General features: G+C 44.4%; 2 protein-coding genes and 2 pseudogenes across 4 annotated transcripts; all 4 read left to right on the plus strand.

Annotated features, from left to right (window-relative positions):
- The first annotated feature begins 15,437 nt into the window (after positions 1–15,437).
- On the plus strand, positions 15,438–78,948 carry LOC147892459 (uncharacterized). Of its 3 annotated transcripts, XM_087387255.1 has the most exons (6): positions 15,438–15,852; positions 15,940–16,259; positions 16,795–17,358; positions 38,894–39,054; positions 67,520–67,656; positions 78,566–78,948. In XM_087387255.1, exons 3-6 carry the CDS (start codon positions 16,877–16,879, stop codon positions 78,731–78,733), a joined length of 948 nt encoding a protein of 315 aa, XP_087243381.1. In that variant the 5' UTR covers positions 15,438–15,852; positions 15,940–16,259; positions 16,795–16,876; the 3' UTR covers positions 78,734–78,948. The 3 variants fall into 3 exon arrangements, with proteins under 3 accessions (XP_087243381.1, XP_087243380.1, XP_087243382.1); XM_087387254.1 differs by lacking the exon at positions 15,940–16,259; XM_087387256.1 differs by lacking the exon at positions 15,940–16,259 and having other exon boundaries at positions 67,547–67,656.
- LOC147892460 (uncharacterized) lies at positions 70,543–72,194 on the plus strand (annotated as a pseudogene).
- LOC147892461 (uncharacterized) lies at positions 73,334–74,073 on the plus strand (annotated as a pseudogene).
- Positions 78,949–100,319: 21,371 nt separating the features above from the next.
- On the plus strand, positions 100,320–105,084 carry LOC147892462 (Actin-like ATPase superfamily protein). Its single transcript, XM_087387667.1, has 3 exons — positions 100,320–100,988; positions 101,096–101,251; positions 104,505–105,084. Exons 1-3 carry the CDS (start codon positions 100,443–100,445, stop codon positions 104,856–104,858), a joined length of 1,056 nt encoding a protein of 351 aa, XP_087243793.1. The 5' UTR covers positions 100,320–100,442; the 3' UTR covers positions 104,859–105,084.
- The last annotated feature ends 21,949 nt before the right edge of the window (positions 105,085–127,033 follow it).

Below are 127,033 nucleotides of genomic sequence, written 5' to 3' on the forward strand. Positions count from 1 at the left end.
ACTTTGCTATAGTCACATGTGACTAAAATTAAATGAACATCTTTGCTAATGTGATAGCGACAATCAATTGGGTACAAGCTCCCTCCTCTTAGATGAGGGGCTCACGCTTCATCGTGTAGAGTATTTATAATAATTCATTGCAGTTAAAGGAGCCAAAATTGTCCCTCCTTACCCAAAAGTAAGGGATTATGTTGATTCCTTTTACAAGCCACTTTGTGCTCACTTTATCCCAAAATGTATCACCTCCCATTCTTGTTACAAAGCCACTTTGGGCTTGCTTTATTAAAAAATAGTTCATGCCTTCTTTCTCAAATATTTCCCAAGATTTACAATATCAATAAAATACAAAATTGGCCCGCACTGTGTGACACCTCAATCAACACCTTTGCACTAATTCCATTCCTCGACGCTAGTTCCATCAAACATAATACCAATAACACTAGCGACATTAGTATTAACATGGAATTACCCACAATACCGACCATCTAGATGGCAAATCATAGGCTAGTTAGGCATCCCCAACTAAACCACACAAAGCATCCACTATGACCCCCACCGTGTCTATATGCTTCTATGGGGGCATACTTTGCCATACTACACTTGAGTAAAGTTGAAATAATGTCCATAGCAAGAAATATCAAAAATATGATTCTGTACATCCCTCTTGCTGAAACAGACCTTAGTTGCGTGTTTGATTACAAGAACTGATGAAGTATGGAAAAGCTTAAAAGAACCACTCAGGCATACACTAAGCATAATCTCTCGAATGGTTCTTAAACTTGAGAAAATATTTAACATCAACAACTACATTTCCTTTGCCAGGCTAATATTGAACCATGGGTTGTAAACTTTGTATAAATGATGCCCATTTAATATGTCTATTGGCTACTATCAATGGCTGGGTCAACAAGTGCTTGATACTTTGTTGATCTATCTTGAAGAGAAATTTAGCCTCCATCAAATAATATTTCCACATCTTCAATGCATGAACCACAATGGCTAATTATTTATCGTATGTACTATAATTGCATTTTGTTGGCTCTAACTTTTGGCTCTCATATGCTATAGGATGTCCATCTTGCATAAGGACTACTACAATTCCACATCCACTAGCATCTGTTACAACTACACAGAATGGTCTAGAAAAAATTGGTAGTTGCAACACATGAGCATTTGTAAGAGCTTCTTTCAAACCTGCAAAGGATTTATTTTGACACTCATCCCAAAGAAAATTCTTAGCTTTTCTAAAAAGTTTTGTCAATGGATGTGCAATGAATGCAAAATTATTGAAATTTTGCCTATAAAATCGGCACAATCCCAAGAATGATCGTAATTCAAGTATATCTCGGGGTTTATGCCATGTAGACTATACATTCAATTTTCATTAGGTCTACTCGCATCCCATCGACTGCTGATACTTTGTGACCCGAATACTATATCTAATCTTGAAAGAAACTCCTCCTCCCAAAATTTATATACAATTTATTTTCTTACACTCCCTCTAATCTATGCTCATTGCCCTTTCCCTCATTCTTGCTATTAAAGACCTTGCAACAATGAAGTAGAGTAAAAATTGGGTCTTCCCCTCCTTTATTCGAGCTCTACCATGTTTGACACAATGTTCATTTTGCCATAGTGCATGTTAGTCAATCCTTACATGTATAGTAGATATTAAGAAGACCATAGGATGTCCAAACTATAAAAAGAACAAGGTTTGCAAGCATTAACATGAATCAAATGCTTCACATTTTTGCTCCTTTCCAAGAAACTAACTAACTTGGGATGTATGACCTTTTATAGAGACCCTCAAGAATATCACTACCTAGCCAATGTTAATATCATCTTTCTTGAATTGTCTAAATAATGTCTCAGAGAAATACCAACAAAATAGAGGCAATGCTCATGGATTCTTGTATCCTTCATCTCTCATTCATCCACAATCACTTTTGTGTAACCACAATATATGCACAATTCTAAATCCATCACCATAACTCTCATAGATACTTAGAGTAGCTCGAAGAGGGGGAATGGAAATTTTTTAATTCGTTGGATTTCCCTTCATTAGCATGGACTTGGGATTTGCCTATAAATGGTTGTCTTCATGTTTTAGCTTTGCTATATTTGTACCTAAAAGTTTATTGGTTTCTCTTCTGTTGTGATACCCAACTCTTCTCTCTTGGATCTTTCAAATTTGACATTCAAATGTACGTGGCTTCCCCAAGGAGGGTCAATAGTGGGGGATTTGAAAGCGCTCGGTAGTATGTGTAGATTACTAAAATCATGGGTCTATCTTTAGAAATGTTTTTTAGAGCTATTGCACCGAATTAAACATTCATGCATAGCAAAGCAATTGAAAATAGAGATGAGAGAAATGAATTTTTAGTCTTATTTACTTCTCTTATCAACTTCTTTACTACTTTCTCATGTGCCATTGTCACAAATGTTTAAAGCACCTTGTAAAGGGGGATGGCAAAAATTTAAATTCAATGGATTTCCCTTCATTAGAATGGATTTGTTATTCACTTATAAGTTATAAATGTTTGTTTTTGATGTTCTAGCTTTATTTATTAGTATCTAAAAGTTTGTTGTTTTGTGTTTTGTTATGATAGCAAGCTATTGTTACTTATGTTATGTTCTATAGAAAACTCTTCTCTCTTGGAGCCTTCAAGTTTTGCATTGAGATTTATGTGGCTTCCTCTTGTAGTGTAGATTATTGAACTCATAGGCCTATTCTTAAAGATGGATTTTAGGGCTACATGGCCAAATCAAAAATAAGATCCTCTAGGAGAGATCACTCTAGCTTTGTCACTTTGTTGCAATGCTAGACTTTAAGGAGCACCAAGCTCCGCAACAAACCTCAAGTTAATATGCAACCCTAGCTCTAGCCATAATAATAGAACTTCAAATGCTTGCATAGAGCTCTAAGCTCCCTTGTCATTTGAAGTAATCCTTCCCTCGATTGTCAATGCTATATAGAGTTATAAGCTCTCTTAGTATGTACAAGGAAGTCCCCTTGATTGTTTTTTTTTTTTGGGGAAAAGAAAGGAACCTTCTATTAATGCTTGAAAATTTTCATACAAAATAGTAGCCTCGAAGGTCCTGAGTATGGAAAAAAATTAAATAAAGGTTGAAAGAAGAAAACCAGCCTATTCCAACAAAGAAACCCAGCTCACTGCCTAGGGAATCCAAGTAGGGGGACTATACAACCAACAAATCCCTTGTGGAGTTCAAATATAGAAAACTCCTATAGGCCAAGCCTTGTAGAAACGTGTAGCATGCCTCGCGACAGTCACCCTAGAGCCCAGGTTCCCACGCTCCTAGGTGGAGCGCAAGGTGTAGATCATATCTTGCTAGATGGCGACCAAGGTAGCCGATGGTGGAACTGGATGCTCACCCATCACTAGACTGCAGTGAGCAACGCAAATGTTCCACTACATGATACTGGCTACTACCTCCCACACACTATCCTCCGGAGGGGGATAAGGATCCGAGCTATCAAGAGGGACCACCTCAAGGAGCTCTATCTTATGATAGAGCTCATCAATCTAGAATGCATGACCTCCCTCAGTCAACCATGCCACCATCCCCCAGGTGTAGTCTCTTTGAAGGCTCTACATGTGGGTCATCAATCTAGAACGCGTGATCTCCCTCAGTCAACCAGGCCACCATCCCCCAGGTGTAGTCCCTCTGAAGGCTCTAGATGCGGGTCCTAATCATGAGGGCTCCCATCCAAATCCTCACTGTGCTACGATAGCTCCAGAGGCAGAGAGGGATAGTCTCTAAAAATCTAGCAGAGCAATAGTGACATTGCCCCTCCACCCGCATCTGCTCCACCAACCACGGGCCTATGGGCAAGTCTCCATGGACGGCTAGCCAAAAGAAGTAGGAGATCTTCCTCGGCCGCAAACTGGACCATAGACACATCCAAAACCTAGAACGGACCTCCTGGGGCATCCTATGGGCCACCCAACGCCTATCCCTCAAAGGGGCCCAAATCAAAGAGTCCATTTGAAGCCTCCTGTCAATCCAAGTGGTATAGGAAAACAAGGGCACCTTGTCCACATGCTCGGTGAGGTCGATCCTCGAAGTCCAAAGCCACTCTTTCGGATCCCACTAGACCTTCCTTAGGGGCCTACCTTCCCAAAGCAAGAGGCATCAGCTGGGGGCATCCTGCTCTGGGATGCTGTGAGGATCAATGTGCCATTCCTTCCCTAATCGGCCCACCACTCTGATCATCTACCAATGAATCCAATCCAGACTGCCGTCCATCTTTGGGTCTTTCTCAGTGAGTGCCTAAAGTAGGCCTTTAGGTTCTACATGGAAGAAACTAGGCTGTATGCTGCATTGCTGAATCATCATCCTCAAGGGGACCCGAGTCCAAGAAAACTGACCCAACCACTAGCTGTCCATCCACACGTGGAGTCCCTCCCACCAAGACTCGTGGATGGCTAGGTCAATCTCCCTCATTCGTTGCCCTGCCCCTCACATATGTGCTAAGGCTCCAAGCCTTGCCTCTGCCTCCATGGGTAATCTGCTCCATCTGCCAAAGGAGCAGGCTAGGCACTGTCCCACTGTGCCCATCCAATGTGAGTCAGCTTCCCTTGCTAGGGAGAGTTTGGTTGAGTTCCAACAAGGAACCACCCTGCTTGTCCTCCCCAAACTCTAGGTTGTTGAAGTCTCCTCCAATGATTGAGGAGTCAACATCTAGAAGACATTCTATCAGCCTCCTCCTAAAGGATAAACGGAGTTGTTTGCGAGCTGGGGCATACACATTCAAAATTCCAATCCCGGACTCTCCCATCCCGACTCCCATCCAAATTGACCATCCTAGGATAAGCTTACCTTGATCATAGACCTCTAGGGACACCACCTGTGAGACTGAGCTACAGACCCCTCCACTCCTTCCTACAACAGGGGACCACACCTCCAGGCCTCTCCTCGAAAGGAGGTGGTGTCCCCGTCTGATGTCTGATGCTAAGAATATATGCTCTCATATCAAAAGGAAGTCCACTGCTCACCCTACCATTACCCTCAGCAACTCCTACCAAAAGATTAGGTATTACGGCGGTTGACTATACGAGCACAATCATGGAGCCCGTGCATGTTCCAACTCAGCTCATGAGGATGGGGAAGCAGAAAACAATGCTCTCCTGTGAGTGGGTGCCTGTTCTTCCAGTTCGAACAAATCAGCACACTTCTCGAGTGGCTAGTAGTATGCCTGATCAATCTTTGCCTCAAGCAGCAATCTAATAACCCCTACTGCCAAGCCATACATTAGCTTCTCACACGTGAAGCTCAACTAAAAATTCACTTCAGCACCATGGGTGTGCCAAAGGTCCAATCCATGTGGCCCCGTTCATTCGTCCATCATACGTGAAATTTGATCAGCCAACATAGCATCAAATACCACTTCTCCAACCCTATGGAGGTGAACTGGAATCTCCAAATTCAGTGCATCTAGGAGCCCAATACGTTGATTGAATCCCCTTATTGGGGCTGCAATATCATAAGAATTACCTCTAACGGCAAAGGGTACGAGTCCAGAATCTATAGGTGGTTCCAGGGCCCCAATCTCCAAAAGTCCAATGGTAGAGGGCACACAGGCTGGAGTTTGGGAGCTGCTAACCCGGGAGGACGAGCCCCTTTCCTCTGGATCCTCCCCTGAATGGAGGGAGGGGATAGGATGCTCAAACAAGGAAATAAAAGGGGGTGATGTATTGCCCTTGCCTAGCAGCAGGGGAGTTGAGGTAGGTCCAAGGGGTGGGTGGGAAGGGGGGGAGACAGAAGAAGCTACTGTGGAGGGGGAGGGGGGAAGCGGGTGGTGAGGATGACGATAGCAAGAGGGCCGAGGGGGTGGAGGGATCTCGGGAGGGGGTGGGGGGTGCTTGGGAGGGGGCGAGGGGCGAGGGAGTAGGGAGTAGGGGGAGCTCGAGAGGAAGGGGAGGGAGTGGAGAGGGATCTGGGGGGAAGGGGTGTGAGGAGGACTAGGTGCGATCACATGCCCACCTTGCTAATCAGGCTTGCCAGGGATTTGGATCCCCTCCTCCTCAACCACAGCTGGGCTAACCTCCGCAACTTCTACCATCGCAATGTTAGGAACTACCAAGGCTTGCTACTAACGCATGGGTGACTACCGATGGTGGACCTCCATCACGGGAGGATCGATTGGCTCGACAGTGGCCCGTGCCACTAGGGGGTCTCCAACTAAGGGCTCCTGCAGGCTGCTCCTCCGTGGATTTCTCTCGAACTACTTTCTCTCTCCCTGTGTCTAGCCCATTGCTTGCGATGCTTTCAAGCTAGTTTGCTTGGTTTCTTTTTCTTTTTTACCTAGGTCCAATCCCCCTGTGAAGATGTCGCCCAAGGGGTCTGAGACTCTTGCTGCTCCTGTTTGAGGGGGTGTTGGGCCTTGGCTTACTGATTCAACCTACCTCATTGTCAGTCCGTAGGCATTTAAGCGTTCTACCTAACTGATTCTCAACCAAGGCCAGCCATTTCTGAAATACCTGGAACACATCACTCTTCCGAGCTATAGCATAAGCCCACACTTTCCTAGTTGCATCATCAATGAATGTCACATAGTATTCAGCCCCGCCTAATGACCGTGTAGGCATGGGACCACATACGTCTAAATGCACCAAATCAAGCATTTCAAACTCTTTCTTTCCCCTTCTTTTATGGGCTGATTTAGTCTGCTTCCCATAGAGACAATGCTCACAAAATTCAAAATCAGAGAAACTCAAATGCGGTACATAACCCAAACGGCATAAGAGTTTCATTCCATTCTGGCTCATGTGCCCCAACCTGCAATGCCACAAAGAAGTGCTTGGCCAGTAGGAGGAAATGTACCAGGAAATTGCAAGGACCTGGTTTGCCACTAGGGGAAAGCATTAGAGAACAAGTTCAATGCAAAGAATGTCTACATAATCATAATGGTTAAAAATAAACTGAACAATGCCAAGAAATTACAAACTACTTGAAGACATTGAAGACCAATTGGCTTTAATTAATTGGTTGGGAAACAAGGAATGAAACACTAGTTTTGATTGCACTGAATGGGCTCAGTAAAGATTACGAGCTGGGCATGACCACACTAGAGATGCACTGAAAAAATTTAAATCATCTCTAATATTCTTTATGCAAGAATAGGTTTGGAGAAATTCCACTATAGATTCAAAGAAGCATGAGCAAGCATTCTTTGCTAGAGGCAACTATGTCCAACAAGGAAGAGGTAGAAGTCCAAATCATTTTGAAAAACGTGTGCTAGAAAGAAAATATGTACATAGTTATGGAAGACACTCTAGCAATTATGAGGTATCATTATCTTCATTATATTAGCATCATGGTCCTTCCAACACTGGAGGGCATGAAATCCTATAGTTATTGTGGCATGCGAGGCCACAATTGCTATGGCATTCTAGGCCATTGGAAACACAAATGTAGGAATAAACAACGGGATACTATTATTGGACAATACTATACAATGGAAATCAAAAATAGCATCAACATCAAAATCAAAGGCAAAATTTGTCAATGAGTAAAATAAAGATCAACCCAATGACAACAAGATTGAAAATTAGGTTCTGATTTCTCAATGCTCAAATTCAAAAAGCCTAAAGCATTTTGCATAATTCTGAAAGTATTTTTTATGCTTTGATTAGATGCAAGGAATGATTGTTTTTGCTCTAAACTAGAAAAGTGGAAGGATTCTGGACTAATTTAGCTGGCAGAAGGATGGTTCTTAATCATTGTTTATACCCTATCACCATCTTTTATCTGTCTTGCTAGCACCCCAGCAACAAGGGCTTGTCTTAGCTGATCTCTATGTGTAGATTCTTCCTTTGAGGAGGTAGCTCTAGGATACCTAAAGTAAAGTGTGACTGTTGCACCAGGACTAAGGCTAAGAGGTTGTTGACATACAGATCTCTTCTGTTAGGCTTCCTGCCTCATGGATTATCAAAGCATTAATTAAGCCAGATCATGATTGGGCTCAGTTTCTCTCTAGGAAATTCTATTGGGTCCGACCCTTGAAGGAGAAAAAGTGGAAGCACTTCCCCACACTGCCTGCTACTGTCTTTAACCCAAAACCTTATTTCACTAAATGTAGTTAGCTCTAGAAGTTGTTGTGGGCTACCTTTGAGACAATAAAATCCCAGATTAGATTCTCTTACAAGGGGTCTTTCATGGCTCTGGACTCCATACGGGTATCAGATGTGCATAGATTTCTCCCCTTAAAGGAAGTTGATTTCATCACAGCATATGGCCTCTTCAAGAAAGGGTGTTGTGGCCAACTGTGGCATAAGGATCAAAAGAGATGGAAAACGTGACTTGAAATCAGAAGAGAATTTCGTCTCTCCAACCAATGGTCTACTTTAATAAGAGAGCGGCTTGCAGTGTGGGATGCTAATATTCACTAGAAAGGAGGAACAATGCTTGTATATGACCGTGAGTTTAGTTGGGTGTAGTCCTCTTGCTTGCTTCCTATCCTGACCCTCTTTGAAGACATTGAAGAGGTGTATAGGACGCTAAATGACATGGAATCTCCATGATAGTCAAGCATGATGGAGGGGAAGATTCCTCAAAATTTGGCACAAGGAAATCCCTAAGAAAATGTCTACCCTCCTTTGGCTCATTCTTCATAAGGTTGTGTGGACCAATGCTAGAAGTATGAGGATAGGGAAAGGGTCCCAAGAAGATGTTTTTCATCTATTTGTTGCATGCCCTCAGGCCAATAAGGTCTGGAAAACCATATAGATTTTAATAGGGGAGCCTATAAACTAGAAATCTATTTTGTTAGGTGATGTTGTAAAAGTCAAACAAGGTATTTTGACAGCTTCTAGAGCGCATGCGTTACGGTTCATTTGGCTTTCCAGAAATGCTTTTGAATTTAATCAAGAAATGCTTAATGCTGAGCTACTGATGTTGGATCGGCTTATAGGAAAGGACAGGGTCCATAGGTTATTCAAGTTTGCAACCAAGACCAGGATATGCTATGCACTGAGATCCAAGAGCATGAAGAAGAGTACCAGAGAACCCATCCCATAGATTTCCCCTTCAAGGGAATACTTGAATCTACCTCAGAATTAGAGTGATACTGCACACCAATAGTTTGCCTACTAGTGTTCTATTGCCTTCTCATGTTCTGCTATACAACAATGCTCATCTGCCTACCACTATTACGTTGCATGGCTTATGCTTGCCTATATTTTTTATTTTTGGATGATGAATCTTTATAAGAGATTGCTATGTAATAGGAGCAACTTGTATATTTCTTTCTAACAATAAGGTGTCACCTTTCTAACAAAAAAAAGAAGCATTTCAAGGAACAATGAGGAGCTTCTCAATCCCAGGCTCTTCATTGTCGGCATCGCCTTTAGGAGCAGAGAGAGAATAGAAATAGGACCTAGATTCCATTGAGCACCTTGAGGAGCTGGAATCAAAACTCTTAATGGCTTATGGAGTGGTACAAGTGTTCACGGCTCATTTTATAGGTACATATATATATATATATATATATATATATATATGAATACTATGCTCTTTGGATATCTATTATATATATATATATATACACTCATTAGAGCTCGATGGGCACAACAGCATGACGGGTTGACCAAGCAGGTTTTCCAAACCCGCTCTGTGAAGACTTGTCTATAGAGATTAAGAGATACAAGTGGAAAGCCAGACTTGAACCCTCAAGAGATTCTAAATATGATCACATAATTATTTGGAGCTTGTTTTAGTCCAAGGAGGAGTATCCCTAGGTACATGTATCCTAGGAGGCAGTTTGGACCCAAATTTAGGCAATGATATCTCCAAGCATGAGCAAGTAGATAGAGCAACCTTTCATCAATGAGGAGCTTTGGGAGGCTCTCAAGGCCCTCCCTTTGCAGAAGTGCCCTAGAGAGAATGGATTGGCAATGTCCTTCTTTAGGTGCTTCTAGAAGCATATCCACACCCATGTTTGAGCCTTTCAAGAGATTTTCAACTCAAGTTCTCTTCTAGAGTCTCTAAGTCCCGGTTGTATTGTTTGATCTCTAAGGGGGCAGGGGGTAGGGTTGATCTTTATTCAATAGAGGAGGCCGATTACTCTATTGGACACCCGTATAAGATCTTAGCCAAGGTCTTGAATCTGTGGTTGTGGCCCCACCTAGTGGATATTATTCATGACACGCATACAAGTTTTGTTGAGTAGTGCAATATCTTGGACTAAATTTCCACATTTTGGGAGGCACTTGATAGGGTTAAGGAGGAGTCTCAATTTTTAGCTATCATTCTCTTGGATTTGAGAAGGGTTTTGAGATAGGGTGGAGTGGTCCTTTCTAGAGGGCACTATGTAGTGACAAGGCTTTTCATAAGATTGAATTAGAGAAGCTTCGGCCCAATATATGTAGGGAGTTCTAGTCAAATGCTTATTGGTGGCCACTTAGGCAAGTCTCTCTCTCTCTCTCTCTCTCTCTCTCTCTCTCTCTCTCTCTTCTCTCTCTCTCTCTCTCTCTCTCTCTCTTCATCCATGCTACCCTCTTGCCCCCTTTTTTTTTCTATTTGTAGCAAAGGTGTTGGGTTACTTTTTGCACCTTGAGACTGTGGCCCTCATTGGAATAAGGCTCCCGATTTGAGTCGATAGGAGGAGGAGCTGTTGGATTCAGAGTTTGTAGATGACATGGCCCTTTATGTGGAGGCTTTAGCAGCATGACTTGAGGTGGTCAAGTGGTCCATGAAATCTAGGACTGGGGGGCTAACTTTGGGTTTTTCTCAATCTCGCAACGGCAAATAGTGAGATACCTAGGTTGCCAGGTGGGTATGGGCATCTCAGCAGTAGAGTAGTAGATTACCCTGGTTTTAGAGAATGTATGGCACAAGCTTCGCTATTGGAGATCGACCAAACTATTCCTGGCAAGCAAGGCCTTGGTGACTTCCTCCTTGCCACGGCCTGGTACATAGCCTCTTACTACTGCTTCTTTCATGGGGGATGCATGGGCAACTCTGGTCCATAGCCTCCTTGCCATGGCTTGGTACAGAGCCTCTTGCTACTACTGCCTCTTTCATGGGGGATGCTCTAGTGCTTGATATGCAACTTCTTATGGACAGGATCGAATGGACCGAGGAATATCAAAGCTAGAGTTGCTTGGCGGGTAGCAGTGATCATGCCCTAGGGGATTAGGAGATTTGGGCATTGGTGACCTACTCCAAGTCTTAAAAGAGCCAGCTGGTCCACTCTCCCATTGCACCCAACCTATGCAAGTCTATTGAAGCCATCCTAATCTTGCATCTCCAAATGCCAAAAAAGAGGCTAACACTTAAACTCCTCCCTGCACACTGACAAGGTTTTTCACACAATTGAATTAGAGAAGCTTCGGCCCAATATCTGTAGGGAGTTCCATTCAAATGCTTTTTAGTGGCCACTTAGGCAAGTCCCTCTCTCTCTCTCTGTCTCTCTCTCCCTCTCTCTCCCTCTCCCTCTCTCTCTCTCTCTCTCTCTCTCTCTCCCCCCCCCCCCCTCTCTCTCTCTCTCTCTCTCTCTCTCTCTCTCTCTCTCTCTCTTCATCAATGCTACCCTAGTCCCCCTTGCCCCATTTCTTTTTCTATTTGTAGCCAAGGTGTTGGGTTACTTTTTGCACCTCGAGACTGTGGCCCTCATTGGAATAAGGCTCCTGATTCGAGTTGATAGGAGGAGGAGCTCTTGGATTTAGAGTTTGCAAATGACATGGCCCTTTATGTGGAGGCTTTAGCAGCAGCGAGACTTGAGGTGATTAAGTGGTCCATGAAATCTAGGATTGGGGAGCTAACTTTGGATTTTGCTCGATCTTGCAAGGGCAAATAGTGAGATACCTAGGTTGCCATGTGGGTATGGACATCTCAGCAGCAGAGTAGCAGATTACCCTGGTTTTAGAGAATGTATAGCACAAGCTTCACTATTGGAGATCGACCAAACTATTCCTAGCAAGCAAGGCCTTCCTGCTTGCCACGGCTTGGTACATAGCCTCTTACTACTGCTTCTTTCATGGGGGATACATGGGCAACTCTAGTACATAGCCTCCTTGCCACAGCCTGGTACATAGCCTCTTGCTACTACCTCTTTCATGGGGATGCATGGGAAACTTTGGTGCTTGATATGCAACTGCTTATGGACTGGATCGAATGGACTGAGGAATATCGAAGCCAGAGTTGTTTGGAGGGCAGTGGTGATCATGCCCTAGGGGATTAGGACGTTTGGGCATTAGTGACCTACTCCAAGTCTCAAAAGAACCAGTTGGTCCACTCTCCCATTGCACCCAACCTATGTGAGTCCATTGCCCAAGCATAAAGCCATCCTAATCTTGCATCTTCAAATGCTAAACAAGAGGCTAACGCTCAAACTTCTCCCTGCACCGGGGGTGAGCCCAAATAGGTCCTCTTTTAGCCACTACCAAACCTTGGAAACACAATGCATCAATGAGATCCCTTCCTCATAAGGGCCTTAGAAAAGATCCATCGATGATACTGCTACCACCAATCACTACTGCGTGGGGTAGTCTTGAGGAGCCCTCGCTAAAGTAGAACTTCTAGGGCTCTACACTAGGGGTGAGACCTCTTACAACTATCTTACCCAAACCTCCTAGGCATGGTTATGTTACAATCAACAACCATGGAAGATTTCTTATTTCTTCTGGTTGGTTACCCATGGGGGTATTTCCTTTGGCCCATGGTTGCAGTAGATACGTGTGGATGGACAACATCACCACTGCATTGACATAGTTCTTGAGATAATTCCTCATTGTTTATGGAGTTTTCCTAGTGCACAGAGATTTCGTTGGGATCCCGATAGTCTTGTTTGGGTGCAAATGATACAAAGGGATTTCACGTGGGACATAGCAGCTTGGTTGACACAGGGAGGTCATGCCTTCCCCATCAACAAGGTCTCCCTAGCTTATAAGATACATGGTCAAAGTATCCATAGGACCAAGCTACACAAGGTGACCCCATTGGCTCAACATATCCTCTCCCCTCTCGAGAGGATAGTGGGCAGGAGATAATGGCCAACATTAAGGCGTGGAACATCTGGGTTGTGCGTCGCAGCCTGGTGATGGGCGAGCACTTTGTTCCACCTATGGCCACTCTAGAAATGGCTGATTCCCTTTCAGCGAGTCTTTTGTATTATGTTTCCCATGATTAATTTCTCAAGGATTGCTGACTTGTATGGGTTTTTTGCAAGCATTAACAGAAAGTTAATTTCTCTATTTAAAAAAACCCTAGTTCAAAGCATTGTCAAAGGAGAAATCCTCAAAGCTTAACCAATGTGATAACTGAGTAGGACAAGCATTTTGCTTGCAATAATGAGAGGCCTCTAGCTTAATTAGCACCTCATTCATATAGCAAAACACTCTCATGATAACATCTTGGCACATTTAATAGGCTTCAGTCAAAGATCTTCTAGAGAGAGTGTCAAGCTCATGTATAAATGCTCCTTAATGGAATGAATACACACGTGTTGGGGCATTGTGTTTGATTCACTCTTACTATTCTTGTGCATTCTTCCCAACTGTCCATGCTTCATTGACAATACAAGTCTACAGGAGCATACATGTGCTTCGTTCTAAACTAATAATTAAGGCACCACTAACCTGGATGATGAAGCATCCCTTGTTATAAGGTAGAGGATTGTTTAGGGATAACGAAAGGTCGATGAGGTGGAGTATTTTTTCCAAGGAACAACTAGAAGTGAAGTCCCATCACCACCTTTTTCTCCTCCTTCCTTTGTCTACGCTCATTCCACTTTGACTCTCATTCAATAGTCAAAAGCATTCCGAGACAGCAAAAAACACTCACATAAGAGATCATTATATAGAGTTGAGTTGAAGCTCTTTCTTCCTTCCACTATGCCCTATCTCTTGCAGTGTATTCATGAGAGAGAGAGAGAGAGAGAGAGAGAGAGAGAGAGAGAGAGAGAGAGAGAGAGAGAACCTATGGTAGAGAGCATGATTTTTTCAACTCCATAGTGGATGTTTGTGTGTAGAAAGATGAAAGAGAGGTAGCTTGAAAGCCATAGTACTTGCGTGCGGTTGCAACACATAGATTGACCCCCAAGTGTGCCAGTTCTCTCAATCCATGATAGATCTTTGCAAACCTCTCAATTTAATCTTCAAGCGGTGATATCTTATTATGGTATCTGTAGCACAAAACAATTTGGTAGACTAGCTATTTGGTGATTTGGGTGAGTTATGCACGTTTTTGTGTTTCAAGCCTATCATAGTGAACAATTCATAAAACAAGCTAGCTTGTATATTTTAGCACATGCTTTGATGGAGGAGTAGGTCTCATATGAAAGTATATGATGGCTCCCATAAAGGTGATTTGGACTTGGAGAGTGTAAGTTATTATTGGACCAATGCGGTCACTTGGCAAACCATTGAGGTGGTTGACCAAACCAACGAGCTAGCTGACTCACAACTACGATCATATACCATGGGAGTCCTACAAGACTAATGACCATTGTGCTTGCTATGTCATACATTTTATGCTCTTGTGCAACCTACGGTTTGCTTGTTGGCATGGTCATTGTACACCATTTATGGGTTCATTGTTGCTACATCAATTGGTATTAGAGTAGCAAGCGAGTTGGTGTTTGGAAGCGTCTATGGACTCTTGTCTACATCATTGTGAAGGATACAAATTCATAGACAAGCTAAGCAACAAGAGGCACACATGCCTAGAGTATTGCCCCCATAACTGCTGTTGTTCCGCTTTCAAAGGGCGTGAAAAATAATAAGTTTGTAGTAGCTAGAGCTGTGCCCCTAATGGGATAGTGCTAATAAACTGTAACTATGGTAACATAAATATAAGCTATAGGATAGAGAATGCTTATTTAGCACCTCAAAATTTATGCAATCAAGTGTATAACTATGTGAATATGGGACATGCACATGTACATATACATATACAGGTGGAAAGTGAAATTGGACTTGATTAGTGCAATTAGATTATATAAGGACGTACACAAGAACACATTTAATCCTAGATTTACATCAACCTAGTGCCCCCTTGAAATTCGTGGTATATTATAACTATATTTGATGAGCGTTTGGGCTAGATCCTAATATCTTCCAAAAGGCAATAAAAACGAACAATACTATGGGCTAAGGTGACTATGAAATGAGTACACTTGTTTTAAATAATTTTAACCATTTGATTCCTAAATATTCATTTTTTCACATTAAATGTATGGGCAAAACTTATTAAATATTGTGAGCAAGCCTATCCACGTGGCATCATCAACATCCACAATTGCTAGCTATTCGTGAGCTCAGGTCACTCATGATGGGCAGCACAAGCTCACATATGCTCGGAGGGACAAAGTGTGACACACAAGTTGGGATGGCTGACCATGAATGAATGCTGGTGTGGACATTGTCTTGGAGCTCAATACATACTTGCTGGTGTGGACATTGTCTTGGAGCAACCACCCTGAGGTTAAGCTAAACCATGGTGGTGTATGCATGCTACGTGGAAACGTGAAAGAACAAGTGACGCTTACTGCCCAGCGGCATCGAAGGCAATGATTATCGGTGCCTCTCCGACGCAAAGCTCCAAATTGGCCACTCGCGCGAACCATCTTATCTCCTTCGCATTATGATGACAGTTCGCTCTTCCCCATCAACACTGTAGCGAGAATTTGGCAGAGTTATTGTTGTAAAAATTGCACTGTCCAGTTTAGCCACCCACTTGCTGCGAATCAAAAGGCCAGGCTCGGAGCCATTGGCGCTTGCTTTTTAAATCATTGATAATTGTGTAGAGTTCTCGATGACAGGTTGGATTTAGGCCGACAATTTCAACTGTCGTCGCTTAATTTATCAGCTAAGCCAGTCCGTGATGAAGGTACCAAGGCGAATTTTGGGCATTATACACCTTGATTGTCTATTTTGCCTGGGTGATAATGATTCTATTTGAAATTGTTTGTTTTAGGGAGGTGGATGGGTTTCATTGTAAAGTGAGGTGGTTCGCCGGCCACAAGGGCATATTTGTACTTATTAAAGTAGTTTCAAGAAGGCATAATACAATTGATCCTTGTAAATTAAAGTTTGCATCGATGCCCTCGTGTTGTGATTGTCGGAATCTTTGTTTTATCATTGAACACAACGGTAGTGCTGGATTTGGAAACAATCAAGTGCCAAACGGTGTCCAAAGAAAAAGCAGGGCTCGAGTGCATTAATCGGAAGAGAGCGATAGCTGTACTGTCGAAGGAAACATTGGAGCTAGTAGGCAGTAATTTGAGCTGCATGCAGGTAGGAATGTAACTCCATTCTTGCTGAAAGGCAAAATTTCGAACATTCTTCTTTCACATTCCCTTAAAGAAGGCTAATTGGACTGAGATTTTCCAGTTGAAACTCTACACATTATTTAATTCCTTCAAAAGAACAGAGGATTTTACTTCTGAAAATGGTAGCCAGATCCACACATTACTGCATTATGTAAGTTGGCTACAACTTTGCTAAGAAAGGACTCTGTTTTTGTAGTATGTAGATATCTTGCTTGACAGCCAGTAGTGTGAGTGTGAGTCTGAGTAGAACTCTGAACGTTAAAAGACTTAGTGCTTTTGCTTATACATTATCAAGATTCTCGTGATTTGACAATTATGATTGCTGTGCTGGTTTCGTATGAACTGGCAGCACGCTTGTGCATTTATTATTTGGAACTCCTTTGATGCATTTTCTTGGCTCACGTATAGCATAAGTTGTGGACAGCATAAAGGAAGCTGGCCAGGGAATGCATGTGTGTCAGGTGCAGGCCTTGATGGTTGCCCTGCTGTTTTTGATTCAGGGACTTTGCTGGAAAATCATGTCCAAGGCACAATGAAGTTCTAAGTGCATTGAGGTTAAGCAGTGCAGTGACGAGCTTTTGTATGGGGGAAACAGAAAGTTCAGGACATCAATTCCAGCAGATGATTGATATCAGTCATGCCTATACGTCCACTGGTACAAGGCTTATAGATGGGGTGGAAACCATCTTGGATGAGAATGCTTCCAGTCAAAGCAAAGCTAACACTGTCTTTCTAATTGCTAACATACCAAGTGAAAACTGTGCTCAAGGTTACGACAATAAAGTTCAATCTGAATTAAGCACAGAAAGGGTGCACAAAACTTTGCAAGTTACAGACGAATTGGAGTTTGGAGACCCTTTTGAGAATCTTCCTGATCATCTTGTAATTGAGGTACTTGTAAGGCTGCCTACTTCATGTTGGACATCTGCAGCATGCGCTAGGAAGAGATGGGCAGCTCTTTTTAGGGGTGATCTGCTTTGGCAAACTGCATTGATGAAGCGTTGGCCAGGGGCAGGAGGAGATAGAAGATGGCCCGGTCCTATAGGCCGAGGTTCAAACAAAAGGTGGACACCGGCTTTACTTAGTTTAAAAAAGTTGTATGAACAAGGCTGCTGATTGTAGGATATCTGGTCATCTTCAGTGTTTTTCCTTTTTTCTTTCTTTGGTTCTCTCTACACCATGATGAGTTGTTCTCTGGCAGGAGTAATTATTTGCCCTCAAGATGCAAAGGAATTGCTTTAGATGATAAAAAATGGCTAAGCTGTTGAAGGCAGCATATAAGGTTTGAAAGATTTATAAATAACGATGCAGAAATGATCCTGTCAAAAGTTTTCAAGCAGGAATTTTGGCAAAAAATAATTTCAAAACAAAGTTTGAAATGAATATATGAAAACTAAAACTCAAGAAAGAGAATAATTTAGACTCAATCATGTGATACCTCATTGTATATGTTGCTCTTTACTTTCTGTCATGTGCAAGGCTTTTGAGTATGCCATGGCATTGTAGCTTGCTGTAAGATGAGACTCAGGTCCAGGGACCAGGCCCGCTGTGAGGAAATGGCATTATTGACTTTTAATTTAAATTTTGATGAGCAGGATTGCATGAGGGTGGATCAAGCCTGCAAGGTTTTGGCTAGCTCATGGGCTGGTTGGCTGGCCAAGCAAACCCACTGGCCCACAGATCAGATGGTGGCCTAGGGTCCACAGGGAACTTGAAGGCAGGCCAGCTCTAAAGATGCCTATATGCCAGGTGCCCTAGTTCTGCAACCCTAGGGATCTCCAGCTGGCCAAGCAAACCCACTGGCCCACAGATCAGATGGTGGCCTAGGGTCCACAGGGAACTTGAAGGCAGGCCAGCTCTAAAGATGCCTATATGCCAGGTGCCCTAGTTCTGCAACCCTAGGGATCTCTTGTGGGTATAGTAATTAGACATTAGGAGTTGGATGATGGTTTGTGGGTTATATCTTTTGGCTTCGTGTTCTGTTTTCTTTTGCCTTGACTTGTTGGTTTGCTTGGCATCCAATTGGGTATCGGTTGCTTTTAATCTCTTTTTGAATTGCTTAGGTTCATTCCATTTCGCAATGATCTAGCACAACATTGTCTTTTTTTATGTGCTGCTCTCCTGAGCTCGCTGCTGCCCCCCTCTTCGCCCCCCCTCCCCCCCCGTCGATCTCTTGCCCCTCCGTCTCCTCTCAGGCCCCCCTCTTCGGCCGTGAATGTTCTCCTTCTCCCCCTGCCCTCTACTGTGCAACAGGGGGCTTTCCCCCGTCTCAGGTGCCTGAGTGCAGCCCGCCTCCCTGCTCGGGCCTGGCGGCTTTCCCGCTTGTTGGCCTCGGGCTACCCGTGTGCAGCCCGTAGTGCAGCCGGCCGTTGGTGGACAAGGAGGCCTCAGCCCCCCTCCGTTCACTTAGGGAGGTGGTACGCAGCCCCCCCTGCCAGTTTGTGCTGCCTCTAGGCACTTGCGTAGTGGACTGGGCCTTTCAAGAAGGTGGAGTGCTCTTCCAGCGCTCCAAGCTGCCCCCCTCAGGTGTTTTGCGGAAGACTTCTTCAGCTCTTCAGTGTTGACACCCCTCCTGGCAGTTTTTCTTTGGGAGGTGGCTGTCTTCTCAGCTCTCTAAAGACCCCTTTTGAAGGCGCTTCAAGGTCCCTTCATTTTTTGTTGCTGTCCCTTTTGGAGCAGCCTGCATCTGGCCCTTGGCTGGTTGTTTCTTTGTTTTTTTCAGAGTTTCTTGGCAGTGATTGGTGCCCTCGTACCCCTTGCTCGGAGCTCTCTTGGCTCAGCCTCTTTCAGCCCCCTTTTTGAAGTCCTTTGAGAGGGCTTGTCCTCTCCTAGCCTCCCCTTTTCCCTTCCCTTCTTGCAGCGCAGCATTGCGTTTTCTCCTGGAGAACAAATCTTGGTGGCGACCATTGGTCTGGCTAGAGGGGTTCACATGGCAGCGCCCTCGATTCCCCAAGCCGTTAAGGTTCTTCTCTCTCCAGAGGATAAACACCAGGTGAAGAAAGCCGTACAGTCACTAGGATAGTATCATAGTGGTAGGCCGGATAGTTGGCCTCACGCCAACCAAGAGCCAGGTGCGTGACTGGATCCAGGCGAGCTTAGCATTGGATGGGGACCGTATTTAGGAGGTTACCATCTATGGCAGAGGGGTTTTCCTTCTTCATCTGGCAAGCATGAGTAGGCAGCTCGAGATACCGTTTACTGATCAGGAGCTTTCAGAGGCTTTGCAGGTGCTCCCCCCTTGCAGAAGTGGTGTGTACAATATCCTGCTAGATCATTGAGTTTGACTGAGAGGCGTAAGTCTGAGTCCCATCTAAAGCCTCTATGCATCTAGATCTCTCCAAATTTTCCATGCCGTAAGACTGGCAGCGATCTCTCAGCTTTGGGACAGCATTATTATTTTCTAAACGAGAAAAATAACTTCCATTAAGTATGGTCAAAGACATAAAGAGTCTAGACTAAGATCCTATGAGAGCCTCATACAAATATATATAGGAGAATGAATCGCTTGCTGGTGTTCAAGAATTGAAAGTCTTGGATATAGAGATCAAAATGTGAACCCAATGGCGCTGTGGAGCCTCTGCTGGTTTCTGAAGCCACTACTACTGATTGAGGCTGCCGTGTGGCTGCCACTATAGTCACACAATCAACCAAACATGTAAGAATCTGAAAGTGTTAGTAAGCAATCTGCCATGTAACGAACAGGGCTTTTGGATGAGCAGGAAGGAGAAAGACAAGTGCAGGACTCCATGTCATGACGACACGGGGCTGCATAGAAGGGACATGGGGCAAGCAGGCACTTGAACAAGCATGCCATTTTCCTGGCTGGGTGCAACCAAGTGGTGAACTACTTCGAGATAAACATTGATGTCTTCAGCAAACGTTTCGCCTGAGTATCTCATGCAACCAAGTGGAGAACTACTTCGAGATAAACATTGATTTCTTTAGCAAACGTTTCGCCTGAGTCTCTCTCTCTCTCTCTCTAGTCAATCTCTCTCGGCAGGATGCATGATCTTATTATTTAAAATGGTCTTGTTAGATGGCCCCCCGCCTCAGGTGGTCTCACATGCTTTCCACCTGGGGGAGGCTCTAGCGTTGTTGATTACATCATGGGATCCCTTGCCTTCACATCTCGCATCACTGATTTTATTGTGGCACCTCTTCCCCCAAGAGCTGATCATACCTACTTATTCTTTAGAATTTCCACTTCCCGTTGCACATCACCTTCCACCACCGATTTCTTACTCCACCTATCAAGACATATGCTTCGACCGCGATCACTCACCTGTTTACTCGGGCCGTTTGTACATACTTCTCGCTTATATTGACTTCGTACCCCTATTAGAGGACCGTGCTGCCCTGATCACCCGCTCACTACACGAGGCTGCCCTTTACACTTTCCCTCACACCACTCGCTCCACCCGCCCACCACCACACGGGACCGTACCTTGTAATAGCTAGTACGATGATGAGTGCAAGGCTTTACGTCGTCAGCTCATATTCGAAACTAAAAACAATCTTTCGAGCGAATTAGAGACACTACGCGAGTATCATTGACTTGTACGTAGAAAGAAACTAGATTTTGTTTGCCAGAACAAGGAGGAACTACTAAACATTTTGTTTAGTAACAACTCTAAGGACTTTTGGCGAAGATTTCTAGAGGGACGGTCCCCCTCACCACTCATTGACACTCACGTCTAGCATAACTATGTGCACACACTATATGGCATCCCAAATCAACCAGTCCCTGACCTCTCATATATGCCACGTCCCACATCCCTTTCACTAAGGGAGGGGTGAAGGATGCCATAATGAAACTTCATAATCGTCGAGCGAAGGATCATGAGGGGCTATGCACTAAGTTTATTGCATATGGGATTAACCTCCTAGCCCCAATCTTAGCAAAGCTCTTTAATGAAGCTGTTTGTTTGGGGTTTCCACGCACCTGGACCATTAACACTATTTCACCCATCCACAAGGCAGGGGATTCCATGAGCACGAAGAATTATAGGCCATCATGATTGGACATATCATGTCCAAGATTTATGCATCAGTGCTTGATTCTGAGGTTAGTCGATTTGCAGAGTGTCGAGGACTTAGAGCAGCAGGTTAGGCTGGATTTCGGCGGGATCATGGAACCATGGATCACATTCTCACGCTCAGGTGTATCATTAAGGAGGCGAGGGCACAGAAGCAAAGGGTTTACTGTTGCTTTGTGGATTTCCACAAAGCATTTGATACAGTCCCGAGAGCCCGCCTCCTCCGGCACCTACAGGATTTGGGTTATGACCAGGAGATCATCTGGGCTGTCATGGCACTTTACGAGAGAGTCTCAAGTAGAGTCCAGGCAGGGTTTGGGTGCACAGACGAGATCATGAGCACTATTGGTGTCAAACAAGGGTGTCCTTTCACCTACCCCTATTGGCCTCTACATTGATGAGCTCGAGACTGATGCAGACACAGGGGGGGATGGATGCTCGCTTGCTGGCACTCTGATCCAGATATTGCTGTATGCAGATGGTGTGGCACTTCTGTCTTCCTCAGCAAAGGGGCTCCAAAGACACCTTGACGCACTACAGTTTTTTTGTGAGTCTTATGATTTGAAGGTCAACCTTGGTAAAACCAAGGTTGTGATCTTTAATACATCTCAAGCCGTCATGCACCAGGAGCAGTTCATGTTTGATGAGTCACCTATTGAGATAGTTTCATCATACACTTATCTTGGGGTTGTCTTCTCCGGACCCATCTTCACTATGAGACCCATGCTCCAGGCCTGCTTGGGCAGGGGATACGTTTCATTGGCCAGACTAGAGAGGCAATGTTTCCGCTCACACTTTCAGGGGACCAAGGGGATGCTTTTTTGACTCCTTGGTCCGCCCAATGGGGATGTATGGCATTCCTTGTTGGGGGCCATACTTATCGGATATAGAGTGGGCTCGTGTGGAGCGACTATAGGTTCTCATGCTATTGCGGATGATTCGCGGTACTCACCAGATCATTCAGGCTGAGTTTGGGTCTTCCCCATTACAACTAGATGTTGCATTTCGGGTCATCACGTATCTGTACCGAGTCAGGGCTTACCCCACTCACTGAGAATCTCTATTTGGCAGTTATGGGTCTCTTCACATAGACTTCGTATCGAGAGTGGTAGAGCAGAGGGCCTACCCAGGGAGAGGCACATATGGACATTATGTGACATGCAGGAGGTTGAGACGGAGGAGCACTTCATCTTCAAGTGCCTTGTTTACTATGAGATCCGAGGGCTTTTCTATTGCCTCTTTAGCGATAGCTCTAGGGTTTTGTCCCGATTCCTCTCCTACCCAAACCAAAGATGTTTGGCGGGCTTCATCCATGAGGTAGTCAGGCATCGCGAGAGGATACTTCGATTACTGAGACAGGAGCAGACTTCTTTCTTGGTACATCCCTCTCAGAGCTCTATTACGAAGTTCTTCCTACTAGATCACATGGACCCCCACCACGAGACGAGGCCTTGACATGATCATGACCCAGAGCCAGTGACCCGACAGCTCAGACAGAGGACTGATGCGCAAATTACACTTGGGGATATCCCCTCTCTGTTCAGAGTCGGAGCTCGGCCGACAGGGGTTACTGTGGCCCTTGTTAGGCGCAGAGCTATGACCAGGAGACATCACAAGGCCTCACCCATGAGCAGCCGACAACACTCTATCATCGATTTCATGCCTCCATTGCCTCTTCCACCCTGATGTCCTAATGATGATGATGATGATGATGATAGTGATATGTAGTCTACCATTGACATGACTATGTTGTACTTAGTACTATCATTTTGCATTTTTGCATTCTACATTGGTGTGGATGCTCGTTTAGTGGCTCCACCCTCACAGGTCATTTTGTACCAGGTTTTTCACAGTATCATAGACCCATCGGTCTTCCGAAGACTTTAATAAACTTTCTTTCTCATCTCAATCTCGCTCTCTCTCTCTCTCACACAGCACTAGTGCCTAGGACAACTTGTCGGGCTTGACCCCCTTGAAGGTCTTTATTCATTCAGAAAATTTTGAGTACAGATTACAATTCAGCTCACGGGTTGCTTTCTTTAAAAAACATACGTGGAATCATATTTACAAAAGAGCTCTCAGCTCATTTCTTTTGGCAACATGCCAAGTGTCAAAATAACTAACTAAGATTTAGTTACATGCCACAAAGGACAAAACTCTAGGGTCTTCAGAGCCCTCGGTCACATGGACATCCCCTGGCTACCTACTGAGCTCCATAGCGCTTGGGCAATCAATCCCTCTTAGAACCTGTAACCATTAATTAAAGCGCACATAGCCATGGTGAAGCGCACATAGCATGGCACCCATTAATCGTTAGCGCTTTTGCATGCAAATAAATTCTAGACTAATCCTAGTCTGTGTGCTCTGACTCCGATCAAAAAGTGTTGGCTTTGGTCAAAGCAAGTTGACTCCGGTCAACCTAGATTATTACCGACTCCGATCAGAGAGTTCTACCGTTAATTAAGGCGCCTTGACCCCTGTTAACCCTCTTTGCATATGCCAAGTCGTCCTAACCGAGGTCAGGCTTACTTAATCAGAGTTAAGTATCTTTGACCGAAGTCAATACTTTGACCAATTTAAGATAACTTTTTGAACGTAATTAAATAAATAAAAGACGCATCAATTATGATTAAATAAATGGTCAACTGGAACTTTGCCTTTGGAGCATTTATAACTTGGTGGCATCCCCTGGGCTTCTATTCAGTTGACCTCAATTGAAAAGCTTCCTTGTAAACAAAGCTAGTCTGCGTGTCATGGATGATGTCGGTGAGATGAGGCCGCAACTGCAAACTCAAGACTTCAGCGAGGATCTTGTATGTGGTGTCAAGCAGGGTGATCAGTCTCCACTGCCGAGAATTCTTCATCTGTGAAAGGCTCCTTCAGACTCTTGCACGACTCCAGCAAGACTACCGTCGGAACATGGTCCCAAACTAGCTCACGGGCCACAAGCCAAGCCGGAGTCACCCTCTCCGCCTGAAAGAGCTGGCTGTGTAAGACCGTGGTCAGCTCTAGAATCTTCTGTGGATCGGTGTGCATAATGCCCTGTGGATCCTGTAATCGTTGTAACTATGTGCCTGCCGATCGAGGTCCAGTGGTGTAAAAGAACTGCTTTGTCATCCTATCCCCCTGCTGTATCCAACGGGCCCAGGTGGAGTGGTAGGAGAACTTAGCCCGCCAAACCTCCATGTCCTAGAGCTCAAGGCGCGCACTCTCATATCTATCACTAAGCCACTAGGATGCTAGGTCCCGCTCCCTAAGCCTCTCTATGGAGGCGAGGTCTCGTTGCAGTGCATGCTCCTTCTCCGTCTAAGTGCGTGAGATTGCAACTCCTCACTACTACTCTAAATCGCATCTGCCACCCCCGAAGCCCAGCGCTCACAAGGTGCTGACTCTGGCTGTTGCCAAATCTCTGCCATAAGCTGTCGAATCTCCTCATCCTACAGGAGGTCCTCTGGAATGCGGACCCCCTTTTGGGGAAGACCCTGATGGGGCGACTCTAGGTAGAATACTGCTGGCGAGTGGTCTGACATCGTGGAGCTTGCTAGAATCCCTATAGAGCCGCCTTTGTGGAGTGCCCAGTCCCCAACGTAGAAGCAATCTAGCCTCTCAAGCAATCCATCGTGTCTCCTCTGGACGAATGAGAAGAGGACGTTGCCAGGTATCCTGCTCAACTCTGGCTCTCGCCACTGGTCTCTACCAATGATTGAGAAGATGAACTGTTCCCATGTGCTCCGCTCTGCTGCTGGCATTTCAGAGGAGGCACCACCCTACTTGTCCTCCCCAAACTCTAGGTTGTTGAAGTCTTCTCCAGTGATCTAGGAGTCAACATTTGGAAGACAGTCTGTTAGCCTCCTCCCAAAGGCCGGACGGTGGTGTCTGCATGCTGCGGCATACACATTCAGGATCCCAATCCTGGACTCTCCCATCCAAACTGCTCGCCCTAGGATAAAAGCTTACCCTAATCATAGATCTTTGGGGCCACCGCCTGTGAGACCGAGATGCAGACCTCTCTGTTTCGTCCTACGGCAGGGGACCACACCTCCAGGCCTCTCCTCGGAAGAAGATGGTGTCGCTGTCTAATGTCTGATGCTGAGAATATGTGCTCCTATATTAAAAGGAAGTCCACTGCTCGCCCTACCACTGTTGCAACTCCTGCCCAAGGATGAGGTTCTGCGGTTGACTATGAGCACGATCGTGGAGCTCGTGCCCGTTCCAACTCACTATTCTCCTGCTCATGAGGACGGGGAAGCAGAAAACAAGGCTATCCTGTGAGTGGGTGGCTGTTTCAAAAAAATTGCCTGTTGTGACTTTGAAGGGGGCTTGGAGGGCGAGTAGTCCGTGTCCATACATTGGCGTAGTAGGGTGGACACCGGCTCTATGCCAATCTTCCGTGCCCACTTCATCATGAAGCAGACTTCTACTCTGAACAAATCGGCACACTTCTGGAGTGGCTAGTAGTATGCCTGATCAATCTATCTTAGGTAGCAATCTAATAACCCCTACTGCCAAACCATACATCGGCTTCTCCCGCGTAAAGCTCAACTAAAAATTCACTTCAGCACCATGGGCGTGCCAAAGGTCCAATCCCTGTGGCCCCATCCATTCGTCCATCATGTGTGCAATCTGATCCCCCAACATAGCATCAAATACCAATGGGGACCACTTCTCCAGCCCTGTGGAGGCTGATTGGAATCTCCAAACTGGGTACGTCTAGGAGCCCACTATGCTCATCGAACCCCCTTTCCAGGGCTGCAAGATCATAAGCGTCACTTCCAGAGGCGCAAAGGTTAAGAGTCTGTAATCTCTAGGTAGTTCCAGGTCCCCAATCTCCAAAAGTCTCGGGGTAGAGGGCGCCCAGGATGGAGTTTGGGAGTTGCTAATCGGGAGGATGAGCCCCTTCCCTCTGGATCCCACCCTGAATGGAGAGAGGGGACATGATGTTGAGACAAGGAAATGGAGAGAGGGGACAGGATGTTGAGACGAGGTTAGCCCTCAACCGCTGCTGGGCTAACCTCCGGAGCTTCCGCCATCGCAACGTAAGGAATTACTGAGATTGTTGCTGACGCATGGGTGATTGCGGTCGCTGGATCTCCACTACGGGAGGATCGCTTGGCTGGACAGTGGCCCCTACTACTTTGGGGGGGGGGGGGTCTCCATCCAAGCGCTCCTGCAGCTGCTCCTCCATGGGTGCCTCTCGAACTGCTTTCTCTCTCCATGCATCTAACCCATTGCTTGCGGCGCCTTCAAGCCAGTTTGCTTGGTTTCTTTTTCTTTTTTACGTGGATCCATTCTTCCTCTAAAGGTATCACCTAGGGGGTTTGAGACTCCTACTGCTCCTGTCCGAGGGGGCGTTGGGCCTTGGTCTGCTGACTCTGCATGCCCTGCGAGGGTTGGGGGGGAGGAGCTTGGCCCTGCTGGCCACGAGGGTAGTCTGTGGCTAAATGACCCATCTGCCTGCAACGAAGACACTGTCCTGGTAACCCAAAAATCTCCACTCTTTGACAAAGTGTAACCCCCTCAAGGGTCTCGGGGAGGATCAACTCTGGGAGGAACTCTAGCTCTCAACCACCAGTCTGATCCTAGGGACCCCGTTGTCTACTACCACTGATGCTGCCGAATCTGGCAGGGACTCTAGCACTATGCGAAACGCTCTACCAATGGATGGGAGGATGGCTCTTTATAGCCTCGAGAAGCGGAGCGTCATCGGGAATCGGGAAACATGGTGTGTTGTGTCCATGTCCTCCACTATAAAGCAAATGCGGGCCAAGGAGGATGGAGCTCTGCTCCACAAGTGTCAAGGCGGTAGCGGGGGAGCTCAGCTGGATGAGGAAGACGCCTCTTCCGTAGATGGTGACCCCTTGAATGTGGTCGCCCTCTAGTGCCAAGCTCGCCTGGATCCACTCTCTCACTTGTCTCCTTGTGGGTGTGAGGCCCACAATTCTGCCCATGATTGCCTTGTCCTGGAGGGACTGAACTGGATGCTGCACGTGTTGCTTGTCGGCTGGAGAAAGAATGACCTTAACGGTTGTGGGATTCGAGGGTGCTGCCATAGAGCCCCTCTAGCCAGACCAAGGGTCACCAAGGTTTCTTTTTCTCCGAAACAAAGCACAAAACTCACCACTGTTGCAGGGAAGGAAGGAAAAAGAAAACGCAAAACCAGCCCTAAGGGCTCCAAGAAACTCAGAACAAGAAAAAAAGGGGGCTGGATTGCAACTGCTCCAAGGGCTCATGAGGTCCGGTACCGGCCCAATGTCAAGTAGGAGCAGCTCAGGCTGATTCCCAAGAAACACTGCCTGGAAGAGGCGAGTTTACACCGCACCCGGGCTCCACGAGCAGCACCAAAAGGCTTTCCATGGAGCTAGGGGAGCGACTGATCTGGTTGAGCTAAACTAACTGGATCTCTAATCAGGTCACTAACCAAGGTTAGGTTATATTAACCCCTAGTCTGCCATCAGCAAACTGCTCTTGCTATGCCATGCAGCCACATCACCTTCCCTGCTAGCTACTCGTCAGCTTTTGGCCTATGCTGCCACGTCATCTCTGCTACCTGGCTGCATGCCACGCCATTAGCTGAGCTAGCAGAGCCACCTCATCACCTGCATAGACACCTCTGATCTTTACGAAATTCATCAAAGGCTTTGGTGCCTTCATCATACGCGATTGCTATGCACACAAAACCTTCAAAAATTATGCGTAATGACCTTAAAAACAGTGATGTTTGCCGTATACGTCCGTCTATGTAATTTTCACGGGACCCTGATGGCGAGATTCGTCATGCAAGCAGAGTTTGAAATGCTGGCAATCAATCACTTGGCATCGTTGAGACTGAGGGCGTCCGAGATGTTAGAGATGGCCAGGCTCTCGTAGTCTAGACCCACATAATTTCAGCTGGGATTTTGGACCTCCCGGGTGGAAACTCAGAGGACGAAGTCTCAGCAGGGGAGAGACCCAACCAGGGCCCCTTCTTGTGACTTGCTCACAAGGAGAAATACTGACACTTACTTCATCAAGGAATCCGCTATCAAGCTCTCACCAAGACCTTCCGTTGGTGTACAACTCGGGCAGCCTATGCTCATGAAAAGGCTCAAGGTTAAACCCCAGTTTTCCCCTGAGAAGATACCCATTTTTTGCAAAGAGTGGAAATGTTTCAGGTGTGGGAAGGAAGGGCATGTGGCTGCCTAGTGCCCCGAGAAACCTTCGGGTTCAAGGGAGCAGAAAAAGCCACCAGGACAGCAAAAACCTATGGCAGGAGGAATTCTTGACATTTTGGGCAGAGTGTCAAATCCAGAGGAAAGAGAGTTGTTGCTTCCTTGGGGCAAGATCAGATACCAGCAGGCGCTTATATTGTTTGATCCCGGGGCTACAGATAACTTCATCTCAGAGGATTTAGCCCTGAGGCTAGGGATAAAGACAGAGGAGTTGGGCAGGGCTTTAGATGCTGACCAAATGTTCTGTGGGAACCCTGTGCCAGTTACTCCCTTGATAGGAAAGCGCCATCTTCATGTACAGAACTATGTCGATCCAGAAGATTTCATCTACCCACTAAAACATCATGATGTTGTTTTGGGTATGCCTTGGTTCCATCGCAAGGCCGTGAAGTTAACCTTCCTGAGAGAGTGCTTGAGTTTGCACATAGGGGTAAAACGCAGCATGTGGTTGCCAGGAATAGAGGGGAGACCATCCCCATTGTATCAACTATTTCAGTTGGAAAAGCAATAAAGTCTGCAGTTTCAGTGTATATGGTTTTTATAAAAGAAAGGGATGTTGAATTGCATGCTGGAATAAATGAAGCAGATAAGGATAAATTTCAGTTTCTTGTAAACTTTAAAGATTGTTTTTCTGACGCTTTGCCATGGGAGTTACCCCCTAAGAGACCTGAAGATCATGGCATAGAACTCATCCCTATCAAATAGGCCCCCATATAGAGTTAGTGCAACTCAACGAGAAGAAATCATGGCCCAAGTGTAGGACTTGTTTTCCAAGGGGCTGATTCAGCCTACTTCCTCCCCATTTTGTTCCCCTTTACTGCTTGTACAAAAGAAAGAGTTCATTTCGTATGTGCGTTGAATATCGCGCACTGAACAAAATGACCAGCAAGAACATATTCCCGATTCCACACATTGATGATGTGCTGGACCAGTTAAATGGAGCGTCAGTTTTCAGCAGGATAGACGTAAAGAAGAGTGGTTATCACCAAGTGAGGATACAGCCATAGGATGTACACAAGACAGCGTTCCGCAGTACTTTTGGGCTGTATGAGTATCTGGTGATGCCTTTTGGGTTAACAAATGCCCCGGCTACCTTCAAAAGAATGCTGGATAATATCTTCTGACCTTATAGACAGTTCACAAGAACCTTGCTCAATGACATCATTGTCTTCTCTAAGTCCGAAGAAGAGCACAAGGAACATCTTGCTACAGTTTTCCAAGAGCTACGAAATCACCAGCTCTATGCAAACAGCAAGAAGAGTGAATTCTTTTTGGAAGAGATCCACTATTTGGGGCATATAATATCCAAAGATGGGATACGGATGGATCCGGCAAAGATCCAAGCTATTCAGGAATGGCCAGAGCTAAAGATTGTGCATGAAGTCCATAGTTTCCTAGGCATGTGTTCTTACTATAGAAGATTTATCAGGCATTTTGCAGATATAGCCGCTCCACTTCACGACCTTACAAAGAAAAATGCAGCTTTTAGATGGGGTATTCACAAAAAAAAGCATTCACCACACTCAAAGAGAAGCTGACCACAGAACCAATTCTAATAGTTCTTGATCATTTGATGTGGATTGTGATGCCTTTGGGGAGTGTGTTGGGCTGCATTGCATCACAATGGTCCTGTAGTGGCCTACGAGAGCAAGAGACAGAGAGATATTTGGGAATCTATAAGAAAGAGTTGTTGGCTCTGATTCATGCCCTCCATACATGGAAGCATTATCTTTTGGGTGCAGCCTTTACAGTTAAGACAGATCACCAAAGTCTGAGATGTTTCTTGACTCAAACTAAGCTCTCCGAGAAGCACAGAAATGGGCAAACATGCTGTCAATGTATCATTTTCAGATTGTCCATACTCTGGGAGCTCAGAATAGAGTGGCAGATGCCCTGTCTCGAAGACCCCGTGTGAACAATGTAGCTATGACTTATCATAGGGATCTGGAAGACACGAGGGATGCAATATGCTATGCAGATTTTTGTGAGATTTTACAGCAAATGTAAGAGGGGCAGTCCACCAATCATTATTCCTTGAAAGATGGATATCTAATGAAAGATGATTGCCTATGCATCACCCAAGATATGAGGAAAAAGATTTTGGAGGAATGCCATGCACCTCCCTATGCTAGACATAGAGGAATTACAGTATTTCTTTTGGCCAGTGATGCGGAAAGATATACAAGAATGCCTTACCTGTCATCAGAAGGTCAAATATGACAGACGGAAGGCACCTGTCCCCGTGCCCCAGGCACCGGGGGAAAGAAACGCAATGGACTTCATTTTTGACCTGCCAATATCAAAGTTAGGGAATGATGGGATTTGGACTATCATTGATAGTTTCAGCAAGCAAGCTCATTTCATTCCAGTACACAAAACTATAAAGGCAGATCATATGGCTAATCTTTTCATGGCACAGATCTTGAAGCACCATGGTATGCCCAAGTCCATTGTCACTGACGGCCATCTAAGTGGCTGCACCTGCTCCCAAGCTGCCTCCACCCCCTCCCTCGCTTCAGCCATCTCCTCCTCCCTCCTTCCTCAGCCTGCAGCCCCCCCACCTTCCGCCATCTCCTCCGCCTCCAGCCCCAACTCCGCCTTTGCTTCTCCGCCCCCCCACTTTCTCTTCCTCCACCGCCCCCCGCCTCCTTCTCTTCTTCACCTCCCACCCTCTCTGCCTCCCACCTCCTCTTCCTCCTCCTCCCGCCATCTCCTCTTCCGCCCCCCCCGCCTCCTTCCTTTACCTCCTCCCACCCGCTTCAGCTCCTGCCTCCAGCCCGCCACCCCTCCGCCTCATCCCACCTCCCCCTCCTAGGCCTCCACCCCGCCTCCATTCCACCTCCCCCCCGCCTCTCTTGCGCCTCCTCCCACCGCCTTCTCACCTCCTTCCCGTCTCCCACCTCTCTTGCCTCCCCTCCACCCTTCTTCTGACCCTTCTCTGCATCCCCTTCTCGCCTAACTCTTCCCCTCCTGCTCTTCTTCACCCGTCCACCCCTCCTCCCTTTGCTGGTGGTGCTGCGCATAGGCCACGAGCTCACCTCTTGTTGAGGTATTTCCATTATGAAAGAGGCAAGCTGAGTGCATTGGTTGCAGATACTCTGTGTGTGAGTTCAGGGAAAGTTGCAGAGAATGTCTTCACAGCAGAATGCCTTGCCCTCCCATGAGGAGAGTGCCAGGAATGATCAAGCTATGCAAGAGTAGAGTGTGCAGTGAAAGACTAAGGCAACTTACAGATGCTTACTGGCACAGCTCATGGAAGCCAAAAGGGATCCATTGTTTCGCAGGCTTCAGGCTCTTAAATCCTCATGCAGAGGAAGTGTAGCAGAGAGTTTGTTTTGGGGCAACCCAAAAGGTGACAGCCAGAAAGAGATCCTTGGACACAATTCCTGATCTTCTTGTAGATGATGTTTCCAGGAAGAGCAAGAAACCTTGAAAGGAGGACAGGTAAAAGAGGAAAGCAGGTAGTCAGGAAGGGAGTATGCCTTCCAAGAAGAAAAAGGCTACGCATCATCATAGCTCTTCAAGTCTTTCTTCTTCTTCCAGTTCTACCTCTTCATCCTCATCATCGTCTTCTTCTTCTAGATCATCGAAGCCAAAGCATAAGAAGAAGAAGAAGTCAGGCAAGAAAGCAAAGACCAAGGAGTTCAAAGAAGGTGGGAAGTCTGTCAGGTTTGCTACATTCAATGGCTAGTATGGCTAGACAGAAAAAGCCATGCAGTTTGTTAGGCAATTTGATGCAGCCTTTGGCACAGAGAAATTCTCTGAGTCCTCCAAGCTGCAAATGGTTAGTTTGCACTTGACAGCAACGGCTAGTGCATGGTGGAGCTTACAGACTACAGCTGACACTGCTCCAAGGAAGTGGAAGGGCTTTAAGAAAACCTTCTACATACAGTTTATGCCCAAGCAGTTCAGAGACCATGTCTTTGTTACCTGGGACAGTTTGCATATGGATGCAGGAGATACAGTAGAGGCCTACAATCAGAAATGTTGGGATGCATACTTGCAGATCACTCCCTTCAAGAAGGTCTCAAAGAAGACCCAGGTAAGAAAGTATAGGTCTGGTCTCACTCCAAAGATACAGGCTGTGGTTAATACACAGCAACATAAGGGCATACAAGGTATCATGCACGTAGCCACTGTGGCAAGCTTAATGTACCTGCAAGATCCCACCACAGTGCCTTCTCTTTTTGCCGGCACAGCAGATAAGAAAAAGCCAGCCACACCTTAGTCTGAGAAAAAGGAGTCAGCCCCTATAAAAGAATTTATATCAGATTCTCTAGAGGAAGATAAGAGGAGGAACAACAAAGCTTTGAATCTACTTGTCTGAGGGCTAGCAGTCAGTGACACCTTGATGGGTGAGATGAAACCTTCAGAAAGTCTACCCATGCTTTGTAGACTTTCAAAAGGCTTTTGACACAGTGCCATGGTCGTTTGATTAGGAGGCTTCAAGAGACATTTGTCCTAGGTTTCATGATCTGTGGGGTGATGAGTCTATATGAGTCTGCCAGAGGAAGAGTACGAACCCCAGATAATCTATCTTGATCAAAGTGAAGCAGGGATGCCCTCTCTCACCGACACTTTTCGGGCTCTACATTGCTAAGATCACGGCCTTCATTGACCATGTTGGAAGTGAGGGATCACTACTTGTCAACTTGATGATATGGATATGTATATGCAGACGATATCATCCTTGACAATAGGCTTATAGAGGCATCTAGAGGCCCTAGAAGTGTTTTGTGGGGACAGAGACTTGGCGGTCAACTCGGTAAGACCAAGGTTTAGTATTGCATGGACATAGTTTCACTTACAGGGGAGCTAGTAGAGATCGTGCAGTCCTACACTTACCTAGGGATAGTTTTCACAGGATCAGTGTTAACGATGATTTATGCAGCTAGGGCATGGCTTACAAGAGGTCAAGGAGCTTTGGCTCGAGTAGAGCATGCTTTCAAGCACATTTCCAAGATCCATTGACGAAGAGATGGTTGTTTGATATCCTGGTGTAGGTGATGGCCATGTATGCAGCACCCTTTTGGGAGAATGATCTCTGGACAACCTAGTAGAGAGGCTACAAGTGATTATGGAGTCCTAGATGATTTGGAGCAAGCCCTCGTTCCGTCATTAGATATTAAAGGTAGAGTTTGCCGTGACGCCACTCCAGATTGATGCCATTTTTCAGATAGTGACATATCTTCATCGGATTTGGGCCTTGCCCAGCTGAAGATTACCGAGGTTTGCATTAGAGTCATCTAGCTGACTAGTGGATGAAGGGTTTAACACAGCTTGGTATGCACGTATATCCAGATAGTTTGCCAGCCAAGGTATTCAGATGGATTGACTCCCATCTTTTCACTACAGTTTGGATGTCTACCTTTTCATATTCCTTGGGATTAGTTCAATCGAATCATACAATTTGACCCAATTAAGCTCCATATGTCATGGACTTTTGGGGGACGGGGAATGAAGTTCGCCACCAAGCTCCAGTTCTATCACGATCTGTCAGGATAGACTGGACCTCCATCGTGCATGCTCTAGTCTATCTTTGGACTGCGTGTGGTCTTTGTGGCTCTGGCTCCACTACTCCTCGTGTCCATATACTTTGTCCTCATCTTAGAAAGCTCCTCCTCCTCTGCTCCACTATGATCTTGTGTCTGTGACATGCCGTTGTGGCTGTTCTAGCTATGCCCCATGTTATCGTCACCTCTTGTTGTTTGATTTATCTTGATAGAGACTGTCTATGTCGTCAGATCTTGATCTCACCTTTCAATGGTTTCCCTGGATCATGATGTCTCATGCTCCCAAATGGCGTGTAGGGGGTAGATGGATATATCGCTAGATGGTGATGAGAGTGGCCATGGAGGGACTTGGTGACCTCCCATCACTAAGCTACAATGAGCGAGCCAGATGCTCCAAGCAATGATGCTAGACAACATCTTCCAAACAAGGGCCTCTAGGGAAGAAACGAGATGTTGCCAAGAAGGGGGGAGTTGCATCCTATACCTCACACACTTTGAATGGATCCAATAAGCTATAATGACCATGTTGATGGAGAAGGCATGGACTCCCTCAGTCAACCAAGCTGTCATATGCCCCAAGTAAAATCCCTCTACAACCTCTACAATCGATCCACTACCTTGGCTAGCACTGTCCTCTTCCATGGCACTTGCAGTGGGAGGAGACTAGAGGTGCTGGTATGCACGCATAGAGAGATGGTTCGAGGGACTGGGGCTCCACATGGACAGACTACCCCCATTCCAGTACAGCATGGATGCTCCGTTTTCTCCCCTCCTATCACACGAGTTCAACCAGGTTATCCGTGAGGATCTATTACAGCTACACACATTCCGGACTTGGCTGGGCCCGAGTGATCTTTCAGTGAAGCTGGGCTTCTACAGGGATCACTTCTTACATATCATAGCGGATGGTTTCATTGACCCACCAGGGTACACTCATATTTATTTAGCCCATTCACTGAGGATCTCTTTTGGGCAGTTCCGGGTCTCTTCACATAGACTTTGTATCGAGGGCGGCAGAGTAGAGCGACTACCCAGGGAGAGGCGCATATGCACTTTGTGTGACATGCAGGAGGTTGAGACAGCGGAGCACTTCATCTTCAGTTTACTATGGGATCCGCATGCGTTTCTACTACCTCTTCAGAGACAGCTATGGGGTTTTGGCTCAATTCATCTCCTACCCAAACCAGTGATGTTTGGCATGTTTCATTCATGAGGCACTTAGACTCTGTGAGAGGGTACTTCGAGCACGGAGACAGGAGCAGACTTCATCCTTGGCTGATCTCTCTCAGAGATCTATCACGGAGTTTTTCCAGCCAGATCACATGGACACCCATGGGACGAGAGGCCTTGACATGACCATGACCCGGAGACCTGACAGCTCATACAGAGGGTTGACACACGGATCACATTTGGGAACATCCCCTCCATGTTTAGAGTCATGTCTCGCTCGACAGGGGCCACAATAGCCCTAGTTAGACACAGAGCTATGACCAGGAGACATGCCAGGGCTGCTCCTTTGAGGGGCCGACAACACTCATTTGCCGACTTCATGCCCCCATGGCCACACCCACCCTGATGTCTTGATGGTGATGATGATGATGATAATGATGATGATGATGATGATGATGATGAGATAGTCGACTACGGACATGACATGACTGTGTTGTATTTAGGATTTAGTACTAACATTATGCATATTTTGCATTTGCATTGGTGTGGATGCTCATTTAGTAGCTCCACCACCACAGCTTGTTTGTACCAGGTTTTTCACAGTTTCATAGACCCATCAGTCTTCCGAAGACTTTAATAAACTTTCTTTCTTTCTTTCTTTCTTTCTAATCGAATGTCACATGAGGAAAGGAGAGCTTTGATGGATGCCAATAAATGCTTTCACTGCAAGAAAGAGGGGCACATGGCATGGGAATGCCCAAAACATAAGCTTAAAGGAAAAATGGATGATAGGGATGAACAAAAAGGTAAGAAGCCCAAGTCCTCTGCATGATTGATGCCTGATGTTACTAGCAAGTAGCCCGATGGCTGTTACTAGCGAGTAGCCCAATGGGGATGCTATGGAGTTATGCAAGGCATGGGGCAAAGTGAGAGATCAGATGTCATTGATCTTCTTTGACCCATGGGCTCGTGCAAACTTTATCTCTCTAGAGTAGCAGGAAAACTTGGAATCCTTGCAGAAGAGATGGGGCCTGTTAGTGAGGTAGGTTTGGCTTGTCCCGGATTTAGCACTTCGCTCACCCCTATCATTGGAAAGCTCTGTTTGCACATTTAGATCTTTGTGGACAGTGAGAAGTTTTATATTAAGCCTCTTGAGGGCTGTGATGTTTTGCTGGGAATGCCTTGGTGTCATAGATTTCATGCTTTGGTGGATACTTATAATCGGAAAATTACTTTGGAGCATAGAGGGAAGACATATGTATTGGATATCAAACTTAAAGGACAGTCAGTCCCTGTTGTATTTGCCTCAGCTATTTGCTCAGTAATGAAACACTATATTTCTGCGTATTTAGTTTTTGCAAAGGATTTAAAGTGTGACAATCCACAGTTTTGTTTCTCTAAGCTGGAAAAAGAGCGGACAGATTTTCTTAGTCAGTTTGGAGAGTATTTTCTGACTCTTTGCCAGGTGAACTCCGCCTGAGAGGCTTGAGGATCATGGGATTGATATTGTGCCAGGTAGTAGTTCACCCAACAGGCCACCATATAGGGTGAGTGCAACCCAACAGCAAGAGGAGATCATGGGCTAGGTGAGGGATCTTTTAGAGAAGGGGCTGATTCAGCCCAGTTCATCTCCTTACTGTTTACGAGTGTTGTTAGTTCCAAAACGGGATGGTTCATGGAGAATGTGCATCGACTATCGTGCATTGAATAAGAGAACCATCAAGAACAGATTTCCATTTTCGATAACTTGGATAGATTCGAGGGATCAACTATCTTTAGCTTTATAGATCTTAAGATTGAGTATCATCAGATACACATTCGTCCTGAGGATGTGTCCAAGACAGCTTTCAGGACCAACTTTGGGCTGTAGAGTTTTTGGTTATGCCATTTGGGCTTACAAATGCTCTTGCCACCTTTAACCGGATGATGGATAGAATCTCCCGAGAGTAGAGATCTTTTGTGGGCACTTTCTTTGATGATGTGATAGTGTACTCAAAAGATGAGGCAGAGCATAAGAAGCATTTGGCGATAGTATTTCAGAACTCAGCAAACATAGGTTGGTCATATATACAAAGAAGAGCGAATTTTTAATGTGTGAGATTCACTTTTTGGGACACATTGCCTCTAAGGATGGAGTGCGAATGGATCTTGCTAAGATTGAAGCATTCCGCAATTGGCCACAGTTGAAAAACTTGCATGAAGTACGAAGCTTTTTATGCTCATACTACAGGCGGTTCATACCCCACTTTGCGGAAATTTCTTTACCCCTCTATGCAATGGATAAGAAGGGAGCATCTTTTATATGCAGTTTTTGAGATGCTGAAAGAAAAGCTTACTTCGGATCTAGTGTTGATCTTGCCAGAGTTTTGAAAAGCTTTTGCTGTCCAAGTAGATGCATGTAGAAAGAATGGCCTCGGAGCGGTCATCATGTAGGATGGATGGGTTGTTGCGTATGAGAGTAGGATTTTGCAGGATGATGAAAGACATCTAGGGATTTATGAGAAAGAAGTGCTGGCTATGATTCATGCCCTTTCTACATGGAAGCAATTTACTTGGGACTGATTTCACAGTGCAGATAGATCATTAATCTTTGAGATATTTCCTCACTCATACTAAGTTATTTGAGAAGCATATGTGTTGGGCCAATTTCGGATAGTGCATGTCAAGGGTAAAAAGAATTTAGTGGCTGATGCATTGTCAAGGAAACCTTAGGTTTCAGCAGTAACCATTGCTTACCACAGTGGGTTTGATGCAATGAAGGACCAGTATGCTTAGGACGAGGATTTCTGGCTTTCTTATGATGCATGGTCGCCTTTGTGTCACAAAGCAGTTGAGGTCTAAGATTATGATAGAGAGTCATGCTCCACCATGTGCAGGGCATGTCTACCAAGCATTCTACTCCATGGCAAAGGTATCCAAGATGAGCTGTTTTGGGAGTCATTTCAAGCAAGGCTTGGGCAGCCACGTACAATTGTGAGCATGTGGGAGGAGAAGCATGATTTGGAAAGTTCGAAGGTGTCACCTACTGTCCCTGGATTGTGTACAATGATGGCTGCGTAGTTTTGTTGACACCTGAAGTTGGGAGGGCATACTAGTGGTTGAGGCAATGGTCCCTATTCCTTTTATATGCATATTATTGGGTACTCATCTCCCCGACTATAGAGGTTTCATGACAATATATACTTTTTGTGAGAGCAAGTATTTGAAGGTCAACCTCTTACGATAACGATAACGATCTTTAATGTGGATGGCCCCACGTGTTCTAGAGAGTCGTTTACCTTCAGAGGAGAGCTAGCGGGATATAGTTGGACTTTAAAGTTTATTATGCAAACTGATAGGCGTTGGTCCCACTTGAGAGGCAACACTACCAGTCACAGTTTTGATAAGTGTATGCCAATTTTTTCCAAGTGCAATAGACATGAACGGCTTAGAATATGACGCTCCTTCACATCAAATGCAGTAAGCCCTCTATTCCCCACCAAGTCATGATAGCAATTATTTGCATGTTAGCGGGGCTTGTAAATCCCTACATAAGTATGAAACTGTGATGTTGTTTAGTCAAATCTATTTTTTTCATTGTCGTCGTTGTGCTCTGCAACATGTTACAGGGTGTTTAGAAACTTACATCAGATTTATTTGTAGCTCATGTATTGATGCTAATACACTGGACAGGCGGTACATAGCTTTACATGTAAGCAACAGCCTTTTCAGTTTTGAGGATCAAGAAGGAGATGTTCATGAATTAGCTGGGCACGTTTATCTTTTCTTGAAGGAGCAACTTGAAGTATCTTCTACACCACTTTCATATGGTTTGCTTCATGGAACCATTGTAGGTATGCTTAAAAACCTTTGGTCAATATTTGTTTCTCTCTTGATTGAGCTTTGTTTTGCTTTGGTTTTTCTTGGATGGAATGCAAACATCAAGACTGACAAAGAGGCTTCTTTTTGTAATTAAACATGCTTTTTCTTTGTACAAATGAAAGGAATGGTAACCAAAAGAAAATGCAGCAGAAGTAAATGAATACAACAAAAGTTAGCAATTTTTTGGAAGGAGGCCATAGGGATCATTATGTGTCCATAGGGATCATTATGTGTAAGTGTTTTGTTGTTCTCATTATAAGTCAAACTCCAATTGATTTGTGAGGTATTTCTTTAGCTCTCTCTCTCTCTCTCTCTCTCTCGTGTCAGGGGTACGAAGACTTCACTTTAGGATGTTGCAGACTACCTCCTCTATGGCCCTAGCAGCTGAGGGTGACTAGAGATGCTGGTATGCACACATAGATAGATGGTTCAAGAGATTGAGGCTCCACATGGATAGACTTCCCTCCTTCTAGTACAACATTGACGCGCCATTTCTCCCATTCAGGTATCACGAGGTCAACCAGGTCATATGCGAGGACATCTTGTAGCTACACACATTTCAGACCTGGTTGGAACCGAGCGAGCTCCCGGTGAAGCTTAGCTTTTATAGAGATCACTGAGGGTTTTATTGATCCCACTTGGATTCACCTCCCCCATTCATTGAGGATCTCTATTGGGCAGTTTCACACCGACTTCACATTGAGAGTGTGCGAGCTGAGGGAGCACCTAGGGAGAGGCTTATATGGACTTTGTGTGATCTACAAGAGGTCGAGTGAGAGGAGCATTTCATCTTCAGGTGCCCAGTGTACTACGAGATCTGAGGCTGCTTTTACTTTCTCTTCAGAGATGGCTTTAGGTTGCTCTCCCGCTTCCTTGCTTTCCCAAACCAGAGATGTCTAGGAGCCTTCATCCATGAGGCAATCAAACACTGAGAGCACTTACTCCAATTACAGAGGCAGGGGTGGGGCACACTGGTAGACTCTTCTCAGAGTATGATCACAGTGTTTTCGAACCTGACCACACAGGTTATCACCCCGCGGGCCTTCGACACGGGTGTGTGTTGGGATATATCAAGGTGTATGCCTCTGGCACACCTTGGTTTCTATGTGTGAGTGCTAGAGGCACAGTTAGGTGGTGGTAAGCCACATAGGATGATTGAGAGAATCTAGGAGCAGATTGAGGAGATGATTGTGGAGCTCTGAAGTCATCAGTGATGTCAGTGTGAATGTAAGAGGTGCCTACATAAGGACCTCACTCTTCTTCATTCTATATGCAAGTATTCTGAATTTGTGTTCACTCTACTCTTTCCTTTCAGTTTACCAACATGGTATCAGAGCCCTTTGATCCCCCTTGATCCCATTTCTGCCACATCATCATCTTCTTCACCATCTCTTCCCCTTCTTCCCAAATCTTGCTTAAGCCTGTTCTCCTCCGTTTCTCTGCCATTCTCCATGCCCTTCCTGCTGGAGATACACCTCGAAGGGGCGAACCCTTGGCTGCAACGAATTGAAGTTTCATTGTCTCTGCTCGTCGTCATTTCACGCAGATCGTCGACCCTGTCTTCCACGTTTTCTCTGAGACTGCTCCATGCTTCTCTAATTCCTTTCAGAGGGTGCTTCTCCATACCTTGAGCTATCCTGTGCTGAAATAGGAGCGGCAATGGCTGCATATTAAAGCTGAAAACAGAGAAAAACCAGTCGAAAATGAAGAGGCAAGCTATGGCGCTCTGACGCGGATTTGTGCCCCTTCTCCTGAGTGGAACTTCTGTGGTATATGAGCTTTCTTTTGCCTCAGAAACCCCCTCTTTTTCCTTGCTCTGGAGAGCGAGATATAAGCCCTCCAAGTTCAGTCCTTTGTTTTTGACAGTTTTGACAAAGTTTTGAAAGTGATGCTACATAAAATGCTACTTTAGCATTTCTGAGTTTTTGAAGTTTTCAATAGCATCAGTACAACTGTGGCTTCAGCTTTGCTTTGAGTTGCTATACCTGGTTTTGATTGGAAAGCTTTCATTTAGCCACCTTTGTGAAGCATATAAGTGAAAGTATCATTGATTGAAATTTGGACACAAGACTTCGCTACATTAAATGCTTATATTCTGAAGCTTTTCAGTTGTTATTCTAGCCTTGTAAGAGAGAAGACACTGCCCAATACCTGGGTTAGACCCTCTCATGGCTTGCTTATGTAAAATATGTGAAAAGCCAAAACATAAAGCAATGTCTTGTTATGCTACAAAGGAAGAAAATGCCAACATGGCTTCCTTGTTGAAGATTGCCAAGATAATGGTTGTCAAAAAGGAAGCAACTTCAAAGACAGAAAATGCCAATCTACTTTCAGTTGATGTGCCTCCACAAGATGAGGCATCCTTTGAAAATTATGCTTTTTAAATCATCTCTATGTATGCTCCAGATCTCTCTTTTTATGTTGAGTCAAGGTACTCAGCCTGGATAGTCCTCCAAAATGAATGAAATAAACTATTGTGTTTTGTGTGTTTTGTAAACACCTCTGGTCACCTTATGATGTAGGCCATGTGTATGTGTTTATGCTCCATGGTACCTCCTGCAGACATTGTGTGCATGTACATGCAGGGGAGATAACCATTGGAAGGTCTTTTGTATCCCTTTTGTTTACCTTACACCCATGGGAACCCTTGCTAGCTTGAGATCCTAGCCATTGATAGATCCATGACCACCATGAGATGGCATGAGACACCTTGTGCTAGCTGTATCCTTGACATAGCCTGAGGCATTCCCTTGAGGGGGGGGTTGTTGGAATATATCAAGGTGTATGCCTCTGGCACACCTTGGTTTCTATGTGTGAGTGCTAGAGGCACAGTTAGGTGCCCATAAGCACAGTTAGGTGGTGGTAAGCCACATATGATGATTGAGAGAATCTAGGAGCAGATTGAGGAGATGATTGTGGAGCTCTGAAGTCATCAGTGATGTCAGTGTGCATGTAAGAGTGCATGTAAGAGGTGCCTACATAAGGACCTCACTCTTCTTCATTCTATATGCAAGTATTCTGAATTTGTGTTCACTCTACTCTTTCCTTTCAGTTTACCAACATGGTATCAGAGCCCTTTGATCCCCCTTGATCCCATTTCTGCCACATCATCATCTTCTTCTCCATCTTCTTCTTCACCATCTCTTCCCCTTCTTCCCAAATCTTGCTTAAGCATGTTCTCCTCCGTTTCTCTGCCATTCTCCACGCCCTTCCTGCTGGAGATACACCTCGAAGGGGCGAACCCTTGGCTGGAACGAATTGAAGTTTCATTGCCTCTGCTCGTCGTCATTTCACGCAGATCGTCGACCCTGTCTTCCACGTTTTCTCTGAGACTGCTCCATGCTTCTCTAATTCCTTTCAGAGGGAGCTTCTCCATACCTTGAGCTATCCTGTGCTGAAATCTGAGCAGCAATGGCTGCATATTAAAGCTGAAAACAGAGAAAAACCAGTCGAAAATGAAGAGGCAAGCTATGGCGCTCTAACGCGGATTTGCGCCCCTTCTCCTCAGTGGACCTTCTGTGGTATATGAGCTTTCTTTTGCCTCAGAAACCCCCTTTTTCTTTGCTCTGGAGAGTGAGATATAAGCCCTCCAAGTTCAGTCCTTTGTTTTTGACAGTTTTGACAAAGTTTTGAAAGTGATGCTACATAAAATGCTACTTTAGCATTTGTGAGTTTTTGAAGTTTTCAATGGCATCAGTACAACTGTGGCTTCAGCTTTGCTTTGAGTTGCTATACCTAGTTTTGATTGGAAAGCTTTCATTTAGCCACCTCTGTGAAGCATATAAGTGAAAGCATCATTGATTGAAATTTGGACACAAGACTTCGCTACATTAAATGCTTATATTCTGAAGCTTTTCAATTGTTATTCTAGCCTTGTAAGAGAGAAGACACTGCCCAATACCTGGGTTTTTTTTTTTTTTTGGCGCAAAAAGTAGTGCTAGTTTTATTACTTGAAAGCGAGAGTACAAGAAGGCTTAAAGGCCAGCGGGCTGTAATCACAAAACGGATTCAGCCCGAGAAGTCAAAATGCTAAATACAAGCCTCTTAGGGCATAATCATCGGAGAGTGGACAAAGAGCCACGGTGGAGGGGCGTAATGCCACTGAAGACTCTGAGTGGAGTGCTGGAAGAATAACTCCCGGTGGTCCCAGTCGCGAAGGAAACGTCGTCTCTTTTCTTTCCCTGCCCGGGACTCTCCCTGAATCTGATCCCACTGACCCTTGAGCGTGTGAATGATCGTGCTCCAGATATGTGCTAGGGTCTGGGTAGTAGAAGTAGTCTGAGATCCTACAGTCTGCGCGCATCTGGAAGTCCAGATATGCCAGCCTGCGATGCTCCCTATGATCTCCCAAACTGGGTGCCGAGGCATCGCTCATCGCTCCTGCATCTGTCTCTGTCAGATGCCAAGGGAAGCTGTCCATGTATGCCGAAGTGGCCTGCGTGATGAAAAAGACGGGATCCTGTCTAGAGAACTCATAGGCCAAGTGATGTCCCGGCTCAGTGCTGCACCAACAAACGGCTCCCCAAGTGATCGGTCCTAGCTCGGGTGTAGCCCTAGCTAAGATCCCCATGATTCCCTTCCAAACTGTCTGCGCATGCGAGCAGCTCCAAAGGCAATGCTTCAGGGACGACTCCTCCTGAAAACACATCTGGCAATGCCCCTCCTGTCCCATCTGTCTCAGCCAGCTGCCAACTGGAAGCCCCTTGTGTGCCACCATCCAAAGGAAGTAGGAGATCTTCCTCGGATGCCAGCTAGCCCAAAGAGTCTTCCAGAAAGTGCGAAGAAAGACCAAGGATATCCCCTGGGCATACCACCTATGTGCTTGTGTGGGTAGCCCACGCTGGAGAGCCCCAAGAGCACGCCGACCCGTGCGTGCACTACTGTAAGAAAAGAAGGGGGTAGGGTTCTCTGAGGTCTCCGATGGTGGCCAACGCCACTCCCCTGGGTCCCACTCCACCTCTGACAAGGAACGGCCCTCCCATATCCAGAGTCTCCAATCCTGGTCCTGCATAATCAGGGGGTCTATATGCCACGTCTTCCCTTGCAGCCCTACAATGCGAAGGCGCTGCCAGGGAAGCTGGGGTCGATCACGGCCTCTCTGCTCTGTAGGCGACTGTCATTAGTGATGGAGAAGAAGTGTACCGAGGAGTCCGAGAAGAGGCCTGCCACCACCAAAGGAATGCCTCGTGGAGTGAACTGTCCTAGCTACCTCTCATCTCCCAGGAAGAGCTGTCCGGTGCCTACGGGAATCCTCCAACCTGCAGGGATGGCAGCATCAATCTCCGCTCGCCGAGCCTGGATCCCACGTGCCGTACCTATTGCTGCTGCCAGGTCGCCTGGGCTCAGCTGACTGTAGACGTCCCTCCAAACCCGGAACGAGTGCGCGGGCCCACGCGCCCAGAGCGCCCAAGGGATATGGGATCTCTCTCCAAGCTGACGACCTGTATCATCTGTCACCTGGCTGCTCCAGATCAGGGGCTGTCTGTCTGTCTCCTCTCGGCAGCTAGGGGGAACCTGGGAAAGGCTGTGTCGCAACTTCCTCTAGACCGAAATGAGGCTATGGAGGAAGGGGAAACGGGGCTGAGTCAAAGGAGCTGAAGTGAAAATCCATCGGATAGAAGGCTGCCAAACACCCCCTCTCTAGGGAGTACACGCACTGAGACCATGCTGTAGCAAGAGCTTCCACGTCTGTCCTCCTGGGGTCAGGACCGCGGATGACTAGCTTGCCAAGAAGTGCCTGACTCTGCAGCTCTGGATCTATGATGCCGAGGCCGCCCTCTGCCTGGGGGAGAATGACCGTCTGCCAGGCGACCCTAGCTCTGGTGGTGCCGGAACCGTCTGAACCAGACCATAGGAAATTCCGCACCAGTCTCCTCAGCTGGGCTACACAAGACCTCGAGAAACACCAGCAAGAGGCCACATACCAAGCAGTGGCAAGAAGGACATGGTTGACCACAAGGGCCCTGCCTGCCAAGGAAAGCCGAGCCGTGCTCAAGAAAGCAAGCTTCCGTCGTATGGAGGCTAGGACCGGCACGAACTGTTGAGCCGGTGTGATGTCCAGGCCTACCTGGAATCCCAGGTAACGTGTCGTCTGTCCTCTAGGGATCCAGCGAAACCCCAGGAAAATACCCCACTGTGAGCTGGCTCCCGGATCCGTAAGAAAATCAGCTGACTTATGCCAGTTGATTTTCACTCCAACCGCAAGGCAAAAAATCTCTAGGGACAGTCTCACTCGCTCCAGTGACTCGACATCATCCTGCACATATAGGGCTGTGTCGTCTGCATACTCGGAGTCCAGCAGCTCGGCATCCTCTCGAATAGGGAGACGCATCCCGCAAAGACGAGTGGTACGAGCTCGAAGGAAGTGTGTCATGGCCTCCGCAAAAAATAGGAAGAGGTAAGGCGCTAATGGACAGCCCTGATGCACCGAGCGCTCGAGTGTGAATCTCTCCCCCATCCTGCCGCTAATGATAACCTGACTGGAGGCCGATCTGTAAAGGCTAGCAATACCTCTGATCCACTCGTCCAGGAAACCGAACCGAGCGAGTGTACCTTCCAAGAAGGACCAGTCTACCCTGTCGTACGCCTTCTCAAAGTCGAGAAGGAGTATGGTAAGGTGCTGGCCACTGTGCTGGGCCCATTCCGTTGCCTCTGAGAAAGTGAAGATGTTGTCCAAGATGCTGCGATCTTGGACAAAACAAGTCTGGGTGTCATGAATCAAGTCGTGTAGCAGGGGGCGGATGCGACTGCTGATCATCTTGGTGAGGATTTTGTAGGCGGTCGGGAGCAGGGTGATTGGGCGCCACTGTCTGATCTCCTGGCGGTCCCCCCCTTTGGGGATGAGGCAAATCAGGCCTGTCGCAAGGCTCTTTGGATCTGCCCGCTGGAGAAGATGTGCTGGAAGGCTGCGAGAAAGGGCCGGTGGATCTGCTCCCAAAAGGTGGTGAAGAAAGCTCTAGAGAGGCCATCCTCACCTGGGCATTTCTGCCCATCAATCACCGCATCCTGCATCTCCGCAACAGTGAAAGGGGCGAGAAGGGTGTCGCTCATGCTGGGCTGCATGAGTCGCGGTGTAGATCTCCACACCTGCTCCCTGCAAATGCGGCCACGAGGGTCTGGGGGCTCCTGCTGGAATAATGATCTGTAGAAGTCTGTCGCCAAGTCCCGGACCTCATCTAGATCTGTCCTGACACTACCATCCTGCGCCCTAAGAGAACGGAGCTGTTCCCCTGCTGACCTCTGTCCATGAGTCCTGAAGAACACTCTGCACATCCTGTCGCCTTTCCTAGCCCAGAAGGACTTGGAAGCATGAAATGAAAACTCTGAGCGACGCTGGGTGATCTCCTCTAGCATGGCTCGGGCCCGAATCTCCTGCTGTCTGAGCTCCTCAGAGCCTGGAGAAGACTGCTGCATCCTCTGAATCGAGGCGAGATCATGTCTGAGACCCCGCTCCCGCGCCCAACACCAATGTCTGACCTGAATCGCCTCCTGCTAGCAAATGCGGCTAGACTCAGCAAGCGCCTGAGCTACCTGTGTTGCCATATCCTTGGTAGGGTCCCACTCCTGCTCCCATAGGTCCACTATCCTGCTGTGAACCGCTGCTCTGGTGTAGATGGAGTCTGGGATCCGGCATGAACGTGGAGGTGAGGACTGAGAGGCTGAGTCCAGGACTAGGATGACTGGGGCATGGTCTGAAAGTGTCATCCTTGGAACCACTCCTGACTCTCGTCCTTTGCCAAGCGCCCAATCACTGACATAGAAACGGTCCAGCTGCTCCAGAAGTCTGCCTCCCTCCCTCCTGTAACCCCAAGAGAAGTCCAGACTCCCAGGCCATCTGCGAAAGGAAGGCTTCCTCCAACTGTCCTGACCTCCCACTGCAAAGAGGAAGGAGTCCCAATCTGCCTGCTCTGCCTGAGCTATACCGAGGAACTCTGGGCCCCTTCCCTGCTGATCCTCTAAGGTCTCAAGGTTGTTGAAGTCCCCTCCTACAATCCAAGAGTCCATCTCTGGCAATAGGTCTGTTAAGGATCTCCAAAAAACGGATCTACGTCTGAGATCAGTCGGGGCGTAGATATTGAGGATGCCGATGCAGGATCCCTCAATATGCAAGCCCACCCAAAGTGCACGTCCTGGGATCAAAGTGCCAAAACCACACACATGCTGAACTAGAGAAGCGTCGATGGAGGTACAGACACCCCCGCTTCTCCCCTGCTCGCCAATCGAAGGTTCCCAGTAGGTGTGGGAGCGTCCTGTGAGGACCTTCCCACAAATACTGGTCTGTGAAGCCGAAAGCTTGTGTTCCTATAGTAGGAGCACATCTACCTTTCCCACCAAGGCTGGCTGGAGCTCTTGTCTGAGCACCATCTTCGTGGGGCCACGGGTGCCTGATGAGTGGAACTCGTTAACGTTCCAAGAGATAATGCGTAAACTCATGAGGAGGGAAGGTGGGCCACAAACAGCTGTCTGCTTACGGTCGAAGTCGAAGTGGTCGGAGGATGTCCTGTGTGGAGACGAAGGCGCTTCTGTGAAGGTTTCGAAGGAGAGGCGGATCATCAGACCCATCCTCTAAAACCTTCAGCAGAGGGGAAAGGCCCTTCGTCCCATGGTGGTAAGCTCTCTCTAACCAGCTCGACGCCTCTGCCAAGGAAATGCTGTAGAAGCCCGCAACCTTTGAAGTCCTCCAGGGGCGAAGCCCTTCCGCGTAGGCCCACTCCAGCGGTGGTCTAATAATGACTAGGAGTCGGAAACGTTTGGCGCTGTGGCGCCAACGCAGACGAACCTCACCCTCCTGCCACTGCTGCTGAAGAAGCTCCGCTGCTCTGCTACCAATCCAGTCCTGCACCTGCTCCTGGGTCTGGTCTCGTATCGTCTCCCAAACATTTTCATTCGTCCATTGCTCATTCCCTTCACTGGAGATAGTGAAGGAATAGCTAGGACCATCGTGCACAGCAAGAATGGACACCTTACCCTCCGCCCCCTTGCGGAGGAAGAAGATGCTGATGTCTAGGCATGCGGGAAAGGAGCCAATACCCGCTGCATCCAAGTAGTCCCAAGGACCTGCTCGGTAAAACTCCAATGGAAGAGCTCTAGGAGCAGCCCTTGGGCTTGGGGACGAAGATGAGGAGTCTGAACCGGAGGGAGGGGTGCTGGCCACCTGTGGGGAAGGGCCTATCCCCGCCGTCTGGCCCGGAGGGATAGACGAGGGTGAGGTCTGTGCTGGCTTTGGGGCTGCAGGTGGCGCAGGTGGAGGGGGGATTCCTTCTGGATCATGCTCGAGGAAGAGAGTGGAGCAGAAACCACTGGTGCGGGGGGGGATCCTGGAGGGGGTGGGGGTCGGAGAATCGAGGAGGAGGGGGGAGGGGGGGGAGGGCGGGGTGAGGGATGAGGGGGAGGCTGGCTGACCTTCTCCTTTCCCTTCTCCTTCCCCTTACTGTGCTGCTGATGAGTAGGGACCATCGGAGGGGGCTCTTGCTGTAGATGGGTAGGTTTTTTGGGGCCTGCTTTGTTGCCCTTCCGTTTTCGTTTGACTTCCGTCCAGCCTTCCCCTTCGGGAGGGGATGTCGCTGATTGGTGTGGAGTATCCTGAGTTGCCTGAACAGGGGTCTTCTGAGGTTCTGTACTCGTGAAGCGAGGACATGAGCGAGCCTGGTGCCCGAAGCCATGGCATCTCAGACACTGGTTTGGGCGACCAGTGACCAGAATGCGCTGCGTCACCACACCTGTGTCTGTCTCTATCTCGAACTCCGAGGGGATGCTATGTGGATCAAGGACTGCCACTTTGACACGTGGCACCCCTTGGGCTGCCGCCGCATCAACGTAGGTGTCCTGCATAGGCCAACCCACGTGCGCCCCCAGGTCCTTGATGATCGGGCGAAGCTCGGTTGCGAGACCTGGGAAGATAAGGGTAACTGGGTGGCGAGGAATGCGAAAGCGGGCATCGAAGTCTGCTACACTGAATCCCCTGTACCAAGGGACCATGAGGATGATCTTCCCACCCACAGAAGTAGGGGATCGCCTGACCATGTCGCTCGCAGCCTGTGCTGAGGAGAGCTTAAGCCAGAAAATGCCACGTCCCATGAGTGCAACCTCCTCAATGTGACTGTCCTCGAGGTAGAGGGTGGACTACAACCAGTCCCTGATGTCTGCTCGTGAAGGGGAGTAGCCAATGACCCTCCCATAAACTGATGTCTGGGAGAAGTCCGTGGCGGCGTGCTTCACCAAGGAGACCTGGTGCTCTGTCAATGTATCGGATAGGCTGATGGAGGGGGGGGGTCCGTCTGGGCCACCGGTTCCGGGCATGTAGCCGCCATATCGCTTGACTAACTGCGAACTCCCGAGGTGGGGGAAGGGAAAGGAAAAGGAAGGGGAGAGGTATGGGGAAGCGGGGGGGTAAGAAGGTGGGGACTAAAGGGGTGGCGGGGGAATAGGAGGAGAAAGAGAGGGGGAGGTGAGGTGAGCGGAGCGGAGCGAGGCGGGGGGGTGAGGTGAGGTGAGCAGAGGGGAGCGGTGCGAGGCGGGGTGAGGTGAGGTGAGCGGAGCGGAGCGAGGCGGGGTGAGGTGAGTGGAGTGGAGTTTGGCGGGGTGAGGTGAGTGGAGAGGGGGTGAGGTGAGCGGAGCGGGCAGACGGAGTGGAGCGGAGCGGGTCGAGGCGGGGTGGGGTGAGGTGAGCGGAGCGGAATGGAGAGGAGCGAGGCGGGGCGGGGTGAATGGAGCGTGGCGAGGAGAGGGGAGGAGCGACGGGCGGAGAAGCGGAGGATGAGGAGAGGGGGAGCGTGGCGGACAGGAGGAGCATGGCGGAGAGGGGGGCGGCTGGCTGCGCGGCAGCAGCTGACGGAGGGAGAGGGAGGGCCGCGCAGCATGCGAGGGGGGGGGTAGACGGGGAACGAAGGGGGAGGGAGCTCGCAGGAGCAGACGGTTCAGCTACTGTCGCCCAATACCTGGGTTAGACCCTCTCATGGCTTGCTTATGTAAAATATGTGAAAAGCCAAAACATAAAGCAATGTCTTGTTTACCAACATGGCTTCCTTGTTGAAGATTGCCAAGATAATGGTTGCCAAAAAGGAAGCAACTTCAAAGACAGAAAATGCCAATCTACTTTCAGTTGATGTGCCTCCACAAGATGAGGCATCCTTTGAAGATTATGCTTTTTAAATCATCTCTATGTATGCTCCAGATCTCTCTTTTTATGTTGAGTCAAGATACTCAGCCTGGATAGTCCTTCAAAATGAATGAAATAAACTATTGTGTTTTGTGTGTTTTGTAAACACCTCTGGTCACCTTATGATGTAGGCCATGTGTATGTGTTTATGCTCCATGGTACCTCCTGCAGACATTGTGTGCATGTACATGCAGGGGAGATAACCATTGGAAGGTCTTTTGTATCCCTTTTGTTTACCTTACACCCATGGGAACCCTTGCTAGCTTGAGATCCTAGCCATTGATAGAACCATGACCACCATGAGATGGCATGAGACACCTTGTGCTAGCTGTATCCTTGACATAGCCTGAGGCATTCCCTTGAGGGGGGGTTTGTTGGGATATATCAAGGTGTATGCCTCTGGCACACCTTGGTTTCTATGTGTGAGTGCTAGAGGCACAGTTAGGTGCCCATAAGCACAGTTAGGTGGTGATAAGCCACATAGGATGATTGAGAGAATCTAGGAGCAGATTGAGGAGATGATTGTGGAGCTCTGAAGTCATCAGTGATGTCAGTGTGCATGTAAGAGGTGCCTACATAAGGACCTCACTCTTCTTCATTCTATATGCAAGTATTCTGAATTTGTGTTCACTCTACTCTTTCCTTTCAGTTTACCAACATGGTATCAGAGCCCTTTGATCCCCCTTGATCCCATTTCTGCCACATCATCATCTTCTTCTCCATCTTCTTCTTCACCATCTCTTCCCCTTCTTCCCAAATCTTGCTTAAGCATGTTCTCCTCCGTTTCTCTGCCATTCTCCACGCCCTTCCTGCTGGAGATACACCTCGAAGGGGCGAACCCTTGGCTGCAACGAATTGAAGTTTCATTGCCTCTGCTCGTCGTCATTTCGCCTGCTCGTCGTCATTTCACGCAGATCGTCGACCCTGTCTTCCACGTTTTCTCAGAGACTGCTCCATGCTTCTCTAATTCCTTTCAGAGGGAGCTTCTCCATACCTTGAGCTATCCTGTGCTGAAATCTGAGCAGCAATGGCTGCATATTAAAGCTGAAAACAGAGAAAAACCAGTCGAAAATGAAGAGGCAAGCTATGGCGCTCTGACGCGGATTTGTGCCCCTTCTCCTCAGTGGACCTTCTGTGGTATATGAGCTTTCTTTTGCCTCAGAAACCCCCTTTTTCTTTGCTCTGGAGAGTGAGATATAAGCCCTCCAAGCTCAGTCCTTTGTTTTTGACAGTTTTGACAAAGTTTTGAAAGTGATGCTACATAAAATGCTACTTTAGCATTTGTGAGTTTTTGAAGTTTTCAATAGCATCAGTACAACTGTGGCTTCAGCTTTGCTTTGAGTTGCTATACCTGGTTTTGATTGGAAAGCTTTCATTTAGCCACCTCTGTGAAGCATATAAGTGAAAGCATCATTGATTGAAATTTGGACACAAGACTTCGCTACATTAAATGCTTATATTCTGAAGCTTTTCAATTGTTATTCTAGCCTTGTAAGAGAGAAGACACTGCCCAATACCTGGGTTAGACCCTCTCATGGCTTGCTTATGTAAAATATTTGAAAAGCCAAAACATAAAGCAATGTCTTGTTATGCTACAGAGGAAGAAAATGCCAACATGGCTTCCTTGTTGAAGATTGCCAAGATAATGGTTGCCAAAAAGGAAGCAACTTCAAAGACAGAAAATGCCAATCTACTTTCAGTTGATGTGCCTCCACAAGATGAGGCATCCTTTGAAGATTATGCTTTTTAAATCATCTCTATGTATGCTCCAAATCTCTCTTTTTATGTTGAGTCAAGGTACTCAGCCTGGATAGTCCTTCAAAATGAATGAAATAAACTATTGTGTTTTGTGTGTTTTGTAAACACCTCTGGTCACCTTATGATGTAGGCCATGTGTATGTGTTTATGCTCCATGGTACCTCCTGCAGACATTGTGTGCATGTACATGCAGGGGAGATAACCATTGGAAGGTCTTTTGTATCCCTTTTGTTTACCTTACACCCATGGGAACCCTTGCTAGCTTGAGATCCTAGCCATTGATAGATCCATGACCACCATGAGATGGCATGAGACACCTTGTGCTAGCTGTATCCTTGACATAGCCTGAGGCATTCCCTTGAGGGGGGGTTTGTTGGGATATATCAAGGTGTATGCCTCTGGCACACCTTGGTTTCTATGTGTGAGTGCTAGAGGCACAGTTAGGTGCCCATAAGCACAGTTAGGTGGTGGTAAGCCACATATGATGATTGAGAGAATCTAGGAGCAGATTGAGGAGATGATTGTGGAGCTCTGAAGTCATCAGTGATGTCAGTGTGCATGTAAGAGGTGCCTACATAAGGACCTCACTCTTCTTCATTCTATATGCAAGTATTCTGAATTTGTGTTCACTCTACTCTTTCCTTTCAGTTTACCAACAGTGTGACCCGGAGCCAATGACACGACATATCCAACAAAGGATGGACACGCAGATTACACTTGGAGACATCTCTTCCATGTGCAGGGTTGGAGCGGACCGACGGGTCACCATAGCCCTAGTCCGACACACAGCCACTTCTAGGAGACCACACCGGGTAGCGCCCACAGATAGTCGACAGCACTGTATCACTGACTTTATACTACCACTGTCCCACCGGTCACTAGGTCCGCCATGATCTTCTTCCTTTAGGGGGGAGGGAAGCTCCCGTATCTATGATATTGGACCGGATTCTGTTTTGTACTTTGATGACACATGATGATAGTGATGATGGGGAGGGTCACATTGATATTATGTTATGACTGTGTATTGATGTTCTTATGGCTATGTAGCATGTAACAGGTAGCATGAGGTTTCTCACAGTCTCATAGACCCATCGTTCTTCCGAAGACGTAATAAATTTTCTTTCTTTCTTTCTTTCTCTCTCTAATAATTGTGAGTTACTTTATGCACTCTCTATGAGATGCCTTGTGCACTCCCTCTCTTCTAGGAGATTTAGTTTTTTTCTCTTTTGATGTGTACCTTGTCTCATAGGCCTGTGAGGCCTCCTGCAGATGTCAATAAATCTCTCTCTCTTTCTCTCTCTCTCTCTCTCTCTCTCTCTCTCTCCATTTATGGCATTATACTCTGACATAGAGCAGTTTTTGAGGCAAGGGGAGGTTTTTCTTGTGGGAGAATTCATAGTCATAGGCAAAGGTGCTGGTTTCTTATGAGGATGCAATTGTATTGCCACATGCAGATCCTAGTAACGTAAGACATTGTCATACATGGGTTACACACATGAGGGGGCATGGGTTACATACTATGGTAGGCACTCATTAGATAGGGTATCGTCTACAGGTTGATGGATTGCAGATGTAGCTAAGTGAGTGGAGTACATCCATATGGTGGGTGGCATTGTGTGGTTTACAAGACCCTAGAGTCTCTTGCTTTTGTTTCATAGATTATTGATTTCAGAATACTCCTCCCATATGAGGAGTGGATTAGTTTGATCTCTCGTTTTAACTAGACCTAGCACAACCAAAGACATTTTGACAAGCCACCTATCTATACAAGGTGGAGGCAAAGACTCAAGTACAAGTTCATGATATAACTTGAGGCGTAGGCTACCTATCTATACTTGAGCTTGGGCCTTTATGGTTCCATATCTAGAAGTTTCTCACTAGAATGTTTTACCTAGATGTTTCTAGACTAAGTACAAATGTGGGACAAGTGTCCCGTTAAAGTCTCTATAAGGATCTAGATGTTTCTTACAACAAACTTCTAAAAGGATTGATAATGTGGCATCACTTGGTGACATGGATTAACAATGCTACTGTGGCATTCATGAAATGTTACACACAATTTTTGAACGCCCTTGACGCAAGGTCTTTTGACTTTTAGTCTACCAAGTACAATATGCTTCTCAAGCTACCAAATGAACATTATTTCTCTCAACCTCCTTCATAGCTATTTTGTGCTCCTTAAAGCCAATTGCATTTTTTCTCATCTCAGATTCTTCCCTAGAGTGCCTTGGTAGATGTATGATATTTGGCCTTGGGTGTTGCACCGTGTGAGATCCAATCCTCCACTTTGGCCCTTTTCTTGGATGAAGCGACGCAGAATTTCAATGTGTTTTGTATGGGCATGAAAAAATAGGTTTCTTGCTACTAGTGCATACCTTCAAGTAGTCTCCTCAACCATATGCATTCACTATTACAAGCCGTGCCAAAATGCTTATGAAAATTGATAGGATGCTCATTGCCAAGCCACCATGACAGATCAAGTATTAATCCCCCATGAATGTGCACCACTGACCACCCCAAAGCCTAGCAGCCACCTTCTAATTAGGCACTAATCTACCTAGGATACATGGTGGACCTAGGACTAGTACTAACTGCCTTAGCTGTCCTAACTAGGCACTACTATCCTTAGGGTCAATTAAACCCCACAAACCAATGACCATCGTCTTACTCCTACCTTCCTAACCTAAGGCATCCTACCCCCTAGGGATTATATTACACCATATTACATTTTCTTCCCTTTACTTAATATTCTTGAATAATCATATGGCGTGTACGCTTTTCTTTAATATCAAGATTTCTTTTTGGCTCATGTGGAGGCATGTGGGGTTCAATTAAATCTATGAGAAGCTCTTCTCCTACGAGACTATCAACTTCAAGCAGTTGCTTCTTCAAATTATTACATGCACTCGACATCCTTTTGGTAAAGCTAACTTGTTAGCAAGCTCACTAATTCTCTAAGCATTGTGAATGGATCATGACAACTTAAGACATTCTCTAGTTTTTAAGGTTTTAAAGGGCTTGGGTACTCTCAAATAAACTCTCTCCCCTTGTTCAAATTCCACCTTGTGCCTATGCATATTGAGCTTTCTTAATATATTATAGGCATGTCTCAACATCTGATGCATGTCCTGGATAAAGTCTTTGGCCGCTTGTACCCTTTCTTTCCCAGCCCTATAGATGGTGGAGCTCTAGGCTAAAATCCATACATTAAGACAAATGGACTATAGCCAGTAGTTGAAGGCTTTGCACTATTATAAGAAAATTGTAGAATTGAAAGACTCTTCCCAATTTGTTTACTATTTACTAGCATAAGCATGCAACATATGTTCTAAGGTTGATTGACTTGTTTTGTCTGACTATATGAGCACGCCATTAGATGTGATTATTTAACTTAGTTTCAACTTTCGAAAGACAACCCTCAATGAATGGCTATCAAACTTATTATCTTGGTCACTAACAATACCGGTGAGTAAATTATATGACTTGAAAACTCCTTTGACAAACAATCTTGCCAACTCACGGGTTTTCATATTTTTTCTAGTTGAAAGGAATTGTTCATCTTGGTCAACCGATCAACTATTACTCACACAGAGCCATGACTTCTATGTGTTCTTGGTAAATCAATGCCCCAAGTGGAGGGAGGACTTGGCATCATTGACCCAGAGATGCAAAGCAGAGCCTTGCTGGGCAAGCTTAGTGCACGGTCTCATCCCAAGATTGGAGCCCTAGAATCTCTTGATTTAGCGAGGGCTTCTCAAGAACACCTGGAGTGTGGCAGCAATCTCATCGGTGTACCTTCTCAAAGGGGACACCGGATGAGGAGTGTACATTGGATTTGGCAATTCTTGGCCGGGGGACTCATTTGAGCTAGCCCTTACTATCGAGAGGAGTTTAAATGCTAGTCCTTTATCTGGCATTCAGATTTTCGTGATTAGGAGAGATTCTTGTTGGGGCAATGGCATGCATTTGTTGGGGCAGTGGAACAATGGCCCGGCTAGATTCTTTGGAGCATGGGGCCGACTCCCTCAAGAGACGGAGGAATGTGCAGGAGCCCTAGGTAGAAGCCAGCAGATCCCCCTAGCAACCACCCTCATTGCCATTTGGCAGGATATCATCTATACCTTGGGACACCATATGGGAGCAAGGGACGATGGGATTTGGACGACAATTGAAAACCTGGTCAACAGCAGCCAACACTCTCTCATTGTGATTTCTTCCATGATCAGCGCCACATAGATAGTTGATTTGTATGGTTGGTTTTTTCTCAAGCATCAATAGAACTTCTTTTTCTTCTGGGAAAAAAAAAGCTCATTTCTTGTCTGAAATGATAAGATATTATGCATGTCATCGTGCTTCAACAACATGTATCCACTTGCTTAGTAATATTTCTTTTTGTTTTTCAATAGTATGCTTATTAAGAAATGAAATGTTTTCCTACTGTTCAGTTACGGTCAATGGGGACTAGGTCTAGCATTTGAGGGTGGACCCCCTTGCTTGGGGTTATGGGCATTAGTGACCCACAAGAGTGATGGCCTCTCTTTGAGAGGGACATCTGGAAACCACACCCCACCTGAGTACCCAAACATGGGACCAATCAAATGCACAGATTGCATACTGACCTAGGAACCATTCAAGAGAATGTTCCCTGAGCTTTGGGTGTGGGCCTGGCAGCATGCCAAGAGTAATGGAGATACAAGATAAGACGACAAACAAATGAGCTCAGTATGGCTCAATTATGACCTTAGAGTACGTCAGTAGATAGTCCAAGCTATTAGGAACCCGTGGGTGCAATCAGAATTGAATTCTGACAACTTTGAAATTTTAGGGTTTTTGGGAGTGACATGTGGCAGACTGCCACATGGAATCTGAGCTGGCAGGTCAGTCCACCTGTCCCACACATGTGGCAGCATGCATGGCAGGTGGCAAGGCATGCAGGGCAAGTGTCTGGCCCCAAATCTGGTAGATTTGGGGCAGGTTGTGGGCTGTCCTCTTTGGGACTGCAGCCCACCAAAAATTTGGGACAAGTGTCCACCTTCCACTTTGGGCCTGGGGGGGGGGCTGAGCCTATAAAAGAAGGCCTCTCCCCTTCATTCCCTACATGAAAATTCGTCACTTTTCTTCTCCCTCCTTTTGGTTGATGCAGCATAACCTCTCCAGCTCCTTGGGTGCAGCCAGCTTCTCCCCAGGCCATTCTCTCACCTCAGCAGCACTTTCTCTCTCTACAGCAGCACACTCTCTCTCTAAAGCTGGAGCAGCCACAGCCCCTTTCTCTCTCCTGTTGCAGTATTTCTCTCTCTACTGCAGAATTTCTCTCTCTACTGCAGAATTTCTCTATCTCCTGTTCCAGCCCCTTCCCGTTGCAGAAATCTGCCTTTCTCTGCACCTCTGGAACTGCAGCAGCTCCTCTCTTACATCCCCTCCCTTGGGATCAGCATTGACACATTCTCTCTACAGCTATCACTCCATAAAGGCTTTCTCTCTCTAGCCTACAGGGTGTTTTTCTAAGCTGTTCTCATTCCAGCCCCATTTCCACACTCTCCTCACCCAAGGGAGCTTCAGAGGCATCAAGGACTTCATCTGCAAAAGAGTCAAGTCACGAAGGGAGTCTGTATTGTCAGGTTTATCTCATTTACGGCACTATTTCATGTTGTTTCTACTATCTTTCTAGAAACTAGTGCTTGCCTCTAATGTTGGATGCAAGTGGTGATTGCTGCAGGCTTCTTCCTCATGGATTGGGCAAGCCAAGAGTTGAAACCTAAGCTTGGAGTCCTCTTTTCTGTTGTCTACCTTGTACATATGCTCTTGAGTCTTGTATCTAGGTCCTAGGCTTTCACTGAGTTCATCAGTTTGGAAGGTGCATTGCACCTTGGTCTTGTATCTCCATTTTCAAGAATAAAGTGAGCCTGGATAAGGGGGGGGGGGTTGTCTTGGCCCCTCAATCATATTGCAATTTCCAATGATTTCACTTTGTGTTTAAGCTGTATAAGTCTTAATTCCAGCTTAATTGCAATCTCTTAAGTTCAAGTATATGTGTTTGGCAACTCACAATTATTTCATTCAAACGCCTCTGCAAAATCCATTGTCTGAATTGATAGAAAGCACTGACTAGTTTACATTGGTATCAGAGCTTAGTTAGTGGTCCTGTACTCTGTGCTTTCTCTTGTTGAGTCTCTTCTTCATTGAGTCATCTTGTCATGATGGCAGCCAATGGACCTGACCCTCCTTCTAACTTGCATGAGTTGAGTGCTCTCTTGTCAAACATTGCTCAACAGGTTTAAGTGCTGGAAAGCAACCAAGCAGAAACTCATGACAGAGGACCCCAATCCCAAGGAAGAGGCCATGCGGACAACACCAACTCCAACAAGGAGGGAAGATCATCCTCTTCTTCCTCTCCTCGAGGTAGACGGCGTCATCGGAGTCCATCTCCTTCAAGACGTCCACGGAGACGAAGGTATGCAAAGCATAAGGTACCTCTTGGAGACAAGCTCTTCAAGTTTACCAAGTACAAGGGAGAGGACAAGCCCGAGGTCTTGCTGGCTTGGATCCGAGACCTCGAGTATTTCTTTGAGGGGGACGAGTACGAAGACAAGGCAAAGATCCGGTTTGCCGTCCTGCACATGCAAGACGTGCTTCACTCTAGTAGGCAGCTATGGTCAACACTGGACAGCAAGCCCACACCTGGAAGCGCTTCAAGAAGAACTTGATGAGGCACTTCCTGCCTAAGGAGTTTAAGAGAGACACAATGGTGCAGTGGGACATCCTCCGCCAACGCCAAGAAGAGAAAGTCAGTGAGTATGTTGATCATTTTTGGGATACTTTGTTAAAAGTTCAAGCATTCAGTAGGAAGGATAAAAAAGAGCAGCAAAGGAAGTTCTTTGCTGGCCTACGGTATGTCGTTCAACATGAGGTGGACATTGCCACTCCTACTTCTCTTGAAGACACCATCAACATCGCCTTGAAGGTGGAGAAGAAACAGTCTTTCTCCAACAAGCGGAAGTCCCAGGGAACCTCTTCCAAGGAACAAAAAGGTAAGGAGACAGCAAAGGATGCACCAAAAGAGCAAAAGTCAGCCAGCCAGCCTCCTCCGAAGAAAGCAGCCCGCACTTTCAGCTCATTGTCTCCACAACGGAAGCAAAAGTATTACTCCGAAGGGCAGTGTTTCAAGTGTGGCGAGTGAGGCCACAACTTCTACGAATGCCCTCAAGCTGCCAAAAACAGCAGCAACAGAGCCAACTTTGGTGGTTAACAAGGTGGAAGCACCTCCAGAAAAGGGAGCTGCAAATGACACCCATAGTTTGTTGAAAACATGGGGTCAAGTAAAGGATCAATTCGCTTTGTTTTTGTTAGATAGCGGAGCTACTCACAACTTTATTTCTCATGAGATGGCACAGAACTTGGGGATATCCCCAGAGGATAAAGGAGAAGCCTTGGAGGCAACTGCAGCCTTCAAGAACCAAGAAGAGAAGTTGTACCCCATCATCAGCAAGCTTCGGGTACACATTCAGGGGTACTTGGATCATCTACCCTTCATGGTGGCACCACTTCAAGGATCGGATGTAATTTTCGGCATGCCCTGGCATAAGCAAGTCAACCCCCAAATCGATTATGTGAAGAATATTCTAACCCTCCAACATAAGGGTAGAGATGTGAGCATTATAGCGGGAGTTTCAGGAAACACCATTCCTATGGTAAGTCATGCACGATCTCCCAATTTGCTTAAGAAAGGAGTATGTTCTTTTCTAGTGTTTGTACGCGATAAGCAACCAAGTGAAGAAAAGTTAGATCCTCTCACAAAAGAAAGATTAGATTTCCTTCAAGAATTCTCTAGTTGCTTCTCTCAAGAACTTCTTAGTCACCTCCCTACTAAAAGACCAGAAGATCACAAAATTGACATAGTTCCAGGGTCTTCACCTCCAAATAGACCCCCATATAGAGTTAGTCAATCCCAGCAGGATGAAATATTCAAGCAAGTCCAAGAACTCTTGGACAAGGGATTGATCCAACCCAGTAGTTCTTCCTTCTGCCCTCCTGTCTTACTAGTCCAAAAGAAGGATGTGCATAGACTATAGAGCCTTAAACAAACAGACGGTTAAGAACCGTTTCCCGATTCCTCATAGAGACGATATCTTTGATCGTTTAGGAGGATTTGAAAATTTCAGCTGCATAGATCTTAAGAGTGGCTACCATCAAGTACGAGTTGTACCTGAGGACATTCATAAAACAACCTTCCAAACCACATTTGGGCTGTATGAATATATGGTAATGCCATTTGGCCTTACCAATGCCCCAGCCACGTTCAATCGGCTGATGGAATGGTTGTTCAGGAACTATAGATAGTTCACTGCCGTCTTCTTTGATGACATCCTCATTTTCAGCAAGAATGAGGAAGAGCATAAGGACAATCTAAAGATTGTATTTCAAATCTTAGCTGAAAATGCTCTTCACATCAATGAGAAGAAAAGTGAGTTCTTTCTTCCTAAGATTCATTATCTTGGTCACATTATCTCACGAGAAGGTGTCCGTATGGACCCAACCAAGATACAAACAATTGTAGAGTGGCCTGACCTGAAGAATGCCCATGAGGTAAGGTCTTTTCTAGGCCTATGCTCATATTACCAAAGGTTTATTTGGCATTTTGCTGAACTTGCAGCCCCTCTACATGATCTCACTAAGAAAAATCTGAAGTTCAGATGGACCCAAAAAGAAAAGGACTCTTCTAATGCTCTAAAGCATGCTGTGACTACAGCTCCTGTACTTATGATTCCTGACTTAAGGAAACCATTCCTAGTAGTAGTTGATGCCAATGGCGATTGCCTTTGGGCTTCTCTTACCCAGGATGGTCATGCTGTGGCCTTTGAAAGTGGACGGCGAAGAGATGCTGAACTTCAATATGATATCTATGAAAAAGAACTCTTAGCTGTAATTCATGCTCTCAAACTTTGGAAACATTATTTTTTTCTTGTAAAAACTGATCATGAAAGTCTTAAATATTTTCTAACTCAACCTCTGATCAGAGAGAGACATATGAAATGGTCTACCTTTCTGCAATCATTTCATTTTCAGATACAATATACTCCTGGAAAAGAGAATGTAGTGGTTGATGCCCTTTCTCGTAGACCACGGCTTCACCATATTTTAGTTCCCTATCATGATGAGCTAACAGCCCTCAAAGAATTCTATGAGGGAGATGCTGATTTTGCTCAGCCATGGGCACATTTGAAAGATGGAGGCACCCATCATGCCTACCACCTCAGGGATGGCTATTATTCATGGAGAACAAACTATGTATCACAAAGCAGCTTAGATCTAAAGTGATGGAGGAAAGCCATAACCCACCCTATGCTGGTCAAAGGGGTATTGTGGCCACTTTTCCAGCCATGGATAAATTTTTCTACTGGCCTGACATGAAAAAGGACACTGCTGCCTACATTTCAGCTTGTCTCGCTTGTCAAAAAGCTAAGTATGAGAGGAAAACCCAAGAGTTTACCTCGGCCCCTACCCATTCCTGAGAGACCATGGGAACGCATCACCATGGACTTCATTACAGGAATTCCCAGGACCAATCAAAATCATGACATGATTTGGGTGATAGTAGATTGATTCAGCAAGCAAGCCCACTTTATTCCTTGCAGAAAGAATCTCAAGGCACCTGAAGCTGCCCATTTATTTATTAGACACAACCGCAGCATGCCCAAGTCTATAGTATCAGATAGAGACTCAAAGTTCACTAGTAACTTTTGGCAGGCTTTGTTTGAGAACATTGGAACTCTTCTAAGTTTCTCCTCAGCTTTTCATCCTCAAACGGATGGCCAAACTGAAGTTACGAATAGTACACTCTTGGATTGGATTTGCTGAAATTTTATGTGCATGACCAGCAAACCTTTTGGGAGAAATTCCTTCCTCTTGTGGAGTGTGCTTATAATAACACAATTCATTCCTCCACTGGAAAGGCTCCTTTTGAAATTGTATATGGTAGATCTTTATTAACTCCACTCATGCAAACAAAAAAGAAAATCTTTGCCGCTGATCAATTCGTGGAAAATTATGACTCTGCTTATGATATGGTTCGAGCAGCCATTCAAAAGGCACAGGAGAAACAAAGAGCAGCTGCAAATAAAAGATGGAGGGCGTTTGCAGTGAAAGAAGGCCAATGGGTCTTATTGAAATTTGAGAAAGCCCGGTTAAAAATCAAAGTGGGCAAAAAGCGCATCTACTTCAAGCTATCCTTTCGATATTATGGTCCTTTTGAGGTGTTGCAGGTAATAAATGATGTCTCAGTCCGATTGAGACTTCCTACGCATTGGAAGATCCACGATGTCTTCCACGTAAGCTTGGTGAAACCCTTCATTGGGGAACCACCTCAAGAGCCCACACTGGACGATGCACATGAAGTAGAGGACATTGAGATCTTGTTCATCCTAGAGCAAATTATTCTGCATAACTTCACTACGGGATGTCGAGGCACGACTCGCAAGATGTACCTTTTGAAGTTCAGAGGGCTCCCATCCACCGATGCCCAATGGGTGGACAGAGCTACATTTCAGGACTATCCTGAAATCCTGGATGCTTATGAGGAAGCATTTCAGTTCAGGACAACCGAATGAAAGACGGAGGGAATGTCATCCTGCTTCAACAACATGTATCCACTTGCTTGGTAATATTTCTTTTTGTTTTTCAATAGTATGCTTATTAAGAAATGAAATGTTTTCCTACTGTTCAGTTACAGTCAATGGGGACTAGGTCTAGCATTTGAGGGTGGACCCCCTTGCTTGGGGTTATGGGCATTAGTGACCCACAAGAGTGATGGCTTCTCTTTGAGAGGGACATCTGGAAACCACACCCCACTTGAGTACCCAAACATGGGACCAATCAAATGCACAGATTGCATACTGACCTAGGAACCATTCAAGAGAATGTTCCCTGAGATTTGGGGGTGGGCCTGGTAGCATGCCAAGAGTAATGGAGATACAAGATAAGACGACAAACAAATGAGCTCAATATGGCTCAATTATGACCTTAGAGTACGTCAGTAGATAGTTTAAGCTATTAGGAACCTGTGGGTGCGATCAGAATTGTATTCTGACAACTTTGAAATTTTAGAGTTTTTGGGAGTGTCACGTGGCAGACTGCCACATGGAATCTGAGCTGGCAGGTTAGTCCACTTGTCCCACACATGTGGCAGCATGCATGGCAGGCGGCAGGGCATGCATGCCAAGTGTCTGGCCCCAAATCTGGTAGATTTGGGGCAGGTTGTGGGCTGTCCTCTTTGGGACTGCAGCCCACCAAAAATCTGGGACAAGTGTCCACCTTCCACTTTGGGCCTAAGGGGGGGGCTGAGCCTATAAAAGAAGACCTCTCCCCTTCATTCCCTACATGAAAATTCGTCACTTTTCTTCTCCCTCCTTTTGGTTGATGCAGCAGAACCTCTCCAGCTCCTTGGGTGCAGCCAGCTTCTCCCCAAGCCATTCTCTCACCTCAGCAGCACTTTCTCTCTCTACAGCAGCACACTCTCTCTCTATAGCTCCAGCCCCTCCTCTCCAAAAATCTGCCCCTTCTCAGCCCTTCTGGAACAGCAACAGCATCCTCTCTCCTTCTCCTAGCCTGGAGCAGCCACAGCCCCTTTCTCTCTCCTGTTGCAGTCTTTCTCTCTCTACTGCGGAATTTCTCTATCTACTGTTCCAGCCCCTTCTCCTTGCAGAAATATGCCTTTCTCTGCACCTCTGGAACAGCAGCAGCTCCTCTCTTACATCCCCTCTCTTGGGATCAGCATCGGCACTCTCTCTCTACAGCTATCACTCCATAAAGGCTTTCTCTCTCTAGCCTACAGGCTGTTTTTTGAAGCTGTTCTCATTCCAGCCCCATTTCCACACTCTCCTCACCCAAGGGAGCTTCAGAGGCATCAAGGACTTCATCTACAAGAGGATCAAGTCATGAAGGGAGTCTGTATTGTTAAGTTTATCTCATTTACGGCACTATTTCATGTTGTTTCTACTATCTTTCTAGAAACTAGTGCTTGCCTCTAATGTTGGACGTAAGTGGTGATTGTTGCAGGCTTCTTCCTTGTGGATTGGGCAAGCCAAGAATTGAAACCTGAGCTTGGAGTCCTCTTTTCTATTGTCTACCTTGTACATATGCTCTTGAGTCTTGTATCTAGGTCCTAGGCTTTCACTGAGTTCATTAGTTTGGAAGGTGCATTGCATGTTGGTCTTGTATCTCCATTTTCAAGAATAAAGTGAGCCTTGATAAGGGGGGGGGGGGGGCATCTTGGCCCTTCAATCATATTGCAATTTCCAATGATGTCACTTTGTGTTTAAGCTGTATAAGTCTTAATTCCAGCTTAATTGCAATCTCTTAAGTTCAAGTATATGTGTTTGGCAACTTGCAATCATTTCACTCAAACGCCTCTGCAAAATCCGTTGTCTAAATTGATAGAAAGCACCAAGTAGTTTACAATGCATAGGTTACGTATCAACAAGAACAAGGCTGGCTCGTCTCCAATTCTACCCTAAAGCTTTGTTCCACGTGTGTACTGACTCCCCTTGTCTTGCCTTACTTTCCACATTATCTCTGCCACCTTCGTTTTACATGTCTTGAAGTTGGAGCTCTTTTTGGCCTTTGTAAGAGGAGGCAACACTTTGGAATTGGTGGGTCTATTAAAATCTCCTTCTTTTCTACTTTATTTTTTCATGGGTTGCATTGGTAGAATCTACCTTAAAGTCCACACGCTTGGTTTGTTCAAGATTTTTTCCTATGTCTCATCTGTCATCATGACTTCCAAAACATATGTACTTTTAAAATCCATGCTTTGTCTGAAAGATTTCATTGCATGAGCATATGTTGCTGGACTTGGTGTGTAGTGGAACCCAAGGCTGTTGCAGATATCATAGCCAAAGAGTGTGGTGATGTGCTGTGTTGGTGTGTAGTACTAGGAGATCTAGTGCTAGTTCATGTGTGAGTGCCACGTGTCACTATGGGACTTATCCCATATGCACTTGGTGCTAGTGTGTGAGTGTGTAGCCTATATAAGGCTTGTACTTCTCATGATTATGAATAATATAGCCTTTCATTATGTCTTCATTGTTGTATCATTTTCTCACACCCTAACCTTCTCTCTCTCTCTCTCTCTCTCTCTCTCTCTCTCCACCATGTTTCTAACATGGTATCGCCATAGCTGCCACGTCATCCCTTACCTAACCCTAACCCAAAACCCTAATTTTGCTTAAGCACTTCGTCTTGCAGCCGCCTCAGCTCTGCTCATTTCCGCATCATATTCCGCCTTATTTTCATCTCCTTTCAGCTGCTTTCTACCCTTTTAGGGTTTTTACACAGCGGCCATCCTTCCTGCCCTCATTTCGCATCTGTTTTGCATCTTTTTGTGACCAGTTCTGCCCATTTAGCCTCTCCACAGCCTGCTGGTTGACACGCCTTCCAAGAGATGCCTGCACGTGAGCTGTTCCATCCCGTTTTTAGGGTTTGCAGGCTGTTACAATAGAATTCGACCATTAATGAGCATTCATTGCAGTTTTTCCGTCACTTCTAGAGGCATTTTCGACCAGTATTGGAGCTGCTCTTGCATTTTCGAAGTGTTTTGGAGTTGCTGCTGCAGAACCACCTTCAACAGAGACTTTTTTGGGGCTGCTCCTAGCTTCTAACTCCTCTACAATAGCCAACTTTTGGTCTGGTGACCTGTTGGTGCCCTTTGGTACACCTATACTTCTACTACAGCATCTCGGTATAGCTTAGAGCTGGTCTACTCAAGCGCTTCACACATTTCAAGATATATTATTGCATTTGGCGCCTTTTCCAACTATCTTCTTGAGGATTTCGGACCTGCTACAGCACCTAGAGCAGTCATCACGCCCACAAGTTCTCTTTCCTTGGCTCATTTCTGTGTTTGGGGGCATCTCCTTGCTGCTCTTTGCTTCAGGTTCACTCAGTTCTCTATTTCGAGGAGTATTCTTGCTGCTTTTCCATTAGGGTTTGCATTTTGGAACCCCCGAGGGCATCCACCAGCTGTTGGACACATTTATTCAAGCATTTCTCAAGCTACTTAGTCATTTCAGAGACCTAGACAAGCTCCTTGATTGGCTGGTTATCTATTTCAGCTTGTTGTCTTTGCTACCTCCATTTGACACTATGGAGTCTCGTCCTTGTGGTGAAGACTCATCAACTCTACCTTCAGCTAGGGATGAACAACATGACAAAGCACTAGCGCTTATTGATGTGAGGTTGGTCAACAAATTGCTTCATCACCTTGACTTCACTACTTCAGCCAAGTAGAACTTGGACAAGCTCAAGAATATTTATGCTACATCTACTGGACTTGAACAGGAAGTTTCATCTTTTATGTTGCATGATCTATTCCTCTCTAAGATGGTAGATGATGCTTAGTTCTATATGTGTTTGTGTTGAGTCGATAAAGGTTCTCAACCTTGAGAGTTGTCGCTCTAAATTGAATGTATTTAGAGTCAATAAGAGGTTCTCTGCCCTGGGTTGTCCCCCAAAAATGAATGTATTGTCTTTTACTTTGGTTTGATGGTATTGACCACCCACTTCAGAGTAAGGGAGGTGACGAGTGATGGTTTTCCCTTGCCGGTCGCAAGTTGACTGAGAAGTCACTATCACACAGGAGGTGTTGGATAGTTGGACTTTCTCTTTGTAGTATTGCGGTGGAGGGGGGATCGGTCTACTCTTTGCGTGTTGGGTCTCACACTCTTTTCTTTGAAGGGGGGTGTTGGAGATATCATAGCCAAAGAGTGTGGTGATGTGATGTGTTGGTGTGTAGTACTAGGAGATCTAGTACTAGTTCATGTGTGAGTCGTGTGTGAGTGCCACGTGTCACTATGGGACTTATCCCATATGCACTTGGTGCTAGTGTGTGAGTGTGTAGCCTATACAAGGCTTGTACTTCTCATGATTATGAATAATATAGCCTTTCATTATGTTTTCATTGTTGTATCATTTCCTCACACCCTAACCTTCTCTCTCTCTCTCCACCATGTTTTTAACAAGGGGCACATTAATTAGGATAGTCCCAGCTACTTTTTCAAACCAATTAGTCTTGACCTTGTGAGGGGCGTCGTATCTACATTACTTCAACAATACAAAATTACTACTATTGAAGCTAGAACTGATAACAATCCATTCAAAGGAGAATTTTAATGAGCTTTACGCAACATTCAGTACTGTTAATTAGTAGTCCTCAATATGCAAAACAGGTATTTAGTCACTCTTTAGTGTTTTCATTGTTCTTGGCTCATCAAAGAAATTAGGATACAGGAGAAATTTGTTGAAGACAAGATTTCTAGCATTTGACTTGTTTATTGGAAGTAACCATTATCTAGACGAGGATTTTAAACTTTGGTAAAGATTTGACAAATTTCCTTATGTTGTATTCTATTTCCTAATAGTGTGACACAAAAATAACTGATAGGTCTCCCCCTCTAGTGAGGATAGAGAGACAATGCTTAATAATACCAATTATAATGCATCTAACATTAACAAAGATTGATTTTGGGCAGATCAATTTTTGGCTTGTGGGAAAGCAGGGGGCATGGCTCATGATTTGGCTTCTCGAATTTGGTTGGCTGTAATTGATAATCTGGATGAAAGCGAACACACTTTTCATTTGCTTATGCAAATTGTTGAGGAATGGGAGGTAACTCTTTAGGTTCATATTTGATTCTGTATAGTAGGATGTTTCAAAGGCTAAATGTTGTTTACATTTCTTAAGCTTTTAAATTTTCTATGCTTGGAAATGGGTAAGGTTTATGTGAAGATACGTAAAACTTCCTTCAAAGCCTACTAAAGTATTTTGTAATTATTTATATAAGCAAGTGTAAAAAATCATCAACATCATGTTTGATATATGAAACCGCTTTTGTAACAAATTTTTGGACAGTAGAGACGTAGTTGAGAGTAGAATACAAACAAGACAGAGCAATTCATGAGAGAGAGAAGGACAAGATGAGAAATGATATTCGTATCTATTTGTTATTCTTTAGAGGATCAGTATGAAGAACTTAAGGCCAAACCAAGGATTCTGATGGATACCGAATTGAAATTGATTTAAGGCATAAGGTTTTGCTCACCAAAAGGAGTAATTAGAAAATTTGAAACAACCTATGAAAAGACTGTCCTTTAATATCATCATCTATTGGATGCTCTCTCACTTGCTATTAATCCAGGTTTTAAAAAAAACTATTGCTTCGTTGTCGTTTCTTTTTTTCCCTAAAGAGAACAACTTTCTATTTACACTTGAAAAAATAACCATACAAATCAGCAGTCAAGTGCTGATCGTGGAAGAAACGAAAGGAGAAAGAATTGGTTGTCAATCAGCCTATTTTCAAAGAACCGGGCGGGAATCTCTGGAAAAGGTGCCAATAACCAACTAAACCTCGAGCAAATACCTCGCTTTGTGTAGATAATGTCCTACCGAATGGCAACAAGGGTGGCTGCCAGGGGACTTGGTGCCTCCCGTCACCAAGGTACAACAGGCGACCTAGATGTTCCAAGCTCGACACCGTCTCCCAATTATTGTCCTGTGGGAAAGAAATAGGACGGTGCCGGGAAGTGGGAGTCACATCCTGTACCTTGATTTGGAAGACCCTTTGTCCCTATATCCTATAAGTTGGGGTGACTGTCACGAGGGCATGAGTTTTAATGCTCGCTTGTGGCCTTGACCTCGGGAATCAAGTGGCGAGGTCATAGGATGGGGGTGTGCAAGTTTTCCTAGGAAATTGTGCTTTGGGGGAAAATGCAAGTTCTAGGGCCAAGAGGGTCCAAAGAACCTTAGAACTAAGGTTGGTTATTGGTGTGCTTTTAAAAAGGCCCCACTAGAGGGGGGCCTAGGGGCAACCCAAGGCATCACGTGGCAAGCCCATGCAGCCCCTTTTGGAAAGGAAGCCCAAAGAAGGCCTTGAGCAAGAGAGTTGATGGGAGAAAAATGGCGCAGGATAATCGCGCACGTGCAACAGGATGAGACAGGCTTTTTCGCGTGGCAAAACGAAGGTTGAAGCCATATGATGGTACGAAAGGGATCTACACGCTATGTGCGGCCGTACAGGTCCATCGGTTGTTGCTGGTATGGAATCATACGATAGTTGGTACGGTCTGCCGTACGATCCAGCCTTTCGTTGTTGAAGTAGAAAGCATGCTTGGTTTACAGTTCGAATTCTCGAGGCTTGGATACAAAGCTCTTGGCTGTTACACCCTGGATTACACCCTGGCTTTTCTTGACAAAGTTGGACTCTTATGCACAAATCAGCCGTACAGTTTGTACGTGCTAGTGAAGGGGCTGGTGTTGGGCTACTTTACAGCTCATGTGAGCTATTTGCGGTGGCTTCGGGCTGCGTGTACAAGCATTAGGGATCTAAGGAGCTAGGTGTAGCCTGCTACGTGGTCACATGAGTAGAAAGCTAGCTGAGAGTTGTGCATTGGCTCGTGCAAGAGCTTGAGATGAACTTTGGGCTGGAAAAGGGTTCACAGATGTTCTCTAGTGATTACTCGAGAGCAAAGGATCCTGTTTTTGAAGAGACATGCTTGGCAGAGTGATCACAGTGAATGCTTGCAGATATGGTTTGTGCTTCTGAGCCAGCTCAGTTATGCTTTCACCCATTGTTTGGGTATCCTAGTGGATCAATGAACACTTGTCTTTGATTGGGGAGCGTGTGGCCTTGATGGGGCAATGAATAATGGCTCCCATGCTACATGCAGGTGTTTGCACTGAGTATGGATACCTATGGTCACATGGGTGTGATAGCAGAGCCCTGCAGGGCTAATGTGTAGTGATATTAATGCCTTTGAGTCAGGGAAGAGCATTGAATGCGTGTGAGTTGGTACTCACTGTGTAATCTCTTTGTGGCGCTCTTCAATTAATAAAGAAATACCGAAAGGGGCGCCAAGGCTTTGGGGCCAGTCTGTGTCTTTGTATTTGAGCAGGAGCGCTCTAGCTCCCCCTATCTGTATGTGGAGTGTTTGCTGAGTATTCTTTTGTGAAGGCTTTTGTTTGGTTAGTGTTTTACCACCCTCTTGTAAGCCTTGAGGCTGGTTTCATGGTTCCATTGCCGGGACATCACCATGTTTCTTAAGGTGGTGAGCCGGTGATTGTCTCTGGTGAAGTGTTGTTTGCTGTAATTCGATTACAGCGAGAAGAAAATCATCAAATATGTCTTTGACATATAATGATTGGGATATGGAGGGGTAGTCCTCCCAGGATGAGCAAGAAGAACAATCTATGCATGAGGGAGACTTCCACGATGACCAAAATGTTGAGGCAAAGTGGTAAATTCTTTTTGTGTGAGTGCCTCCCAGTCAAAAGGGTCAAAAGAGGCTGAGAATGCAGAGGAAGCCGATGCTATTTTTAAGACACAGTTAGTGAGTGTTGTGGGAGCACTCACGCAGCTCATGTAGGACCCGAGGTTCCTTGAGTTTATGCATACTCCTTTGAGGTCCAAGGAGAGAAAGAAGCACTCTCATCAGGGGAGCCTAGTGGAGTTCAAAACAGCCATTTGGAGTGAATCCATTGGATGGACAACCTCCAGTAATGCCAAATGTACAGGGAGTTATAGGGCTGCATGCCTTTCAAGGTCTTGGTATGGTTATGCATGGCCAAGGGGCTGATTTTCAGAATTCAAATCAAGGGCAGCAAGCTCTTCCCCAACCCTTTATGCATCTAGGGCATTTTGGTGGGGGTTCAGTATTTCAAGCAATGGCTGGTCAAGGAATGCTTGGAAATTACCCTGTTGGTTTACAGCCTGCGATGCAAGGGATGCAAGGCAATGTATTTGAGGAAATGCAGCCCGCAATGCCTAACATGATGTATGGCAATATTGGCATGCAGCCAGGAATGCAAAGTGGAAGGACATGAACCTTTGGATCTCCTACAGGTATGTTGGTATGCCTGGGGCTGGTTTGACGAACCCTCTAATGGGTAGTGGTAACGCTGGACAGGCTGGAGAGAATGCAATTCAACCTCCATTCTTGTAGCCACCTGTGTATGATAATTTGACACCCAAAGAGAAGGTAAAAGATTACAAAGAGGGTGGTGCAGTAGTGAAGTTAGAGACCTTTAATGGGGCTCAGGACAGGCTGAAGGCTTTAACTTTTGTGCAATGGTTTGATGCAGCCTTCTCACGAGGGAACTTCAATGAGTCATCTAAAATGGGAAAGGCAGACATCTTCTTGAAGGGGACAAATTTGCTGCTCCAAAATAGAGCACTCACGAGTTGGGTTCAATTTAAGCAGGTTTTTTCAGCTGCCTGGTTGACCACTACCTTTGAGGTAGATGTTATGATAGCATGGCACAAGTTGGATGCAGCTCATTGTCATAACTTGGAAGAGTACAACAAAAAGTTTTGGGAAGCTCTCTTGTCAGTCAACTCTTATAGGCATGTGCCCTTGTCAAAAGTTTGAAAAATACTGTTGTGGGCTGCCAAAGGAAATCAGGGACTACTGTACTAAAACAAGGGTTACCAACATGTCTCAACTCATTGAGAATGCTACCATAGCTGATGCATTATTGTTGGGAAAAACCAGTAGGTATAAAAATAGTAAGTCTGAGAGTTTCAAGAAAGCAGGGAAGCTAGGGAATGCTTCCAAACCTCCCTTTAACAAAGGGAAGAAGCGTGATAGGCCAGGTTTTAATTCTCTGTCACATGAGGAAAGGAAAGCCTTGATGGAGGCTAACAAATGCTTTCACTGTAAAGAAGAGGGCCATATGGCACGGGATTGCCAAAAATGTAAGCAAAAAGGAAAAGTGGATGATAGGGAAGAGCAAAAAGGCAAGAAGCCTAAACCATCTGCAGGGTTAATGCCTGATGTTATCAGTGAGCAGCCTCATGATGATGCTACAAAGCTTTGCAGGGCATGGGGCAAAGTTAGGGATCAGATGACATAGATTTTATTTGAACCAGGTGCTCATGCAAATTTTCTCTCGCCCGAATTGGCAAGCAAACTTGGAATCCGTGCAGAGGAGATGGCTATACAAGATTGGCTTGTCTTGGCTTTAGCACTCCGGTTACCTCTATCATTGGAAAGCTCCAATTGCATATACAGAGCTTTGTGGACAGCGAGGAATTTTATATAATGCCTCTTGAGGGCTGTCAGGAAGGACGCATAGTAGCCTATGAGAGTAGAATTTTGCAGAATGATGAGAGACATCTGGGGGCATTTATGAGAAGGAATTGCTGGGTGTAATTCATGACCTTGCTACATGGAAGCACTATTTGCTTGGGGCTGATTTCATAGTGCAGACATATCATCAATCTTTGAGATATTTCCTCACTCAAACGAAGTTATCTGAGAAGAATATGCGATGGGCCGATTTCTTATCCATATTTCACTTTGAGATAGTGCATGTGGAAGATAAAAAGAATTTGGTGGCCGATGCATTGTCAAGGAAGCCTCAGGTTTCCGCAGTAACCATTGCTTACCACAGTGAGTTGGATGCAATGAAAGACCAATATGCTCAGGATGAGGATTTCTCAAGGATTTATGACCAGCTATCTAATGATCAGCGGCATGACCATTATACTCTCAGAGATGGCTTCATTATGATGCATGGACGCATTTGTGTCACAAAGCAGCTAAGGTCAAAGGTTATAATAGAAAGTCATGCTCCACCGTATGCAGGACATAGAGGCATTGATGCTACGGTTTACGCAGTGGAACACTTTTTCTATTGGCCAGCTTTGAAACGGGATGTGGATGCCTTTGTAAGAACATGCATCATCTGCAAGAAGGTCAAGTTTGACAGGCAGAAGAAACCTGGATTATTGCAGCCATTGCCAAAAATCCCAGATAGACCGTGGGAGAGCATTGCCATGGATTTTATATTTGATCTTCCTAGGACGCTTACAAGGAATGATGGTCTCTAGACTATTATATGCCAGCTCAGTAAGCAAGCACACTTCATTTCAGTAAGGAAGAAAATTACAGTGGATCATATGGCAAAGTTGTTTATGCAGAACATTTTCAAATACCATGGATGCCTCAGTCTATCGTAAGTGACAGAGATCCGCGCATGACGAGTCTCTTTTGGAGAGGGCTCTTTGAAAATATGGGCACTACGCTGAGATTTTCATCTTCTTTCATCCTCACTCTGATGGGCAGTCTGAAGAGGCTAATTTGACTGCTCTTGATTTGATGAAATGCTATGGGTCTGACATAAGACACAATGGGAGCAGTTTCTACCCTTAGTAGAATTTGCTTACAACAATACCATGCATACTATCACTAGGAAAGCTCCTTCTGAAATAGTGGAAGGAGGCAAGAAAGTCCCACCTATCTTGCATACAAAGGATAAGATTCTTGAAGCTGATAGGTATGTTGAAAGCATGGGTGTGGCATATAAGAGGGTGAAGCAGGCTCTCCAGAAGACTCAGGCAAAGCAAAAGAAGGCAGCTGATTGTCACCGTCATGAATTGATATTCAATGAAGGTGATTGGGTTCTTTTGCACTTTGAAAAGGCAAGGCTGAAAAAGAAAAGGGGCAAAGACCGGTTGTTTCTCAAACTCAGCATGAGATATTATGGGCCTTTTCAAGTTTCAGAGAAGCTAAGTGATGTCTCTTACAGGTTGAAGCTACCGGATCACTGGAGGATTCACAATGCTTTCCATGTGAGTCTCTTTAAGCCTTTCAAATGTGATGTGCCAGAGGATATGCCTGATGAGATGCAACCAGAGGTTGAGGAATTGGATGAGATCCTAGTTCTAGAGCATATTTTGGCACATAAGGAAAGGAAGATCAGAGGTAGAGTTTCCCGCCCTACTTGGTAAAATTCAGAAATTATTATCCATTACATGCAAAGTGGTTGGAAGAGGGTGATCTGACAGATACACCTCAATTATTACAGCTCTATCTAGATGCTTCTTAGCTTGAGCCGCGACCTTGGTTGCGGCTCCGTCAGGCTCAACAGAGCATAGGTCTGGAGCATTGCTTAATGCTCAAGAGAGGGGTAGTACCTCTGTCTCTATGTTACAGACAGGCTCATGTATCTAGAAGTCGCTTGGTGACATTGTTTGTTTCACCTGAGGGACTGCTTGTTGACAGTATATCTTCCTTGGGACTTCTATGACTAGTGTACTAGTCACTATGAGTGGATTTTTGTAGTTTATATGGATTGCTATCCTAGGTTATGAACAACCATATATGCTGTTTTTCCATGGTAATACCTGCTTTCATGATGGCATATTCACATGTATTTCAGTTATTGCATATCCTTATAACATCTAGATGCAATTGAGGTCGCTCGCCATGTTTCAAGAGAGGGGTATGTCACGAGGGCGTGAGTTTTAATGCTCGCTTGTGGCCTCAACCCCGAGAATCAAGTGGCGAGGTCATAGGATGGGGGTGTGCAAGTTCCCCCTTGGGGGCAAATGCAAGTTCTAGGACCAAGAGGGGCCTAAAGAACCTTAGAACTAAGGTTGGTTATTGGTGTGCTTTTAAAAAGGCCCCACTAGTAGAGGGGGGCCTAGGGGCAAATGAGGCCCTTGGGGGCAACCCAAGGCATGGGCTACCACGTGGCAAGCTCATGCAGGCCCTTTTGGAAAGGAAGCCCAAAGAAGGCCTTGGGCAAGAGAGTTGACATGAGAAAAATGGCAGAGGATAATCACGCACGGCCGACGGGATGAGACGGGTTTTGTGCACAGCAAAATGAAGGCTGTAGCTGTACGATGGTACAGAAGGGATCTACACGCTATGTGCAGCTGTACAGGTCCATTGGTTGTTGCTGGTACGGAATCGTACGGTAGTTGGTACGATCTGCCGTATGATCCAATCTTTCATTGTTGCAGTAGAAAGCATGCTTAGTTTACAGTTCGAATTCTCAAGGCTTGAATACAAAGCATTACACCCTAGGTTTGGACTCTTATGCACAAATCAGCTGTACAGTTTGTATGGGCTGGTGAAGGGGCTACTTTACAGCTCATGTGAGCTATTTGCAGTGGCTTCGGGCTGCGTGTACAAGCATTTGGGATCCAAGGAGCTGGGTGTAGCTTGCTACGTGGTCACATGAGTAGAAAGCTAGCAGAGAGTTGTGCATTGGCTCGTGCAAGAGCTTGAGATGAACTTTGGGCTGCAAAAGGGTTCACACATGCTCTCTAGTGCTCGAGAGCAAAGGGCCGTGTTTTTGAAGAGACTTGCTTGGCAGAGTGATCACAATGAATGCTTGCAGATATGCTTTGTGCTTCTGAGCCAGCTCAATTATGCTTTTACCCATTGTTTGGGTATCCTAGTGGATCAATGAACATTTGTGTTTGATTGGGGAGCGTGTGGCCTTGATGGGGCACTGAATAATGGCTCCCATGTTTAATGCGGGTATTTGCACTGAGTCTGGATGCCTATGGTCACATGGGTGTGATAGCAGAGCCCCGTAGGGCTAACGTGTAGTGATACTGATGCCTCTTGAGTTAGGGAAGAGCATTGAATGCGTGTGAGTTGGTACTCACTGTGTAATCTCTTTGTGGCACTCTTCAATTAATAAAGAAATACCGAAAGGGGTGCCAAGGCTTTGGGGCCAGTTTGTGTCTTTGTATTTGAGCAGGAGCGCTCTAGCTCCCCCTATCTGTCTGTGGAGTGTTTGCTAAGTATTCTTTTGTGAAGGCTTTTGTTTGGTTAGCATTTTACCACCTCTTGTTAGCCTTGAGGCTGGTTTTGAGTGACCGTGCCAATGGAGAAGGCGTGACCTCCTACGTCAACCAAGCTGCCATACCAAGGTAAAGTCTCATTGCATCCTCTACATCCTAGCCATTATCCGTAGATCCCCTTTCCAGATCCTTTGTATTGCAGATCCACCCTATTATAAGCTTTCTCAAAATCCAAGAGTAGAATGGCTAGCCTCTCGCCCTCTCTGCATAGCCCACTCACAGGCTTCTCAAAATGAGAAGATAGTATAAAAAATTCTTTTGCCATGCATGAAGCCCGTCTGCGTATCATGAATAAGGTATGGAACTAGGAGCTGCAAACGCAGACTGATTACTTTAGCCAAGATTTTGTAGAAAGTGCCCAAAAGAGTAATAGTCCTCCACTAAGACACTATATTTCTGCTACCCCCCTTTAGAATAAGATGATGGAGAGTCGGGCATCTCACCAGAGTCCCAAACTCCCTGCAGGGCTGTGGAAATGTGATCCCCAATCTTATCCCATAAAGTAATGGAGGAGGGAGTAAGCCCACCCAAACCCGGCACTTGCCCTTACGAAGGGCAAGAAGAGCAGTCCTGAACTCTATGTTGGTGGAAGGTGTATCAAGAGAGACCCGAATATCTAGTTTCACAAACATAGGAATACACTGCCATATAGCATACCCTGGCATCATCTTTGGCTTGTGTGTCTAGAATTGCTGTGATAAGGGAGGCATAAAAATCTGTAGCGTTCTTTTTGTTCTAATTGAGAAACTAGTGAACTAGTTGATTGAACTGCTGCTCCTCCCCATGCACCTTCCTGCTGCCCTCCTCAACCCCCTCCCTCTCCTCAGCCCCCTCCCCTCCCTCACCGCCTCTCTCAGTCCTCTCCCCGCCTCCCTTACCCCGCCCCTCTCAGCCACTACCCCTGCCCCTATCTTGCCCCTCCTACCCGCCTCCCTCAGCCCCCTTCCCTGCCTCCCTACCCCCGCCTTCCCGTGCCCCTACCTTGCCCCTCCTACCCGCCTCCCTCAGCCCCATCCCCGCCCCTCCTACCTTTGCCCCTTCCTCACCTTCCCCGCCTCCCTTTTTGCCCCCCTCCCCGCCTCCCCTACCTCTGTCCCTCCCCCCTCCCCTTCCTTGCCCCTCCGCGCCTCCTCAGCCCCCCCTTCCGGCTCCCTCCTCTTCCTTTCCCTGCCCCTTCCTCTCCCCCTCCCCACCTCCTTCTCAGCCCCTCCCTTCGTTTCTTCTCTGCCCTTCCACCTGCCCTTCCGGGTTCTCTCTGTTTCAGCCCCTCCTCCCTTCCTAGGAACGCATGCATTTCACTAACCTTTAATGGGTTAAAGTGTTGGAGTTTGTGTAGGACTTGGAAGAGTTCTAAAAGGCTCATAAATGATGAAGCAAGTGTCAAAAAGCGGTCCCACAAGGCCAAAAAGCACTAAGAAGATGGCGCCATTAGTGAGGGCCCCACGAGGTTCTAGAAAGGCTAAAAAAAAGCTTGCCCCAAGGTGGGCAAAAGAGGGAAATCTTAGCTTTTGTAAAAAGTAGCTTTAGAAATGCCAGGTCTAGCTTTTTGCTAGGCCAAGTCTATAAAAGAAGAACCTCAGGGCTCCCAGATTCATTAAAGAGTTGTACTCAGCTTCACGCACTTCTTAGAGCGAGTTGTACAAAGCTATTTTCTATTGCAATTGCTGTGAATTCCTTCTATTGCTCTCCTATACCTCCCAGACTGTGGTGTGATTTATTCCAGCACCCAAATTCTTTCCCCTTTTCACGTGTGAGTTGTCCACAGAGAGAGAGCTTGCTGCGATTTGTGTTCCAACCACTTAAGGGCAGCCTATTTGCTGTGATTAGGGTTTCCAGCCCTCCAAGTTGCTCTAGCCCTGTTGCAAGTTGCGGCAGGAGAGATCCCACTGCAAATTGTTCTCCACTCTCCAGGAGGCCACCCAATTTCCAGCGTTCCAAACTGTTCCAGGCCTGCTGCGAATTGAACCAACTGGTCAAGTTTCTGCTGTGAACTGCCCAACAGCCATTGGGAATCCTTGGAGTTGTTTTCAGCTGCCTATGCTTGCTAGTGACCTAGGCTAGCCATGCTAGCAGATTTTACCTGCGCTATGTAGCTACGCCAGCCACAGTGCTTGCTACACTCCTTGCTTGCTCCCCGCGCTGCCTACTATGCTTGTTGCCTACTGTGTTTACGTACACTACCTATCTGAGCTTCCTACTTATGCTTCTGGCTGTTCTTCTTGCCTAGTTGGCTATGCTAAAAGGTCTGAGCTTCCTGCAAGCAGCCAAGGTATGTAGGCATATGATGCCGTTGTGTTCTATTCTTGTTCTTATTCCCTACTGGTTCCCCGTTCCCATTCTAAGGGGGTCAGAGTTACTCTCAGCATTCCTGTTCCGGGTAACAATGCTTTGCAGTTTTCCTGTGTTTGTAAGGAGCAAGGACTGCAATGCGTTATGCTACTGTAAAGTCCGAGTACATAAGAGCACAGCACACATTTAGATTGACGATCAGGCTTATTCAGCTCTTTATTTCCAGGCTAGTTAGCGAGCTACATTAACACACTGGAGCTTTCTGTTCTGGACATCATACCTCAAGGTAAATCCTGAGGCCTGATCGTCGCCACTGATGGTATGCAATTGGATCTTGAGGATCAAGCATTGATGAACAGAGGGTCTTGTAAGATCAACAGCAAAGGAAAGATGCAATAATCAAGTCTAGGGAATATATTTTTGTTGAGAAATACAATTCCTTCTCTTTTGTCTTTCTTGAGAATGCACCAAACGTTTTATGACTAATTGGAACACAAGATTCATATTTTCAATCTGTTCGGTCAAATAAGTTAAGTGTTTACTTGCATATGTAAGTGCTGCATAGTTTGTTGTTAGGCAATTTATTAATGTTGCAAATCTAATGTATCAATGTGAACAATACTTGTGATGCAGGTTTTCCTTCCGTATCCTTATTCCAGGTCCCATGCTGTACAGTGGAGGCTGTTTGAACGTCTTTTTACAGACTTCCGTGATTGCCTCAGTCAATTTGACTATTACAATGTTTTGACTCAGGCGAAACACAAGTTTGAATTTATTCCTTCAACTTGGCTTGGCTACTAAGCGCCAAGGGAAACTTAAAGTGAGAATGACTTTCATTAAGCAACTACTTATGGACAGACCAAATGACATTGTATACATGGAATCAATATATCTATTTATGAGAAACAGTACTCAGCTTATTGATGGATCTTAAGAAGTAATGTATATCCTTAAATACCTTGAATTTAGTCCTTAGCTATGGGAGACCTTGTCTGCTGTAATTTGCTAATACAAAATGCTGGCAATTTATGTCCATATTTTGCAGCTTGTGTCAACAGAGATTTTGTGCTGTGGACTTGGACAAATTGTTGCAATGTTTTAACCTGACTGGATAACAGATGGAAGGTAAAATAATGAGATCATCAGAGCGAGACTCATTGTGCTGTTGATTTGAAGAGATGCTGTGGAACTCTGATAATTTTTGGAAGTCGCAGAATCCATTCGTGAATCTTGAGGGCAAGTGTATGCTTCCTATGCAGGCGTGCTTGTTTGTCTTAGCTTTCTCTCTTCTGCTTCAATCTGAGAGATAGAAGAAATACGAGTCCTGGGATGCTAAGTGAGTACACCTCACACCCATCTTTCAATACTCAAGTATGTAACACTACCTCTTCTATCTCACGAGCGATGGCTTTCTTTTCTTTCCTCCCAGCCAACTCTCAGGGACCTGATGCGTGTTTGTTCCTTGATCTCATCGTTAATTCCCTCATCCTTATCCCTGAGACCCACAATTCCCTAGATAGTTCCTGGCCACATGTCTACATTTTAGGCCCTTACTTAGATGCATCCTTTTTCACCCCTCTCTTGGAGTTCCTTTAAAAACAATTGCCCCTTGGCAATTTGCACATTTAGATGCACCTAGGCCCTAGCCCTATTAGAACTACCTAGTCAATGCCATTACGCCCTCACCTAGGACCTTGGCAGTTACTTCTCTTGACCATTTAATTACGCACATTAACTATTACAAAAGTTGGTCATCTAAGAGAAAATGCCCACCGATCTATCCGAGGTCATGCTATCTCGACTAGAGCATAACATTCCTTCCCTCTTCAAGCATCAGCGTCCTCGATGATGAAATCTGGGAATGCTCTGCGTAACTGGTATACGGATTCCCAGGTAGCTTCCGATAGAGGCTGACCATGCCATGCAACCAACACCGTGGGTATCTTCCGATTTCGTATCTGCATTGTTCCTCGGTCCAGGATCCTTGTTGGTTTGCGCCTTGCAATATCCTCTATCTCCTGAAACAAAACCACACCTTCGATTAGTGAGTCACCTGTATGCAAAAATTTCTTTAAGCGCGAAACATGAAAAACCGGGTGCACCTTACACCCCTGTGGTAATTCTAATTTATAGGCTACACTGCCTATTCTCTTTAGAATTAACCACGGCCCACAGTATCGAGGTGATAACTTAGCACACTCTCCTGAAGTCAACGACTTCGAGTGCGAAGGAATTCTGAGAAAAACTTTTTCTCCTTCTTCAAATACTCTTATAGACCGATTTTCATCCGCATACACCTTGGCTCTATCCATAGCCTGGCGGATATTAGCTCTCGCAAGTGCTAGCATCTCCCGCATTTGAACTACAAAGTTCGCGGCACTAGGCACTTTCTGAGGTACTCCAACTATAGTCGGATTGGCTGGTCTATAACCATAGTTCAGCTCAAACGGACTGAACCCAGTAGATGAATGTTTCCTATCATTGTAGGCAAACTCCAACAATGGCAACCACTTGTCCCACGTATGTTGCCTCAATGACACATATGCCCTCAGCATATCCTCTAAAGTCTGACCATCCGTCTCAGGATGATCCCCACTACTCATTCCCAACTCAGTCCTTAGTGTGACCATCCGTCTCAGGATGATCCCCACTACTCATTCCCAACTCAGTCCTTAGTGTGACCATCCGTCTCAGGATGATCCCCACTACTCATTCCCAACTCAGTCCTTAGTGTCTCAAATACCGCTGTCCAAAAATGACCGGTAAATCTGACATCTCGGTCTGACACTATGGATCTAGGCAATCCATGCAGACGAAATATATGTCTAATGAACAAATCCGCCACTTGCGGGGCACTAACAGACTCTCTAGTCGGAATGAAATGAGCCATCTTGGTTAGACGATCAACCACTACAAGGATAGAATTATACCCTCCTTGGGTTACAGGTAGCCCTACAATAAAATCCATGGAAATGCTCTCCCACTTACTTAGTGGTATTTCCAAGGGCTGTAAAAGTCCGGGTGGCTTCACCCGCTCGGCCTTACTTACCTGACACGAGAAACATCGTGTCACATATTCATGAATATGCTTTTTCATCTTTGGCCAAAAGAAATCTCGCTTCACGAGATCATAGGTCTTCTCGACACCTGGATGTCCCGCACACGGGCTATCATGGCATTGTCGAATGACTCTCTGCCTGAGATCATTCTGACCAGGTACTACAACCTTGCCATTTCTAACTAGCATACCATCCCTTATGGTATATCTTGCATACGTTTGGCCTTTTCTGGATGCCAGGTCATCCTTTTCATTTTCCCCGGGTTTTAAACACATGAGCTTTAGGCCATAAGCTCTGGACAAACTCGTCCACCTTTTGAGTTTCTCTGATCTCGGTCATTAGAGCACTCTCTAATACCGTGAAACTCAGGTTATGCATAATGCGAGACAACGCCTCAGCTACCTTATTATCTTTTCCTCTTCGGTACCGAATCGTTAGATTAAACTCCTGCATGAGCTCTGCCCACCTAGCTTGGCGGCCCCTCAAGTCAGGCTGTTTACAAAAATGTTTCAGAGTATCATGATCCACATCCACATAAAACTCTGAACCATACAAATAATGTCTCCATGTTTTCAAAGCATGGATAACAGCATACAACTCCAATTCATGAGTTGGCCAATTCCTTTGAGAGGGAGAAAGCTTCTTGCTTTCGAAGGCTACTGGCCTTCCCTCTTGAAGGAGAACTGCTCCTACCGCAATGCCACTTGCATCGGTTTCTAGGAACAACGGTTTCTGGGGATCAACTATTTTTAACACCGGTCCTGAGACCACAGCTTGTTTTATGGTGTTAAAACTTTCCTGTTGATTCTGTCCCCAAATAAAAGGTACTTTATCTGAGGTCAGATCAGTCAACGGCGATACTATTCCGGAATATCCTTTGATATGCCTTCTATAAAACTGGACAAATCCCAAGAATGATCGCAACGCGGTCAGACTCTGAGGGATTGGCCAAGTTAGTATCGCAGCCACTTTCTTCGGATCCATTTCTACCCCCTGTGGAGTAATTATGAACCCCAAATACTCAAGTCTAACCATACACAGTATAGTTTTCTTTTTATTCACGTAAAGACTGGCTTTCCTCAAAGTACTGAACACTATTCTTAAGTGTTCACAATGCTCAGTAACACTTTTACTGAATATCAAGATATCGTCAATAAAATGTACTACGAACTTTCCGATATACGGACGTAGTAAATCGTTCATAAGCATGACGAAGGTCGCTGGAGCATTGGTAAGTCCGAAGGGCATTACCAAAAATTCATAATGACCAAACCTGCTCCTGAAAGCGGTTTTATGCACATCCTCGGCTCTAATCCGGATCTGATGGTAGCCGCACTTAAGATCTATCTTGCTGAAAATTACGGCTCCATGTAGTGCATCTAGCAAATCATCAATCCGAGCCATCGGATACCTGTGCTTAACAGTGATATTATTCAATGCTCTGTAATCTATACAGAGGCGAAACATATCATCCTTTTTCCTCTTTAATATCACTGGTGAAGCAAAAGGTGAGAAACTTGGTTGAATCTGCCCCAACTTGAGGTATTCTTCCAGTTGCCTACGCACCTCCGCTTCTTCAGCAAAACTCATCCTATAGGGAGGTCTATTTACAGGTTCTGCCCCCGGGATCAGTTCAATCTTATGCTGAACTTTCCGCTCTGGAGGCAACCCATAAGGTAGTTCATCCCTAAAACATTCAGAGAACTCCTCTGTTATAAGATTAGCCAGCTTGGCCATCTCACCACTTTGCGTAACATCAGTGCTAGTCGAAGAATCATCCACCGACTCTACCGATGCTGTGCAAAGGTACAAAAACTCCACTTGAGCCTTCCTGATTTCCATCACGGAAACCAACGGTCCCTGAGGTATATCTTTTTCACCTCGCAAGACATAAAGCACATCATTCATCTTGAATTGATATATGTGCTTTTTCCAATCAATGGCTGGATTCTTCCTAGAATGCCACGCCATTCCTAGGGCTATATCTGCATGAGCAAGCTTGGTCATTTCAAAATCAAGCTTCTCAGCATAGTCCTGAATCCGAAGCTCCAACTGGGTAACCCTTTGGTCCCATACTTCAGTTGAACTTCCATCTGCCATCCTGACTGTATACGCATAGTCAGATGGACTTGTCTTTAATTTGAGCCTCTTCACGAGCTTGGAGTTAATCACATTGTGAGTTGACGCTGAGTCAAACAACACAATGACATCATGACTGGCCACTTGCCCTTTCATTTTAATTAACTCCGTATCATTAAAGGCTGTATACCCCGTTGCTGCGGGCTTAGATAGGATGTTATCAGGTGCACTCGTCACTAACTTAGCAACAGATACACATAACAAACAAGGTACTAACCTCTGAGAAGGTCCCGCCAGTTGCATCTGCATATGTTCCGCACTGGGACTCTCCTGCATTTCTACGTCGCATTCAGATATTATCATATTAGCCGTGCGACGATCTTTATTCAATGGACAATCCTTCCACTGATGTCGCTGAAGGCAGCCGAAGCACAATCCTTCTTTTCTAGCTTTCTCTTTTTGTTCAGGGGTCAACGAGGACTTTGACCAAGCCCGGGCTGCCATTGGAGTTATTTTCCTTTTCACCCCAACGGTGGTACTTGTTTTTATTGGTCCCTCAACCGGCTTCACCTGCTTGGTTTGGCCACTTGGCTGCGAGACACTTGTCTTTGAAACCCATTTCCTCTGAAACCCCCCTTTCCTCGGGTGCTCATACTGAGTCCCTGCCTGCACAAATCCACCAGATCTGCCTCTGGCATCCTCATAGTTCAGGGCTACTGCTATAGATTCATCTAGTGTAGTCACATATTTAGCCCGAACTTCCATTTTGATCTTGTCGTTCAGTCCATAGATATAGTCTTTTAACTGAACCGACATAGGGAGAGGGTCTGTTATTTTCATGACACATTCCCTGAATTTGTCAGTGTACTCTGCCACTGACAAGCTCCTCTGACGAAGATTTCTATAAGCATCCCAAGCTCGGGATTCTTCATCAGGTGGGAGAAAGTGTTTCTTGAATTCAGTTTTGAACCCTTCCCAGGTGGTTGGAGCAACTTGATCCTTCTGTTGCTTTATCCACCATCTATCCGCTGCCTCAATAAACAAGTGTGTGGCCTCGCGGATTTTCTTTAGATCGGATCTAATCTCACAAATGGCGAAGGCTTCTTCCCATTTGTGCAACCAAACCTCGATCACATCAGAGCTGCGCTCGGTCATCCGACCAGCGTACTTCTCCGGTCTATAATTAGCGATATTAGGCACTTTGACCCTTGCGCGCTCTAAGGAATGTACACTGGGCTCTGGCTCTGCTAGAGCTTTGCCCTTATCAATCCTAGACGGTCTAGCCGACAAAGCTTGCACCATCTCCCTAATCTCATTTTGACCAGCATTCACTTGAAGTTGCTGGTTCATAATCTGCTGTAAAGCATCCTCTAATATTGAAATCCTACCAATCAATGTAGGTGCTGCCTGATGTGACATCTGTTGTGTGGATTGTACTCTAGACTCACTAGGATTCACCCTTGAATTCTACCCTTCTGCTTCCATAAGTTCACAGTGGAAGATGTTTTTTTTTTTTTAAATAAAAAAATTGGGGGTTTAAAAAAAAATAAAAAAATATGATGGGTTTCCCCTTTTTTGTTATACACAAAAAAATAAACAACAGTCCCTGCTGTAAGAACGAACCAACTGCTACTCAGAATTTTCTTCGAAAGACAAGATGCTTCCTGGATTCAAGTCCGCCACCACGCGTGCGTTGATCGTCAAGAGGGATTGAAGGCGACGCCACCATTTATTCGTTATCGTCTGTCTGCGTTGATCGAAAGCAGCAACTAGTTGCCTGCGTTCTATTCTTCCTGCTTGTCGTCGTTTCTCTACGCAGATGACGATATAGGCGTCGACGTAAACCGCTCATTGCACAAACATATGCGTCATCCGTCTCTACTCCACGCTCATGTTTTCATGACCAGCCCATCGCCTTACGAAGGCTAGGCCACAACGCCAATTATGGACTAGTATAGTCACCAAGGCTGAAGCCTTGCAACCAGCCCACACTTGAGGAGCGGAATAGACCGATTCAACGGGTTACAGCATCAATTTTAATCAGGCGCGTCACAATTCAGATTTCAAGCCCAAAACCCCGGACGCCAACACTGCGTCACATCTGACCCTGTCCTGGCGCAGATCACTTGCTTCATCGATCGTGAAACCGACTCTTCTTCCAAGCCACCGTACAACGCCTCACGGTGATCAGCACCTTACCCACGCCAGTCGTCGCAACTGTCAGTCGAACTCTCAGCTCTGATACCAAATGTAACACTACCTCTTCTATCTCATGAGCGATGGCTTTCTTTTCTTTCCTCCCAGCCAACTCTCAGGGACCTGATGCGTGTTTGTTCCTTGATCTCATCGTTAATTCCCTCATCCTTATCCCTGAGACCCACAATTCCCTAGATAGTTCCTGGCCACATGTCTACATTTTAGACCCTTACTTAGATGCATCCTTTTTCACCCCTCTCTTGGAGTTCCTTTAAAAACAATTGCCCCTTGGCAATTTGCACATTTAGATGCACCTAGGCCCTAGCCCTATTAGAACTACCTAGTCAATGCCATTACGCCCTCACCTAGGACCTTGGCAGTTACTTCTCTTGACCATTTGATTACGCACATTAACTATTACAAAAGTTGGTCATCTAAGAGAAAATGCCCACCGATCTATCCGAGGTCATGCTATCTCGACTAGAGCATAACAAAGTAGCTGTACGTCCACATTCTCATGCTTGCGCTGCTCGTATGCAGAAATGAGAATTGAAGAATCATAGTTAGAAGGGTAGCCCGATCAAGCCTTCATAGCTGTTTTGCTCTGAGAGAAAAATTGCAGTGCTGAGGATAATTGAAGACCCATAATATCATAAAGCCAAAATATGAAACAAACTTTAGGCAAAGACATTAGAGGTGTCAAAGATAAGATATCTAGTCAGAATGCCGGGCTGCCCCCCCATGGTATGGACAATCTGTGATTGATATCTTCCGTAAGTATAGGATAAAAATAGAGAACGATATCTTTAAGCCATAGCAAGCTTTCCAGTAAGACTGTGATACTTAAGGGATAAAAAATGGGGGTTTATTTACTGGATCAAAGATAAGATATCTAGTCATAATGCCGGCTGCCCCCCCATGGTATGGACAATCTGTGATTGATATCTTCCGTAAGTATAGGATAAAAATAGAGAACGATATCTTTAAGCCATAGCAAGCTTTCCAGTAAGACTGTGATACTTAAGGGATAAAAAATGGGGGTTTATTTACTGGATCACGTTACTGGAGTTTATATTATGGGACTGTACACATAGACTTTAAAGGTTCCACTATGTAGTCCCGTTTGTGAGCCAATATCCATATGAAATGATACAAGTAACATGATTGCAAATTCTTAAGAGTCTAAGAGAACTTGTGAAATGGGGTTTGGCTGAATCAAGAAGTGGATGTCTTTTAACTTCATTGGCATGAGTCTAATTTCAGTAAAATGGGCACCATACATTTTTAGCTTGATATTTGGATGGAAAGGAGGTGATTTTTGGCCTAATCAAGAACTGGATGTCTTTTTTTTTTTTTTTTTGGGGGGGGGCAAAAAGTGGATATCTTTTAACTTCATTGGCATGAGTGTAATTTTAGTGAAATGGGCAATAGACATATTTTGCTTGACATTTGGATGGAGATGACATGATTTTAGGCTTGTAGTCAATTTGATAGAATAATTGTATAAGGCTAATGCACCTTATAATATTAACCACATCGATAATCTTCTACTACATTAAAAAACTGGTATCAGTTATCCTGGGATTTGGAAAAAAATTGTATCCGAAGGTTAAAAAATTTGCAAATCTTTCTAGACTTTTCGCTTTACTAACTTTCGCAAACTTTGAAAATTTGTCAAAATTTTCACTAGTTGTCAGCTTTATACTAAGTAGCCTAGATGGCATACATTTATTTTGCTTCACATAGCCCATTGTTCTTGTCCTATCCCCTTTCCTCTGCAGCCTTTTTCCCATCCAGACCTCTACCAGCATTTCCTTAGTAGGAAATGCACATATGAAGTGCAGTTTCCCTTCTCATCGCGAAATTGGGAAAACAAAAGTAGCAACAACAAGCAACACAAGAAGAGTATGGAAATGGAATAACATGGCGAACAAGACAAAGATGGCAGGGAGAAAATTTTAAAAAATTCAGCAACTCAAACAACCAAAAGGAAAGTAGGACACAATCGACAATACTAACAACTAACATATGTGCAATAAACTATAGACTAACCATCGTATGTTACAAAAGCTTGCAGCCTCAACATTTATTGCAATCTTAGCACTACTTGCAGTCCTAGTAGCAGTGGTAGCATCATCATCATCTTCAGTACTAGTAGCATCAACATTAGCATTATAAGTAGCATTAGCATTAGCATTAGCCTTGGTGCGCCCCTCTAGCTCGTGTCCTACTACCATAGTGTCCCCTTTCCCCCCCAAATAGTATTCTACCTTTATGTCGCCTCGCACCCTTAGCTACCCCTTCCTACCTACAGATGTGGGTGACAAAACATGTGTGCCTCAGGATCTATGGAGCACTCTAAGGTGGATGAAACCTGTGTGGAAACATGATGAAGAGAGTGCTCATGACATGTATCTCAAGTCAATTAGGTTCCAAGATAGATTAGCTTGGACTCATGAAGAGAATCTTGAGATAGTGCAAAGTGCTTGATTGAATTACTTGAAATGAACCTCCCTTTTATAGGTGAGGGTACTTACATCCATTTTGCTTGCTCACATGTGGGATATCTCCTCCATGCCATGTGGCAGCTTGTCCTTTGCTCATACCTTTGCTCTACAAGTGCTCATGGCACCACAACTCTCAACACCTCCCCTTGGTGCCATAATCCTTTGGCTACTGCAAGGTGGTCAGATGTGAGTTACATTCCATCACCTCCCCTTAGTGCATACATTGCTACTTAAGGTGGTCAAGTGTGGTTTACATGTCAATACCTCCCCGGGGTGCTTACATAGCTACTCTCAAGTGGTCAGGCTTGATTTACAAAACATAGGCAAGGTTGGCAAGGTTTTTTGCTTTTCAATACATTCCATTGATGTCACCTTTTGGCTCATGGCTTGATGACGATCTTGTTGTCTTCTTCGCTTGATGCAGCTACCTGCATGATGCTTTGTTCTACCATATGCCTTGATGCTTTATGTGTGGATGCCATGCTTCCTGCTATGGTCATCTCATGCACTTGTGCTTTTGGCTTGCTTTTTACATCGATGTTTGCATTCATGCTTTGCTTTTCCAATGGTTGCAAAGGTCTTACCAATTGATTTCTTTCAATATTGGCAGTGTCTAATTGCATACAATGATTCTGACATGACAGGCGCGTAGAGCTTGAAAAGACGATCACTTTTCCTTTTTGGAGCATGTGCAAATTCTTCTTGGATTGCAAGTTACGCCTTGTTGAAGGTTTTGTGAAGAAGAGGGTCTTTGATGATGTGGCACAGGGATTCACATGCTGAATTCCATACTTTGCTTAACAAGAGGCTGTGTGCTTAGAAGGCACTGCTGACTGTGCATGCTTATGTGGCATAACTAACCTTAACTTTAACCATGGTGGGTTAAGTTCACTAGACCCTGATTGAGCCTTATCTGCCAGGTGGCAAAATTTTGACCAAGGAACATTAAACTAAACCTACGTTTAACCACAGTTTGGTTCCACCACGTGGCTTTTTGAGAACTTAGGAATTGTGGACAAGCTGAGAAACAGAGATGGCACATCGTCGCTGAGCTGTGTCTCGTTGTGATAAGGCGGTGGCCTTGTTGTACAGGGCTGGAGATAGGATGTTCGCTGGTGAAGGCTAGCTGTGATAGAGCAGTAGAGGCTCACGTTGACGGAGATTTGAGCTCGGTTGGCTGCTGGTGTCGTTATGAAGCTCGTTGTGTAGGAGCGATTGGTTGGCTCATGAAGCTATATATCATCTGAGTCACAGGTTGAGGCTGGAGAGGTTTGGCGTGGCTGGCCGTCCGTTGGCAGTCTGTGTAGAGCTCCTACCTCTAGAGCCTAGTTCGTCGATGCAGTCACTGGTCGTGTAGCTAGAGGCATCGTTAGATGATGGCAAGGCTTGGAGCTTGCTGGCGGTCGGTTTTCGGTCCTTCTTTCCTCCCTAGCCATAGAGTCGTTGGATGCGTTTGAGCAGCGCTAGTTGCTGCTATCCCATTCGTGGGCGCTCAGGCTGAGGAAGCGACTAAGGCGGCAAGCAGGAGTCCGTGGGCTGATTGGCGATGGAAGCATGCTGTAGTTGCTAATCTTGCAGAGAGACACTTGAATAAAAAGGCACATAAGAGCTCCGTTGAAGGAGATGGCTGATGCGCGCTGAAGTTACGTGAGTAGAGTTCGATGGAGCCTATGTTGCAGTGAAGCGTGGGAGAGTGAAGGCTTTGGAGGCTCGTAGTACTTGCACTTTAAGGCACAGATTCAGGAGTAGAGCTATGGAGGCTCGAGAAGCACATTTCTGATCCTCTCTCCCTATTATTTTTTTTTCACAAGAACAATGAGGACGGAAAATCTCTCTCAGCAAGAAACACTCAAGCTCACAATGAACTCAACTCTCTAAACGAAGAACTCAGAGATCTAAAACTAATCTTACATTCTAAAACTAATCTAGGAATGGGAGCAACCCTAGTGAACTACTAATGAGCTAAACTAGGAGAGCTAAACCTATGCTCTGATACCATGACAAAACATGTGTGCCTCAGGATCTATGGAGCACTCTAAGGTGGATGAAACCTGTGTGGAAACATGATGAAGAGAGTGCTCATGACATGTATCTCAAGTCAATTAGGTTCCAAGATAGATTAGCTTGGACTCATAAAGAGAATCTTGAGATAGTGCAAAGTGCTTGATTGAATTACTTGAAATGAACCTCCCTTTTATAGGTGAGGGTACTTACATCCATTTTGCTTGCTCACATGTGGGATATCTCCTCCATGCCATGTGGCAGCTTGTCCTTTGCTCATACCTTTGCTCTACAAGTGCTCATGGCACCACAACTCTCAACAGTGGGCGGACATTAGTGCTCTCTTATGAATGTCTACCCCTCCCTCTCTTATGGGTGTCTACCCGTCCCTCCCTGTCATTTCCTACCTAGTGTCAGGCTGACATTAGTCCTCTCTTATGGGTGTGCCCCTCCCTCCTTGTCGTTTCCTACCTAGTGTCGAGCTGACATTAGTCCTCTCTTATGGGTGTCTCCCGCTCCCTCCCTATCTTTTGTTGTTTCCACTCCCTTGTAATCTCCCTTTCATGGCCTCCTTACCCATTGTCGAGATCCCATGTCTTCACACCAAGCCCTTAGCTCCCACAATCTAGGCATACCAGCCACATTAATTTTCAATGCCCACCATTGATGCCTTGGAGCAGATTCTTGTGGAGATTCAATATCTTTGTGCATGAGAGGTCGAGTAGGATAGGCTACCTTAGTTAGGAGGTCACACAACTTTGTAAGGAGCTTGTTGATGTACACCATTAGGCGGCCACAATGCCTTGAGAAGTGGACGAGTATTGGAGAAGCAAATAGACACCATGCATTTGGGCATTGAGGAGACTCTACATGGGCATACATTGTGAAACACAATCTATGAGGGGCACCAATTTGGCCACCATTGTTGAGAAATAGTAGAGAGCCAACAAGGCTCTCAAAATCAAAGTCTAGGGGATTCCATGCACCACCACCAATGCCATCGATGATGTTACTAATTTCATGGCCTCCACACATGGGGTCCAAGCCCATTTCATTGAGAGTACCTGGTGGATAAGTGGCGATCCTAGTTGTGATCAGCCTCATTTCATTTGTTTTAGAAATATGCAGGTTTGTCTTGTAGCTTTACATAGCTGGACAATGCTACATGACCACCCAAAGATTCATATGGATGAGGACCTCAAACCCTTATAGGTAGAGGAGAGGCATGCCCTCCTACAATAGTACGACATCGCTCATAAGTAGAGGTAGTGGGATGTGTTTTGAGATGGGTGTCTCCTTACAGGCCTCTAATGGGCCTTCGGTAGTCCCCTTGCATAAGGGGGTCTTGAGACTCAAAGCACCAAGACCCTAACTTGCATCGTTTCAAACTATTATGGTTAGATTTAAGGAATTTCTCAGAGTCATACATAGGATGAGATATATGTTTCTACATAGAGACCCATTAGATCCCAAAGCACCCTTTGCTTGTAGTTTGCAAATACACATGGGAGTCAGCATACCATGAGACTCGTGAGAAAAGTGGAGTTTGTGGATAGGTTCAAGTGTCAGTACTATAAAACTCAGCTCTCATTACGATGATTTCTATCAAGAGCGGTGACATACATGCTAAATTTCTTTGGATTTGGATCCAAACACACCTCTTGACAATGCACTACTTCCCTCTCAAGACCTCACCTTGTTTTAGAGATCTTTATGAGGACACCGAGACCTCATCATATGCAACCCTACATTTTGACATCATGGATTCCTCAAGCCATAGGGAAGTCCGCCTTCTTGGGGACTTCAATGCTAGGATGGCTACGCAATAGGTACCACTTCTTGATTTTTGAGATGATCCTATTCTACTGATTAATGCATTCAAAATGGTATGGAATGATGGCCCTTCTCAAGTTGATTCACATGTTTTCCACATGGGGGGTTTTGAGTGTAGTCTTCACTACCTCATGGGATTTCCTACCTTCGCTCCACAAATCCCGGTTTCCTTGCCACCACTTACAGAGTTGATCAAACTTATCTTTGCTCTTGTATATCCATCCCCCACCACATGACACACACCACGACACCAATTACGCACACCACATACCATGACATCCACTTTGACTATAGCTTATCCCCCAATTAAGCCAAGTCTTTCTACCCTACTCGCAGATCTCAAGGACATTTTATGCCCAGAAGTTCAAACCGCTCTTATCACCCTTTCCCTCTATGATGTTGCCCTCCACACTTTCCCTCACACTAGTCGCTCCACACTTCCCCACACACTACTCATTCCACTTGCCCACCACTATTGGCTCAGCCCCTTACAATAGTTGGTATGATAATGAGTGTAAGGCATTACACCGCCAACTCATATAAATAAGCATCAGATTTTGAGTGAGATGGAGACGACACACAAGTATCACCCGTCTAATCTGCTAAAAGAAGCAAGAATGAGGAGGAGTTACTAAACATCTTGGAGCAACAAGACCCTTCACAACAGATGTGAAAGGCTTTCATATTCCTATTCATGCATGCTATACGAGATTCCTCACTAGCTGCCACTTGACCCCTCGTAACTAGCATGCCCCATCTCGTATGTAGTGCTCACCACTCGTGAGGTTAGACACATAGCTCTAAGGCTACATCATCGCCAAACGAAAGATCGTTAGGGGCTATATATTGAATACATTGCATATGGATGACTAACCTAGACTTGATCTTGGCAAATCTTTTAAAGGAAGCAGTTTGCACTGGTTTTCCTACATACCATCATCCTTATTCACAAGGTTGGGAATCCCATGAGCTTGATTAGCTATAGGACCATCAGGGCATGTCATGTCCAAAATCTATGCCTTAGTGCTCGATACACAAGTTAGCTAGTTTGGAGAGCACCATCTTTGCCAGGGGTTAAGTTGCTTGGTTTAGACTCAATTCTGTCATGGGACGCTAGAAGCAGTATTTTTCCCGCAATAGTTATGAGTACATGGGTGCGCTTTGCACCCTACCGTTGTCTCAGTGACCCATAGTGCTTCGCGCTGTAGGTGAGTCTTCTGTCCATGGACCAGCATGATTATCCCTATCTAATTGGTTTACTAGACATGATGGCTTCCACCCTAATCATGTGACTCTAGATTTCTTACACTCTAAGGTGTCATTGAGGAGCCAAAACATTAATACTAATGGATTATAGTTGTTTTGTGGATTTCTACAAGGCTCTTGACACATTGTCATGGGCGTGTCTCATTAGGTGGTTGCAAGATTTAGCATATGGTCACGAGATTCTTTGGACAATAATAACACTTTCTGAAAGGAATCAAGTAGGGTTCAAATAGCTATAAGATGAACAAAGGAGTTCAAAAGTAATATGAGGGTCAAACAAGGTTGTCTATTATCACCAATTCTATTTGGTCTCTATGTCGACAAGCTTGAGACTTTAATTGAAATATTAGGATGGGCATGCTCATGTCTTGACCTCTCCTTGATTCATATTCCTTGTAAAATGCAAATGATGTGGTCTTACTTTCCTCTTCAGCTTTAGGGCCTTCAGCAACACTTTGATGCACTTCATACCTTATATGAGACACATGATCTGAAGGTGCGAAAATCAAGATTATGAACATCAACACATCCAATGCAATCATACATAAAGAGAATCTTACCTTTGACTGGTTGTTCATAGAGATGTTGCATCTTACATGTACTATAAGTTCTTTTTGCTTGGTTGATCTTCATGGTTGTTCATAGAGATGTTGCATCTTATAGATACTATAAGTTCTTTTTGCTTGGTTGATCTTCATGATGACACAAGTGATGTAGCTCGGACTATGTGGTGCTTTCCAAGCTTAAGCCACAATGTTTTCACTCTCATTTGTAACATCCTCGAAGCATGTCTTTTCTTTGATCCATCTAGCCTTTATGCATGGCAGGCTATGTTGGGGGCCCGATTTGTTAGAGTTGAAATAGTTCGGCTTAGGTGGAGAGGCTCTAGGTTCTTTGGTTGGCACAGATAATTTGAAGTAAGACATCTTCATTGAGTTTAGCATCCCCACCATGCAACTTGACATAGCATTCCAAGCGACCACATACCTCCATTGAGTAGTCAAGGATTTCGGTTGGTTGACCTCATGTTAATGCCTATTACCATGGCTGGCCTTATTTGCATCCATGGCTCTAGGTTCTTTTGTTGGCACATATGATTTGAAGTAAGACATCTTCATTGAGTTTAGCGTTCCCACCATGCAACTTGACATAGCATTCCAAGCGACCACATACCTCCATTGAGTAGTCAAGGATTTTGGTTAGTTGACCTCATGTTGATGCCTATTACCATGGCTGGCCTTATTTGCATCCATGGCATTAGTAGTAGCTGAGGATGATCAAAGGTTTTGGTACACTTGTACATGGAGATGGTTTGCAAGCCTTGAGGCACCCTCTATTTTGATCACTTACCATGAGGCTAACTAGGTCATTTGGGAAGATCTCATACAACTACACACATACATGATTGAGTTAGCACCTAGTGAGCTTCCTGTGAAGCTCATCTTCTATCGAGAGCACTTCTAATGGATATCAAAGGAGGGATATATTTGACCACCAGCTACACATGGACCCCCTTCCCCCATTCCTTGAGGGTCTCGATCACACAGCTTCATGTTTCTTCCCACCATTGATTATGTATAGAGCCTAGAGGGTCGAGGACATATCTCAAAAGGGCCGCATCTACACTATGCAATCTATAGGAGGTTGAGTAAGAGGAGCACTTTGCTTTCAGATGCCCTATGTACTATGAGATCTAAGGCCGCCACCACTATCTTTTCAAATATGGATTCGACCCCTCTCCAGCCTCTTGGTTCACCTGCATTATAGATGACTAGCGACCTTAATTCATGAGGCTACATGGTAGAGAGACCATATACTTAAGACAAAGAGACGAGATCATGAGGCTATATGGCATAGCAACCATTTGCTTAAGACAAAGATACGAGATGAGGACTACTCGAAGGGAAATTACTAAAATTTTCAGTTAGATAGCAAAGACCAATAGTCCTTAAGGAGATGATGCAATTGAGACTGGAAGTGAGAGACAGGATAGCCCACTATTGCGTTGATGTACATATGAGGTTTGGGGATCCTCCCTCCATGTTCTACAAACCTAGTACACATCCAGTGGCAATGGAGCTTTTCCAATGGATAGCTACTATGAGGAGCTCACACCAGCACACATAGGGTGATTGACATCAATGGTCTTTCATGGGTTTCGTCCCGCTAGACCCTCCTATCCATTCTCAAGCACCCATTGGAATTGGTTCCTTAGATATAGCATAAAGATGACCACCAGAGTGATACCACGTTGCATTCTATATTTCTCCCCACGGGTTCAGATATTTAGTATTTACATTTGTGTTTCTCTTGGGTGCAGATGCTTGCTTAGTGGATTCACCCATTCAGCTCATTGAATTTGACTTTTTAGTCTCATAAACGCTTCAATCTTTTAAAGACTTTAATAAATTTTATTTATTTATTTCTCTCTTAAAATTAAGCTTAAGATAAAACAAAATCTAGTTTTTTCGGCAACATGTCATTTTAAATTTTAGTACTAGTTTGGCTAGCATCACTGCTTGGCAGATTTGGAGGGCCAGATGCACAGAGGGCTTAGATGGATCTCAGGTCCATCTCTGGCACACCGTGGCCAATATTTGTGCTATCACTGTTCACACACTAATGCCAGTTGTGCGAGCATGCAGGGTTCTTACTCGGTAGCCTCAGCCACTAGGAGGGTTGTACTCCTTAGGGAATGGAGGGGTTCCCCCTTTTTCTTAGAGACTATAGCAGAGTTGAGGTGGCACTTAGAGCCTCAACCTTGGTTTCTTTCTAGCTCATTTTGAGTTTTCTGTTCCCTATTTTAGGGGGTTTTCCTCATGTATAGCATGATGTATTTCCGCTTTGAGCTTGCTCATTCGGGTATTTTTCATACTTAATAGAAGTCTTTTTCATGTAAAAAAAATTTAGTATTAGTGTAAATGGATATAATGTTAATCATTACCTAATAAAAACATTTCTAGACTTTCATGGAATCAAGATTGTTTGTTACTTGTTGTACAATGTATCGTTGAAAAGGGTGTAATGGATTAGTGGCTTTGCTTGTCAAAATTATTACATGGAATGGACTTACAAAACCTTCTTAATTGTTTGTTTAACTCAACACCTAGCCCCCCTCCCCTTTCCCCCCCCCGTGCCTGCACGTAGACACACGCGCAACTCTCAATTCTAGTAAACCCTTGAGCATTCATTTTATAAGAAGTTCATTTGAATTTTTAATATTTTCATGGTGAGTTATTGCTCTGTTTCAAGTATCTAGGGTAGAAATGGCAAAACTTTTTAACCCATTTAGTACCCCATTTCCCATCCCAAAAAGACCACACAACAATGTTAATGGTAGCCAATACTACTCAAGGGTGTGGCCACCAAAGAGAGTTCTTTGCGGAATTGTATCTTAGTTTGAGCGTTTTGGATTGGAATGCCTCTTGTGTTATGCCCTTTTTTTGAGTGGGGGAGGGAAAAATCATCCCCCCTCACATTTTCTTGTCTGGAGGGAAAGCATTTCCCAAAGGCCACATGGTTTTCCTTATTCCTACTAGGATTAAGAGGTCATTCATAGACCAACTCCCCCAAGCTCAAGCACCAAGGCTCTTTAAAATTTGGCCTATGCTCCATGAAGGCAATGGAGCCATCACCTCTAGCAACATGACGATTATGCCACCAGCTTAAGGCACAACACTTGAGCTAAAGGGAGCTCAAGTGTTGTGCCTAATAATAATGCTAAACCCAAGCACAATAGTAATAAGTGTAAAGTAAGCAAAGTGCTAACTAGGCTTGAGAAGTCTCGCTACAACTTCTTAGAGATCACTTCAAAGAGTGTCCGTCTCAATACTCCAAGCTTCCAATTGAGATTTAACATCACTGATTCTTCTTCCATATATCCCTCCAATAGTTTGTCTATACGTAATACTACCTAAATATCTTGGCCATAGAGTCATACATCAATCTGACTATCCTTCGAATAGGTGAGGGCAATCTATAGGAGTTATCCAAGTCAAATTTTATTTAATACTCACACTTACAATATCCACCTATTTCATGCAAGTTTTCAATTCTTATATGAACTTATACCAAACCCAATCCAATCAACCTAATTGTAACCTAACCAAGTTGACTTAAATCACATCCAAGGTGAAAGTACCATCTTTAATATAGCCCTTGGAAAACCATATATTTTTTGTTTGGGTTTTTTAATGTGGATCAAAACAACTTCAAAAATTTCAAGGAATATCAAATAATAATTAATAGTTATAATTAGTAACAGATCCCTAGCCACTAGGAATCAAACTATCATAAATGCAAAGAGATCGGTCCTGCGGACAAGTATCTTGACAATCTTAACAAACATTGGTCCTATGGACAAAGATCTTGACAATTAGGAATTATATCCAACATCATGTATCTCAAGCCATGATCAATGGTTTTCTTGAATTCATAAGAATCAAGACTCAAAAGAACATGTCTTTATTGTATCTGGTCATCCTTCAAAAGCTGAAGCTACAAGTTCAATGCCTACTCATTGTAACTCTAGACAATTAAAGATAATCAATACTGTTATGTATGTGCCACTCAAAAGCTAATGTCTTTTGGTCAAATGTTGGACAAACGCCACTAACAATTTTATGCATGTACCATAGTCGGTCATCATACACAAAAGGTCAAAAAATGAGTCCATCACTAGCTTGGAAATGTATATGTAAAGGGATTCCTCTATCAAGAGAGGGGATTAGAATCCATCCTTGTTACATACACCCTCCACACGTAGCCACAAGAACAAGAATCCTCCTAATCAAGCTCTCAAGGGCTTAAATTCTAGTAGGTTTATCCTACCTCTAGTAGCATGAAAATCCATTGAAGTTAGCATCAACCAAGAGCCAAAAAAACTATGAGTAAAATGATATGACTCATGCCCTTCAAGATGTTGAAAATGAGGGTCTCATGAGGGATATGGGGGGGATATGCAAGGTAGTATGGCATGGAAACATTAGCCATGTCTACTTGCATAGTAGGTCAACACAAAACAAATCTTTCTTCAAGTCAATCTTTGATCAATAACTACATTGGTACTCAATGAGGAGTAGAAATCATTTGGTTCTGAATGAGGAGGAGAATTACTAGTTACAATGGTGACATGCATCTAGTTGATTGCAAAGTTGACCTTTAAGAGACAAAGACAAAGTGGAGAAGACTTTGCAAGGACCATTATAAAATACGATCTTTGGAAAGAGTTGGTGGGAAAACATGATTCCAAGTTGCCAAGGAGTGCACAAGTCCCAAGTCCCAATCCGTTTTGAGGCCAAAAGAAGTTAGGACCTTTCATGATAATCTAGATTCAACATTCTGGCTCCATGCTTACACACCCACTAACATCTAAGAAGTGTATGAAATGGGTGTGCAAGGTAGCAAGAAGGATTTCTTGACCATAGAGAATGGCTCATCATCCTTTCCCATGTCAAATGCATATGGTTTTGGCCTACCAAGGTGCTACATCTTCCACGAAAAGAAGGTTATTGAGATAGATAACAATAACAATATGGTTGTCATGTCATGGATGTATGCCAACTGTTTGGAGCACGTCAAAAGCGGATTCTTAATGGAGTGTCTTCTAGAACTGACAGTCATTGAGAAAGTGAAGAGGTGAACATTGGTTTTTTACATGTGTCCCATTTGCTTTAACCACAAGATATGTCAATTTTAAAGCCATATAAACAAAAGTTAAGCAAAAACGAGCACAATAGCAATGCAAAATTTTTATTACATTGGACCTTTGCAAGTAGGGGGCTTTCAATTGCCATCAAAAGTCTAACAAGAGAGTGAGGTTGAAGAGGACATATAGATGCCTTTGAGCTAAAATGCCATTTCATTCAAGGCCTTTTAATTAGGTGAAAGAGGAAGGGTCCTTGTACTCTAGATCCTCAAGAGATTGAGGAGGTTAGAATTGAGACATTTAGGTATAACACATAGACCTTCACACATACAAAGAGAACATGGATAGTATCACATGCATAATCAACATTATGCAAATTCCAAGGGCAGACATTTTCATTCATCATTGAGATAGGCACATGGTAGACTTACGTGAGGTATTATTTGAAATGAATCTACTCATCACACCTCTCTTATATGTTCTATTAATAAATCTACCGATACCCCTACATTTATATCCAAAAAGCTCATGCTGAAACTTACCAGAGAGCAATTGCAAGGTTGAGATTCCACTAAGATACATGACTTGAATACTCTAAGCTGACTCAACTATGAGATACTACAATTTGAATTTCTAAATGAAGCAAAAGCCTACTCTTTTCCTTATCTGATTGGATAGCTAATGCACATTCTTACACATTCTCCAAATTTGCAAACTATAGGCATGCATTTAGCCATTAAAGGATTCGATAGGCACTAATGGATGCGATAGCCATGCTGAGGCAATGCATTTTAATAAGATTTATAATAATTATTGATCCTTTTTTTGTACAGTTATATATGTGATGTAGCTACAATTCTCCCTTAAAAGATGCATTCAATGTTTATCATAGAGTTTGGAAAATTTTAGCCCTTGTTAGAGACTTTTGTATAATACAAGTCATGATGGTAGTCATTCATGGTCTAACATTAAACCCATCCCAGTGCCTATTTTAACCTCACCAAATCTCAAGGCTAAAGCACCAGCACCCACAATTGAATACAAGCCTCACAAAATCCCAAGACTTAGGAGTAGCCATCCATCATGCATGTACATGTGTTCGATAGCAAATGTTAGTAGAAGAGGGGAGCACATCACTACACACACAATAATGCCCAATGTCTTGAAGAGCCTATTGTGTCATGGAAGGCTCCCCCCTAGACAAAAGCAACTCAAATGAAGACACATCCATCATAATAAATGCTAGGTACATACTAAAGCCGCCCAATGATGGGTGATTGATGTGGGCCAACTAGAGTTTTTAAAGCCTTTTTGGTGGGCGCAACCCTTAACACATTGCCAAACCTCTTTCCATTTCTTATGTTTAGGTGGAAGTTGACTAATTTCTTTGGTAGGCATAGTTGGCTGCCAAATGTGGGCACCCACTTACCACAACCAGGCGAATTCAAGTAGAGTTTCAATCCTCCATTTAAAACTGTTGATAGTGCAATGTATACTAACTTTTTAAAAGATTCTTGTATGGGTGGTGCCTAAAGGGCAAGTGTTAGGGTGAGATGATGTATCTAATATCTGAGGCATTTAGAATGTTGGCCCTTTGGGCTTTTTTTTTTTTTTGGATAAGTGCCAAGAGCGCTCGCCGTGACCAAGATGGAGCAGTGAGGTGCCTGTGGGACTTGAATTCAAGACTGGCACTCAACAAAACCCTAACACACGGGCACTCAACAAAACCCTAAGAGACATGCACTTGCCAATTGGTTTTTTTTTGGGCTTGGATCCACACATACAAATACACACATCTACGCATACACAACACATGCACACAAAGTTCTTACAAGAAACCCAAAATTGGCCAAAGTGTCTATGATCTTTGAAGTCGGAAGTTGAAAGCCTCGTGAGTAGATAGAATCCCCCCCGTTGCCCCGATGATCGCCCTCGGTATTGAAGGTTCTGCGAACAAAATCGGGGTTGGAGTGGTGAAGCTTGATGGATCAATCCTTTCCAATCCTCGCCACACCTACATTACTCCCCCTGGCGAGGGTTTCCTTCCCCGAGAAACCGCTATCCATCACCAGCAACACATTCTGCCCCTTGTGCATGCTGCTCTCAAGGAAGCTAACATTTCTCCGGATGACCTCGATTGCATTTGCTACACCAAAGGCCCAGGCATGGGTGCCCCGCTACAAGCTCCAGCCATTGTCATAAGAATTCTCTCTCAGCTGTGGAAGAAACCTATAGTGGCTGTAAATCATTGTGTGGCCCATATTGAAATGGGACGGGTGGTTACTGCAGCTGCAGACCCGGTGGTTCTTTATGTAAGTGGCGGGAACACTCAGGTCATAGCCTACAGTGAGGGCAAGTATCGAATTTTTGGGGAGACAATTGATATTGCTGTGGGCAATTGCCTGGATAGATTTGCGAGGGTCTTGAAGATTTCAAACGACCCCAGCCCGGGTTACAACATAGAGCAGGTATGTTTGTATTTCTGGATTTATTTCGAAATATCATGTGCGTTTCTCCCCCCTACCTATGGTCATTGAGGGACTACTGATTGTTGACAGTTGACTCTTTAAATCAGCTTGCAAAAAAGGGAAGCAACTTCATAGAGCTTCCGTACGTGGTCAAAGGCATGGACGTGTCTTTCAGTGGGATTTTGAGCTTCATCGAGGCAGCTGCAATTCGGCAGCTAGAAGCAAATGAGTGCACTCCTGCGGACCTCTGCTTCTCTTTGCAGGTATTCTAATAGACTATCTTGCGGTTCAGATGTGATTAGTTTTTCTGTCCGTATTAAAAAATTCAAGCATATACATAGAGAAGATTAGATGTTGGAGGAGGAGACCTTGAAAAGCTGTGGTCCCACCATCTTGTATCGAGAAAGGGACTTCCCTAGTCTGGTCTGTCCATCCAGTAAACATAGTGTAAAAGAGAAACACGTAAAACCCCGACTTAACTGATTCAAGAAGGGAAGCGAGGTGTCTTTGTGCCGACCGGGTCCTGAATGTGTGGAACTATAAGAGTACCTCTATGACCTGGTTCCCCTCGTGATATTGAGCAGGACGAAGGGGCCTCATTGCTGTACTGGAAGGGGGTAATCTGTCTATTAGAGCCCTAAGCTCTCAAACCATATGCATCTATCTATGTGCATACCAACACCTTTGGTCACCCTGAGTTGCCAATGCTATGGATGAGGATAGGGCCAATTACGGTAGACTGCGCCGCCTCATAGTGCAAGAGCCATACTCCTTGGTAGAGATACGTGATAACCTGGAAAGCTGCATCAAGCTGTAGTGGGGATGCTCCAAACTCAGCCAGCACTACCTGATGTGGGGCTGAAGGCTTACTTCGGATCATCCGTGAAAGCATGAGAACTTGAAGCCTCTCAACTCGAGCCCAATCTGTCTTTGATAGGTCTGGAACCCAACAAGGGGTGCCATACATACCCACTGAGAGGACCAAAGAGTCAAAGAGAAGAGTCTTGTGGTCTAGGGATCCCAGGGATCCTGAAAGTGTGAGTGAAAGCATGGCCGCTCGAGTCTAACAAGTGCGGCATATCCCTTGCTCAGTTGGGCTTGTAGTGTTAGAGAAAAGAACCCTCAAATATATATATATATATATATATATATACGTACGTACGTACGTATGTGTGTAAAATCACACACTATATACATGTATATATATACATGTATACATGTATGTATATGCATGCATGCGTGTGTGTGTATATATATATATATATATATGTATATATACATACATGTATACATGTATATATACATGTATATACATATGTGTATATACATGTATGTATATATCTATCCTAAGAGGGAATCCCATCCATTAGAGAGATCTCTTCGATTGGATGAATGGACAGATGGTCACCCTTGAGGAGGTGCTCATTGAGGTAGTAGAAGCCCTTGTAGAGAAGCTGAATCTTCTTAAGATACCGATCAATAAATCAGGCGAGTACTTTGATAGAGTGCAACAAGGGACTCTCTATAATTTAGGATTGATACCAATGCGAGATGACACCAATTCTATAACCCCAATCACCTACCAAAACAAGATTGCCACCATGGATGTTTTTATCGAAGCTATGCTTATTTATTAATATAAAATATTGGCAAAAGTTTATCAACAATATTGGTAGGTTGTAATACAATTTTATATAATTTCTTTTGAATTTTTAAGTAAAAAATATAATTCCTAGGGAAACTTATATATATATATATATATATATATATAATATGGTGATACACAGCCGGGCGTATTTCTGGCAATATTGTTCGTCTGTTGATTTGTTGATAAATATGTGCATTGGATTATGGTGATACACAGCCGAGCGTATTTTTGGCATTTTGTTCGTCTGTTGATTTGTTTTGTGAGTTAGCTCCGCTGATGGCCTCGTGGATCGATCTTTACTTCTCTCTCTCGATTGGTGGCACCAGGCCTGTTTGGAATCACAAGCTCTCCTTTCCTATGCTAGAGTTCTTCTACCAGCCCACGGCTCACCGTGGAGATTTGAAGTTTTGGCATCAAGTTCGTAGGAGAGGCCTTCCGCTTGCTGATGTCCTCAAATCCCAGGGTGAGCAGATCTTGCCTGTCCAAGGGTCTCTTAGGGGAGAAGATGGTGGTGGGAGGGGCTTCCTCTTGTGCTAGTGGTGGCGTACCCTGTGCCTGCGTATTATGGTGGACAGGGATATCCACCTTACCCATCACCTGCCGTTCGCGGTCTACACCACTTTCTTGCTTTTCTTCATGAGCTGCTTACGCAGTGCAACATCTCCAGTGCCAATGAGGGCGGGCATGGGGTGGCTGGGACTAGAAGCGGCGCGAATATGATTGGAGACATGTCGGATGGCTACGATGGCAGACTTTGATGGGCGTGGTGGTGGTTGCGGAGTTTAGAGTGGTGAGGCCTTCCGTGCTGACGACCATTCCTGTTTTGTGGACAGATTTATGCCCTGTTTGTTTAATCGTCATCTTGTTTTTGCATATCAATGGCTTTTCTTTTGAAGTCTCTGCCCAATCTGTGGACTCCGTTTGTTTTTACGCGGCAGGTTCTCCGACTCCGTTCATGGGGCAGGCCTAATGAATTGTATTCATCTTGTATACATTTATGTCTCTGTGTGTGTGTATTGCAACCACGTCCACCGGTAACCCATCTAATGTGAAGTGCTCTTTGTGCATGGCTGCTTGGGATGTATTGAAGAGCATGACACGGGAGCGGGAGAGAGAGAGAGAGAGAGAGAGAGAGAGAGAGAGAGGAGATGATTGTATTAAAGTCCGCGGGTGGCCCTTCAGGATCTATGGGACTGGCGATCACAGTTAACTAATAGTGATCCCTTACATCCAGTGAGAGAGAACATTACAAACTTGTCATGTATCGAATACCTGTTGCGCTAGCTTGTGTGCTAGACCTAGAATCTTATTGCGATGTTCTAAAGTCTAAAATTAGGGGGGGAGAGAGAGAGAGAGAGAGAGAGAGAGAGAGAGAGAGAGAGAGAGAGACGAAATAGCAAACCCGAGGGAGCTGAAGGAGATAGTAGGACAGAAACCGAAAATAAGGAACATGAGGGAGCTGAAGGAGACAGTAGAACACAAGAAATTAGTTTTTTGGTTCTCAAGTTTGAATTTCTCTCATTATGCTCTTATATACAGGTGCACTAAATCATTCTATCTTTAGTTTCAGCTTAAAGTAAATAAACGAGGCAGCTTAAACTAGACAGTAGAACAACAGAAAACAGTAAAGTTTGCTTTTGGCTGTTTTTGGTTCTGTAGTTCGAGTTTCTCTCATTATCTTCTTATACGCAGGTGCACTAAATCATCTATCTTCAGTTTCCCCTATTGCAGGCTAAAGTAAATAAAGTTTCTGGCTTTGTCTACAGACTTATGGAGATGACACACGTGCTTATAAGGAGTTTGTACTTCTGATTTGGCTATCATATTGGAGAGTTTCTGATGTTAATAAATCCTTGGTTATGGTGCAGGAAACGGTGTTTGCCATGCTAGTTGAGATCACAGAAAGGGCAATGGCCCATTGTGAGAAGCAGGATGTTTTAATCGTTGGAGGTGTAGGCTGCAATTTGAGGCTTCAAGAGATGATGCAAACAATGTGTAGTGAGCGAGGGGGCAACCTTTTTGCAACAGATGATCGTTATTGTGTTGACAATGGAGCCATGATTGCTTACACTGGCTTGTTGGCCTATTCACATGGAATTTCCACTCCAATGAGTGAATCGACTTTCACACAACGATATAGGACTGATGAAGTATATGCTGCTTGGAGAGAGAATTTGTCCATCACTTCATCAGCAACAGAAGAGAATGGCAGTGCTGCATAATGTTTTACCAGTAGTTGCTGTGTAGTGCTGTTCCAGCAAAGCATACTTACCTATGAACAACTCTTTAAGGTTTGAAAGGGTTCTGACGTATATCGGCAAGATATGTTGTATGAAGATCATTATTGATATTGGTTTTTTTGTCCCCCTTAACCATCTGCTTATGCTCTGTTTGAGCTTTGTTACTGAACATTATTTCACTAGTCTAATTGCCATGGCTTTGAGACTTTGACTGGTTTCCATGTGAGCTCTTTTACTCTGGAGGTAGCTATATGCACAGTCTTGGTACTAGAATTTGTTGTGCACAAAGATATTGCCTTTACTTTTGTGGAGTTACATCAATTCAACATTTCTTGATGAATTGCAGGTCTGTGAAGCTCTTTTGTGAAACTACTACATTTCCAACGGATCCTTTTGGATAAGGGATCACAGTAAAAGAATTGTGTTTTCTTTCCTTGCTTATAATGATATCTCAACTCGAGGCAATCTGCTTTCTCCTTGACTAGCGTACCAAAAGTTCTATGCCCAACTTGCACCTCAAGGCTGCTAGCCCTGCCTGCGTTCTCTCCTGCCCTCCGTCCTTCTTCCACCCTCACACTCATCTTTTCCTCTTCTGTATGGCATCTCCTTTCTTCCTCCCCTGCCATCCTTTGAACCTTCATCCTTCGCCTTGCCCTTTTCAGCTTGTGTCAGCTGCTTGTTTTGCCTTATTTCTCCCTCTTTTTGCATAGCCCATCCTGAAGGCTGCTTGCTAGGACATGGGTTGGCTGTATGGCAACTTGGGCGGCTTCGAAATATTGCTTGGGGACCCCATGCCTTTCTGCCCCTCCGAGGCCATTTTTGGGCTTGATAGTCTTTGCAACAGTGGCACATTAAAGGATGGGACATTGAGTAATGTTACCTCTTGACAGGATCAAAAAGGCTTGGGACTAAGGTTATACTTCACTCTTAGGCATTAGTTTAGAGGTGCAAATAAAGGCCCATGAGGCGGCCTATTAAGTGAAGGTCCTCAAAGGACACATGGCACTAATATGAGGTCCCAAATGTCAAAACACTGGATTCAGGTCCCACAGGCTTGCAAAGGAGGCTGGTCTCAAGGCAAGGGACAAAAAGTCTGACAAGGTAGCTGTGAGAGCCAGCAATATGGAATAGAGCAATGGGGAAGCCTTGACTAGTATGTCTATGGAAGAGAGCCCTAATTTGTAGATGTGACATTGGTATTAGAGCCGAGAACCTTGACCTTTGTGGGAATGTGCCTATTGTATACGAAGTAATAAGAGGTAGAGTGCCGTGCGGCAAATTAATTTGTTAATTGTGAGTGGCTTTTGGATGGTGCATCAATTGACTAGTTTTTCATTTAAGTTTCTTAGCTTGGGCTTGGCAGTGAGTAGCGAAAATTGTCTCCTTTGTGAAAACAAGGCTTGATAATTCAAAGAGCTGAGCACAAGTAGGGACGAGTTCTTAAATAATAGTGGTGCAAATGAAGACATAATATTTGCATGGATTGCTCTTGCCTTTTGCTTCATAGGTTTTGCAAATTAAGGCTGTAAATATTGCTTTCTAGTGTGCAATGAACACCATGAAAAAATTTTGGAACACCATGAACGAATGTTGGATTGAAGGCTTGATGGGATAAGGTGATTAGGGGGGTTATACTTTTGGTGCGACCTGAACAAGTGTCATCAAAATTGCAGCATTTGGTCGAGAAGAAGTCATAGGGAAAAAGTGGATACATAGACAAGTCAAATTCAGCGAAGTAGTTCATGCACATATGCATGGATTACTAAGCTTTATATAAAATCACAATAAAAAAATAAATATCTTATGATGAGCTCTTTGATCAATTGCAAGCGGCTAAATATTTTACTAAACTTTATTTTATTTAAGATATAGAGTATCACCAAGTGCAGATTAGAGAAGATGTACTCAAACATCATAGTAGATGTGGGCATTATCAATTTAAAGCAATGTCATTCGGTTTAACTAATGCTCCGACAACATTTATAATACTTATGCATAGTGTCTTAAAGCGTTTAGAAAAAATTGTTATATTATTTCTTCATCTATAAGGAAACAAGGAAGAAGTCTGTAGACCATTTGAGAAAAGTGTTTTAATTGCTTAGAGATAACACTCTTTTTACTAAGGAATCTAAGTGAATTCTTTGCAAAGAAAGTATAATACTTGGGACATCATATCCCAAGAAAGGATTCATATGGATCCTAAAAAGGTAAGGGCCATATTAGAATGGCCACATCTGAACTTAGAAGAATTACAAATGCCCTTAGGTTTGTCTTGACTCATCCAAGAATACAGTAAAATAGTTGTTCCATGATGAATTAGTTAAAGGATAAGGGAATTTTGAAAAACTAAAAGGAGCTATAGGTATAGTCCATGTCTCAAAATTAGACGATTTCAATGAACCATTCGTGGTTGAATAGATGCTAGTGATTTTGTTGTTGGAGCGGCACTTCTATAAAGTGGTTGACTAATAGCTTTTGAGAGTACGAAGCTAGACCACGCTCAACGAAATTACACAGCGTATGAGAAAGGAATAAAGATACTTTCTATATGGTGCTAAATTTGAGATCATGTTTGATCAAGAAGTATCAAATGGATTTGCAATCAGCCAAAGCTTAAAGCAAGAAAGGCTAGATGGAATAAATTAATGCAAGAAATGATAACTAACATATCGAAAGGGGAAATTCAATGTGGTGAAATGTTGTCTATGAAATCTTGCCTGCCCTAGAGCCCGCTGTTCATGCGCCTCTTTGTGGCTGCTAATCTCCCTCTTTAACACCGATAAGAGTGCAATAGTTCCCAATGTCCATCGGTTCCCCTGCTCTGTGTATCGGTACAATGTGCTAGTGCTTCAAGCACGTGGGGAGCCGTGGCATATGACATGGATGAACATCCACACTAGAACTGAAGCCAAGACCTACCCATGTGCAAAGTGCTTACTCCGTAGTCCCTCATGATCCTTTATGGAGCTGATGGAGTGTAGCTCATACATTCAGTGCAATAAACAAATGACAGGTAGTGGGCCTTCTCTTAGAAAATTTTACATCCAGGAAAACAAAATTGGGAAATCTATTCTAGAGATTGCTCACCCTTTCCCGTGTTGAAATCTCCTCAGGTCTATTTTTCATTTAACTAGACATTCTTGAGACGTAGGTCCAATGAGTTCAACTAGGACTTTATTTCTTATGAGATTATCATCACCTCCTAGTTTCCTTTTGAGTCACCTAAATGAAAAAGTAGATGTACTTTACATCCTTTTGCTAGATGTAATTTGTAAGCAAGCTCTCATCATCTCCTAGTTTCCTTTTGAGTCTACGTAAATGGAAAAGCAGATATACTTTACATCCTTCTGGTAGACCTAAGTTGTAAGAAAGCTCTCCATTTCTCTTCAGTATTAGGAATGGTTTACAATACCTAGGAAACAACTTTGTACATTTACCCATTTTTACGATTTCTCAAGATTTTGGCTCTCCAAGGTGGACTTTCTCTTTTTCTTCAAATTCCATAAGTTCTTGCCTATCTCGAACCTTTTTAATGCTGTTCTTGGCTAGCTTAAACATTTTATTCATATGTTTAAGAAAGTCTTTAGTTGCCTAAACCTTTTCTTTTTTGAGTCCCACTATAATTGGAGCTCAAGGGTGAAATCCGTACACTATTATTGAATGTTTAATACGGGTAAATATTCTTCCTAATTAGTTTTCCTTTTACTCACATATGCCCGAAGAATATCCTCAATGACCTTATTAACCCTTTCAGTTTGACTATCACTCTGTGGATGGCCTATAGAGCTCATATTCAAAATAGTTTCGAACCTCATAAAATGGCCATCCATAATGACTGTTAAATTTGTTATGCCAATCACAACAATATCTACTGGTAGCTTATACAATCTATAAATATGCTCCACAAATAGCTTTTGCTAATTCAAGAGTTTTGACCTCTTCTTGAGGTGAGATAAATTCAGCAATCTTGCTCAACAAATCCACAATAACCTACAACGAATCAGACCCCATCTATGTCCTATGTAATCCAACAATAAAATCGATAGAGATCCTATCTGGCAAGTAGAAAAGCACCTCCTAAATGAAAGATCCTCGACATATTCGATCCCACTCAACAGTTGCTTTCCATATTTCAACAAAGTGTCATGCTCACGTTTCTCTTAGGGACTCCAAGAAGTCGTTTTGGAATTGAATAAAACTCAAATTATTAATTATTGGCATTGCGCCTAGGGAATGTGCTACCACATTTATGTCACTATAGTACTGAGACTATGGGATGGGGAAAAATCATGAGGCCTTGATAGTGTTTACAACAGTGGGACATTAAAGCATGTGAAATTGTCCATCACATAGGGTTAAAAAGGCTTGGGCTATACTTAGGCATAGGCATTAGTGAAGAGGTGCAAGTAAAGGCCTGTTGGAGCTGCCTATCAAGTGAAGGTCTTTCAAGACTCATGGCATGCATATGGAGTCTCAAATGTCAAACACTGGGTTCAGGGTGCTTCCACAGTTCCAAAGGAGGTTGGTCACAAAGGAAGCGACATAAATGCTAACAAGGCAGTGGTGAGAACCACCAGTATGGAGGATTGCGGCTAGAACCTGTGGTTGTGTGGTCTATGTAAGAGAGACCTCATTGTAGAATATTTGACACACTCTGTCCTCAGCTCTTTTCTAATTCCTTTCTTGCTGCCCACTGGCAATTGGGTTGCTTCTTATAGCTCGAATGCCATGGGGTGTCTTATAGCTTCTAGATCTCTTGATGGTCCCCTTTCCTTTGCTCCTCTTTGCTCTTTCACTCCTCTACCGTTTCTCCTTTGTCATTTCTACCTAGCTTTTTGGTTTCAAGAGTTTTAGTTTTCTTCTTATGCCATCTTTTTATCTCTTCTATGTGTCGCTTCTTGCTATATAGCTACTAGCTTATAGATTTTTGTTTGAGTTTGGGAGAGATTGTTCAAAAGTGATTGATAGGTGTGTCCAGAGGAGCTCACATGGCAAATTCTCAACACTAGTTGCAATTTGATTTATCTTTCCCCTAAGTACAAGAAACAAGAAGAGCGCGAAGAATACAAACTCCAAGCCCACATGATGATATGTCAGAGATTGGATCTAAGTGAGCTTGGCACTTCAATGGGAATCGATATAGGTGGCTATACGAGGTAGGCGACCTTTTGAGCAACATTTCTCGAGCATGCCCAATCTCCGAGCAATATTTAGAATGTATTGATAACATGTTTTAGTAGTTATTAATAGATTCCTGGCATAGTTTGCATGGGTTGCTAACCATATCCATTGCCAAAGGCTATAACCTTGGCTTAACATGGCATAAAAATTTAGTGTATATGTGCACAAATTGAAAGATCAAAGATTGAGCAAATCTAAGATGCAAAGATGGAGGTTTTATATGATTGAATACATATGAGAAGAATACAAAGCCACTGCCCCTACACTGCAAAACTAAGATCCACACTTTTTTAATTTTGGATCCAAAAATGGCATCGGAGGCCCCAAAATGGTTGTAGACCCCCCAATGGGTTAGCAACCATTTTTGGGCCTCCATCGGTGTTGAAGGATCATCAACAATTTTGGAGCCTCCATCGGTGTTAAAGGGTTAGCAACAAATTTGGATCCTCCACAACCATTGTTGAACCCAACTAGTATTGGGGTAATTGCGACTATTTTTGGACCCCACCACCATTTTTGGGCACCCAATTGTGGGGTTGCGACCATGTTTGGTTCATGATGTTGAACTACTAGCATTTAATTGCTAAGCACAATTCTACATTTGGAGTAAAGGATTAAGCTATTCTAGTCTTCAAATTTAAAGTCAGTTTCAATCGTTAGATGAAATTTGGAATGTTTAGAGTTTGCATTTAAAATTGCCAAAAATTGTTGAGCATAACTACGAGCAATGTATTGACTGCTACCATCAATAGTAGCAAATGGCTTGCATTCCTATTTAACAGTGCTATTCAATTTAGCATAATTTGAAGCACAATTATAACATTTGGAGTATTGCATTTAACATTTTCCATTCAATTGTGTAGCTCAATTTTAAGCAATGTGTTAACTATTATCATCCGCAGAAATGGCCTTCATTACTGGAACATGAATTTCTTGAGAAATTTTGTTTGAGAAATGGACATCCTCTATTTATACCATCTATAGGAGAGGGCCCTTCCTTATAAAGCTCACCTCAACTGTTGAGACCACTTAGACCTTGTTGTGGTGGTGGAGTCATGTTTATTTGTACTTCCTTTGTTACCATGGATTTGAGTGGAGGACATAGACTCAAAATGCTCTATGTTGAGTTTTCTTGTCAATTTACATTTTTGAAGGTCTCCTTAGGAGTATAGAGCTATCTTTCCCTTCATCGGTATGCATTATGGAAGCCCTCGACAACAGCTTTGGTACTCATAAATGAGGGGTAATTGGATATTGTGGTTCTATAATCCCTCTCAGGTAAGGTGATATGGAGTCATAGTATTACCAAATTGGTGCCTACATCACAGACCATTTGGCCAAGTCTTGTTCTCCACTTTTATGGTCTCCCCATCTAGGAAGAAACCCTGCCAGCTCCTTTGGGGTAGACATAATGACAAATGGAAAGGGAGCTCATGAGGTTACCTTTTGTCAATGTGTATGGGGGAAAGACAAAGCTCACTAGCCACTTGGACATATACCTCATCCCCCACACATAGGTTTTGCACCAGGTCTATGCCCTAGTGACAGTTCTCATTGGCTATCGTGGAGGGAAGGAAGAAAGAGAGATAATAGCAAAGAATGCTAGAAGGTGGCTTGGAGCCTATAGATATAGAGAGCTAGAAAGTAGTTTCACATTGAGATGCCTCAATTCACGATATAGGCTTGATCTCATAAATGTTATAAGTGTGGACATAGTACAATAATTGAAGGAGCTAACACCCTTCTCTTCTCTCCCTCAATCCTAATTTTTTCCCTGTCCCCATCTCCATCCATCCCCTCACCAAAACCCTTCCGTGGTAGGACGTGCTTATCCTTCCCAAATTACTCTGTTCACTCAATCTTCCCCCAAACTTTAGTTCTCCTGCTCTCATCCAACCATCCTTCTTCTTAGATTGACCAAATGCAACCATCACATCTAGGCCCCCAACTTGCATCCCCTCTCCCATCCCCCATCAACCTCACACTTCAACACAATTATTACTAAGTGGCTACTCTCGCTACTTGATTAGTTGATCTCTTGCATTCAATGTCTTACACTAAGGGGAGCTCATTAGTGGGTGTGTTGATTGGATGGGATTGAAAGTTTTGGACCTCATAATTGGTATTATGAACTTGTATGCTTCCACTTGCAAAAAATAGAGAGAATCCTTTTGGTGTCAATCTATGAGTTGTTTGCTAGAAGTAGGCCCTAGGGTTATTCAAGGAGACTTCAACAACATAGAGTATGCTAAGGGCAAGTGCAAATGAGTCTTCTTTTTTAGGAGATCCACTAAGCAAGGAGGGGATCCTATACTATCCATCATAGTTAGGGATCCCTAGTAGGGGCTAGAGTTCAATAGAATGTAGAGTAATCTCATTCACTCATTCGACCAGTGTGGACATGAAAAATTGCTAGAAAGGTTGGACCATTTTTATGGATTGGGATATGCAAGGAGGAGGATCCATAAGGATTGTGACAAGCTTGATGATATTAGACTACTCTTCCATTGTTTTGATATTCGAATCGCCCCACTAAAGGTCAACACAATGATGAGTGAGGATCTCCATTTGCTTCTACTAGGAGGTCGATGTACAAGATGCTATCACACAAACATGGACTCCTACTGAGTGAGGATCTCCAATTGCCCCTACTAGGAGGTGGATGTACAAGATGCTATCACACAAACCCGGACTCCTACTGGCGCAGCTGGGCATAGTGGATGCCATCCAGAGGAGCAATGCAAAATTGTAGGATTAGGTACTTACCTACCGCCGTTAAGACTTCAAGACATGGAGTGCACCTCTAGCAAAATTTGGTCCCATTGAGAGCTGTAGGGACTTGCAACCATAGTCACTCTGGTTGGTTGATCAATATGAGTGTGCTAGGCTATAAGTGATTGAGCCCACATGCCTACCACTCTTCATAAGCCAGCGTATACAACTAGGAGATAGGATGATGTCCAAATAACTAGGCATAGATAAGAAGGGATGTAGCTTTACCACATCTAGGACGAGGAGGGCCCATTGCATACTAACCTTTGGGAATTCTCGGACATGACTACCTCCTTCAAAAGATGAAGAGAGGGAATGCCCTCTCTAGTAGGATTTGGCCTCCATTTAGAGGAGGCTTGGGGAGTTGAACCATGCCCACTATTCTAATCTTACCTTCTTTGTCATGACAATTTAAGTACAAGTTTAAGAATTGCACTTAGATGCATGTGGGCTTAAATCCTTAGTGTTCTATCTTGTGTTTTATTTCAGATTCCTGCCTCTCGTTTTGCCTCCTCAAATCTGCATGTACATGATCCCCATCTACTCAACTACCCACATTAAGGTGGTGGCTTTGTAGTGCCACCAACTTGCTACGTCATAAATGTTATACTCTATACCTGATACCATGGGTTAAGATTAAGGCACATATGGCGCTCATGTATAACAACACTGCATGCTCATCTCTATGTATGTGGAGGTTAGGCAAGCATGCAGATCTTCTCTAGTAAGGATTTCAATGTATCATTTTTTAAAAGTGTACATTATTGCAAGGAGCTCAATTGATATGGTTCAACCATCTAATTGAGCATGGAGGTTAGGCAAGCATTGGGATCCTCTCTAGCAAGGATTTGAATGTATCATTTCTCAGAATGTACATTATTGCAAAGATCTAAATTATATGTTTCAACCATCTAAGGAGCATAGGTGAACACTCGCACAAAGGCTAGAATTTCACTCAAAATTTTGTGAGAGAAGCTTTACCATCCACCTTATTCCCTCCTTGTAGGATACATTGATACAAGCTGACAATAAGAATTTCACTACTAGAATGCATAGAGGGTAGATGGGCAATAGAAGCAATGGCATATAAATCCCTCTATATGTGAACTGTCAAGTGGATGGATGAGATGATCATAGATTCTTCTAGTGTCCTTCCTCTTCCTCTTGACTTTGCACTTCCAATGCCTCACCTATGATATCCTCACTCATGATTGCCCTCCAATTGTACACACTGCTTCCTCTTCTCCCTCACCTTCATCCACTTCTGCCATAGACTCCAATAGTGAATGGACAAAAAGGGGGGATCGACTCAGTGCATGCATGAAGTTTAGATGAACATGGATGGGACCTTAACAAGGATGAACACTACTTGAAGGGAGTAGAATCAACTATTATTGAACCAAATGTAGCATATGGCATGTATTTAAACTAGGCATTAGAGAGCTTGGTTTGAATGGAAAACTATTTAGGGAAATTTTTTATTTGAATTGTAGGATATAGTCAGTTGAATTATCCACACGTATGTGTACTATAATGAGTATTTTAGGGGTGTCTAGCTTGGAGAGTGTTATACTTGACATAATCAATTTCTATTTAGGATCTCCATTGTCATAAAATCCAAAATTGATTTTTGAAATGGCATGATATAAATGAGAAGTGGTTACAATTGTGCTTGTCCACATGATGGTTCACATGTTATATCTCTATGGGCATGGATTCTTTTATGCATACGTTCCTGATAAAGGCTAGTTTGCATGGTAAAGAGCCTACATGGGGCATGGCATGTTGATCCCTATGATTATTATGGTTCCATGCATTTTGACCCTAATGGATACAACAATTTAGATAATAATTTTACTTGCATTATCACCAACATGAAGGCCCCATACCCTTAGAGATGTATTGGACCCAAGAGAATTGGATTACGACGATGCAAATTGTTGCTTCAATGGAACTGAGGATAGAATAAATTTGGAATTGTAGTGTACAATCATCATTTTTCTCTAATACCATGTCAAAGCCTCTAAAGGCTCCTATAGTGCCACATGGATGCATGCTGGATTGCATATGTAAATAGGCCACTTAACCATCCATGTGATAGCTCTAGTCACATCCCATAAAAGGGCCTAAGGGGTATTTTTGAGCTTCGAAATCTAGGCCTTATACGACATTCCCTTATATTCTCCACATTGCATAAACAAGAGTAAGTCCCTATAATTATGTCTATGTGCCAAGCCATCGTGGTTTGCCTTCCTCCATTTGTTTTAACACCCCCTTGATGACAAGCAAGTTTGATGTCCACCAAGGGCTATATTCCCCTCCTTAAACTTAATTGGGTGGTATTGCCAATGCCAACTAGTGCATCTGTTTGTGTGTGTGTGTGTGTGTGAGAGAGAGAGAGAGAGAGAGAGAGAGAGAGAGAGAGATGTATTACCATCTTTTGGAGGCCTTGTGGGTCTATGAGACAAATTACAATCACAAAAGTAACCCATACAAGTTGCTGTGGGCTCAAGCAAAGGGCTTGCTAAGTCCTTGTGCTGAGTGAGTACAAAGCTAAAACAAACTCAAAATACAACACAACAAAACTAGTACTCAAGCTCAAGATCAAAATACATAGCCTGGTGCTGGGCTAGCTCTCCTATGAGTTGCAAAAATATCTCATATCCGTGTCTATCGGGTCGTCTCTCTCGGTAGTGGTGGGGGCGTGGTGTTCGTGCTCTCTGTATTTGGTAGGCCATGTCGATAGTGACTCCTCTGTTTGGGAGTTTCCCTCCGAATATGGCTGTGACAGGCTCGACCTCCATCACACACGCCTCCATTGTATGTGCCTTGGTCGATCTCTCCAGCCACAGCCACACCCATCCACCCACACCCACACCCACACATGACACACATGACATGCACACACAGATGCACATGTGCACACACACACATACTCACATGCATGCACCCACACACACACATGTGCATGCGCACACACGCATGCACACACACACATGCATGCACGAACGCATGCATGCACACACACACAAATACACAAAGATTGATAGTGGAATATCTCCCAATTCAGTTGTAGAAGGGGAATATTTCCATAATGGTCGAGAGAGTGGGGGGGAACACATACCAGAGAGGGGAGGGGTTGATGGTGCCAAGGGGGAGGAGATTTTAGGGAAAGAGAGGGGCACGGTGGGGGGAGAGGGGGGATACAAGACGAGGGGTGAGAGGGGGTGAGGGGGATTGAAAGGAAGGGGGGTTAGGCTACAAAGAGAGGGAGGGGGTGATTGTGATTGAAGGGGGGAGGGGGCGGGGGGATGATTGTATCAAAGAGAGAGAGAGAGAGAGAGAGAGAGAGAGAGAGAGAGAGAGAGAGAGAGGAAGGGGAAAAGGAGGAAGAGAGATAAATAGACAGAAAGAGAGATGGCAAGGCGGGGAGAGAGAGAGAGAGAGAGAGAGAGAGAGAGAGAGAGAGAGAGAGAGAGAGAGAGAGAGAGGGGGGGGGTGCAGCACGGCATGGGGGGAGGGGGGGGCAATGGTGTGAGATGGTGTAGGGATGGCGAAGGAAAGAAGAAGGAGGTGGGATGGTGGAGGAAAGAGGAAGGAGGTGGGATGATAGAGGAAAAAGAAGAGTAGGTGGTGGTGGAGGAAGTGGAAGAAGGGGAAATGTTAGATGAAGTGGGATGCAACATTCCCACTCAATCTGAAGATGTACCAAAGTAACAACGTCACAATGGAAGCACCAAACCAAAGACTTCATCCCCCCTAATTTTTCAAGGAAAGGAATAACCATTACGAATTTATTGCTCCTTCTACTTTAAAATGATAGAGCAATAATGCCAAAGTACTTCCATCACGCTACTTTTCTTATCCCACCAATTTGATGATTGGCTAGAGCAAGGATGGTAGAATAAAAGCCTCAAACTAGAGCTAGAGCTAGACACACTCTAAAATTTCTCTCAAGCTTTTCATGCAATTGATTATATTACAAATATGTGTCCTCCTTTTCATGCAAATATACAACTCTTCACATAATTCAATAATCATGAATCGCTAACTTAGGTGCCACGCATCATTCACGAATGAGGCATGATTTGGGGGATGTTATGCGAGAAGGGAAGGGAAATTATCATGTGAGGGGGGGAAATGGCTATTTCCATTGGGATGTGGTGGCCAAGAATGCAAGAGCGAGGGGAGGGGGGGGGGGGGGGGGGTAATTGAAGGTACGGGGGGGTTGGCTACGGAGAGATGGAGGGGGTGGTTGTGATCTAAAGAGGATTACCAAAATTCGAGCAATTGCGTTCGAGTGAGGTGACAGTTCGAGAGAGGAATTTCATAAAATTGACATTATAGTGTGATGATTTATGTTCAAAAAGTAGCATGCATTGCTTACTTTTACAGTTGTCCTACCCATGATATTGTGAGGAATAAATTGTCTTACATACAAACAACAATTTCTAAAAATATTTGGCAATGTTTTTGCAAGGGTCAAGGAAGGAGGGGTGGAATAAAGGGGTAAGAGTATGTGTTTATCTTGTGAAATTTCCATTTTCAAGGAAAAAAATAATGGGAGGAGGAGCCTCTCAGGAGGCCGTGATATATCGCGACCTCCTCGGAGCTCCTCCTGCCAATTTTATTTGGGCCATAACTTGGTCAATCAGACTCCAAATATGGCCATGTTTGTAGTCAAAATGATCAAAATGATATGAATTAATCCATTTATCTTGTTAAAGTGTCAAAATTCTAGAGCTTTAGAAAGTTTGTACTTATCTTTGTTTCATCAGGAGCTAAACCTTATCAAACTCTATATTTTCTTAAATTTTTCTCATATAGAGTTTGGGTCCTACGTTCCCCCCCTCCATCCCACAAGTATGTACATGGTCATGGACATAGGAAGGTGATCCATATTTTGTTAGCATCATGGTCATAAGGTGATCAATAATGCAGGACTAGTGTTGTTTGTATGTAAGTCCACAAAATAAAGAAACCCGTTCAACTTACGTGCTACCTTACATAATTTTGAGTGACTACCTTGATGTGTAGACATTGCAACATTTCCCCTTTTGTATCTATTGAATGATTTCTAACTTGCATGGATTTGTTATTTATCGAATTATAGGTTTTCTATTTGTATGTTGCCAATAGTTTTTCATTTGGTATTCATTGAATCTTTGCTGACTTGCATGGACTTATGAGTTATCCCCAATAGTAAGTTTTATCTTTGTATGTTTCCAAGAATCATATGAAATAGCGTCATGTAGATTCAACCATTTCTAGTAAAAAACTATTTCTACTATTAGGTAAAGAAAAAGCTCATCACAAGCATTGCTCAAACTCTGGCTCGCTCGAACGCAATCGCTCGATGTTTTGACTCACTCTGATATAATGGGGGGGGTAGGTATATGGAGAGAGAGAGAGAGAGAGAGAGAGAGAGAGAGAGAGAGAGAGAGATACATACATACATACATACATTGTAGAAAGGAGAGAGAGAGAGAGAGAGAGAGAGAGAGAGAGAGACGTGGGAGGAGAGGGAAAGGGGAATCAAATGAAAGGGGGGAAGGTTATGAAAAAGTAAGAATGAGAGAGAGAGAGAGAGAGAGAGAGAGAGATTAACATCTGCAAAAGACCTCATGAGTCTATAAGACAATGAACAACCAACGTGAGAGAGAGAGAGAGAGAGAGAGAGAGAGAGAGAGAGAGAGAGAGAGAGAGAGAGAGATTAACATCCTTGGAAGACCTCGCAGGTCTATGGGAGTAGACAAAAAATAATTATGGCTTAAACAAGCGTCATGTGGCTAAAACAAAAGCAAAGGGTATGTTAAGGCCCTTTTATTTTTTGCTAAGTGCTATGCTATGATGAGAGAGAGAGAGAGAGAGAGAGAGAGAGAGAGAGAGAGAGAGAGGCGGGAGGAGAGAGAGAGAGAGAGAGAGAGAGAGAGAGAGAGAGAGAGAGGAGGGAGGGAGGGAGGGAGGGAGGGAGGGAGGGAGGGAGAGAGAGAGAGAGAGAGAGAGAGAGAGAGAGAGAGATGAGAAGGAAGAGAGATAAATAGACAGAAAGTGAGATGGAGAGAGAGAGAGAGAGAGAGAGAGAGAGAGGCGAGGGAAGGAGGGGGGAGGGCGGGGGCAATGGTGTGAGGGGATGGCAAAGGAAAGAGGAAGGAGGTGGAATGGTGGAGGAATGGTAGAGGAAAAAGGAGAGGAGGTGGTGGTGGAGGGACTGGAAGAAGGCAAAATGTTAGATGAAGTGGGATGCAACACTTCTCCTATCCCACTGAATCCGAAGATGGACCAAAGCAACAACGTCACAATGGAAGCCCCAAACCAAAGACTTTATCCTCCCTAAAGGAATAACCATTACGAATTTATTTCTCCTTCTACTCTAAAAAGATAGAGCAATAATGCCAAAGTACTTCCATCACGCCACTTTTCTTATCCCACCAATTTGATGATTGGCTAGAGCAAGGATGGCAGAATAAAAGCCTCAGACCAAACTGATGATTGGCTAGTGCAAGGACGCCATAATAAAAGCCTCAAGCTAGAGCTAGACGCTCACTCTAAAATTTCTCTCAATCTTTTGATGCAATTGATTATAGTACAAATGTGTGTCTTCCGTTTCATGCGAGTATACAACTCTTCACATGATTCAATAATCATGAATCGCTAACTTAGGTGCCACGCATCATTCATGAATGATGTATGATTTGGGGGAGGGAAGGGAAATTGTGATGTGAGATGGGTATCTCCATCACAATGTGGTGGCCAAGAATGCGAAAGGGGGGAGGGGGGGGTAATTGAAGGGAAGGGGGTGTTGGCTACAAAGAGACGGAGGGGGTGGCTGTGATCTAAAGGGGGGGGCGGGGGATATATGTATAGAGATAAAGATATAGATACATACATACATTAATATGTATGCATGTATGTATCTAAATATACATACATACATACATATACATATGTGTGTGTGTGTGTGTGTGTGCAGCTATGATGCGTTCCTTATTGGTTCACATCACTAATCCTGCATTTGGTTTTTGGCAACCCGCACAGTGGGATTTTCTTTTGGAGTGTATTGAAGGTACAATCAAAGGCTTCCCTATGGTCTCTCAGATGTTTTTTGATTGGAAGCATATTCTTTCACACTTAGCATGGAATGGAAGAGACTCTTTATAGGGTAACTCTTTGCGAGTGGAGAGCATCCATTGATCGCGAGCTTTCTCTACTCCCTTGGCTTTGCAGGAGCCTCGACGCTCTTATTTTCTTAATTCAAAAGGGATTGCAGTTGTTGCAGATGTTATCAATGATGATGGCTTTATTTTATCTTTTCCATTGGCTGCTGCAAAATATGGTTTGGGCATATGCACTATCGCCCAGTATTGCAGGTCAGTTCTCAAATGATCCATCCTTTTCAACCAGTACCGCCATTAGAGTTTCAAGACAGGCTTTAGGATTGGACACTTCTTCCTTTATATTATTCTATTCGTCCTTTGAAGCTATCTCATATCATAGTCTCTTCTCTATATAAAGTTTTGTTGTCACCACCTTGGGTGTCAGACAGAGCTAATCAGATTTGGGCATTGCATCGTCCACTCAAATGGTGGAGAAAGAGACTAAAACAGATTTGGCACTCTAAGCTTCCTTTACGCCAACGTCTTTTTATGGCGTGTTCTGCTAGGGGTTGTACCGTCAGGATAGCTTTTATCTGACAGACATATTGCTTCTGCTATCTGTCGCCGGTGTTTAGCTCCCCGAGAATCTGTATCTCATATCTTTTGGAATTGCTTGAAAACACAAATTTCTTGGGTATTCTTTGCGACAGATGAGATTGAGATTCTCTCAAGCTGTTTTTGGAAAGCAATTTTGGTTGTTTGGGATATATCCCAAATGGCCAGATTTTGATTTGTTCTTTACCTGGGTTCGCTATTGGGCATTGTAGACTCTCTGGAAAGCTAGAAATCACAGTCTTTGGTGATCCAATATTTTCTACTTTTGTCTTTTTCTGTCGTTCTTTGCAACAATCGCTCTTTGATTGTTTGCAAACTCACTGCATAGATCAGGATGTATATTTGTCCTACATGGACATCTTTGCTTGATGTGCCCACCAGTTTTTTTCTGGCTAGCTATTCAAAGATTTCATCCAAAAAAAAAAAGTGTGTGTGTGTGTGTGTGTGTGTGTGTGAAGGTGTGTGTGCGTGAGAGAGTGGTGTGTGTGTCTGTAGAGAGACCAGCCTAGCCTTCCGTATAGCCTTCGAGTGATTTTCGCACAGCCTGTACGGCTCTACTCTCGTACACTCCCGTATGGCCATACGGGAGTGTACGAGAGTAGAGCCGTACAGGCTGGTCTCGCTTGGCTTTTTCCTCTATCCTGTCCGTACGCTCGCTTGGCTTTTTCCCATCCGTACACTGCCCGTTCTCTTTCTGTACATCTTGTATGGTTTCCCATCCATATTGTTGGAATCCCTTCCGTACATCCTGTACGGTTTCCTAGTACTCTCTGCTCTCCTTTTTTTTCCCATGTTTTGTTTTTCCTTTCTATTTGTACTGTCATTTTTGTCAATATCGTCATTTTGGCTCATACTGCCGCTATCCGTACATCCCTATTTTTTGTATGTACTTTTTCCCTGCCGTTGCACGTTTCCCTTCTGTACCTATCCATACTGTTGGTCCATACTTGCCATATTGTACTTCTTTCTTTTCTGCTCTATAATCCTTACAACCTTAGCTTTTGTTCCTTCCTCCAACTATTGTCCTGTTTTTCCGTTTTTCTGTTTCTTCTCTCCCTGTGCTCCAATGGTGGATTGTCCTTACGAGAAGACCTTTCACAAAGAACGATCGCTTCAGAGCAAAAAGCAAAAGTAGGTAATGTGTCAAGATGACCCTCTACATATGACCCTCTACATGCCTCTGTAGAGGCTCAGTTGGTATATGAAGTAATGCATGAGGGCTTTGAGGATATAAGGAAAAGTTGGAATGATCCGGTTCCTACCACAAGTACCATGATTGAGGTAGATGATATCTTTGACTCTGTGAAGGATTATGCCAAACATGCCATCATTATTTTCTTTCGGGGACGGATGCCTGCTGCTGCAGATGTTGGCAATTGGTTGACTAGAACCCTAGGTGGTTGCTATGTCAAGAAAGTGCATTATGTAGCGAATGGTTTTTTTGAAGTGATAATGGCTAATGAAGAGCACAGACAAGTCTTATTGGAGTGGAGCACTCTCTGCTCTTCTATGGCTAGCAGATGGTCCATGTATAGCCGTGGTCTCCTACTAGGGATCGATTCGGCATCGCTGCCCTGTATGGGTAGAAGTTGTGGATTTTCCTCAGTGCATGGCTTCTCTATTGCCAAAAATTGCAACCTCTCTTGGTAAGGTGGTTTGTCCCCACCAAGACCAAATGGCAATTCAAATCGCTTTTGCATTTTGTGGGACACAGATAACCCCGATGGGCAGTGCATTCTACCAGCTAAAATAGGAGCTGCTTGTAGGTGCTTGCTTTGAATGCAAGCAATTTGGGCATATGGCTTCACAATGCCCTTCCCGACCTCCCAAAATGCCAATGCAAGGTGAAATGGTTCCGCCTCAGAGTAAGAATGTCAATGCCTCTTTTGTAGTAAAAAACAAAGGAGTAAAATAATTTTTTGCTGTTCAAGATAAAGACAAAGCTTCGGCTATCTCGAATACTACTGCTCCTCTTCCTATGTCTTCGGCCTCTCCGTCTCAGGTGAAGGGCAAAATTTGGATGAAGGATGGAAAACTCCTCGCAAAGTTCTCTCTCCTACGAGACCTATGCCATCCAAGACTTGGAATGGTGCATCTTCACAAGCCAAGATACCAGCTGAAAACTCTGGCATTGGCTTGACTTGGGCTGCAGTCATTGCAAACTGTACCCTCTTCCCAGAAGAGGACGTTGCTGCTCTATTGTCTTCCCCTCAAGCTGATTCCTCTTCTCAGGATAGAGGTCCAGATATTGAGGTGGAGATGCAAACATAGTCAGTTTGTTTATTGCAGTACATAACTGTACCATTTTTGTAAATATGCTTAACCATATCAAATGCATTACATTCAATATATAGGGTTTGTGTGATCGTAGAAAGTGGAAGCTTGTGTGGATGTATATTAGACAATTGCAGATAGTGGCTTTGCAGGAACATAATCAGCACATGTATGCTGGTCACATAGGACATTTTGCTGGTTATGATATTTCCTATGATGGAGAGTACTCTTTCCCAGGCGTGGCTTTTTTGGTGTCATCGGTGTCTGACTTCTTAGGAGACTGTGCCTCATTTACTCTGGCATTGCCCGCCTTCTTGACAGTTTTTGGATTCTCTTCGACAATGGCTACGAGCGAGATTCCTGACTCTTCTCTTCGAAAATTTTTTCTAGCTCTTTGGTTTTCATCCATAACGACCGGAGTTTCATCTTTTCTTTGTTTGGGCTCACTATTGGGCACTTTGGACTTCATGGTCAGACCGCAATTGTACAGTCTTTAGTGATTCCAATTTTTCTTTGTTTGCTTTCTTTAAGCGTTCTTTGCAGCAATCTTTCTTTGATTGCTTGCAGACTCGCCAGAAAGATCAGGATGTATATTTGGCTTATATTGAGATCTTCAGTTGATGTGTTTTCTAGTGCCTCTTTCCTAAGGTGACTATTCTTGTAATATAATCAATCAAAGTTTTCACTTTAAAAAAAAAGTGTGTGTGTGTGTGTTTTGACCCTGTGATTTAGAAATTTCGGGTACCAGCCTATATCAAGAAGAATCACAAGGGCAAAAAATAGATGGTTTTTATTGATGGTGTGGTTTCATCACTGCATCAGTTTTTACAGAGCAATAATTTGAAGCTGGAGGATGCTGTGTTTGATCCTTCTCCAGCTTGATATGTAACTTTTTACTTGGCTGCCTCATGACTTTTGCTCCGAGGCTTTACTTGTAAATTTTTTTCTTGTACTTATTTGGTGGGTTTTTACCTCTTTTTTGAGGTTTGCCATAAAGAAATATAAGATTTCACTTGAAAAAAGTGTGTGTGTGTGTGTGTGTGTGTGTGTGTGTGTAGAGATCTTACTGAGCTATGCAAGCTCTTTCTTTATATGGTTTAGCTACTGGGCTTCATGTAAATTTTCAGAAATCAAAATTGTTGCCTTTGCATTTCAAGGAATGGCACTCTCTTTTATGGCCTGGAGAAATCATCCCACCAACTCAATTGGTTCGTCATCTTGGCTACCCTTTGAGTTGGACACTTTCTCCTTGTCAACAATCTGAATGGATTCTCACAGCTCTCAAGAAAAAGCTGGAGTACTAGAAATTGGCAACTTGGCCTCTGCATGTTCGTCTTCGAATTGTGCAATCTATTCTGATGGCGTATATTCAATTCTACTTGCCTCTTATTATGTTCAGCAAGGATGATCTTGACTCTTTTATGTCTGAGGTGCTGGAAATCTTCTAGTGTTCTAGCCATGATAAAAAAAGCCTGCGTTTGCTTCCGGTACAACAGCTTTGTTCTCCAAAGATGCATGGAGGTCTTAATATTCTTAATATCCATCTGCACATTCTTGCTCATAAGAGGAAACTCATGCTGTAGTTTTTGCAAGGTTCTCAACCATGGGCTGCCATGATTCGTCATTTACTCTTGCATGTTGAATGTCCAACTTTTGGTCGTTGGCAACTTTCCCAGTGGGAGTTTCTTTTTGGTTTTGTGATAGACAAAATCCCCGGTTGTTCTTTGGTTCCCCATCTGTTGATCGATTGGAAACATAACCTTTCTCACTTGGATTGGCATGGCAGTGATTCCTTGCAGGGCAACTCGTTCAGAGCTGAAAGTATACATTGGTCTAGAGTGTTCGCCCTTCCTTTGGCTTTGCAGGTGCCTCAACGTTCGTATTTTTTGAGTCTCAAGGGGATTCGTTTGGTTCAGGATGTTGTTGATGATGCCGGAATTCCCCTTACTTTTTCTTTGGCCGTTGCCAAATTTGGCCTTGGAATGCATTATCGTCCACTTTGGCATAAGATTACTTTGATGCTCCAGCCTTTACAACCGGTTCCTCCATTGCATCTACAGGATCGTCTTCAAGACTGGCAACTTTCTTCTATGGGCTTGTCATACCGTCCTCTACAGTTTGCACATATTATTGTTTCTTCTTTTTATAAAGTTCTACTTCCTCCGCCATTTATCTCACAAAAGGCAAATCAGCTTTGGCATCTTAAATCGTCCTATGAAATGGTGGCAAAAACATTTGAGATAGTTTTAGCATTCTAAGATTCCTCTCCGTCAGCAGGTTTTCTTGTGGAGAGCTTTGTTGGGTCTTCTTCCTCATGGAAAGCTCTTGGCACGATGACATATTGCTTCTTCTATTTGTCGTAGATGTTTGGCTCCTAGAGAGACTGTGCCTCATCTCTTTTGGCATTGTCCTTCCTCTCATGCTTTCTTGGACTTCCTTGGGCAGATTTTGAGAGCTCAGTTTCCTCAAATTGCTTTTGGCAAGTTCTTTTGGCTTTTTGGTGTACATCCACCTAGACAGGAGTTTGATTTCTTTTTTGTTTGGGTTCGGTACTGGGCACTCTGAACTCTTTGGAAGGATCGCAATCATAGGGTCTTTGGTGATCTTGTTTTTTCCACTTTCTCTTTCCTGAAACACTCTTTGCAGCAATTGCTTTTTGATTGCTTGCAATCTCGTGTCTTTGATCATGATGTATATTGGTCCTACAGTGAGATTTTCTCCTGATGTATTATAGCTCTTTCTTTCTGGGATAGCTTTTTTGTAATATAATGACTCAAAGATTCAAAAAAAAAAGTGTGTAGAGAGAGAAAGAGAGAGAGAGGGAATCAAATCAAAGGGAGCAAGGTTATGAAAGTGGGAGGGGCAAATTCATGAGAGAAAAGAAGTTAAGAATGAGAGAGAGAGAGAGAGAGAGAGAGAGAGAGAGAGAGAGAAGAGGGGGGGGGATCTATTAAGCACCATGAAATCCACATTAGAGACCCAAAACAACGAAAGCACCCATTTTTATTGCAAGTAGTATGATGGGAGGAATTGTAGATGGAATCACCTAAAAGAGCAATTATAAAGAGGAATTGTAGGTGGAATCTCCTAAACAGAGTAATTATAAAGAGTTTTCTTCACAACTAAATCACAATTGGACATTGAGCTTCTTTACCAAGTTTTGATTAAAGAAAAAGGAAACCCAATGGAAGTTAGCTTAGAAGCAAGGACTATGGCAAGAAATGAGCACATCCTCAAAAAACCAAGATCAACTATAATAGGGTGGGCATATCCAAAACACTCTCTAGTGTGTGAGAAGTGGGAAAGGTGCAGGAGAAGAGAAGGTAGCCTCCAAACAATAGAATGCTATACAATATGGGCACTCTCTATTGAACACGACATAAGGTATAATGCTATATGCACAACCCTAGCTTAGAGAAGGGAGATAATTCTAATGATCTTTTCGCACTCAACCTACACGTGGGACATCCCATTTTACTACTCTTGTGTACACTATATGCACATAGCCCAATTTACATCCTCAACATGATTGTTGAGAGGAGTGGTGAAGGTGTGGATAAGGAGAGTGTGGAGGAGAGGAGGCCATCAAAAAGGTAGGATATCTATTGAAGTGTACACTTCTCTCAACATTATCAAGCAAGAAGTAGGACATAGTGCTTTGTCAACAACAAAGTAGAATATGTTGCTTTATCAAGTGTTCTTTAGAAGCCAATATGGTTTAAAAGGCGTAAATATAAAATAGTCAAAGGGAAAGGTATTATGATTGTGTGAAAATGCGGTAGCAAAGAATCTAAACGCAAGAAGACAAAGCGTATTGAAATTACGTGTCATTTTATTCGACCTCAAATGGAATAGGGAAAAATCTGACCCTTCCACTTGTTGAGAGGAGTGGTCAAGGTGTGGATGAGGAGTGTGGAGGAGAGGAGGCCAAAAAAATGTAGGACATCTATTGAAATGTGCACTTCTCTCAACATTGTCAAGCAAGAAGCAAGACATAGTGCTTTGTCAACAACAAAAGTAGAATATGGTGCTTAAATATGGTTTAAAGGGCTTATAGGTAAAATTGTTAAAGCGAAAGGTATTATGACATGAGCAAAAATGCATTAGCAAAGAATTCAAAGCAAGAAGACAAAGAATATTGATATGACTTGTCATTTTATTTGACCTCAAATGGAAATACTAAGAAATCCGGGCCTTCCATTGCTTCTCTGAGGAACA

This window comes from Dipteris shenzhenensis, chromosome 16 (assembly GCF_047967505.1).
Source record: "Dipteris shenzhenensis isolate YYH24624 ecotype China chromosome 16, Dip_SZ_1.0, whole genome shotgun sequence".
Lineage (NCBI taxonomy): Eukaryota > Viridiplantae > Streptophyta > Polypodiopsida > Gleicheniales > Dipteridaceae > Dipteris > Dipteris shenzhenensis.

Bases quoted from the DNA above. Each gene is read 5' to 3' on its own strand.
- LOC147892459 (XM_087387255.1), top strand. From the start codon at position 16,877: ATGGGGGAAACAGAAAGTTCAGGACATCAATTCCAGCAGATGATTGAT. The intron at 17,359-38,893 runs GTGGACACCGGC...TACACTGGACAG, and splicing joins GGCCGAGGTTCAAACAAAAG to GCGGTACATAGCTTTACATG. The intron at 67,657-78,565 runs GTAACTCTTTAG...CTTGTGATGCAG, and splicing joins AAATTGTTGAGGAATGGGAG to GTTTTCCTTCCGTATCCTTA.
- LOC147892462 (XM_087387667.1), top strand. From the start codon at position 100,443: ATGATCGCCCTCGGTATTGAAGGTTCTGCGAACAAAATCGGGGTTGGA. The intron at 100,989-101,095 runs GTATGTTTGTAT...TCTTTAAATCAG, and splicing joins CGGGTTACAACATAGAGCAG to CTTGCAAAAAAGGGAAGCAA. The intron at 101,252-104,504 runs GTATTCTAATAG...GTTATGGTGCAG, and splicing joins ACCTCTGCTTCTCTTTGCAG to GAAACGGTGTTTGCCATGCT.